The 133,307-nt window shown below is 52.0% G+C and overlaps 5 protein-coding genes and 1 non-coding gene across 61 annotated transcripts; 4 read left to right on the top strand and 2 right to left on the bottom strand.

Annotated features, from left to right (window-relative positions):
• Nucleotides 1-576: 576 nt before the first annotated feature.
• On the top strand, nt 577-14,565 carry RTN2 (reticulon 2). 3 transcript variants are annotated; one of them, XM_005589593.5, is made up of 11 exons: nt 611-799; nt 2,496-2,540; nt 2,630-3,109; nt 3,215-3,469; nt 4,246-4,464; nt 9,430-9,637; nt 9,996-10,134; nt 10,274-10,343; nt 10,463-10,509; nt 13,748-13,806; nt 14,070-14,565. In XM_005589593.5, the coding sequence occupies exons 1-11, from the start codon at nt 766-768 to the stop codon at nt 14,149-14,151; spliced, it is 1,638 nt and encodes a 545-aa protein (XP_005589650.1). In that variant the 5' UTR covers nt 611-765; the 3' UTR covers nt 14,152-14,565. The 3 variants fall into 3 exon arrangements, with proteins under 3 accessions (XP_005589651.1, XP_005589650.1, XP_065390681.1); XM_005589594.5 differs by lacking the exon at nt 4,246-4,464 and having other exon boundaries at nt 577-799; XM_065534609.1 differs by lacking the exons at nt 611-799; nt 2,496-2,540; nt 2,630-3,109; nt 3,215-3,469 and having other exon boundaries at nt 4,385-4,464.
• A 5,591-nt stretch (nt 14,566-20,156) lies between these two features.
• Nucleotides 20,157-20,243, top strand: TRNASTOP-UCA (transfer RNA opal suppressor (anticodon UCA)). Its single transcript has one exon. It is a non-coding gene; the product is annotated as a tRNA-Sec (tRNA).
• A 3,400-nt stretch (nt 20,244-23,643) lies between these two features.
• On the bottom strand, nt 23,644-30,825 carry FOSB (FosB proto-oncogene, AP-1 transcription factor subunit). 4 transcript variants are annotated; one of them, XM_065534616.1, is made up of 5 exons: nt 30,109-30,825; nt 27,874-28,194; nt 27,522-27,629; nt 26,102-26,257; nt 23,644-25,961 (listed from the first exon to the last, which is right to left on the bottom strand). In XM_065534616.1, the coding sequence occupies exons 1-5, from the start codon at nt 30,232-30,234 to the stop codon at nt 25,959-25,961; spliced, it is 714 nt and encodes a 237-aa protein (XP_065390688.1). In that variant the 5' UTR covers nt 30,235-30,825; the 3' UTR covers nt 23,644-25,958. The 4 variants fall into 4 exon arrangements, with proteins under 4 accessions (XP_065390688.1, XP_073880010.1, XP_005589648.1 ...); XM_074023909.1 differs by lacking the exon at nt 30,109-30,825 and adding an exon at nt 28,351-28,591; XM_005589591.4 differs by having other exon boundaries at nt 23,644-26,257.
• An 18,350-nt stretch (nt 30,826-49,175) lies between these two features.
• Nucleotides 49,176-99,407, top strand: ERCC1 (ERCC excision repair 1, endonuclease non-catalytic subunit). 45 transcript variants are annotated; one of them, XR_012427715.1, is made up of 11 exons: nt 79,842-79,964; nt 80,373-80,484; nt 82,362-82,577; nt 83,259-83,362; nt 84,326-84,425; nt 87,764-87,840; nt 89,992-90,091; nt 92,025-92,146; nt 92,462-92,533; nt 92,754-92,822; nt 97,026-99,407. XR_012427715.1 is itself a non-coding variant. In XM_045380064.2 (10 exons), exons 2-10 carry the CDS (start codon nt 80,380-80,382, stop codon nt 97,077-97,079), a joined length of 897 nt encoding a protein of 298 aa, XP_045235999.1. In that variant the 5' UTR covers nt 49,176-49,247; nt 80,373-80,379; the 3' UTR covers nt 97,080-99,407. The 45 variants fall into 45 exon arrangements, 29 of the variants coding, with proteins under 29 accessions (XP_045235999.1, XP_073880004.1, XP_045235996.1 ...); XR_012427721.1 differs by having other exon boundaries at nt 88,989-90,091; nt 97,026-97,135; XR_012427709.1 differs by having other exon boundaries at nt 79,842-80,004; nt 97,026-97,135.
• Nucleotides 96,965-100,345, bottom strand: POLR1G (RNA polymerase I subunit G). Of its 5 annotated transcripts, none has more exons than XM_074023886.1 (3): nt 100,002-100,097; nt 99,506-99,647; nt 96,965-98,627 (listed from the first exon to the last, which is right to left on the bottom strand). In XM_074023886.1, exon 3 carries the CDS (start codon nt 98,255-98,257, stop codon nt 97,250-97,252), a length of 1,008 nt encoding a protein of 335 aa, XP_073879987.1. In that variant the 5' UTR covers nt 98,258-98,627; nt 99,506-99,647; nt 100,002-100,097; the 3' UTR covers nt 96,965-97,249. The 5 variants fall into 5 exon arrangements, with proteins under 5 accessions (XP_073879987.1, XP_005589644.3, XP_073879988.1 ...); XM_005589587.5 differs by having other exon boundaries at nt 100,017-100,097; XM_074023887.1 differs by having other exon boundaries at nt 99,395-99,647; nt 100,023-100,097.
• A 34-nt stretch (nt 100,346-100,379) lies between these two features.
• Nucleotides 100,380-126,523, top strand: PPP1R13L (protein phosphatase 1 regulatory subunit 13 like). Of its 3 annotated transcripts, none has more exons than XM_005589590.4 (13): nt 100,380-100,449; nt 108,486-108,561; nt 108,676-108,818; nt 109,616-110,129; nt 110,213-110,311; nt 110,390-110,481; nt 110,746-111,196; nt 113,909-114,369; nt 119,349-119,480; nt 119,572-119,705; nt 119,801-119,967; nt 122,527-122,726; nt 125,935-126,523. In XM_005589590.4, the coding sequence occupies exons 2-13, from the start codon at nt 108,507-108,509 to the stop codon at nt 125,971-125,973; spliced, it is 2,487 nt and encodes an 828-aa protein (XP_005589647.3). In that variant the 5' UTR covers nt 100,380-100,449; nt 108,486-108,506; the 3' UTR covers nt 125,974-126,523. The 3 variants fall into 3 exon arrangements, with proteins under 3 accessions (XP_005589647.3, XP_045235991.2, XP_065390667.1); XM_045380056.3 differs by lacking the exon at nt 100,380-100,449 and adding an exon at nt 101,026-101,223; XM_065534595.1 differs by lacking the exon at nt 100,380-100,449 and adding an exon at nt 101,675-101,746.
• The last annotated feature ends 6,784 nt before the right edge of the window (nt 126,524-133,307 follow it).

Here is a 133,307-nt window from a genome sequence, read left to right as displayed (position 1 = left end):
TCTAATTTTCGCACACTTGGAATCGCCTGGAATCCGACTCCACCCAGTTATATTTGAATAATTCCCCGTTGCTTTAGCCCCGCCCATGTTTGAGCTCCTCCGCGTGCCCCAAAAGTTTCTGAATCGTTTCTTTCGGCCCCCTTTCTCGCTCCCTCTGCAAATCTAGGCTCAGACCCTACCTCAGAGCATTAGAATCTTTCCACCCCCTCCTCAATGGCACCCCTAGCTCCACCCCAACACACTCAGGGATCCACACTCCTATCCTCTCTGCCAAGGCTCGTTCACCATCCTCTCCCGTGTCCCTCGCCCGACTCCAGGCCTCGGCCCCTCTTCCCCTAAAGGCTGCGCCCTCTGCGGTCTAGGCACCGCCCTTCAGGCCGATTTCCACTCCTTCCTGGCACTGTCGCCCACCCTCTTGGCTCCGCCCCTTTAGTAAGAAGGCCACGCCCCTCCGTCTGCTCCTCGGCATTTCCCCGCCCCTCGCCCTCCCTCTGGTACCGCCCCGCCCATCCTCTGGCCCCGCCCCCGGCCGCGCGCTGCAGTGCCTTTCCCACCGCGGCCCCGCCCGCCCCCGCCGAGCCGAACACAGGGCGGCGGCGGCGGCGGCGGCGGCGGCGGCGGCGGCTGCTGGAGCAGCCCGGGAGGAGGAGGCGGCGAGGATGGCAGCGGCGTCGTGGGCGCGGCGGAGATGAGCGCCCGCGACCCCGGGCCCAGGGCGGCGCAGCCGGAGTGGGCGGGGGTCCCGATGCAGGCCCGAGGGGGGCCATGGGGCAGGTCCTGCCGGTCTTCGCCCACTGCAGTGAGTAGAGGGAGGCTGGGGCCTGGGGTGGGCCCCAGACGTCCAGGTGGGGTACTCCCCGGTGTCCCCTCAGCGCTTGCCCGCAGGAGAGCCGGGGTGGGGGGAGGAGGCATAGGAGACAAAGGAAGCTCTCCCCTCCCCCGCTCTCTGGCGGCGACGGGGCAGCCTGACCTGGAGGACCTGGACGAAACAGGGCGGAGGTGAGGGGCCACTGAGACAGCAGGCGAGGGGCGCGCTGCGCTCTGGGATGTGCCTCCCGGCCCCGCCCGGGAACGTGGACGCGCGCGGGGAGCTGTCCCCAGGCTCTGGTGCTGGCCGCAGCTGGCGGGGAGGGGGTTGAACGGAGGGTAGATCCAGGATGGAAAACAGGGGTCTGGCTCCTAATCACTCGTCTTCGCATCCCACCCCGTTTTCTGTCCAAGAGACAGCCCCGACCTCGCCCAAACTGTCCAACCCCCTGTCCCGGGAAAACAGCCATCCGTGGTTTGGGGGCAAGGACTCATGGGTCCTTAGTGGCCTTTACCACTGATTAATGGTAATCCTGGGGAAGACCCACACCACTCCAGGCCTCCCATTCCCCAGCTGAGAAAACAAGGTGAGGGCACAGGGCGTCAGATTTCAATTTCTAAACCGCATTGAGCATCATCTACGTGCAAAGCTCTGAACTAGCTCTAAGGGGTTGGATTCCCAGCTGAAAACGCCTAGCTTGATCCTCCCAATCTCTGAGCTCACAGCTGTAACAGTTCATGTCTACCGTTCTCTGTCCCGCACATGGGGGTTCTGACAGCTGGGGATTTCAACACCCTTAGATCTAGCCACTTCCATGTCTTGGGTGTCCCCATGCCAAAATGCCAAGAATTGGTGATTTCAGCATATCCGAGTATCATCCCAACATTCTAAGATCTTGTTGTTAACTTCAGATTACAAAGGGAGGACCATCTCATCTGTCCCTCCCCACCCCCCTTACCTCTCTGTCCTCACCTCCCACCCCTCTCCTCCTCAGTCACTCTTCTCCAGTCACATCTTCGCACCTCTCTGTTCCTCAGATGCCAATCTTGGTGCCTGGCTCAGGGCCTTTGCACTGGTTTCCTTCTGTACCTGGAAGTCTTCCCTGAACATCTGCATGGCTTCCTCACTTCCTTCAGATCTCTGATCAAACTTCCTCTTATCAGAGAAGCCTTCTTGACCACCGTATGAGAAACAGCACCCCTTCACTTTCTTCACTTTCTCTCCCCCTACCTTTCTTTACTTTGCTTCATATGTTCATCTGCACCCGACATCATATATTCACTTGTTTATTGTTTGTCTCTCCCAAAGAGTGTCAGCTCTAGGACGGTAGGGATTTTGTCTGTTTTCTTCACAGCTATATCCCCAGGACCTAGAACAGTGCCTGGCACATAGTAGGTGCTCAATAAATGGTTGTTGAACGGATGAATGAATTGAAACCTCCTAAGATTCCTACTTTGTTGGCCACCCAGCCCAGCTTAGAGTCTTGAAGACTCTAAGATTAAGATTCTTGGATTTGGACTTCTAAGACTCTGAGCTTCATCAGGCAGTGATGCTAGGTTTTAGAGTCTGTGTGCAGAATGTTCTAAAAGTCCCGTGATTCAAATATTCTAAGATTCCAGGACTGGCACACTTCTGTGATTCGGACAGTCTAAGCTTCTAAGAGTCTTCGATTCTTTCCCTCTCGCAGAAGAAGCTCCGTCTACAGCCTCCTCAACCCCTGATTCCACAGAAGGTAAGTGGAGGGGAGCATGTGAAGGGGTTCAGGGCTGGGCAGCTCAGGGGCCTGCTGAGGGAAACAAGGCTCTCCTTCACCCACTGCAGGAGGGAACGACGACTCTGATTTTCGGGAGCTGCACACAGCCCGGGAATTCTCAGAGGAGGACGAGGAGGAGACCACGTCGCAGGACTGGGGCACCCCCCGGGAGTTGACCTTCTCCTACATCGCCTTTGATGGCGTAGTGGGCTCCGGGGGCCGTAGGGATTCAACTGCCCGCCGCCCCCGCCCCCAGGGCCGCTCAGTCTCGGAACCACGAGACCAGCACCCTCAGCCCAGCCTGGGCGACAGCTTGGAGAGCATCCCCAGCCTGAGCCAATCCCCAGAGCCTGGACACCGGGGTGATTCTGACACCGCCCCTCCATCCGAGCGCCCCCTGGAAGACCTGAGGCTTCGGTTGGACAAGCTGGGCTGGGTGGCCCGGGGAGTGGGATCCGGGGAGGACTCTTCCACCAGCAGCTCCACCCCGCTGGAAGACGAAGAACCCGAAGAATCCAACAGATTGGAGGCAGGAGAAGCTGGGGAAGGTGAGATGTCCGAGGTGCTGGGACCGAAGCCAAGAGGGGTGGGTGGTTTCTCCTCGGGGCACCTCCAAGAAGAAAGCTCATGGCCTTCTCTCTCTACCGTGTCAGAACTGGACCTACGACTCCGACTTGCTCAGTCCTCACCGCCCGAGGTCTTGACTCCCCAGCTCAGTCCGGGCTCTGGCACACCCCAGGCCGGTACTCCGTCCCCATCCCGATCTCGAGATTCGAACTCTGGGCCCGAAGAGCCTTTGCTGGAAGAGGAAGAAAAGCAGCAGGGGCCACTGGAGCAAGAGCCAATAAGGGGACAGTGCTTCGATAGCACGGACCAATTAGAATTCACGGTGGAGCCACGCCTTCTAGGTAAGTAACGTGTGTGAGGATGCTGCGTTGGACCACACAAGGCAAAGGGTGAGAGGATTTTGAATTAAAGGGACCAACCTCGCAAAGGAACAGCAGATAGTGGAAAAGGGAAAAGGTATTGTTACTGGCTAACGTGATAAACTCCGCTCTTTTAAAAAAATTCCCCGGCCGGGCATGGTGGCTCACGCCTGTAATCCCAGCACTTTGGGAGGCCGAGGCGGGCGGATCACTTGAGGTGAGGAGTTCGAGACCAGCCTGGCCAACATGGTGAAACCCCGTCTATACTCGGGAGGCTGAGGCAGGATAATCGCTTGAACCTGGAAGGCAGAGGTTGCAGTGAGCCAAGATCGCGCCACTGCACTCCAGCCTGGTTGACAGAGCGAGACTCCTTCTCAAAAAATAAAAATAAAATAAAATAATCCTCCCTCTTCTGGAGTGCTCCTCCTAGTGGCTGATTTTGGACAGACCAAATTCCTGAAAAAATGCAGTTCTTTCCTTATTTAGATGTGGCCATATAATATTTACAAGTAAACTCTGTGCCTTTTAAAAACTCTTCTTTTTGGCCGGGCGCAGTGGCTCATGCCTGTAATCCTAACACTTTGGGAGACCGAGTTGGGAGGATCGTTTGAAGCCAGGAGTGCAACACCAGCCTGGGCAACATAGGGAGACTCGATCTCTATTTGAAAAAACAAACAAAAGCCCTCTTTTTCCTGACCACATCTATTGACCAGTTGTAAAATGGCCCAGCCTTACTTTAAAATATGCTCCACCTCCAGGAACAGCTATGGAATGGTTAAAGACATCATTGCTTTTGGCTGTTTACAAGACGGTTCCAATTTTGGAATTGTCCCCACCTCTATGGACAGCCATTGGCTGGGTCCAAAGGGGCCCCACCCCCCCTACTCCTGTTCTCTGGGTTCTACTGAAGTGGGCAAAATCCCCGAGAAGCAGCGGTGTCCCCAGCCTCTCACTCGGAGCCGATATGGGGAGTAAAGGTGGGCTTGCGGAACGGGCTGGACGGGGGCTGAGGTCGGCGGAAGGGGGTCCGGACTCGCCCTTATCTCCTGCATCTCTGGAGCACGTTTGTTACTGGTCTGCTTCCCCAACGTTGCAGGCTGAGGCTAGGGGGCCTAGGGGCAGTCTAGGGAGGACCTAGAGGGAGAATGGGGTCCCTTCTCCTTCGAGCCAGCACTTTGGGGCCCAGGAGCAGGGAGGACCCCCTCCCCCAGCCTCGTCCCAGGCAGCGCTGTCACTCAGGGGCCAGACGAGCCAGAACAGCTGCGGGGAGGCCCCCTCCCCCCAGCATGCCTAAACTTAGCCCCCGCCTCAGGCGACCTGGCCCCTCCCCCATCCACTGGCGCCGGCCACTAGGAGCCTGCCTGGGAGGGCCCTGCGATGGGGAGGGAGGGGCTGTCCTATTTCGAGGTAAATGAGAGATGCATTGGAAGGATACAGAAGTGAGGGGTGAGCCTCTAAGAGGGACAGGTCAGAGGGGTCAGTTGGAGGGAGAGTGGGAGGATAGAGAGGGTCTGGAAAGAAATAGAAAGGTACCGAGTTCCTGGTTTTCAGGACTCAAATGAAAGCAGACTACTAAAGTTTCTTTTCCTTTTTAAGCGACAGAGTCTGTTGCTCTTTCTGGAGTGCAGTGGTGGGATCATAGCTCATTGCAGCCTCGAACTCCTGGGGTCAAGTGATCCTCCCACCTCAGCCTCCCGAGTAGTTGGGACTACAGCCGCAGGCCACCACGCCCGGCTAATTTTCTTATTTTGTTTGTAGAGACAGGGTCTCACTATGTTGTCCAGGCCTCGGGTGATCCTCCTGCCTCAGCCTCCCAAGGTGTTGGGATTACAGGAGTGAGCCTAAAGTTTAGACAGATGAGATGAAGGTTGGGGTACAAAGGTCACTGCTCAGGGCTGAGGTTGGGTTTAGGAGATGTGTTTTAGGGTCTCAGAAAGGGGTCAGAAATTTGAGTTAGGCCCTGGAAAGGAGTATGGCGTTATTAATACATTTAGGACTTAGAAACATGTGTTGCTAAGGGCATCAAGGGGATATCACTTTACACCTGACAGATTGGCAAAAGTTAAAAAGAACTATGACCCACGGCAGGGCAGGATGCTGGGGAAAGATCTTTCTCTTGCTTCATGTGGAAATAAGAACTGTTATGGTCTTACTAGTAAGCAGTGTTTCAAAATTTAAGACATTAAAAATTACATATGACCGGGCACGGTGGCTCATGACTATAATACCAACATTTTGGGAGGCTGAGGTGGGAGGATCACTTGAAGCCAGGAATTCAACCTGGGCAATATAACGAGACCCTATCTCTACAAAATATTTAAAAATTAGCCAGGCTAGGCATGGCAGCTCATGCCTGTAATCCCAGCTACTTGGAAGGCTGAGGCACAATAATCTCTTGAACCCAGGAGGCAGAGGCTGCAGTGAGCTGAGATCATGCCCACTGTACTCCAGCCTGGGTGACAGAGGAAGACTTTGTCCAAAAAAAAAAAAAAAAAATTAGCAAGATATGGTGATGCCACCTATAGTCCCAGTTGCTAGGAGGCCGAGGTAGGAGGATTGCTTGACTCTGGGAGGTAGAGGCTGCAGTGAACCGTGATCATGCCACTGCACTCCAGCCAGGGTGACAGAGTAAGACCCTTTCTCCAAAGCTAAAAATAAAAAATAAAAATAAGGCCGGGCGCGGTGGCTCAAGCCTGTAATCCCAGCACTTTGGGAGGCCGAGACGGGCGGATCACGAGGTCAGGAGATCGAGGCCATCCCGGCTAACCCGGTGAAACCCCGTCTCTACTAAAAATTACAAAAAAAAAAACTAGCCGGGCGAGGTGGCCGGCGCCTGTAGTCCCAGCTACTAGGGAGGCTGAGGCAGGAGAATGGCCTAAACTCAGGAGGCGGAGCTTGCAGTGAGGTGAGATCCGGCCACTGCACTCCAGGCTGGGCGACACAGCGAGACTCTGTCTCAAAAAAAAATAAAAATAAAAATAAAAATAAAAAAATACGGCCGGGCGTGGTGGCTCACGCCTGTAATCCCAGCACTTTTGGAGGCCAAGGCGAGTGGATCACCTGAGGTCAGGAGATCAAGACCATCCTGGCTAACAGTGAAACCCCATCTCTAACTAAAAATAACAAAAAATTAGCCAGGCATGGTGGCACATGTCTGTAATCCCAGCTACTCGGGAGGCTGAGGCAGGAGAATGGCTTGAACCTAGGAGGTGGAGGTTGCAGTGAGCCGAGATAGCATGTACAATTGCACTCCAGCCTGGGCAATAAGAGTGAAACTCTGTCTCAAAAAAAAAAAGAAAAAAAAAAAGACAAGACCAGGCATGGTAGCTCATGTCTGTAATCCCAACACTTTGGGAGGCCAAGGTAGAAGGATTACTTGTAGTCAGGAGTTCGAGACCAGCCTGGCCAACATGGTGAAACCCCATCTCTACCAAAATATAAAAAAATAGCCAGGCGTGGTGGTGCCATCCTGTAATCTCAGCTACTCAGGAGGCTGAGGCAGGAGAATCGCTTGAACCCGGGAAGCGGAGGTTGCAGTGAGCCAAGACTGTGCCATTGCACTCTAGCCTGGGCAACAGAGCGAGACTCCATCTCAAATAAACAAACACATAACCAGTCCACCCAGCAATTCCACACTGGAAATCTATCTCAGAAATAGCCGCTCCAGGAGGTGAGAATATCTGTTGAAGGATGTTGCTTGCAAGCTCTGCTTGTGGTGAAGGGGTTAGGAAACAAATTGACCCAGCAATAGGTACATAGTTAAATAAAATGAATGACAGCATAGCCACAACACAGAATACTATGCAGCTCTTTAAAAGAATGAATTAAGGCCAGGCACGGTGGCACATGCCTATAATCCCAGCACTTTGGGAAGCTGAGGCAGGTGGATTGCTTGAGGCCAAGTGTTTAAGACCAACCTAGCAAACATAGCAAAACCCCATCTCTACTGAAAATACAAAAATTAGCCAAGCATGGTGGCATGTGCCTGTAGTCCCAGCCACTCAGGAGGCTGAGGTGGGAGGATAGCTTGAACCCAGGAGGCTGAGGTTATAGTGAACCAAGATTACACTACAGCACTCCAGTCTTGGCAACAGAGTGAGACTCTGTCAAAAAAACAAAAAAGAATGAATGAATTAAAAGCTAATTGGGGATGGTGGTTCACATCTCTAATCCCAGTGCTTTGGGAGGCCAAAGGTGGAGGATCACTAGAGCCCAGAAGTTCGAGGCTGCAGTGAATTATGATCACACCACTGCACTCCAGCCTGGGCAACACAGTGAGACCCTGTCTTTGGGAAAAAAACAGGAGAGGGAGCTATTTCAGTTGATTAGGAGGAAAAGTGGAGTGAAGTATGCATGATGCAGAAAAGTGTGTATGTAATTCCATTTGTCTTTTTTCTTTTCTTTCTTTCTTTTTTTTTTTTTTTTTTTTTTTTTTTTTTGAGACAGAGTCTTGCTCTGACTCCCAGGCTAGAGTGGAGTGTCGTGATCTCAATTCACTGTAACCTCCACCTCCCAGATTCAAGTGATTCTTGGGCCTCAGCCTCTCGAGTAGCTGGGATTACAGGCACCTGCGACCAAGCCCGGCTAATTTTTGTATTTTTAATAGAGATGGGGTTTCACCGTGTTGGCCAGGTTGGTTTTGAACACCTGACCTCAGGTGATCTGCCTGCCTTGGCCTCCCAAAGTGCTAGGATTACAGGTGTGAGCCACCATGCCCAGCATAATTCCGTTTTTCATAAGAAATGACCAAGAAGCATCAGTTTGTATTTCTGTGTCCACATATAATTATATGGGGAGGAGTAAAATTAATGGGACTTGCTAGATGGTTAACTTGGGTTTTCTAGAGGGAGAAGAAGGGAGATAAGCATGGAAGAAAAGAGGGCACTAAAAATTTGAGGCCTAGCATGGTGGCTCACTTCTGTAATCCCAGCACTTTGGGAGGCCAAGGTGGGTGGACCACGAGGTCAGGAGTTCGAGACCAGCCTGACCAACATGGTGAAACCCCGTCTCTACTAAAAATACAAAAATTAGCCGGGAATTGTGGCACATTCCTGTAATCCCAGCTACTCAGGAGGCTGAGGCAGGAGAATCACTTGATCCAGGGAGGCGGAGGTTGCAGTAAGTGGAGATTGTGCCACTGCACTCCAGCCTGGGCAACAGAAGAAAAAAAAAATTTTGCAAATCGGGCTGGGTGCTGTGCCTCACACCTATAATCCCAGCATTTTGGAAGGCTGATGCGAGAGGATAACTTGAGGCCAGGAGTTCGAGACCAGCCTAGACAACACAGCGAGACCCCCACCTCTAAAAACAGAAACAAGGCCAGGTGCAGTGACTCATGACTGTAACCCCAGAACTTAGGGAGGCCGAGGCAGGCGGATCACAAAGTCAGGAGATCGAGACCATCCTGGCTAACATGGTGAAACCCCATCTCTACTAAAAATACAAAAAAATTAGCGAGGCGTGGTGGCAGGCGCCTGTAGTCCCAGCGACTCAGGAGGCTGAGGCAGGAGAATGGCATGAACCCGGGAGGTGGAGCTTGCAGTGAGCCAAGATAGCACCACTGCACTCCAGCGTGGGTGACAGAGCAATACTCCGTCTCAAAAATAAATAAATAAAATAAAAACAGAAGCAAAAAAAAAAATTAGCTGAGTGGTGGTGCATGCCTGCAGTCCCAGCTACTGAGGAGGCTGAGGTGGGAGGATCACTTGAGCCCAGGAGGTCGAGACTGCAGGGAGCTATGATGGCACCACTGCCCTCCAGCCTGGGCGACAGAGTGAGACCCTGTCTCTCAAAAAAAACCAAAAAAACAAAAAAACACGGAAATCAGGTTATGCTCAAACAGGTGTGTCAAGGAGTCATTTTTCAGCTGTAGGACAGGGAGAGGGAGGTGAGGAGACCAGCCAGGTTAGGAACAAGCCCTGATACTCCCCACCCCTCCACAGTGGCGGACTTGCTGTACTGGAAGGACACGAGGACGTCAGGAGTGGTCTTCACAGGCCTCATGGTCTCCCTCCTCTGCCTCCTGCACTTTAGCATCGTGTCCGTGGCCGCGCACGTGGCTCTGTTGCTGCTCTGCGGCACCATCTCTCTCAGGGTTTACCGCAAAGTGCTGCAGGCCGTGCACCGGGGGGACGGAGCCAACCCTTTCCAGTGAGAACCCCTGGCCCCTGACCTGAGCCCCTGTCGTGACCCTAAAGCATGACCCATGACCTCAAATCAGGCACTTACTCCCACCCAGACCCCGACTCATCTTGATTGTTTTTCATCCCGATCCTCTCACCTACCCTCCAGTCCTAATCTCCAATCCTAACCTGGTATCCTTCATCCTCGATCCCTGACCCTGACCCTGACCCTGACCCCAGCCCTCTACACGTGGTTCCTTGGGGCTGCCCCTCAGTCCTAACTCTGGTCTTCTCCCGGCCGCCATTCCTCGCCCTTGTTTCAGCTGGCCTGCACCAGTCTGAGCTGGTCACCCATTGATCTGCCCCACATTCCTTTGTCCCCGCAGGGCCTACCTGGATGTGGACCTCACCCTGACTCGGGAGCAGACGGAACGTTTGTCCCAGCAGATCGCCTCCCGCGTGGTCTCGGCGGCCACGCAGCTGCGGCATTTCTTCCTGGTAGAAGACCTCGTGGATTCCCTCAAGGTGGCCTGGAGCTCTCAGCCCCTCCTGGGTTCCCCTCTCACCTCTGCACAGCTAGCGGGTGGGAGGGTGACTGTTGGGTAAACTCACAGGTGGGAGGGAACTCCGGGTGGGCTCTGCTGACCCTGACCTTCACCCCCAGCTGGCCCTCCTCTTCTACATCTTGACCTTCGTGGGTGCCATCTTCAATGGTTTGACGCTTCTCATTCTGGGTGAGCTGGGAAGGCTGTGAGGGGCAAGGGGAACTTGGAGTCTGGTGGGGGACAGGGCTCCAGATGGAACTGTTCATCTCTTGGGAACACCCTGACGCCCCCCGTCTCTGTACCCACAGGAGTGATCGGTCTATTCACCATCCCCCTGCTGTACCGGCAGCACCAGGTGAGTGTGACACCCTCAGCTGTCAGCACCCCAGCTGAACATGGGGGGACACAGGTGTCCTGGCTGTGGCACCTTCTAGATATAGCCAGAGTCTAACTAACATGTCTTATCAGCATCAGCCAGGGACAGGCTTTTGGTTGGTTGGTTGGTTGGTTTTTGTTTTGTTTTGGATTTTTTTGAGACAGAGTCCTGCTCTGCTGCCCAGGCTGGAGTGCAGTGGTGTGATCTTGGCTCACTGCAACCTCCGCTTCCTGAGCTCAAGTGAGTCTCCTGCCTCAACCTCTGAGTAGCTGGGATTACAGGCATACGGCCACCATGCCTGGCTAATTTTTGTATAAGCAGAGACAGAGTTTTGCCATGTTAGCCTGGCTGGTCTCAAACTCCTGACCTCAAGTGATCTGCCCGCCTCGGCCTCCCAAAGTGCTGGGATTACAGGCGTGAGCCACCGTGCCCAGACTTCACTGCTTTTTTTTTTTTTTTTTTTTTGAGATGGAGTCTCACTCTGTTGCCCAGGCTGGAGTACAATGGTGTGTGATCTTGGTTCACTGCAGCCTCTGTCTCCCAGGTTCAAGCGATTCTCCTACCTCAGCTTCCTGACTATCTGGGATTACAGGTGCCTGCCACCATGCCTGGCTACTTGTATTTTTAGTAGAGACGGGGTTTCACCATGCTGGCCAGGCTGGTCTCGAACTCCCAACCTCAGGTGATCCACCCGCCTTGGTCTCTCAAAGTGCTGGGATTAAGCCTTCACTCTTGATTTTAACTGACATGTCAGTTAAATGCCACTGCATTCCAGCCTGGGTGACAGAGCAAGAGTCTGTTTCAAAAAAAAAAATAGCCGGGTGCGGTGGCTCACGCCTGTAATCCCAACACTTTGGGAGGCTGAGGCGGGCGTATCACGAGGTCAGGAGATCGAGACCGTCCTGGCTAACACAGTGAAACCCCATTTCTACTAAAAATACAAAAAATTAAGCCGGGCGTGGTGGCGGGCACCTGTAGTTCCAGCTACTCAGGAGGCTGAGGCAGGAGAATGGTGTGAACCCGGGAGGCGGAGCTTGCAGTGAGCTGAGATAGGGCCACTGCACTCCAGCCTGGGCGACAGAGGAAGTCTCCATCTCAAAAACAAAAAGCAAAAAACAAAAAACTCAAAAAATAAATAAATAAAATCAAAATAAAAGAGTGGGATGGCTGTTGCCCAGAAGACTGACATTAACAGGACCACTGACATCCATCCTATCCAGAGAAAGGAGGATAGACTGACAGTCCCTTCTCCAGCACAGCTGGGAGCCACATGATAATATGCCCTGCCAGTTAGTCCTAACTCTGTCCTTCACAGGCTGGAATCACCAAGACTCACAATTAAACTGTATTTAAATCAGGCCAGCCACAGTGGCTTACAACTGTAATCTCGGCACTTTGGGAGGTTGAGACAGGAGAATTGCTTGAGGCCAAGAGTTCAAGACCAGCCTCGACAACATAGTAAGACCCCCATCTCTACAAAAAGGTTAAAAATTAGCCAGGCAGGCCGGGCGCGGTGGCTCACGCCTGTAATCCCAGCACTTTGGGAGGCCGAGGCGGGCGGATCACAAGGTCAGGAGATCGAGACCACGGTGAAACCCCGTCTCTACTAAAAATACAAAAAATTAGCCGGGCGCGGTTGTGGGCGCCTGTAGTCCCAGCTACTCGGGAGGCTGAGGCAGGAGAATGGCGTGAACCCGGGAGGCGGAGCTTGCAGTGAGCGGAGATCGCGCCACTGCACTCCAGCCTGGGCGACAGAGCGAGACTCCATCTCAAAAAAAAAAAAAAAAAAAAAAAAAAAAAAAAAAAAAAAAAAAATTAGCCAGGCATGGTGGCACACACCTATAGTCCCAGCTACTCTGAAAGTTGAGGCAAGAGGATGGGTTGAACCCTAGGAGGTCAAGGCAGCAGTGAGCTGTGATCATGCCACTGCACTCCAGCCTGGGCAATAGAGCAAGACCCTATCTTAAAAAAAAAAAAAAAAAAACAGGCCGGGCGCGGTGGCTCAAGCCTGTAATCCCAGCACTTTGGGAGGCCGAGACGGGCGGATCACGAGGTCAGGAGATCGAGACCATCCTGGCTAATATGGTGAAACCCCGTCTCTACTAAAAATACAAAAAACTAGCCGGGCGAGGTGGTGGGCGCCTGTAGTCCCAGCTACTCGGGAGGCTGAGGCAGGAGAATGGCGTAAACCCGGGAGGCGGAGCTTGCAGTGAGCTGAGATCCCGCCACTGCACTCCAGCCTGGGCGACAAAGCGAGACTCCGTCTCAAAAAAAAAAAAAAAAAAAAAACAGTCTGGGCATGGTGGCTCATGCTTGTGATCCCAGCTTTGGGAGGCTGAGGCAGGTGGATCACTTGAGGTCAGGAGTTTGAGACCATTCTGGCCAACATGGTGAAACCCTGTCTCTATTAAAAATCCAAAAATTAGCAAGGTGTGGTGGTGTGCACCTGTAATCCCAGCTACTTGGGAGGCTGAGGCAGGAGAATCGCTTGAACCCAGGAGGCAGAGATTGCAGTGAGCCGAGACTGTGCCATTGCCCTCCTGCCTGGGTGATAGAGCGAGATTCCATCTCAGAAAAAAAAAAAAGAAAAGAAAAGAAAAAGAAAAAAGAAAAAAAAATCCAAAAATTAGCGGGGCATGTTGGTGCACACCTGTAATCCCAGCTATTCGGGAGGCTGAGGCAGGAGAATCGCTTGAACCCAGGAGGCGGAGGTTGCAGTGAACCAAGATCATGCCACTGAACTGGGTGACAGAGCGAGACCCTGTCTAAAATAAAATAAAATAAAATAAGATAAGATAAGATAAAATAAAATAAAAAAATAGTAAAATTTTTTTTTAAAAAACACTAGTATATAAATCAATCCACTCAAGGACTCGGTGACCAATACCAGTGCCATCTGTTCTCACCCTACCCCACAACACACACATATGCAAACTCACTCAAAGGTTAATCATAGTACCCAGGACACGGCCTCACTGCCAGATACTTGTGCGTTCCACCTGACATCACTCTCCATACAGAGTATGGCCCAACTGACTGACCCTACAACTGGCATCTCTGGCATCTGATGTATTCTATGAAGTTTAGAGCCGGGGGTGGTGTCGTGGGCCACTCCTCACAACTCCTGATTTGGAAGTTGGGGAGGAAGCAGCCTCCTATGTGACTAAAGAGAAGAAACCCCTCCAATCCCTTTTTTCACCTTTTTTGGTCTCCCCAGGCTCAGATCGACCAGTATGTGGGGTTGGTGACCAATCAGTTGAGCCACATCAAAGCTAAGTAAGAGCATGGGGCAGAGGTCGACGGGAGGGGGAAGTGGGGGAGCTTGGGAACCTTTCCTTTCTACTCTCCTTGTCCGAAAACCTCCTGGTAATGTCCCCTTGAAAAGAATGAGGAGGCAATTCCAATGCAGGCCACTAGGTGGAGGGCAGGAGCTGGCTTCGGGCTCTTGGTCAGTTTCCCACCCAGCTTTCCCCGTAGTCCCCAGATGCCACCCCCCCGTCTTTTGCCCCACCTCGTGATCCCACTTGTTTCTCCTTCAGGATCCGAGCTAAAATCCCAGGGACCGGAGCCCTGGCCTCTGCAGCAGCCGCAGTCTCCGGATCCAAAGCCAAAGCCGAATGAGAACGGTGTCTCTGCCCGTAGGACGCCTGCCCCCACCCCCAGCAGCCCTCTGCCCTCCTCCATCTCCCGTCCGTTCCCACCCACTCCCCTCCTCGGCCTGAGTCTTTTCCCGGTGGGTGTCAGGATCACTCCCACTAGGGACTCTGCGCTAATTACCGGAGCGGCCAGGACTACATTTCCCAAGAGGCTCTGCTCCAGGAGTCCAGGAAAGACGAGGCACCTTGGCCGCGGGGCCTGCTGGGACTTGTAGTTGCCTAGACAGGGCACCACCCTGCACTTCCGGACCCGCCGCTGGAGGCGCTGTGAGGCGTAGGTGTCTCCTGGACGCTACTAGCCCCTACGCCGGGGCTTTGCATGGGGCCCAGGGGAGGCCTGAGCTTGGATTTACACTGTAATAAAGACTCCTGTGGAAAACTCAAGGCCTCCTGTGCTTCCAGAACCCTCCAGTGTTCACCTTTCTGCACTGAAAAGCACTTGACACTCCAGGAGAACCTTCCCCATCTCTGGGGAAGAAGCTCCCTCTGCCATCTGTGGGGGTTATGAAATGATTGAGGGGAGGCTGGGCACAGTGGCTCACGCCTGTAATCCCAGCACTTTGGGAGGCCGAGGAGGGCGGATCACTTGAGGTCAGAAGTTCAAGAGCAGCCTGGCCAACATGGTGAAACCCCATCTCTACTAAAAATACAGGGTGTGGTGGCACATACCTGTAACTCCAGCTACACGGGAGGCTGAGGCAGGAGAATCGCCTGAACCCAGGAGGCAGAGGTTGCAGTGAGCCAGGATCATGCCACTGCACTCCAGCCTGGGCAACAGGGCAAGACTCCATTAAAATAAAATAAAAAAATCTCAACTGGGAAAGGAGGAAGCAAAGGGACCCATGGGGAGACTGGAAGGAGACTGAGGTCTAAAGATCCACAGACCTGGGTTTGAATCCTGGCTCCACTACCCCTTGGTTGTGTGACCTTCAGCATATGACTTCACCTCTCAAAGCCTCAGTTTCCTCAGATGTAAAACTCATTAGGCCGGGCACGATGGCTCACATCTGCAGTCCCAGCACTTTGGAAGGCCGAGGAGGGAGGATCACTTAAGGCCAGGAGTTCGAGACAAGTTTGGGCAACATAGCAAGACCTCATCTCTACAAAAAAATTAAATAAGAAAAAAAGAGGCCAGGCGCAGTGGCTCACACCTGTAATCCCAGCACTTTGGGAGGCCAAGGAGGGGGGATCACCTGAGGTCAGGAGTTCAAGACAAGCCTGGCCAACATGGTGAAACCCCATCTCTGCTAAAAACACAAAAATCAGCTGGGTTTGGTGGTGGGCGCCTGTAATCCTAGCTACTCGGAAGGCTGAGGCAGGAGAGTCGCGTGAACTCGGGAGGTGGAGGTTCTAGTGAGCTGAGATTGTGCCACTGCACTCCAGACAGGGCGACAGAGCAAGACTCCATTTCAAAAGGAAAAAAAAGAAAAAGAAAAAGAAGAAAACTGTCAACCATGACTATACCTACATGTAAAGCCCTTGGCATGGGGCCTGGCGTATAATAATAAATGCACAGTAAACAGTTATACTATTGTTTCCCAAACCTCAGTCATTCCCCATATGACCTTCATCATCTTTCTACTACTTATTCTGCTATTTATCTAATATTTTTCTTGAAAATTGTTTTAGGCCGGGCGCAGTGGCTCAAGCCTGTAATCCCAGCACTTTGGGAGGCCGAGACGGGTGGATCACGAGGTCAGGAGATCGAGACCATCCTGGCTAACACGGTGAAACCCCGTCTCTACTAAAAAAAAAAAAATACAAAAAACTAGCCGGGCGAGGTGGCGGACGCCTGTAGTCCCAGCTACTCGGGAGGCTGAGGCAGGAGAATGGCATGGACCCGGGAGGTGGAGCTTGCAGTGAGCTGAGATCCGGCCACTGCACTCCAGCCTGGGCGACAGAGTGAGACTCTGTCTCAAAAAAAAAAAAAAAAAAAAAAGAGGCCGGGCGCGGTGGCTCAAGCCTGTAATCCCAGCACTTTGGGAGGCCGAGACGGGTGGATCACGAGGTCAGGAGATCGAGACCATCCTGGTGAACACAGTGAAACCCCGTCTCTACTAAAACTACAAAAAACTAGCTGGGCGAGGTGGCGGGCGCCTGTAGTCCCAGCTACTCGGGAGGCTGAGGCAGGAGAATGGCGTGAACCCGGGAGGCGGAGCTTGCAGTGAGCTGAGATCAGGCCACTGCACTCCAGCCTGGGCGACAGAGCGAGACTCCGTCTCAAAAAAAAAAAAAAGAAAAAGAAAAAAGAAAATTGTTTTAATATTTAATAATATAATAATAAATGTATTTCAAGAAGAAAACTTACTTTGCCACCAGAAACCAGTATTGCTTGACAGAAATAGAAGATAATAGTAAAAATAAACACAAAAATATTGACATTTAAAATGTTTGTGCAGCCAGGCGCAGTGGCTCATGCCTGTAATGTCAGCACTTTGGGAGGCCAAGGCAGGCGGATCACCTGAGGTCGGGAGTTTGAGACCAGCCTGACCAACATGGAGAAACCACGTCTCTACTAAAAATACAAAATTAGCCGGGCGTGGTGGCACACGCCTGTAATCCCAGCTGCTCGGGAGGCTGAGGCAGGAGAATCGCTTGAACCTGGTAGGCAGAAGTTGCGGTGAGCCAAGGTCACGCCACTGCACTCTAGCCTGGGCAACAAGAGTGAAACTCCATCTCAAAAAAAAAAAAAGAAAAACTCACTTGTTTGTCATGACACATGTCACATATTAGGAGATAGATAATAGTGTTCCAAGGAGTCCTTACAGCCTCAGAAATTGTATACAGAAGTGCCTAGCAGTAACTATCTAATTAAAACAAAGAGGGTTCAGGGGACATATCTTGAATCAGGATTTGCCAAGCAGAGGCAATCCTTTTTTTTTTTTTTTGGAGACAGAGTCTCAGTCTGTTGCCCAGGCTTGTCTCGAACTCCTGAGCTCAAGCTATCCACTCTTCTCAGCCTCCCAAAGTGCTGCGATTACAGATGTGAACCATGGCGCCTGTCCAAAACTTTCTAAAGATGCTCTTAGTTAATACTTCCCATAAGACAAAATGCTTATTTATCTATCACAAAGAGTGGTGGAAGAGGGTCTGATTGAGAATTTGGGTCCAGTTATGACTAAAGCCTCGAAGCTCAAAACAGATCGAAGATTCAAACAGCCTTTACTGGCCAGGTACTGTGGCTCACGCCTGTTATCTCAGCACTTTGGGAGGCTGAGGCAGGTGGATCACCTGAGGTCAGGAGTTCAAGATCAGCCTGGTGAATATGGTGAAACCCCATCTCTCCTAAAAAAAACAAAAAACAAAAATTAGCCAGGTGTGGGGGCAAGTGCCTGTAATCCCTGCCAAAAAAAAAAAGAGAAAGAAACTATATATATATATATATATATATAGTCTCATTCTGTCGACCAGGCTGGAGTGCAGTGGCACAATCTTGGCTCACTGCAACCTCAGCCTCCTGGGTTCAAGCGATTCTCCTGCCTTAGCCTCCTGAATAGCTGGGATCACAGGCGTGAGCCACCATGCCTGGCTAATTTTTGTATTTTTAGTAGAGATGGGGATTTACCATGTTTGCCAGCTGGTCTGGAACTTCTAATCTCCTGTGATTCACCCATCTCAGCCTCCCAAAGTCCTGTGATTACAGGTGTGAGCCACCGCACCTGGCAGAAACAGCCTTTACTGAGCTCCTCCCAGTTGCCTCATCCAGTGTCAGACTTTTATATCATGATTTCTCTGGTGAGATCCGTTGTACTAGTCTGGTTACACAAATGAGAAAACAGGCTCAAAGAAGGATAGTGAGGCCAGGTGCTGTGGCTCAAGCATGAAATTCCAGCACTTTCGTAGCCCAAGGCAGAAGCATGGCTTGAGGCCAGAAGCAGGAGTTCGAGGCCAGTCTGGGTAACAAAGTGAGGCACCTGTTTCTACAAAAAAAAAAAAAAAAAATTAAAATTAGCTGGACGTGGTGGCATATGCCTGTCATCCCAGGGAGGCTGAGGCAAGAGGATCACTTGAGCTCGGGAGGTCGAGGCTGCAGTGAGCTGTTTTCACGCCACTGCATTCCAGCCTGGGTGACAAAGTAAGATCCTGTCTGGAAGAAGAAGGAAAAAAAGACAGTGATAATATTCTTTTATTCATTCCACAAACATTTACTGAACATCTGCTATGTTCTCAAGCACTTTTCAGGCACTAGAGATACAGCAATGATCAAAAATAAAATGCAAAGTCTGATGGCGCTGATATTCTACAGAAGCAGACAGACAATAAGCAAATAGACACAGAAAATGGCAGGTGGTGATCAGAGTGATGGGGAAATGTCTATCAGGGTAAGGGGATAGAGTGACAGAGCTCGCTGTTTTTTTATTTTTATTTTATTTATTTATTTATTTATTTATTTATTTATTTATTATTATTTGGAGACGGAGTTTTGCTCTTTTCACCAAGGCTGGAGTAGGATATGCTGGAGTACAATGGCACCATCTCAGCTCACTGCAACCTCCGCCTCCAGAGTTCAAGCGATTCTCCTGCCTCAAACTCCCGAGTAGCTGGGATTACAGGCATGAGTCACTATACCTCGCTAATTTTTGTATCATTAGTGGAGACAGGGTTTTCACCATGTTGGCCAGGCTGCTCTCGAACTCCTGATTTCAGGTGATCCACCCACCTCGGCATCCCAAAGTGCTGGGACTACAGGCGTGAGCCACTGAGCCCATCCACTCGCTATTTTAAACTGGGTGGTCAGGGAAGGCCTCACTGAGTGCTGGTCACTCAGTGAGTTTTTGGTATTTGATATTTGATCAGATAACAGAGTGAAGGGAGGCGATGAGCCACGGAAACATGTGAGGAGGAGATCCAGGCTAGGGGATCAGCAAGCACAAAGTCCCTGCGGAGGTAGCATGATCCATGTGTGCAGCAAGACCTCTGTATGGCCAAAGCCAATAATATAAGGGAAGAGCAGTATGTGAGACAGGATAAGAGGGGCCAAAGGGGTTGGATTACACAGGGATTTGTAAAGCAGGGTGAGAACTTTGACTTTTACTCTGAAATGGAAGTCATGGGAGAGTTCAATGCCGGAGAATGGTATTGTCAAAGAATCACTGACTCAGAATATTGAATAATTTTTCGTGATGAGTACACTAAAAGTCCAGATTTCACCACGACGCAATCAACATATGCATGTAGGAATCGGCACCTGTACCTCCTAAATACGTAAAAATTTAAGAAAAAAGAATCACCTTTTTTGTAATAAAAATTGTAACACAAGTTCGATTTCCCTAAGTGGATGGGCCGTTTTAACCGGGATATGGTACTATCCGTTTCTCAGTCTGTCTCAGTTTCCCCAACCATAAAACGCAAGTGCAAAATTGGTTATGTCTAGTGTTTAAACTCAATCGGGACAGGATGTCTGTAGTCACCAGCACCGAGACAGTCCCTGGGACTCAGTACACGCTCAATAAACGTTTGAATGAACGCGGAGCTCCATCGGCCTACGCAATTCCATAAAAGAACAGCAGGTGTCGCACCAGCCCGGTAGCCGCCTGCTCAGAGCCTTTGGGGCCAGGGTGAATCAGACTCTAACAGGAACCCACTCACCACTCCTCCGCAGAAGGAGAATTCGGAATTTTCCGAGAAGGCGCTTCTGAATGCCGAATCCTGAATCTCTCCTCTTAAAAAGCTGACTTTTCATTTTGGTAAAAGGGGGTCCTGGGCCCTTTAACAGCTTGCCAGGTGCTCAGGCGCTGCTTCCCAGAATGCGTGGCGCTATGTAAATGAGACGGTTTTGTGAGCGAGGATGATTCATACTATACGAAGTGAAGGCAACATTTTACAAGGACATCGTTCGTGATAAGTGAGTGGAGAGAATGTATAGCCCTTGAAGTCGACCATCTCACAGCTGCCCAAAGGACGCGACCATAACTCTAAAAGGTAAGCCTTTGCGATCCTTATATAGCTGCGCGGGAGCGTTGTTATCTCGCCCGGATGATCCTCAGTGGTCTGGGGTGCAGGCTTCAAACCTGTAGCTGTCTAGCGACAGAGTGGTTCAATTCCACCTTTCGGGCGACAGCCACGAACAGAGCGCGTTAACTTTTCTTTATCGAACCGGACCTTATTTTGCTGGCGCCCGGGAGGCGCTCCTCCAGCCTGCACCTGGAGAGGTCGCTGCGGCCCTCCGCATTGCAAACTATTTTCTCTGCCACTCCGATCTCTGACTGTCGTTACTTATTTCCCCCTCCAGTGTGTCAAAAACCACTCCAAAAGATGGAGAAAAACTCATCTACACAGTTCTGGGATATTGGCAGTTTGGAAATTATCCTAGATCTCTCCCCTTCCATTGCTTACTCATTCAGTGGTTTGCTCACTCATGTATTTAATCACGCATGCACTGATTAATCAGTCAAATATTTGCTCATTTGCTCTTCTGTCATTCACTCATCAAACAAGCATTTGCTCAGGACGCAGCGGTGGTGACAGCCCTGGCCTTGGTCTCCTGATGCACTCAGCCCAGTGGGGGAGACAAACATTAAGCCATCATGTAATTACACATTTAATTAACAACTGCAAAGGGGATAACGGCTGCAAAGGAAACAGAACAGTGAGGCCCTCTCATAAGGAGAGCTGAGCTGGTAGGGTGTCTCGGGAACATTAGGGCAGACACTTGAAGGATGAGAAGGGGGAGTATTATGGGATATCGAGGGATCAGGGTGACCCCAATAAAGATGATGAGGGTAATGATAATTGCACCGTCACTCTGCAGTTGGCGCCGGCATGCACAAGCCTTGCAACTCCTCATAACGGCCCCCATTCTACAGATGAGGAAATGGAGGCTCAAGGAGATGAAGTCTCTTGTTCAAGGCAACCCAGCCTTTTTCCTTTCTTTCTTTTTGTTTAAATTTTACTTTAAAAACTGCTCCTTGTAGAGCAGGGTTAACTTATAGGCAGTGTCTTTTTTTTTTTTTTTTTTTTTTTTTTTTTTTGAGACAGGGTCTTGCTCTGTCACCCAAAGTGGAGTGCAGCGATATGATCATAGCTCACTGCAGCCTCAAACTCCCAAGCTCAAGCAATCCTCCCACCTCAGCCTCCTGAATGGCTGAGACCACAGGTGCGTGCCACCACTCCCAGCCTCACTCAGATCACTTGGCCCATGCTATTTATTACTGCCCTGTATTTTCCTTCCCAAGCCGGCTGCTCACCAAGCCCCAGCTGTCCTGCCTCCCGAATGTCTCCTGAATCCTTCCCCTCCTCTCTGTCCCATGTCCCCAACCCTGTTCTGGGCTCCTCCTCACCCCACCCTGCAGGGTCCCTACCCCACTTCCCTCCCTGGTCTCCTGCTCAGTCTCACTCCTGTCCCTTCCAGTCACTCTCAGTCTGGAGCCAGAGGGGCCTTTCCTAAATCACAAACCTGCCCCTGCCCCTCTCGTGTTCAAAACCTGTAATAGCTTCCCAGTGCCCTGAAGAAAAGATCTAAACTCCTTAGCCTGGGAACGTCCTTATAATACCTGCAGAAACTGGTCTGCACTAACCCCTCTCTCCACACCTGTGGCTCCAGTCCCCATGAATCTCTAAGCTTTCTCTTTTTGTTTTTTGTTTTTGTTTTTTGAGACGGAGTCTTGCTCTGTTGCCCAGGCTGGAGTGCAGTGGTGCAATCTCAGCTCACTGCAACGTCCGCCTTCCAGGTTCAAGCAATTCTCCTGCCTCAGCCTCCTGAGTAGCTGGGATCACAGGTGCCCACCACCATGCCTGGCTAATTTTTTGCTTTTTTTTTTTTTTTTCAGTAGAGACAGGGTTTCGCCACGTTAGCCAGGCTGGTCTTGAACTCCTGGCCTCAGGTGATCCACGCTCCTCAGCCTCCCAAAGTGAAGGGATTACGGGTGTGAGCCATCGCACCCGACCCTCTAAGCATTCTCAGTGTATCAAGCCTTCTCCCCACCAACAGATCTTTGGCTGTGCTATTTTCTTGGCCTCGGTCTTTTTCTAGTTCTTTCTATACTCTATCCTCATCTAGGGCTCAGCTCAGCTGTCCCCTCCTCCAAGAAGTTTTTGCCGACTCCCAGTCCAAGCTAGGTGTCCCTGCTCTGCTTCCCTAGCCCCATGGGCTCCCCCAACCCCATCCACTTTAGGTTGTCCCTGACTGGGAACGGGTGTGTGTCCCCTAATGGACTGTGATCTCCAGAAAGGCAGGACCCGAGGCTCAGTTCCTGTAGTGCCCCAAACTCCCAGCACAGTTGGGTAGGTGCTTAGCACATTTTTTTCGAATGAATTAATAAATGGATTCCACCATGACAACTTCCCTTGTTTGTTCATTTACCAAAGCGTCTAAGCGACCGCTGGACCCTCACCTCAATTCCCATAGGACTTGTTATGCAAATAAGAGAGGGCTTGGATTTTGCAATGGGGATGGCTCCACTCTATCCGTAAACAAAAAAAAGGGTCATATATTTGCTTCGGTCAGTCTTGGGTTGGCCCCAGTCATGGTCATATGGAAAACAAAAGGAAACACATCTCCAGTGTAAAATAATTGTTCTTTTGTAGTTGTGGTTTGTAGAAAATCCAAGATGACTCCTCATTCCTAGCCTGAGTAGTCTTTAGCAGTTTGCTGTGTAAGTCTCTCAAGATCGTCTTTTTTTTTTTTTTTTTCCTCAACATAGTGATATGGGTCGGGGGTCGGGAGGGGGGGGTCTCACCATGTTGCCCCATGCTGGTCTCGAACTCCTGGCCTCCTACGTCGGCCTCCAAAAGAGCTGGGATTACAAGGGCAAGCCACTGTGTGCAGCCCATTAGGCTTCTTCTGTGTATAGTTTATCTCCTTAGTGGCTGTCTTTAACCCATAGAGCATACAAGCTCCATCACTAAGAGACCTCTGTGACCCCATACCTGCAGGCTCAACTTCTGACCCCTTACTTTTTTTTTTTTTTTTTTCTTCTTTTGGCAGAGTTTTACTCTGCCACCCAGGCTGGAGTGCAGTGGTGGATCTTGGCTCACTGCAACCTCCATCTCCTAGGTTAAAGTGATTCTCCTGCCTCAACCTCCCAAGTAGCTGGGATTACAGGTGTGTGCCACCACACCAGGCTAATTTTTGTATTTTTTGTAGAGACTGGATTTCACCATCTTGGCCAGGCTGGTCTCAGACTCCTGACCTCAAGTGAGTCGCCCATCTTGGCCTCCCAAAATGCTGGGATTACAGGCGTGAGCCACCGCGACGGGCTGTGGCCCCTTACTCTTTCTAGTAGGAGGCACTGCCTGTGCGTGCAGGAAGTTCTCGTGACTGTCTTCCTTTTATCCTGCTGTAGACCCATTGACTAGAAGGAGTTCCTGCAAGGGTGTGTGTGTCTGTGTGTGTGTGTATGTGTGTATGATCTCTGTGTGTGTGTGTAGTCCTTCGACAATCTAACTTCACCCTCTCTTACTAAAAGGAAGCCAGCAAATGGATGTCAGGAGGAAATAAACACTGCAACCCGGCGAATGCGTTTTTAAGAGCTTTTTATTGGCAACAGTGCAGAACCAGGGGAGAGGGGACGGCCCATCGCCAATCTGCCCCAGCCCCCCGGGGTCAGGTGCAAAATACAAAAAGAGAACCACAAATACAGCATGGGGTCGGGGGGTCGGGGATTCATTGAATTGTGGTTGGCAGGGGGAAGCCCTGCTCACACTCTCACACTTGCACTCAGAATTGTCAAAGATACAGATTGTAAAAATCTACGATCCCTCAGGCTTACTCACAAAAAATAAAATCTCATGTCCCCAACGAACCCAGAGTCAGACGACAGCTGGAGCATGGGACAGTCAGAGAGGAGATAAGTGAAAACGGTCAGATGGACACAGGCGGGGGAGAAAAGACAGAGGGAGAGAGACCATCAGGAACAATCAGAGGGGCCGAGACGATCAGAAAAGGGTCAGCCTGAGACAGGCTGAGCCAGAGTTTCTAGAAGCAGTTTCCAATTCAACGGCTCGCTTTGAGGGCCAATGTGACCTAGGCTGAGGTTGCAGAAGCGCTCACACACCCACGCGCACGCACACACACACATCCATATATAATATATTTATTTATACATAATAGATATAACTGCCTTTCAGAAACCAGGAAAGGGATAAATAGCTACGGAATGGGTCTGGGATCAGGACGGGAGACGCGCGACAAGCGGCACGTGGAATGTTTTTCATGCAGCACGGATGGAGGGCGGCGTGGTCCACCCCCGATATTAAAAAATATAAATTTGCTTCGTAAAGAAATCCTCATGAGATGAAGCGCAGGGAACGGCAGGGTGGGAGAGCCAAAACCAGCGACGGGGCTGGGGGGACTTGGGCATGGAATCATGAGATTCCAGCCCCTTGAGTCTGGCGGTCCAAAAATATTGGGGGTTTGGGGGTACCAAAGCCTCAGCTCTGAAATCTTCTCCGGAAAAATGTCACACCCCCTCACTCCCTTCCTAGAGAGGATGTCGGGGGCCAAGGTGTGGGAGAAGTTGGCGTCCTAGGCTGGGGATGGGTCGGGGAGGCCTTAAAGAAAAAGGCCAGGGCTGAGGGTCCTGAGGAGAGAGAGAGAGGCCACGTGGATGGAGGACTGTCACCCCCTTCTCGGCTCTGTCACCCCCTTGAGTCTAACTCACTGTTGAGGGGAGGAAGAAGGGGGATGGACGGAAGGGAGACCGAGGGAAGGCTTTCGGGAGTGGGGGCATTATCCCTCTAGAGGGGTGCTGCCCCACCCAGCTGCACCCCACAATCTGGCCAACTCATTTCACAGTATAAATCACTCCAGCAGGACGGCATCACAGCACCCCCTGCTGCCTGAAAGCAGAGCGGCCCAACGAGGAAGGCCAGGAGGGCTGGCTGGCAAGGGGCAGGGTCTTGGGATAACACTGTCATGAGAAACAGGGCTGGGGGCTGATTTCGGGATGGGGAGCCTTAGGAGGCCAGAAATGCCAATCAGAGCCAGTTTTTCTGGGAGGGAGTGGCTAGACAGTGAAGGAAGGGTGTTCACATTTCAAAAGAAGTCTGGTCGGGGGATGAGATTATTCTAGGGGGGCATCGAATTCCCTTTAAGGGGGGGCTCACTTCCGCCCATAGTAAAGAGGATCTAACCCCATGGAAATGTGGGATCAATAAGCTAAAGTCAGGAGTGCAGGGGAAACCAACCTAGGCACCCCCCAAAAAAAGGGTGGGTGTGGGAGACATTGGGTGGGGGGTGGCATTTTTCCTTGTTGAGCCTCTCTGGAGAGGACTCCAGCCCACCCCACAGTCTACCTCCCACCCCCATCCCTTCATCCTCACACAGGACTGCCCGAAGGTGGGCGTCACCCCACCCCCCCTCCCCACCCATCCCCAGAGCTTGGGTTGACGTCAGGGAGCCAACAGACAGCTGGGGGTGTCCATCCCCTTCCCACCCCCTGTCCCCAAAGTCACCAGCTCTCTGGCCTCGCCGGGGCACAGAAACAAGAGGCAGGACAAAACACAAGGAATCCTCCTGTCCGATGGCAGTGGCGCAGTGGCCGCAGAGGGTCAGACGGAGGAGCCAGGGAGGCCACACGCCCACTTTGTCTCTTCCCCTCTCTCTCCTCCTCCTCCTCTTCCAAGTCTCTCTCCCTCGTGTGTTTGTTTGTTTTGTGTGTCTAAAGAGTTCACAGAGCAAGGAGGGAGGGCGAGTTCAGGGGATCGGAAGGCTGGTCACTGCCGCTGGTGCGTTGGGCGCCGGCGAACGCGGAGACCTCCGGGCAGGTGAGGACAAACGAAGAAGTGTACGAAGGGTTAACAACGGGGAAGGGGTCGCCGAGGACTTGAACTTCACTGTGTGTAAAGAGAGAAGCCGTCAGGTTGGGGGGTGCGTCTTGGCTGGTCTGGAAGGGCAGGGGCGGTGGTGGCGGGGGCGGCAGCAGCCAGCTGAAGCCATCTTCCTTAGCCGGTGCTGAGCCCGGCAAATCTCTCACCTCCGCCAGCGGGCCCGGCCCAGGCCCCTCTTCGTAGGGGATCTTGCAGCCCGGTTTGTGGGCCACCAGCACAAACTCCAGACGTTCCTTCTCCTTTTGGAGCTCGGCGATCTCCGACTCCAGCTCTGCTTTTTCTTCCTCCAACTGATCTGTCTCCTGAGGTCGGGGAGGCCAGGTCACAGAAGAGAGGGAGGAAGGAGAAAAAAGCTCGTCAGTGACCGGGAAACTCGGGTCATGGCTCCCCTGGACTTGCTGCTGGAAGGCAGCCCCAGGCTGAGAAAAAAACTCCCCCTGAGATGGAGTCCTGCTGGCCATGGGAGTTGGGGCAAGGGTCTTGCCTTCTAGGAGCCCCAGTTTTCCCCATCTGTCCAAAGGATGGTAGGGAAGGGGCCAGGTTTATGGGGAAGTCTCTGGTACACAGGAGGCACTCAGAGGTTTGTTGAATGAATGAACAATCGTTATGTGGTTGGTTTTGTTTTGTTTTTGAGACAGTCTCGCTCTGTCCCCCAGGCTGGAGTGCCATGGTGCAATCATGGCTCACTGCAGCCTGGACCTCCTGGGCTCAAGCAATCCTCCCACTACAGCCTCCAGAGTAGCTGGGACCACAGTGGTGTGCACCACCTTTCCCAGCTACTTTTTTTTTTTTTTTTTTGTAGAGACAAGGCCTCCCTGTGTTGCCCAGGCTGGTATCAAACTCCTGGGCTAAAGCAATCCTCTTGCCTTGACCTCTCTCAAAGTGCTGGGATCACAGGCATGAGCCACTGTTATGTGTTTTTAATGTGTTTCCTTCTATTACCCCTCACTCTCTACCACCCAGGGAAGAGATCAAGCAGAGAAGGAAAGTTGACAATTCCCTTGTTCCCTCAAGGAGTGACAGCTCACCCTGCAGGCATACAGTAGGGAACTCTCAGACCAAGGGAGGACGTAGGAAGGGAGTGGGTTTTGGGGGATGCCACCAGCACCAGGAGAGCTGTGGGTGGCTAGGGCAGGAGGTGGAATAATTTCATTTCATAGACTTTCCAGAGCGTTAAGGGTAGAAGGAGCCTGGGAGATTTGATGAGGGTTTGGAGAGATGGAGAAACTGAGGCAAAATGTGTTGTTACTTGCTGAAGACCAGATGGGAGAAATGATGGGAGTGCCCCTCTCCTCAAGGGCCCCATGTGGCCCCTTGGGATGAAATGAAGGCTAGGAGAGTAGTGCATGGGGTCAGGAAATGAGGGGGGAACCAGGAGTTGATTTAAGTACATGGGGGTCTGTGTTTGTGCCCTGGGCTACCCCATCTGGCCACACCAGTAACCTAGTTCCATATGCAGAATGTCTAGTTCTCAACCCAGGACAAGGGTACAGGTGGAGAGGGGGCAAAGAATGGGGAGAGAGCTTCCCTCAGCATCCCCTCTCCCACCCCAGGGCCTGTCCTCACCGCCTGGAGTCGGTCGGTCAGCTCCCTCCGCCGGTTCCTGCATTTAGCTGCTGCTAGTTTATTTCGTTCCCGGCGCACCCTTCGCTTCTCCTCTTCCTCTGGGGTGAGCTGAATCGGGGAGATAGAGGCCATGAGATTTGGGGATACAGCACTCCTCCACCCATCCCAAACCTCTACTTCTTTCAGAACCCCCAGGAACCAAAAAACAAGCCTCCAGTCCTCGCTCGTGTAGCAAGGATCTTGGGGTTTCTGTAACACTGAGGCCTTAGTGGAGTCCCCCTCCATTCATAAGAAACTTCCTACCTCTCTTGCTTCCCCCGACCCAGGCCACGTTCTGATGCCCCTTACTCACCGTCTCTTCTCGGGGTCTCCTAGGCCGGGCTCGGGCTGGGCGGGCAGGCCCAGGCCCACTGGTGGTTCCGCTGGTGGAAGGCCCACCGCTGCCACTCGCTCCGCCACTGCTGTAGCCACTCATGCCTGGCGTGGAGTAGCTGGTTCCCGGCATGTCGTAGGGATCGACGACCGGGGGCTGGGAGGCCAGTGGCTGCCCCTGGGACTGGGCCATGGAAGAGATGAGGGTGGGTTGCACAAGCCACTGGAGGTCCTGGCTGGTTGTGATCGCGGTGACCGTGGGCACGAAGGAACCGGGCATTTCCCCGAGACCGGCGCACTCCTACGGGGTGACACATACACACACAGGCGTAGACACACAAACAAAGACACCAACACACACACACCCAACACACATAACACACACCGACCCCGTGAGTGAGCACAGGGTGAGCGAGTGTGGATGTGTGTGTCACAGGGAAAAAGCCACGACACCCACCCTTCCACTACACCGTGACGCAGTGGTTAATGAGAGGATTTCTGCTCAACTGGCTTCTACCTCCTCCTTCTTCCTCGGGGAAAGGTTGCACGGTTCCAGCGGGTGGTGAATCACACCCCGGGTTGGTGACTCTTAGGTGTGGGGGGTGGAGAGGAGGCTGGACACAGCCGGCTGACAGAACCCCCGGGACGGAGCCACAGCCACACACACAGCCACAACACCCCACCCCCACCCCAGAGGCAAGGGGAGGGAGAAGGAGAGGCCTTAGGCCAAGCCTTCCTCTACACTCACTCACACACACACACCCCTCTCCGCGAGGTCCCATGCAGGGGCGGGGGTCCCAGTCAAAAGGGTGTTTGGGGGACGGGCCTAGGAGTTTAGAACAACGTTTCAAGTTACTGTCTCTTTTCAGAGTGAGACTGACGAGTGACAGTTTAGGGTGAACGGACAGGTAGAGAAAAGTAACCACCGAGGCGCCCTTAGATTGTCGCGGAGGGGGAATGGTGCGGAACCCGAGCCCCCAAGCTTCAGCAGCGCTCATCTCCCCCCTCCCGTAAATGGACTCCTGGAACTGCTCTGAAGGCTTAACTACTCTCTCGGGGGGCGTGGTGAGGGAAGGGCTGGCTCGCCGGCCAATCAGCGTCCTGGGAACCCAGAGGGGGCGGAGCTCCTGGAGACCACCTGGCTGGTTGCCCTTCGGTTCGCGGTTCTAGTCCTGTCTTGGGACACACTGGAGGAACCGGGCATCCGGAGCAGAGGGAGTGGGAATCTGTCTGTGAGTGCCTGGAGAAGAGGGTGACAGCCACCGTATCTCTCCAAGAAACGCCGGCACACAAGCAGGCACCCCCTGCTCCTGAGAGCCCAGGGACCAGATCCCCGCAAGGGTCTCGCAGATCCATTGGGTCGCAGAGAGCCGCTCTTGTCACGACAGGGATCCCCTCGCTCTGCCTCTAGAGGCGCGGAAAAGAGACCCAGCCGCCAAGGAACCACGGGTTCCGGGGACAGAGAGGGGGAAGGAAACTGCACCCTACAAATAGGAAGGGAAAGCTGATTGGCCAAGGCGTGCGCCCCGGCGGCCAATCGAAACGCCGGGCTGCCCCCTCCCTTAGCAACGTGGCCCCGGCGTTCCAAAATAGAACGCTCCCGGGACGTCAGGGGCGGGGCGGACGAAGGGGGCGCCGCGCACCGTGCGTGCCCCGCGTCAGACGGAGGATTCCAGCGCGTCAGCCGTTACGCACGGGTCCCCCGTTACGTCTCCGCGCAGGAGGCGGAGGCAGCGCGGCTGAGGGTTCGAGGCCCCTCTTCCCGATGGGTGGAGGGCTACCTGGCACCGAAGTGGGCGCTCCGAAGAAGGAGGAAAGGAAAAGAGACTACTGGAAGCTTCCCTGGGATTTCCCCCACCTGCCTAACTGCGCTAGCTTCAGGTCTGGAACCCGAACGGGAGGCAGTCCCGGAGCCGGCTCAAAGTTCTCAGCCCCGCTACCGCATACACGTTGCACTGAGCGGCACATTCCCCACCCCACCCCCACACGCCCCAAAGCCTACCCTCCCTGCCGCGTTCCCTCCTTGCGCTCCACGCACGCAACCAATTGCAAACATCTCCCGACTCTTTGCAGTTTGCAAAGTGCGCTGTGAGCCTTTTCCATCTCAGATCTAGGGTTCTGATACGTCTTTATGTGGGGGTTGGGGGTTATTCTTGTCACCCTTGACTTAAAAAATAAAACCTACAAAGCAGCACCCCTAATATCGAAAACTTACCTGGGAGGCGGTGGCGGTGGGTGGACTGCCGAAGGAGTCCACCGAAGACAGATATTGAGACTCGGCAGAGGGTGAGGAACTGCACCGGGAGCCGGAGTCGTAGTCTCCGGGGAAAGCTTGAAACATTTCCCTGGGCACAGGGGGGGCCCTGTGACCACGCTGAGGTCGCCGGGAAGCCAAGGCTATGGCCGGGTTGGGGAAGTAAGGTGCGAGTCCGGGGTGAGCCGTGGGAGTCCCGGGTGAGCTGAGCGAGTCCTCAAAGTACGCTGTCGGGGGAAGCTCGGGGAAGGAGCAACGTCCCGTTCCAACAATGGCAAAGTTTCTGTGCAGTCTCCCTGCGGTGCCCAGGCCCCCACAGGATGCCGCTGTACCTCCTGAAAGTTCAGGCTCCGTAGGACCCAGGGGCGAGGGAGGGGTTGCTCCCCCAGGGGCAGAAAGCGCTGTCCCGCTGTACAGAATCAGCTTCAGCTACGGTCTCCTCCACGCGTCCGGCGGGTCCCACGGGGGGAGGGGAGTAATAAAGAAGACGAAAAAAGTAAGTCGGTCCTCCAAAAGAAAATGAAGAAATATCTAGAAGAATCTTTCCAAAAACTTTCTCCCCGGAAAAAAAAAAGATTAACGAAATTTCATAACCCCCAAGAAGAACCACAATAATCAAGTTTCCAAGTCCTGGTTCCGCGTGTCCCTGCCGTGGCCGTAGCTCTGAGTCTTATGAATGAAGCACAGACCCGCCAGCCTGTATTTATATGCCCGGGACCCGCCCCCCTGCTTACGTCACCCGCCCCTCGCTGAACAAACTTCCCCAAATCTCCGGACCCGCCAAATCGAGTCCCGCACCGTCCAGCAAGAGGTCTGTTCTAGACTCGATCTGGTCACTTGCATGACCCTCGGGGCCCTGGGGGTCTCGGGGGCTGCGTTCCGGGCCCCTAGGCGGGAGGGGATCCCGGCCCCGCCTCCCCGGAGTTCCTGTGACGCAATTAGCCATATAAGGAGCTCGGCCGGCGCGGCGGAGTGTTTGTTTGGTATCCTAGCAATGACGTCAGAGGGAATCCCTCGCTCGCTCGCGCGCGCGCCCGCGCCCCGCCCGCGCCTGCGCAGTGCCACGCCGCCCCGGGGGCTGGTATTAATAGGCGCTTACACTGGCCCCGCAGGGCCCCCGCTGACCCGGGCAGGGAAGACCCCAGCCTGCAGGTCCCCCTCACCTCTGGCGCCCCCACCCACCCTGTTCTACCGCTGGTGCAGCGCCCCCGTTCGAGAAGAAGAGCAGATCTCCGAAAGGAGACCCTGATTAGTGTGGTGTGGTCACGTAGGTGGGGAAACTGAGTCCCGAGCGCGCTGTGATGCTCAGGTGAAGATGGAGGTAATGGAGGGATTCCGAGGCTCGTCCTGGTTTCTGTCCTGATTCGCTGTGCGAGCTTGGGAAATGTTTTCCCTCTCTGAGCTTTAGCTTTAGGCTTCCCGGCTGGGCAAAGGATGTGTGTCTTGGACCCGGCTGGCCTCCCAGGTCCGGCGTTGGGGAGGGATGAGGGTTTGGAGGGGATGAGAAATGAAACTTAGGGAGAAAACTCTCTTCTAATGGTGTTGGTAGCCTCTCCTCCCACCTTTTAATCCACCCGGAGTCAAAGAATGTGTAAGGGGAGGGGACATTATTATTAATTTTAATAATAATAATTAATGCCTTGTATTTGGCACTTACCAAGCACAGCTTCTGTGCTATGCCTTTCAGTACAAGATTTGTAATCCTTAAAACAGCTCTGGAAGGTTAAGAGAGAAAAATCTTCATTTTATAAAAGAAAAAAAATGATACTCAGAGAGGTTAAATGACTTGCCCAAGATACCATCACAAGAAATTCAAACTTAGAATTGGCAAACTCCAGATTTCCTACCCTTTCCATTCTTTCCATTTCTTTTCTGATTTCTGAGACCTGCCTGGTTGGATGAAACTCCTTGAAAAACCTGTGTCTGGGGTTTGTTTAAATGATAATGGCAGTATTAGTAGCTTCCACTTGTCAGGTTTTTTTTTTTTTTTTTTTTTTTTTTGAGACGGAGTCTTGCTCTGTTGGAGTGCAGTGGTGATCTCGGCTCGCTGCAACCTCCGCCTCACCTTAGCTTCTCGAGTAGCTGGGACTACAGGCGCGGGTACAGGCGCGGGCCACCATGCCAAGCTAATTTTTATATGTTTAATAGAGATGGGGTTTCACCATATTGGTCAAGATGGTCTTGAACTCCTGACCTCGTGATCCGCCCGCCTCGGCCTCCCAAAGTGTTGGGATTACAGGCGTGAGCCACTGCGGACAGGCTGTCAGGTCTTTCTAAGCTTTACAAACTCCCTCTTACTGCTGTTAGGGTGTACTGTTGCAATCTAGGCTCAGAGGGGTAGAGCTGACTACCTGAGAAAATCTACTTAGCAAATGGGGTTCAAGAGTCTGACGTGGCCGGGCGCGGTGGCTCAAGCCTGTACTCCCAGCACTTTGGGAGGCTGAGGCGGGCGGATCACGAGGTCAGGAGATCGAGACCATCCTGGCTAACACGGTGAAACCCCATCTCTACAAAAAAATACAAAAAACCTAGCCGGGCGAGGTGGCGGGCGCCTGTAGTCCCAGCTACTCGGGAGGCTGAGGCAGGAGAATGGCGTGAACCCGGGAGGCGGAGCTTGCAGTGAGCCGAGATCCGGCCACTGCACTCCAGCCTGGGTGACAGAGCCAGACTCTGTCTCACAAAAAAAAAAAAAAAAAAAAAAAAAAAAGAGTCTGACGTGTTTTTTTTTTTTTTTAAGACAGAGTCTCACTCTGTTGCCCAGGCTGGAGTGCGGTGGCACGATCTCGACTCACTGCAGCCTCCACCTCCCGGGTTCAAGTGATTTTCCTGCCTCAGCTTCCCGAGTAGCTGGGATTACAGGTATGTGCCGCCACACCTGGCTAATTTTTGTTTTGTTTTGTTTTGTTTTGTTTTTTGAGACAGAGTTTTGCTCTCGTTGCCCAGGCTAGAGTGCAGTGGCACGATTTCGGATCATCCCGGGTTGAAGCTATTCTCCTGCCTCAGCCTCCCAAGTAGCATGCGCCACCATGCCCAACTAGTTTTTGTATTTTTAGTAGAGACGGGGTTTCTCCGTGTTGGTCAGCCTGCTCTCACTCCCAACCTCAGGTGATCCGCCCACTTTGGCCTCCCGAAGTGCTGGGATTACAGGCATGAGCCACCGTGCCCAGACTGACTCAGGTATTTCTGATGCTACAGCCCCCAACTCTTTTTTTTTTTTTTTTTTTTTTTTTTTTTTTTGAGACGGAGTCTCGCTCTGTCGCCCAGGCTGGAGTGCAGTGGCCCGATCTCGGCTCACTGCAAGCTCCGCCTCCCGGGTTCACGCCATTCTCCTGCCTCAGCCTCCCGAGTAGCTGGGACTACAGGCGCCCACAACCGCGCCCGGCTAATTTTTTGTATTTTTAGTAGAGACGGGGTTTCACCGTGGTCTCGATCTCCTGACCTTGTGATCCGCCCGCCTTGGCCTCCCAAAGCGCTGGGATTACAGGCGTGAGCCACCGCGCCCGGCCTACAGCCCCCAACTCTTAAGCACCCCCTGGGAAGGCTGCCGCCAGCTATTTCACAAACCTCAGAGAGCCCAGCACTTACCCACCAGTGCACAGCCTGGCCCAGCCCTGGGTACAGAGGAAGAAGTACTTTTAAAACATTGGATTTCACAGGTTCAGAAAGGGGCAAGGCCTGTCTCAGGGCCACACAGCAAGCCTGTGGCAGAGCCAGGGTGATGGTTCTTAATTTCCAGGGAGTCCTGATTCCCTGTCCCAATAGTAGGGAGGGAGTAGGGAGATGTGGAAGGCTAGAGGGACGTGGGGGGCATAGGCGGAGGTTCAAGTTTCCAGACAAAAGTCCAGCCTCAAGCCCACCCCCTGCCCTGTTCCCCCACGCCCCCTCTGTCTGCCATCAGCCAGGAGGGAGGGACAGAGACTGGGAGATGACACAGCAGCCACTAGTAGGCAGTGACTCGGCCCCAGCATCAGACAGGGAGTGACCCCTCATTCTTCTGTCCCATCCAAGCCCCTCATGTCCTCCTCCATGGAATAAAGGAAACATACAAAGACCTACCCTGGCTGGCCAGAGACTCACGCCCGACACAGGCAACACAGGCATCCACACAGCCCCCCACCAGATCACACGTGGGCAGTCACCCACAGCCACGTAGAAACAGCTTCACAGACCCACGCCAGCATGTGGAAACACACACTGTCATATGGTTATCAACACACATGACACACGTCCCTACACACACAAGAAGATGTAGGGTTCAGTTGTACAGCCAAGGACAGGTACAGACCCCCAAAACACACAGAGACCCCTAGATCTTTACTAAAGATGCACATATGATCTCACACACTGACACACACACAACACTCAAAGATCAAGAGAGCAACACACACATATACACACATATATACACACACATATATACACACATACACATATACACACACATATACACACATATATACACACATATACACACACACACATATATACACACAAACACACAGACCACACATCCTGCAGAGGGACTCATGTAAAGCTCTTCACACAACCCTAGCAAGAGTTAATTCTTCCCAAGAGCTTATATTAACTTATTTAATTCTCACAACACTCCTGTGAGGTACAAATCATCACTTTACAGGAAGGGAAACAGAAGCCCAGAGAGGTGAAGTTATTCACCCGGAGTCACACAGCAAGTAAGTAGCAAAGCTGGAATAACACCATGCAGGGTGTCAGGCTTCAAAGTCTGTGCCTTGAACTATTATTATTATTTTGAGATAGGATCTTGCTCTGTCATCCAGGCTAGAGTGCAGTGATGCAATCATAGTTCACTGTAACCTCGAACTCCTGGCCTCAAGCAATCTTCCTGCCTCAGCCTCCCAAGTAACTAACACTGCAGGTGCGTATCACCATGCTTGGCTAATTTTTTTTTTTTTTTTTTTTTTTTTTTTTTTTTGAGACGGAGTCTTGCTCTGTAGCCCGGGCTGGAGTGCAGTGGCCGGATCTCAGCTCACTGCAAGCTCCGCCTCCCGGGTTTACGCCATTCTCCTGCCTCAGCCTCCAGAGTAGCTGGGACTACAGGCGCCCGCCACCTCGCCCGGCTAGTTTTTTTTTTTTTTTTTTGTATTTTTAGTAGAGACGGGGTTTCACTGTGTTAGCCAGGATGGTCTCGATCTCCTGACCTCGTGATCCGCCCGTCTCGGCCTCCCAAAGTGCTGGGATTACAGGCTTGAGCCACCGCGCCCAGCCTTTTTTTTTTTTTTTTTTTAGACAGAGTCTCGTTTCTTCACCCAGGCTAGAATGCAATGGCATGATCTTGGCTCACTGCAACCTCCGCCTCCCAGATTAAAGCAATTTTCCTGCCTCAGCCTCCCCAGTAGGTGGGATTACAGGCATGTGCCACCACATCTGGCTAATTTTTGTATCTTTAGTAGAGAAGGGGTTTCACCTTGTTGGCCAGGCTGGTCTTGAACTCCTGACCTCAAGTGATCCACCCACCTTGGCCTCCCAAAGTGCTGGGATTACAGGCGTGAGGCACTGTGCCTGGCCTAATTTTTTATTCAAAAAAATTTTTTTAGAGTCAGGGTCTCACTTTGTTGCCCAGGCTGATCTCAAACTCCCAGCCTCAAGCAATCCTCCCACCTCAGCCTCCCAGAGCGCTGAGATTGCAGGAGCAAGCCACGGCGCCTGGCTTTGAACTTTATTAAATGGGTTTATGTATGTCAATTTATTCACGCACGGATGCTCATGTTCATGAAGACACTGGGCATTTCTCCCCACACCATTGCAGACCCAGAAGCTAGGTGGACTGGGCTTATGTTCTGCTTGTATCACCAGGTAGCTTGGTGAACTTGAGCTAGGATATCTGGGGCCTCAGTTTCCCTACCTGACAAAGGAGAACAGGATATAGTACCCACCTCATGAGACTGGTGGGAAGATATCGTAAGGCTCCTGACAGATTGTAGGTGCTTGTTTTGTTACTAAAACAAAGTCTTCCTGACCTTTATACATGTATACCCTCCTGACCCATATCTGTGGGTCACTTAAATTTATCGTGGGCCCTAGGCACTGTGCCCCTGGGCCTAAGATTGGCCCTGGAGACACACACACACACACACACACACACACACACACACACACACTCACAGACATGACACACACATCTGCCCACAGAGCATGGAGTGGATAAATCAAGTTCTTCTCCGTAGGGCTCATTCCTTGCCAGGCGCAGTGGCTCGTGCCTGTAATCCCAGCACTTTGGGAGGCCAAGGTGGGCAGATCACTTGAGCCCGGGAGTTCAAGACCAGCCTGGACAACAATGGCAAGACCCCATCTCTACTAAAAATACAAAAACTAGCCGGGTGTGGTGGCGTGTGCCTGTAGTCCCAGCTATTTGAGAGGCTGAGGTGAGAGGATCACTTGAGCCTGGGGAGGGCGAGGCTGCAGTGAGCCATGATCATGCCACGGCACTCCAGCCTGGGTGACAAAGTGAGACCTTGTCTCAAAAATAATAATAAATAGAGTAAGAGGTTCCTCTTGGAAGGAGAGCTTCCAGGAGGAGGAGGACTTGAGCATGGGGGAGAGGGCTGGATCTCTGCTCTGGCTCCCAAGCGCTCAGCTCTGCTTGAGGTAGACGGGTGGGGGAGCCTTAGCCTTCTGCCTCCCGCAGGGTGGAGGTGGGTGTCGGTGCCCATCCTGGTTTTCCTCAGAGTATCCTGTAAACAGCCCCCCCACAGAGACTGTGAAGGCCAGACACACCACATCCTTCCCACCTTCATGTGGCCAAACCTCTGCTCCTCCGTTCCTCAGTTCCCCTATCTGTAGAGCAAGAAGGTTGAGTGACGGCGGTCTTCAAAATTCCTTTCCAGCTCTGAAATTTAATAATACAGAAGAGAAGGAGGGCTGGGTGTGGTGGTTCACGCCTGTGATCCCAGCACTTTGGAAGGCCTAGGGAACAGGATTGCTGGAGGCCAGGAGTTCAAGACCAGCCTGGGCAGCATAGTGAGACCCCACCAATACAATAAATTTATTTATTTATTTATTATTTATTTTTTTATTATTTTTTGAGATGGAGTATTGCTCTGTCGCCCAGACTGGAGTGCAGTGGCATGATCTTGGCTCACTGCAACCTCCACCTCCTGGGTTCAAGCAATTCTCCTGCCTCAGCCTCCTGAGTAGCTGGGATTACAGGTGCCTGCCACCACACCCAGCTAATTTTTGTATTTTTAGTAGAGATAGGGTTTCACCATGTTGGTTAGGCTGCTCTCACTCCCAGCCTCAGGTGATCCGCCCACCTCGGCCTCCCAAAGTGCTGGGATTACAGGCGTAAGCCACTGGGCCCAGCAAAAAATTTAAAAATTAGCTGGGCATGGTGGCACACGCCTGTAGTCCCAGCTACTTGGGAGGCTGAGGCACGGGCATCACTTGAGCCCTGAGAGATTGAGGATGCAGTGAGCTATGACTGTGCCACTGCACTCCAGCCTGGGCACAGAGCGAGACCCTGTTCCTCCCAAAATAAAAAAAAAAAAAAAAATGGAAAGGAGGAAGAGGAGCTGTTGAAAACAAGCGCTTAGGAAGCTGTGCTTAGCACTTTCATTATCTCAGTTAAGCCTCATTCCACATCAGTCCTCTACATGGATTCTGTTTTGATCTCCTTGTACAGAAAAGGAAACAGATACAGGGAAGTTAAGCCTGAGAGCAGCGCTTCTCTTTTTTCTTTTTTTTTCTTTTTTTTTTTGAGACGGAGTCTTGCTCTGTAGCCCGGGCTGGAGTGCAGTGGCCGGATCTCAGCTCACTGCAAGCTCCGCCTCCCGGGTTTACGCCATTCTCCTGCCTCAGCCTCCAGAGTAGCTGGGACTACAGGCGCCCGCCACCTCGCCCGGCTAGTTTTTTTTTTTTTTTTTTTTTTGTATTTTTAGTAGAGACGGGGTTTCACTGTGTTAGCCAGGATGGTCTCGATCTCCTGACCTCGTGATCCGCCCGTCTCGGCCTCCCAAAGTGCTGGGATTACAGGCTTGAGCCACCACGCCCGGCCACTTTTTTTTTTTTTTTTTTTTTTAAGATGGAGTCTCGCTCTGTCGCCTGGACTGGAGTGCAGTGGCCGGATCTCAGCTCACTGCAAGCTCCGCCTCCCGGGTTTACGCCATTCTCCTGCCTCGGCCTCCCGAGTAGCTGGGACTACAGGCGCCGGCCACCTCGTCCGGCTAATTTTTTGTATTTTTTAGTAGAGACGGGGGAGAGCAGCGCTTCTCAATTCGTGGTGATCACGAATTGCCTGGAGAGCCAGCAGATCTGCTGTGGTCATCTTCTTATTTTTATTATTTTATTTTATTTTGAGACGGAATTTCACTCTCATTACCCAGGCTGGAGTGCAGTGGCATGATCTCGGCTCACTGTAACCTCTGCCTCCCAGGTTCAAGTGATTCTCCTGCCTCAGCCTCCCGAGCAGCTGGGATTACAGGCGTGCGTCACCAAGCCTGGCTAATTTTTATATATTTTTTTAAGTAGAGATGGGTTTTCACCATGTTAGCCAGGCTGGTCTCGAACTCTTGACCTCAGGTGATCCACCCACCTTGGCCTCCCAAAGTGCTGGGATTACAGGCATGAGCCACCGCGCCCATTCTATTTTATTATTATTTTTTTAAGACGGAGTCTCGCTCTGTCACCCAGGCTGGAGTGCAGTGAGTGGCACAATCTTGGCTCGCTGAAGCCTTCACCTCTTGGGTTCAAAAGATTCTCCTGTCTCAGCCTCCCAAGTAGCTGGGGTTACAGGCATGAGCTACCATGCCTGGCTAATTTTTTTGTGTTTTTAGTAGAGACAGTCGCTATGTTGGCCAAGCTGGTCTTGAACTCCTAACCTCAAATGAACTCCTGACCTCAAATGATCCGCCTGCCTCGGCCTCCCAAACTGCTGGGATTACAGGCGTGAGCCACTGCACCGGGCCATCTTTTGCATTTCCAGCAAGCCCCCTGGTGGTGCAGAAGCTTTGGCTCCAGGGACACCCCCTGGAAGGAACAAGGTCTGTGGGTTTCTGAGGCTCCAGAGGAGGGGAGGGGCATGTTCGTGAGTGTGCACGTGCTTGTGTGTGTTCGACTGTTGTGACTGTGACCTCTGGGAGGGCAGATCCAGGCTGATTTAATAAGGCTGCGTCCTTAGTGCTCAACACTGAATAGTGAGTGTGACTGGATGGCTGAGCCGCTCCACACTGAGCAATCCTGAGGGCTTCCTGGAGGGGATGTCCCTGGAGTTTCAGGGAAGCAGAGTAACCCAGATTGGACAGTTAGCTTGACCCTCCCAATACCCCTGCATCCTGCACTATACTCCTCCCTATGGCTCCTGATGCCCTGCATGACCTGCTCTGAGGGTGCCCTGGTCTCATCTCTCCCCTCTCCTTTGTGTTTCAGATGCCTGGCCTCTCTCCCTGGACTTCAGGCCTTTGCATGTGCTTTTCCCTCTGCTTGGGTCACTCTTCCCTTCGTTTCCTCTGGCTCATACTCTTTTCATCCAGGTCTTAACTCCTATAACCTCTCCTCCAGGAAGGTTGAGTCAAGGCCCTGATCTCCCTGATCTCCAGGCTGAGTCAAGGTCCCCTCTCCTGGGGTCCCTCCCTCCAACTCTGCCAATCTGGGCTCATCATTGTCTGAGAACAGGTTTGTCTCCCTCACTGGGCTGTGAGCTGGGTGAAAGCTGGGCCGAAACTGTCCCGGTCACTGCCTTGTCCCCAGCATAGCATTTGGTACCCAATAGGTGGTTATTAAATATTTGTTCAAGCCAGGCACAGTGGCTCATGCCTGTAATCCCAGCACTTTGGGAGGCAGAGGCAGAAGAATCACTTGAGGCCAGACGTTTGAGGCCAGCCCAGTCAACGTAGTAAGACCCTGTCACTACAAAAAAGTTTAGAAATAAAAACAATATGATATAGGAATAAATGAGGCAGGGCTGGTGGCTCATGCCTGAAATCCCAGTAAATTGGGAGGCTGAGGCAAACGGATCACTTCAGGTCAGGAGTTTGAGACCAGCCTGGGCAACATGGTGAAACCCCATCTCTACTAAATATACAAAAATTAGCTGGGCACAGTGGCACACACCTGTAATCCCAGCTACTTGGTGGCTGAGACACGAGCTTCTCTTAAACCCAGGAGGCAGAGGCTTCAGTGAGCCGAGATTGCACCACTGCACTCCATCCTGGGTGACAGAGCAAGACTCTGTCTCAAAAAAAAAAAAAAAAGAAGAAATATTTCTTGTTGAGTAAATGGATCTTCACCATTCATTCATTTACTAATTCCTAAACTCTGACAGACTCTCAGACAGAAACATATCTGAGCCTCTCTCTTTTTTTTTTTTTTTTTTTGAGATGGAGACTTGCTCTGTCACCCAGGTTTGAGTCCCTGGCGTGATCTCAGCTCACTGCAACCTCCACCTCCTGGGTTCAAGCAACTCTCATGCCTCATGTCCCTGAGTAGCTGGGATTACAGGCATGTGCCACCACGCCTGGTTAATTTTTTGTAGTTTTAGAAGAGACGGAGTTTCACCATGTTGACCAGGTTGGTTTTGAACTCCTGACCTCAGGTGATCCGCCGGCCTCGGCCTCCCAAAGTGCTGGGATTACAGGCGTGAGCCACCACACACCTGGCCAACCTCTCTTTTGCCTTGAGGTCAGAGACAGATACACACATAGACAGGCTGAGATGTCCACGTACACACCCTATTCACAAATCTCAACAGGCAGACACCTTCCACTTTTGTCTGTACAGGCACCTGATGACTATTTGTTTATTTTCGTTTTGCCTTTTGTTTTGAGACAAGGTCTTGCTCTGTTGCCCAGGCTGGAGTGCGGTGGCACAATCTCAGCTCACTGCAGTCTGGACCTCCTGGGCTCAAGTGATCTTCCTGCCTAGGCCTCCCAAAATGCTGGGATTATAGGCATGAGCCACCACGCCCAGCGGCATGATGACTATTTGAACACATGATCACACACACAGAGCAAAACACGTGCAGTTGTGCAAACACATCACGTAGGTGTTCACACCCCAAACACACAGTAAATGACACACACCTTTGTCTACATAGACACACATCTCCACACATACACAGACGGGTAGAGCTAGGACCCCTGCTCTCACAGTGATACCCTCAGAGCTGTGGACTTGAAGAATGTCTTCATTTTTTCTTTTTTTTTGAGACAGGGTCTCCCTCTGTCGCCCAGGCTGGAGTGTAGTGGCTCGATCTCAGCTCACTGCAGCCTCCACCTCCCAGGCTCAAGGGATCTTCCTGCCTCAGTCCCCCAAGTAGTAGCTGGGACTACAGGCACCCGCTGCCATGCCTGGCTAATTTTCATATTTTTTGTAGAGACGAAGTCTCACTATGTTGCCCAGGCTGTTCTCAAACTCCTGAGCTCAAGCAATCCACCCACCTGGGTCTCCCAAAGTGCTAGGGCTACAGGCCTGAACCACTGTGCCTGGCCTACTTGAAGAATTTATTAGATATCCATACAAACATGTGTGCGAAGGTTCACTCACAGTCACACTGGTACGAAAGAGCTCCTAAAGACCCATTGACTTGGCTGGGCGCGGTGGCTCATGCCTGTAATCCCAGCACTTTGGGAGGCCGAGGTGGGCGAGTCATGAGATTAGAAGTTTGAGACCAGCCTGGCCAACGTGGTGAAACCCCCATCTTTACTAAAAATACAAAAAATTAGCTGGGTGTATTGGTGGGCACCTGTAATTCCAGCTACTCGGGAGGCTGAGGCAGGAGAATCACTTGAACCTGGGAGGTGGAGGTTGCAGTGAGCCAAGATCGTGTCACTGCACTCCAGCCTGGGCAGCAGAGTGAGATTCCATCTTGAAAAACAAAAACCAAAAAGACCCACTGACTTGCTTGGAGTAGCATAGAAATCTATAGAACAAGGCACTCCAGGCACACAGATACACGGAATCACACACCTAGCTTCCACTGCCATGCAGCCTGTTCCACACACACTCAAAACTACACACACATACGGGTTCACATATATGGGTATGCACAGAGTAGGGCAGACACACCCAGGTACAGACACAGACCTAAGCAGAGAGCCACCCTTGGATGCAGACTTGTCCCAGGCCCTGGCTGGGGGTGCCACTCACTGTGAGGGTTATTTCTCACCTACTCCCAACCCAGGGGGCACACAACATGCAGTGTATCACTCACTGACTACAATCATTCCAGGCATTGGGTGGTGAGAGTGCTTAGTGAGGCTGGAGTAAGCCAGGAGGACTTCCTGGTGGAGGTGGATCTAGATAGTCATCATTGAGTTCTGAAGAGTTATGAATGAGGACGGAGTCCCTGAAGCACTCTCACGCTATTACAGACATATATAACCAAAGAAGAGGCAGCAGGAAGGACTGCAGGGAGGTAAGAAGTAGAACTGGACCAAGGCAGTGAGGGTGACTGTTTTGGAAGCCTTCCTAGTTGGACTTAGGAATAAAAATAATGTGTGTTTGGCCAGGTGCAGTGGCTCACATCTGTAATCCCAACACTTTGGGAGGCCGAGGCAGGTGGATCACCTGAGGTCTGGAGTTCAAGACCAGCTTGACCAATATGGTGAAACCCCATCTGTACTAAAAATTACCCACAAAAATTAGCTGGGCATGGTGGTGGGGGCCTGTAATCCCTGCTACTTGGGAGGCTGAGACAGGAGAATCACTTGAACCCAGGATGCGGAGGTTGCAGTGCGCCGAGATTGCACCACTGCACTGCAGCCTGGGCGACAGAGCGAGACTCCATCTCAAAAAGAAAAAAGAAAGAAACAGAAAAAGAGAAAATAATATGCTTAGTACTAAGAATCATAACAGAGTCACTTTAGAAAGCTTACTGTGTCCGTACCAAATGCCACACATACAGATGCAGTTGACTCTTTTTTCTTCTTCTTCTCTCTATTTTTTGTTTTGTTTTGTTTTTGAGACAAGGTCTTGTTCTGTTACCCAGGCTGGAGTGCAGTGGCACAGTCTCAGCTCACTGCAACTTCCATCTCCCAGGCTCAAGCGATCCCCCCACCTCAGCGTCCTGAGTAGCTGGGACTACAGGCATGAGCCACCATGCCCAGCTAATTTTTTTATTTTTTTGTAGAGATGGGATCTCACTATTTTCCCAGGCTGGTCTCAAACTCTTGGGCTCCAGCGATCCACCCACCTTGGCCTCCCAAAATGTCAGGATTACAGGCGTGAGCTACCAAAAAAGCAAGAGTATCGCCTAAGCTCAGGAGTTCAAGACCAGCCTGGGCAACATAGTGAGACGTCATCTCCATTATTTAAAAAAAAAAAAAAATATGTAGAATGCCTGGAACAGCACCTGGCAGAAAGTATGTTCCCTGTAAGCATAGCTATTATAATAATAGTGATACTTTGTGTGTGTGTGTGTGTGTGTGATAGGATCTTGTTCTATTGTCTAGGCTGGAGTACAGTGGTGCAATCAATAGCTCACTGCAGTCTCAAACGCCAACACTCCCACCACAGTCTCCTGAGTAGCTGGGACTACAGGCACACACCACCACATCCAGCTAATTTTTAAATTTGTTCTTTGTAGAGAAGGGGTCTTGCTATGATGTCCAGGCTGGTCTTGAACTTCTGGCCTCCAAGGGATCCTCCTACCTCTGCCTCATGAGTCACTGTGCCTGGCCTAATAATGATTGTTAATACCCCCACTCAACAGATGAGGAAACTGTTCCTCAGGCCTCAGTCCCTTAGGGAACTTGCCCCGACCGGCAGGCTTGCGGGTAGTGAGGCCCCGCAGGCCTGGGGTGGGTGGAGTTAGGGCCTCCCCAGGTCGGGTGTGTGCGTGTGTGCCTCTGCGTGTGTAAGCACATTGGTGATTCCATTGTCCTCCTGAATGACTCTTACGACCAAGTCTCTTACGATTTGGTGATTCTCTGCGCAAACACTCAGACCCCATCCCACCCCTGTGGGTCACCCAGCTGCTCCCCACAAGCCGCAGCCTCCCCGTCACACCCACACGTGCTTCCTCCTCAACCGCCGGGGCCTCCCCACAGGCTCTCCTTCCCAAACTTTCTCCTTCCTGCCCCACGTGGACGCCTGCGGCTGGGTGGTCTCAGGCTGTAGCCACCCTGTCCCTGACTCAGGCCCCATGCCCCCTCACTGACCCCTATGTGCCCGGCCTAACCCCCGCAGCCAGACGGCCACTCGGGGGTGTTGCGGGGGGTCACAGCAGGCCACGTGCCCAGGGTGGCTGAATTCCGCCTGTGATTCAGTTGGCTTGTCTAGGCTGCCGGGGGTGCCCTGGCCGGGTGATGTCAGCGGCCAGGTATGTGGCTGGGGTTTCTCCCGGGGTGACTCAGGCTCCTGAACTACCCTCTCCCTCCTGCAGACACTCTGGGCTGCTGTCCAGGGCAGGCAGCCGGCTGGCTGCCTGACACTCCCTTCCCTGGCCCCCTCCACGCCCTCTTCAGCACAGAGCTGTGGGAACAGCAGGGCTGGGGGACTGGCACAAGAGGGATCCTAGAGGCCAGGGCCCCAGCCCAGCCTTCCCCTAAGACCAGGACTCACAAGTGGTTGTAGGATGACATTCATTCATTCATTCAATCAGCCATTCAAATATTTAATCAGCACACCTACACACACACACACACACACACACACACACACACACCCTGCAGTCACACACTCTAGGTGCTGGGGACAGAGCAGGAAACAAGACAGACAAAAATAAAAATTTCCTCAAATGGCCAGACACGGTGGCTCACTCCTGTAAACCCAGCACTTTGGGAAGCCAAGACAGGAGGATTACTTGAGCCCAGAAGTTTGAGACCAGCCTGGGCAACATAGTGAGACCCCATCTCTACAAAAAAATAAACCTGTAGCCCCAGCGCTCAGGAGGCTGAGGCAAGATGATCGCTTAAGTCCAGGAGGTCAAGGCTGCCGTGGGTTGTCATCACGCCACTGCACTCCAGCCTGAGTGACAGAGCCAGAGCCAGACCCTATCTAAAAAAAAAGAAAATTAGCTGGGCGTAGTGGCGGGCGCCTGTTATCCCAGCCACTCGGGAGGCTGAGGCAGGAGAATCGCTTGAACCCGAGAGGCGGAGGTTGCAGTGACCCCAGATTGCGCCACTGCACTCCAGCCAGAGAAAGAGAGTGAGACTCTGTCTCAAAAAAAAAAAAAAAAGAAAGAAAATTCCTCACAAAGCCCTTATTAGTATCTGCACCTACTGCATTATTATTCTTCTTCTTATTGTTGTTGTTGTTGTTGTTGTTTTTGTTTTTGTTTTTGTGTTTTTTGAGACGGAGTCTCGCTGTGTCTCCCAGGCTGGAGTGCAGTGGCGCGATCTCGGCTCACTGCAAGCTCCGCCTCCCGGGTTCACGCCATTCTCCCGCCTCAGCCTCCGAGTAGCTGGGACTACAGGCACCCACCACCACGCCCGGCTAATTTTTTGTATTTTTAGTAGAGACGGGGTTTCACCGTGTTAGCCAGGATGGTCTTGATCTCCTGACCTCGTGATCTGCCCCTCTCGGCCTCCCAAAGTGCTGGGATTACAGGCTTGAGCCACCGCGCCCGGCTTGTTGTTGTTTTTGACACAAAGTCTCACTCTGTTGCCCAGCCTGGAGTGCAGTGGCATGATCTCGGCTCACTGCAACCCTACATCTCCCAGGTTCAAGCTATTCTCCTGCCTCAACCTCCCGAGTAGCTGGAATTACAGGCACGCACCACCACACGTGGCTAATTTTTTTTTTTTTTTTTTTTTGTATTTTTAGTAGAGACAGCGTTTTGGCATGTTGGCCATGCTGGTCTCGAACTCCAGACCTCAGGTGATCCACCCTTCTGGGCCTCCCAAAGTGCTGGGATTACCGGCTGAGCCACTGTGCCTGGCCTATTGTTATTGCTAGTATTGCCCCCCTCCAAATTCCACTAGCCTGTGAAACTCAGGCTGGTTTCTTTTCCTCCAGGCAGCTCTCCAAACAGCTCATGTCTTTCTTTTTTTTTTTGAGAGGGAGTCTTACTCTGTCACCAGGCTGGAGTACAGTGGCGTAATCTCGGCTCACTGCAACCTCCACCTCCCGAGTTCAAGTAATTCTCCTGCCTCTGCCTCCTGAGTATCTGGGAATACAGGCACACGCCACCATGCCCAGCTAATTTTTGTATTTTTAGTAGAGATGGGATTTCACCAGGTTGACCAGGATGATCTTGATCTCTTGACCTTGCAATCCACCTGCCTCGGCCTCCCAAAGTGCTGGGATTACAGGCGTAAGCCACGAGGCCCAGCAAAACAGCTCATTTCTTATAGTCCCCAGCCCCAAAATAGTCCTAGGAGGAAGTCCTTTCTGGAGTCTGACCCTCAGTCTGTCTGCTTCAAATGTGCTCTTTCATCCCTCTTTGACTTCCCACTTTTCCAGTCCCATGGAGTGATCTGAACCTCAATTCCATCCCATCCCAACTTCACCCCTCATTTATCTTTCCTGAAACCAGACTACGGCTGGGCCTTGTAGCCACTGGAGTGTTCCAGATGCAGCTTCATTCAGTCCCAACTGGCCCTGGAGAAGGTCTGGAACATGCCCATGGTATAGGAGGGAAAGTGAGACTCAGGGCATCTGGGTCCCCAGTAACACAGGACTACAGAGCTAAAGCCTGCATCTGCAACCCAGATTCTAGACACACACACGCGTATCCAAGGACACACACAGAGGAAGTAATAATACCGACAACAATCAAAACTGGTATTTTGTAAATATTTGTTTTCTGCCAGGCATTTTCTAAATGCTTTCCATATGAACTCATTTACTTCCCCACAACAGTCCCATAAACTGGGTCTATTATTCTCCCCATTTAACAGATGAGGAAACCGAGTGCACAGAGGTCCTAATGCTAGTATGAGGAAGGCCACACAGTTCGGCCAAGCGCGGTGGCTCTCGCCTGTAATCCCAGCACTTTGGGAGGCCGAGGCAGGCAGATCACTTGAGGTTAGGAGTTTGAGATCAGCCTGGCCAACATGGTGAAACCTTGTGTCTGCTAAAAATACACAAAAGTTAGCCGGGTGTGGTGCAGGCACCTGTAATCCCAGCTACTCAGGAGACTGAGGCAGGAGAATCCAGAAGGCAGAAGTTGCAGTGAGACAGAATCACACCACTGCACTCCAGCCTGGGTTACACAGTGAGACTCCATCTCAAAAAAAAAAAAAAAAAAAAAAAAAAAAAAAAAAAAAAAGACAACAGAGTTCAAATCCATCGTTTTCGGGGTTTTTTAAATTTTTGTTTTTGTTTTTTGTTTTTCTTTTGAGACAGGGTCTCACTCTGTCACACAGGCTGGAGTACAGTGGTGTAATCACAGCTCACTGCAGCCTTGACCTCCTGGTCTCTGATGATCCTCCTACCGCAGCCTGCCAAGTAGCTGGGACTACAGGTATGCACCACCATGCCCAGCTAATTTTTGTTTTGTTTTTATTGTTGTTGTTGCTGTTGTTTGAGATGGAGTTTCACTCTTGTTGCCCAGGCTGGAGTGCAATGACGCGATCTTGGATCACTGCAACATCCACCTCCCGGGTTTAAGCAATTCTTTTGCTTCAGCCTTCCGAGTGACTGGGATTACAGGCACCCACCACCATGCCTGGCTATTTTTTTGTATTTTTAGTAGAGATGGGGTTTCACCATGTTGGCCAGGCTGGTCTCGAACTCCTTTCCTCAGATGATCCACCCTCCTTGGCCTCCCAAATTGCTGGGATTACAGGCATGAACCACTGCGCCTGGCCTAATTTTTGTATTATTTGTAGAGACAGGGTCTCACCATGTTGCCCAGGCTGGTCTCGAACTCCAGGTCTCAAGTGATCCTCCTGCCTTAGCCTCCCAAAGTGCTGGGATTGCAGGTGTGAGCCAGTGCACCTGGCCTCCTAGTCCACATGGCCCTGATATGTGCCATGAGGCTCTGATGTGTGCCATGCACTGTGGGGGGTGCCAAAAATTAGAGCTACATAGAGAGACATGGCTACAGAGACCCTCCTGTGCTGTGGCCCACGCAGCTGCTAGACACACACAGAAGACCCAGTACGACAAAATCACTTGCAGGGTTACATGGATGTGTGTGTTTGACACAGACATAAGAGTCATTGATTCATTTACCCAACAAGGAATTACTGATCACCTTCTTTTTGCAGGGTGGTGCTGGGGACCTGGTAGTGACCACAACAGCCCTGGGTCCTGCCCTCACAGGGCACACAGTCCGGTGGGGGAGATGGAAAGTAAACAAAGGAACAAATATATAATTAGACATTGCAATGAATGCTGTGGAGGGAGCTCTGAGAAATCGTCTGTATGCAAACGCAGGTACCTGCATGGTTACACACAGAGATCCAGAAACACACATGGCTAGGCACAGTGGCTCACGCCTGTAATCCCAGCATGGTGGTGGGAGGCTGAGGTGGGAGGATCACTTGGGGCCAGGAATTAGAGACCAGCCTGGGCAACACAGTAAGATCCAGTCTCTACAAAAAAATTAGAAAATTAGCCTAGTGTAGTGGGCTTGCCTGTATCCCCACTAGTCAGGAGGCTGAGGCGGGGGGATCGCTTGAGCCCAGGAGTTTAAGAGCAGCCTGGGCAACATAGCCAGACCCTATCTCTAAAAAACAAATGAAAAAACCAGAAACACACACACACACACAGAACCAGAAATGCACGGCTAGAGGCAAAACCGTGCACATCCATGGGTACTTACACAAGTATTGTTTCACACAGATGACCACATGCAAGACTCATAACTACACACACATGCACATCTACACAGTCAGCAGGGCTACACACTCCCATACACCCAGATACACAAGTGCAAACCGCAGAAACCACTCGCTGAGTCCTGCAGTTTTGCTCTCACACAGGAAATACCAGGTGTGCACATTGTCACTGGCTGTTCCTCACCTATAGTCACATCCATTCACATTGTCACATACTCAATTTCTTCTCTCTGCTCAGAGATTCGCCCCAGCCCTGGTCACATGAAGCTACTGGATAGGGGGGTGTTGGGAGTGTGTGTCGGGGATGAGTTGTTAGAACCTCCCAGCTGTGGACAGCTTCCCGGACACAGGATGGAAGGACCGCGGGCTGCCTGTCTCTTCAAAGAGGCTCAGGAAACACAGGCAAGAGAACCCCAGGGGAGCGGGGAAAGGAACGGGAGGGAGCTCTGGGGCTGTGGCTTGAGTGTGAACAGGTTGTCTCCCCTTGTCTATCTCCCCCGGTGGAGACCCCAACCGCAACAATGCACCCGGAAATCCGGCAGTCCAAGGCAGAAAGGGCAGGCCAGCGGAGTGTGTGCTTGTCCCTATTTTGGTTGTGATGGTTTAGGGGGGGATATGAGACAGCCACAGCGCGGGAGGCGCTGGACAGACGGACATGCCGGGGAGGAGGGGGCGCAGACGGACAGATACCCAAGCGGAGGCGGTCCCGGGGCAGACAGGAGGAGCGGGCGACAACAGACGGCGGCTGTCTAAAGGGAAACCGGTAATTTGGGAACCCGGTTCTCCCCCGCTTCCATCACCGCAATCCCCTCCACCCCCCGCCCCGGGCTCCCGGCGGGCCGGTCTGTCCGCCCGGGCCGGTCCTGGCTGCGCCCTGTGCGGCCGCGCCACCCAGCCCGGGACAAACAGCCCTCGCGTTGCTAGGAGACGGCGTTCCACAGTCCGTCGCGTCACCGCGTCTGCGCGGGCGTGGGGCGGGGGGCGCACGGAGACGGCGGCCGCGTCGTTTGTTGACGTTGCCCGGCAACTGGCGCGGCGCTGCCGGGCAACGCCGGCCGACTGTTCATTCTCTCTCTCTCTCTCTCTCTCTCTCTCTCTCTCTCTCTCTCTCTCTCTCTCTCTCTCTCTCTCTCTCTCTCTCTCTCTCTCTTTTTTTTTTTTTTTTTGAGACGGAGTCTCGCGTTCTCTCTGTGGCCCAGGCTGGAGTGCAATGGCGCGATCTCGGCTCACTGAAACCTCTGCCTCCCAGGCTCAAGCGATTCTCCTGCCTCAGCCTCCACGGTAGTTGAGATTAGAGGTGCGCACCATCACGCCCGGCTAATTTTTGTATTTTTAGTAGAGACGGGATTTCGCCATGCTGGTCAGTCTGGTCTCGAACTCCTGACCTCAGGTGATCCACCCGCCTAGGCCTCCCAAAGTGTTGGGATTATAGGCGTGAGCCACTGTGCCCGGCCTCGACTGTTCATTCTCTTAAAGGAGCAGGAGCATTTTACAGGTGCCGACTTCGGCCGGCCGCGCGGCGGAACTGAGGCGTTACAGGGAAAGAAGAGGGTTCCTTCCCTGGCGAATGGAGGTTTAGGGAATTGGAGGTTGGGTTAGCCTTCCTGAGGAAGCGAAAAGATATAAGGCGAAAGCTCTGGGTATTTCAACTAGTGTTTGGAGATGTTAGTGCAATATTGATTGCACGTGTACACAGGCATGTTGTGGACCTGTATGCATGGGAGTAAGTGATAGAGATACAGGGCTAGCAAGACCTGGGTTTAGTTACCCACTCCGAAACCTTGACCTGTGACTTCCTCTGAGCCTCCTTCCTTCCTGAAATGGAGGTGATAACATCACCTACCCCTAGAATTGTGACCAGGAAATCCGGTAAAGCACTTAGTACATAGTAAGTGCTCCATATAAAATAGGTTTAATTATGTTATTTAATAACTGGATTCTGTCGCTAACTCACTGGACTTTTTTTGTTTTGTTTGAGATAGAGTTTTAATCTTTTTGCCCAGGCTGGAGTGCAATGGCATGATCTTGGCTCACTGCAACCTCTGCCTCCCATGTTCAAGCGATTCTCCTACCTCAGCCTCCTGAGTAGCTGGGATTACAGGCACCTGCCACAATGCCGGGCTAATTTTGTATTTTTAGTAGTGCCGGGGCTTCACCATGTTGGCCAGGCTGGTCTTGAACCCCTGACTTCCAGTAATCCACTCGCCTCGGCCTCCCAAAGTGCCGAAATTACAGGCGTGACCCACTGTGCCTGGCCATTTTGTTGGTTTTTTTGAGACAAGGTCTCATTCTGTTGCCCAGTGGTATGATCACAGCTCACTGTAGCCTCACTTCCTGGGTTCAACCAATCCTCCCACCTCAGCCTACCAAGTAGCTGGGACTATAGGCACTGGCTAATTTTTTAATTTTTAATGTGTATTATTTTTTGTTTTTAGAGACAGGGCTCTCACTATATTGCCCAGGCTGGTCTCGAACTCCTCCTGGACTCACGCAATCTTCCTGCCTCGGCCTCCCAAAGTGCTGGGGTTGCAGGCATGAGTTACAGCATCCAGCTCCTTACTGGGTTTTGGAATACATAAGATGGTGTTTATAAAGTACTTACTGCAGCCCAGTGCACTCAATACACAGCAGTCGTTGTATTACTAGAGATGTTTTTATTATTGTTTCCTGCACTCTGTAAAGGAGCACGTGATGAGGCACTAGCAGATGTGGTTAGAATCCTTACTGTGCCGAATCCTGGCTGTGTGACCCCAAGCAAGTGCCTTGCCCTCTCTGACCCTCTGCTTCCTCTTCAGTGAAATGCGTGATCCCTTATCCTTCACAATCACTTCCGGGTAAAGGTCCTGGGCGAGGGGTCCCCTCTCACTGGGCATGTCAGGTCAGTGCCCCGTGTCTGCCGCATGACTCACGGGGCTACGTTATGTAAAGCTCCTTGATTTTGCACAGAGGGCAGGTTATATAAACGTATTTAATGTGCATCCTACATATCAAGCCTGGGGAGGAGACCTGGCTTGGTAAGGCTGAGATTGCTAAACCGTGGCACTGGCTGTTTCTAGGAAGTAGGGCCTATTAAAGCATGGGCCAAGGAGACAGTATTGTCTCCTTGAAAAGAAAATACATCCCTCCTGGGGTGGGGGGTCTCTCTAGGCCCCCAAATAGCTTTTTCTTTCTCAGTCTCTGATCCTTAATGTGTGTTTATCTCTCTCTGCATTTTTTTAAATTAATAAAACTTTTTTTTTATAAAGGTGGGGTCTTACTATGTTGTCCAGGCTGGTCTCAAACTCCTGGGCTCAAGAGATCCTCCCACCTCAGCCTCTCAAAGTGCTGGGATTACCGGCGTGAGCAACTGCGCCCGGCCTCTCTCTGCCTGTTTTCTGAACCCTATCTCTCTGATCTCTCTGTCTCTGTCTCATCATCTCTACGTATCTCTGTCACTTTCTGCTTTTATTCCCGTGAGTCCCTTTCTGGGTCTCTGTCTCTGCTTGTGATTTTCCTTTATTACTTAACTTTCCATCAACTTGTTTCCAAACATTCTTAGGAGAATCTGAGTAGCACCAAGCCCCTCGCAGCTGACTGCTGTGTGATGTTGGGGTGAGCCCTCCATTCTCTGGGCCTCGGCTCTTCCCTGTCTGTAAAATCAGATGCAGTAACTAGTACAAGCAGGCAGGGGTCCCAATCACTGGGGAGCATTTTAAAGGTGGGTTTCTCCAGTTCCACACCCACAAGCTGTGGGTCAGAATCTCAGAGATAGACAACCAGGCGCGATGGCTCACACCTGTAATCCCAACACTTTGGGAGGCCGAGGTGGGTGGATCACCTGAGGTTAGGAGTTCGAGACCAGCCTGGCCAGCATGGCGAAACTCTGTCTCTACTAAAAACACAAAAATTAGCCGGGCTTGGTGGCGCACACCTGTAGTCCCAGCTACTTGGGAGGCTGAGGCAGGAGAATCGCTTAAACCTGGGAGGCAGAGTTTGCAGTGAGTCGAGATTGTGCCACCGCACTCCAGCCTGGGTGACAGAGCAAGACACTGTCTCAAAAAAAAAAAAAAAAGAATCTCAGAGAAAGAGGCCCAGAGGATTATGCTATGTGAGTTATTCCCCCGGTGATTCTGAGCAACCAGCCAGAATTGCCAACCTGGGGCTGGACACGCCTGTCCGGAGGCCAGGTTCTCATGGTACATAATAGGTGAGGTCCTATGGAAACACACAGCCAGGGACAAGAGTCATTCTGTGGCAGTTAGAGGATCCTGAGTGTGGAGGCATGAGAGAGACAGAGCTGGGTCAGAGTGAGACAAAGGTCAGAGATAGAGACAAGAAAAGAAAACAGAGAGATAGGCCGGGCGCGGTGGCTCAAGCCTGTAATCCCAGCACTTTGGGAGGCCGAGACGGGCGGATCACGAGGTCAGGAGTTCGAGACCATCCTGGCTAACACGGTGAAACCCCGTCTCAGGCCGGGCGCGGTGGCTCACGCCTGTAATCCCAGCACTTTGGGAGGCCGAGGCGGGCGGATCACAAGGTCAGGAGATCGAGACCACGGTGAAACCCCGTCTCTACTAAAAATACAAAAAATTAGCCGGGCGCGGTTGTGGGCGCCTGTAGTCCCAGCTACTCGGGAGGCTGAGGCAGGAGAATGGCGTGAACCCGGGAGGCGGAGCTTGCAGTGAGCCGAGATCGCGCCACTGCACTCCAGCCTGGGCGACAGAGCGAGACTCCGTCTCAAAAAAAAAAAAAAAAAAAGAAACCCCGTCTCTACTAAAAAATACAAAAAAAAAAAACTAGCTGGGCGAGGTGGTGGGCGCCTGTAGTCCCGGCTACTCGGGAGGCTGAGGCAGGAGAATGGCGTAAAAACCCGAGAGGCAGAGCTTGCAGTGAGCTGAGATCCGGCCACTGCAGTCCAGCCTGGGCGACACAGCGAGACTCCGTCTCAAAAAAAAAAAAAAAAAAAAAAAAAATACAAAAAACTAGCCGGGCGAAGTGGCGGGCACCTGTAGTCCCAGCTACTCGGGAGGCTGAGGCAGGAGAATGGCATGAACCCGAGAGGAGGAGCTTGTAGTGAGCTGAGATCCGGCCACTGCACTCCAGCCTGGGTGACAGAGCAAGACTCCGTCTCAAAAAAAAAAAAACCAAAACAAAAAAACAGAGATACAGAGACATAAAGAGATAGAGGCCAGGCACAGTGGTTCACACCTGTAATCCTATCACTTTGGGAGGTGGAGGCAGGTGAACCACCTGAGGTCAGGAGTTCAAGACGAGCCTGACCAACATGGCGAAACCCTGTTTCTACTAAAAATACAAAATTAGCTGGGCGTGGTGGCATGTGCCTGTAGTTCCAGCTACTCAGGAGACTGAGGCAGGAGAATCACTTGAACCTGAAAGGCAGAGGTTGCGGTGAGCCTAGATCACGCCACTGTACTCCAGCCTGGATGACAAGAGCGAATCTCCATCTCAAAAAAAAAAAAGATAGAGGCAAATCTGTGTTTTCTGCACACTGCCTGAAAATGCATTCCCAGAGTAGAAGACCAGATCTCTGTGTGTATGCGTGACTGTGTTTAACATGTTGCTGCACGTAGCATTGGGGTGTGCCAGGCCTAGGCTGTGATTGGGTGTGGGAGCCAGATGCTGGGCTGGGAGGTTCTGGGTGGACCCTCTGTACCTGTGCCAACCTGCCTCTAAGCAAGTGTCCTGGGCCAGCATTCTCCCCGTCTGGCTCCTACTTTCTTTTCTTTTCTTTTTTTTTTTTTTTAGACGGAGTCTCACCCTGTCACTCAGGCTGGAGTGCAATGGCACGTTCTTGGCTCGCTGCAACCTCCACTTCCCGGGTTCAAACGATTCTCCTGCCTCAGCCTCCTGAGTGGCTGAGATTACAAGCGCCTGCCACCGCACCCAGCTGATTTCTGTATTTTTAGTAGAGACAGGGTTTTGCCATGTTGGCCAGGCTGGTCTCGAATTCCTGACCTCATGATCTGCCCGCCCTGGCCTCCCAAAGTTCTGGGATTACAGTTGTGAGCCACCTCTTCCGACCCAGCCCCTACTTTCTACACCAGCTCCATGTGACTGATGAGGACATGGCTCCGGGAGTCCTGGGGCCCACATGGATGAGTACAGGTTTAGATGTAGCTCTAGGCGCTGAGAGTGTTATGTTCGGGTGTGTGGGTTTGGGAATAGCCATCCCAATAGAGGGGTACCATCTTTGGAGCTAGACTGAGCCGTGAGACCTTGGGCAAGTTAAGTGACCTCTTTGGGCCTCAGTTTGCACATCTGTAAAATAGGGATGATAACTTTTATGGGAATGTGGTGAGTACCACCTAACATAATGGTAAGTGCTGCCATCTACTGATGGCTTACTATGAATGTGCTTGTCAGCAGATTTTGCGTCTCTTAAGTTAAAGGCCTCCAGAATGGATCCCTGCTACCTCCTAGTCCAAGTCACCATTGGACTCAACTGGATCATGACAGTGACTGGTCTCCCTGACTCCACACTTGTCCTCCAAAGTCTATTCCCCACCTACAGCCAGAAGGACCCTGTTAAAATAAAAAACAAGCCAGATACCGAGGTTCACGCCTGTAATTCCAGCACTTTGGGAGGCTGAGGTGGGCGAATCACCTGCGGCAGGAGTTCGAGACCAGCCTGGCCAACACTGGGTTGAGTGAAACCCCATCTCTATAAAAATGCCAAATATATATATATATATATATATATATATATATATATATATATATTCAGCCAGGCGTGGTGGCACGCACCTGTAATCCTAGCTACTTGGGAGGCTAAGGCAGGAGAATCGCTTGAACCTGGGAGGCAGAGGTTGCAGTGAGCCGAGACGGTGCCATTGCACTCCAGCCTGGCAGCAAGAAAGAAACTCTGTCTCAAAATAAAGAAATAAAATAAAAAATAAGAAACAGTGAACATCCCTCTTTTACTCAAAACCCTCGCTCCCGACTCACTCTGTGAAGACCTTACCTTGGCCCATCAGGCCCTGCAGGATCAGCCCTTCGTCTCTCTGACCTCTTGTGCTCCAGCGCCCTCCCCACCTTCTCTCTGTCCACCCACACTGGCCTCCTCCCTGTTCCTCCAACACGCCAGACATGTCCTCACCTTACACCCTTTGCATTTGCTGTTACTTCCCTCTGACTGGGTTGTGATGCTCTTAGGCCAGATGTCTGCATGGCTTCTCCCGAACCAACTTCTAGTCTCTGCTCAAACATCACCTTCTCATTTAGGCCTTCCCTGACCATTCGAGTGAAAATAGCAACCCCAGCCCTCTGTCTCTGCTTTCCCAGCACTTATTACTTTCCAATGTACTCAATAATTTGCTTAATAATGTGCTCATTTGTTCATTTATTGTTGGTCATCCCCCTCCCAATTTCCAAAGACTAAACTCCCAGGACAGAGAGCTTTGTCTTGTTCAATACTGCATTCTCACAGTCCTTACCAGTGCCTGGCATATAGTAGATGCTCAATAAATACCTGTTGATTGGGGCGGGCACAGTGGCTCACACCTGTAATCGCAGCACTTTGGGTGGCCGAGGTGGGTGGATCACTTGAGGTCAGGAGTTCAGACCAGCCTGGCCAACATGGTGAAACCCCATCTCTACTAAAAATACAAGAAATAGCTGGGCGTGGTGGCACAGGCTTGTAACCCTAGCTACGTGGGAGGCTGGGGTGGAAGGACTGCTTGAACTCGGGAGGCGGAGGTTGCAGTGAGCCGGGATGGCACCACTGCACTCCAGCCTGGGCCACAGAGCGAAATTCCTCTCAGACAATAACAACAACAACAAAATCTGTTGAATGAATGAATGATGAGTGTACATGTCAGGAACTGTGCTACAAGCTCTGGGTCTGCAAATTCGCTGAATCGTCAGAACAGCCCGATTCGCCAAGCGCTACGTATTAATGTCCCCATTTTACAAATACAGAAACTGAGAGTCAGAGAGGGGAAGTCCCTCGAACTGAGTGCAAAGGTCCTGAGGAGTAGAGATGGATTATTCTGCCATCAGGGGCGTCCCTGCCAGCCTCGGTGTTGCCCATGTATAACTGCACTATTTCTGTGCTTATTTCTGGGCCCCGTCCTTGTTCGATCTGTCGCGTGGTCTCTTCTTATATCTCTGCGCCCCGACAGTTCCCTGTCGCTTCGGCCTGCACGCATGTCTCCGATTTTTCTTGCCCCGGGGCCCTGATCTCTGTATCTCCGCTTTGCTGCGCCTCAGTCTCCGGGTTTCTGCGCCCTGAGGCCTCTGGGGGCCAAGGCCGGGTTTCGGCGCGCAGGCCTGGGTGCTACGTCCCGGCCCGGTGGCCTCCTGACCGCCCAGCCTTGGCTGGCGGCCCTGGGGCGGGGCGGGGCCTGTTGCCCGGAGACCAATGTTTTGCCGCCGCAAACTGGGTCTCTGGGCCACCGCGGGGGGGCGGCCTGGGAACCCGCGCCCGGCGTGGGAGCGCGCCCGGGAGGGGCACGGGCCGGCCCTGGGCCTAGGGGCGGGGAGGGGCTCTGGGGTTGGGGGCGAAGCGGCTGGCTGGGGGAGAGGGGGCAATGAGGAACCGGATTTGGGGAGATGAGGTAGGGGCATGGGGCAGTTCGAGGAGACCAGAGGGAACTGGGGGAGGCTGGGATTAGGAGGACGAGAGTGTATTGGGGTCAGTTGGAGGGAAGAGGGTGAGTCGGGGGCTAGGGAGGACTGGGAGATATTGAGGAAAGCTTGGGGGAGCCCAGGGAGAGATTGGGAGGGCGTGGGCAGGATAGTGGGGGTAGTTGGGTTGGGGGAAGAGGGGCCCGGTATGGATGAGTGAAGGAAGGACCGGGGACACTGGAAGTTTAGGGGATTCAGGAATTACAAGCGATGAGTGTGAGGGCAGAGTGTTTCGGGGGGCGTTGGGGAGGTCTGAAAGGACGGGGTGTGAGGTGTAGAGGAGAGAGGTTTGCCGGTTCAGAGAAAGAACCGAACTGCAGGGCCATAGGAGGGTAGAGTTGGGAGGAGATAAGATCCCCAGGGAGAAGGAGGCTAAACCGGGCCGGAAACAAGGGTGAATCAGAAGAGGGGGAGCCCCTGCCACTTCCAGGTTCCTGCGGGAGGGGCGCTCCTAGCCCATTGTCCCCGACCCGGCCAGGACATCCGGTGACTTCCCTTGGGACGCGACGACCGGTTGTGTAACCCTGCCAGGCCTGCCTGCTCCTGGGGGAGGGGCCTAAGTCTGGACTCCCGGGTTCCTCTCCGCCCCCATCCCAAGGGAGAGGCCTGGGTTGGGATCCTGGGGGAGCGGCTCGTGACGTCACAAATGGGCGGAGTCCACCAAAGGCGCTAACCCGTTTTCTTATTCACTGGCGATCTGGGATCTGGGACCCAGGGTGGGAAGGGGTGTTCTTAGCGATCCCCTTGGTTGAAGCAGCCCAATGACCACAAGGGTAAATTGAGTCCCAGAGAGTGCTGACCCTTTTCATTCGACTCATTCATTCAGTAAAGATGTATGGAGCGCCGGCTGTGTCCCAGTTACTGCCTTAGATGATGGGGACACAGCAGTGACTGATTCTAGCAGCCCCTGGGCAGACCCCATCCTAAACTGACTGTGACTGACTACAGCTATACCTCCTTGGAGCCTGGCCTCCTTCACTAGACAAATCAATAAGATGGACCCTCACATCCAGGCAGCTGGGAGACCCTTCCCTAGTACAGAGGGCACCACACATCCCTCAGCGCCTGAGTCCCTGGTCTGTGTGTGACTGCATCTCCCCTTCCTCCCCCCATGGCCTGTCACTTCCTCTTATCCTTATCCCCCCCCGCAGGGCATGACTAGGGATGCTGGTCTTAAGGCAGTTGGCAAATCACTCAGACGTCATAACTAAGCCGGCTGTGCTATCACACGAGATGTGTCCCTGAGATGTCATTAAGCAGCCTGCTTCTCCTCCTATACATACCTCTGAGGTCCTGTGGGTCTGAGGAGGGGCCACACCCTGCTGCTGGTGGTTCCTCAGCCTCCCAAACAGAGTTATCTACTTCCATCCAACCCCTCCATCAGAAGGTTCTGGAAGGTGCCTTCCTGGCTACCCTTAGTCTTCTTCCAGGCAGCCTTCCTTGACTCCCCATCCCTGTCACCCTCCCTGGGATTTGTATCCTGACCTGAACCTTGCCTCTCTGATCTCATCCACTTCCTTGCCTCAACTTTGAAAAGCCTTCAGAGCCCAGTCCTCAGAAGGACACATGCTTGCACCTCTCCAAGCCTCAGTTTTCCCATCTCTAAAACAGGCATAGCAATGGGGTATGGCCCATTCACTGAGTGCTGAATGATTCCAGTCACTTCATTTCTGTGATGAGCTTTGCATAGGCCAGGGACATTGTGAGAGCTCAGTGAATCCTATTGGCCAGGATACATAAAAAATAGTTAATATTGAGAAGTGGGTATAAGAGTGGGAGGGAAATTTACTTTTCCAAGGTATATCCTTTTGTAGTTACCAAAACTTTTTGGTTTTTTTTAGATAGGGCCTCTGTTGCCCAGGCTGGAGTGTAGTGGTGCCATCTTGGTTCACTGCAACCTCCACCTCTGGGCTCAACTGATCCTCCCACCTCAGCCTCCTGAGTAGGTGGGACCACAGGTACATGCCACCACACTTGGCTAAATAAAAAAAATTTTTTTACAGAGATGAGATCTTACTATAATGTCGAGGCTGGTCTTGAACTCCTGGGCTCAAGAAATCCTCCCACCTCGGCCTCCCAAAGTGCTGGGTGGGATTACAGGCGTGAGCCACTGCACCTGGCCTCAAAACAGTTTTCAAAATTAAAAAAAAAAAAAAAAAAAGTGCTGGGTGCAGTGGCTCATGCCTGTAATCCCAGCACTTTGGGAGGCTGAGGCAGGCAGATCACGAGGTCAGGAGATCGAGACCATCCTGGCTAACATGGTGAAACCCCATCTCTAATAAAAATATAAAAAATTAGCCGGGTGCTAATTTTTACAGGTGGTATGTGCCTGGCCTGTAGTCCCAGCTACTCAGGAGGGTGAGGCAGGAGAATCACTTGAACCTGGGAGGCAGAGGTTGCAGTGAGCCGAGATCCCACCACTGCACTCCAGCCTGGGTGACAGAGCAAGGCTCTGTCTCAAAAAAAAAAAAAAAAAAAAAAAGTAGGTTGGGCACAGTGGCTTACACTTGTAATCCCAGCACTTCGGGAGGCCAAGGTGGGCAGATCACCTGAGGTCAGGAGTTTGAGACCAACCTGGCTAACATAGTGAAACCTCGTCTCTACAAAAAATACAAAAATTAGCCGGAGTTGGTAACAGGCGCCTGTAATCCCAGCTACTCGAAAATTTTAGAAGTTACTTAAAAATTACCATCTCTGAACTGACTCTGAAACTTATCTGGGTACCTTCCACCCACATTTCATCTCAGGGATGACCCCCCTGCCCCCATCCACCCTGCTACCTGGGTGGAGACCTGGGCCTCAACTGGGTATCTTCCTCGCCCACTGCAGGGTCAGGGCCAGGCCCAAGACCTTAGTCACTCATTCTGACCTCTGTCACCCTCAGGGAAGTCAGTGTGCTACCTTTGAACCCCCAGAACATGCAGTGTAGGTCCTTGAGGCCTGACACTGATTCTTGGAGTGGGCACTGAGAATCTCAGGATATGGAAATGGGGAGGCCCTTAGATGATCCAAGTGCAAAGGGAAGACCTAGACCCAGAGAACAGAGTTCTGACTGTTCCCACGGCCTGGAGCTGTTGTGTCCAATCACTAACTTGCAAGGCAGGAAAGAATCTTAATGGAGGCGGGCTCCGTAGCTCATGCCTGTCATTTCAGTGTCTTCCTAGGAGGAGGCCAGAGGATCGCTTGAGGCCAGGAGCTCAAGACCAGCCTGGGCAAGGCGGGCAAGGCGTAGAGACTCTGTCTCTACCAAAAAAAAAAAAAAAAAAAAATTAGCCAGGTGTGGTGGTGCACATCTGTAGTCCCAGCTACTAGGAAGGCTGAGGTGGGAGGATCTCTTGAACCCAGGAGTTCAAGGCTGCAGTCAGCTAAGATTCCAGCACTGCATTCCAGCCTGGGCAACACTGCTCTCCAGCCTGGGCGACAGAGCAAGACCTTGTCTGAAATAAAACAATATTATGTGGAGGTGGGTAAATAAAGAAACGGCTCAAGGCTGAGCCCTAACTCTGGTGACACAGTGATCAAACTTGATGACAAAGACAGTCATCCTTCCCCAGCCTGAGCCCCGACCCTGGTCACAGAATGAGCCGTGAAGCTGGCCATGCCTGGCCTCAGCTCTGAGACTGGGCCAGACTAAAGTGTCCGATGCTCCCACCCCCAGATCTAAGCCTAACCCTGCCCACTGTAGAAACAAACCAAGAAATCAGATCCTCACCCCCAGCCCTCAGCCCTCAGCCCTCAGCCCGCAGGTATCCTGACTCCCTGTGACCCTCCCGCCCTGCCCTGCCCCCATAAAGGTTGGCCTTGAGGACACAGACGGGAAGGGGCAGATTCAGGAAGACAGGAGATTGGCGATGAGGGCCGAGAGGAGAAATAGGGACAGGAGTAGGGCAGACTGGGGTATGGGTATGAGTACCAGTGGGGGACATCGCTGGGGAGAGGCAGGAGAGGGGGGAATTATGATGAGGAATGGAGGTGAAGCTGAGGATGGGGGGCAGAGGATGGGGATACCATGTAGGGGACGCAGGAAGGCAGCCAGGCTAGCGGCGGGGCCGAGGTCGCAGTCGGGGGCGAGTGTGACAGCCAGGACAGAGTGGGGGTGCGCTGGGGACAGCAGCGCCTGCTCGGCCGGGCTGCGCCCAACACCGCTCCCCCCGCGCGCTCCCCCTTCCGCTCCCCGGAAGCGCTGAGTCGTCCTGCCTTATCTGGGGGCCGCTATTTCGGGCTCGGCTCGGAGCGCGTCGACTATTTTTAGCGGCGCTGGGGTAAAAATGGACGCGGCGCCGCGCGGGTTCCCGAGGCCGTGCGCGCCCCCTCGCGACCACTGAGGGCCCCGGGGAGGAGCGCGCGCCTGAGTCACAGCCGTCCCACAGCCCCGCGGCACCGCGAGGGGCCTGGATCGGGGGCGCCCTGAACACCCCGCGTGCGCACCTGCCTCCCGGGCTCCCGGGAGCCTGCGAGCCGTCAGGGCGCAGAATCTTCCAGGGGCGTCCGGACGCGTCCGCTGGGGTTCAGACCCGACGGAGGAGTTTTGGGTAGGGGCGCCGCGCCCCCTGGTGGCCCCCGCAGGGATCGCAGGCAGGAGCGGGACCTGAGTCCGTCTCAGCTTATCTATTCATTTATTTTTATTATGATTACGATTATTTCTTTGAGATAGAATCTCGCTATATTGCCCCAGGGTGGTCTAGAACTCCTGGGCTCAAGCGATCCTGCTACCTTGGCCTCCCAAAGTGCTGTAGTACAGGCCTGAGCCACCGCACCCGGCCTATTACTATTAACTACTATTATTATTTTTTTAAATCTGACCTTACTGAGTCGTCCACACCCATTTTATAAATGAGGAAACTGAGGTCCGGAGAGGAACTGGGTTGAGGCCTTGCAGCATGAGTCGCAATGTACCACCATTTCAACTTGAGCTTGGACACTTCCTAAATGGGGAACTCACTGACTCCCAGAAAACGCGGCGCTATTTGTTTTTTTGTTTGTTTGTTTTTGTTTTTTGAGAAAGTCTCGCTCTGTCGCCCAGGCTGGAGTGCAATGGTGCAATTTCAGCTCACTGCAACCTACACCTCCTGGGTTCAAGAAATTCTCCTGCCTTAGCCTCCGAGTAGCTGGGATTACAGGCATGCACCACAACGCCTGGTTAATTTTGTATTTTTAGTAGAGATGGGGTTGGGGGAGGAAGAACAGAGAGACGCCAGTTAAAAAATACCAAACTACAGTCAGATAAGAGGAATAACTTCGGGCCGGGCACGGTGGAACACACCTGTAATCCCAGCACTTCCGGAGGCCGAGTGGGGCGGATCACTTGAGGTCGGGATTTTGAGACCAGCCTGACCAACACGGAGAAACCCGTCTCTACTAAAAATACAAGATTAGCCAGGCGTGGTGGCGCATGCCTGTAATCTCAGTTACTTGGGAGGCTGAGGCAGGAGAATTGCTGGACCCAGGGAGGCGGAAGTTGCGGTGAGCCGAGATTGAGCCATTGCACTCCAGCCTGGGAAAAAAGAGCAAAACTCTGTCTCAAAAAATAATAATAATAAATAAATAAAAATAATTAGCCGGGCGTGATGGTACACACCTGTAGTCTCAGCTACTCAGAAGGCTGAAGTAGGAGGATCGCTTGAGCCCGGGAGGCAGAGGTTGCAGTGAGCCAAGATTGTGCGTCAAACTGCACTCCAGCTGGGCGACAGAGTGAGACTGTCCTAAAATAAATAAATAAATAAATAAATAAATAAATAAATAAATAAACAAACACATAAAAAATAAAATTACACATGTGGATCCAGCAATCCCACTTCTGAGTGTATATCCAAAGAAATTGAAATCAAGATGTCAGGGCCATGTACAGTGACTCACGCCTATAAATCCAGCAGTCTGGGAGGCTGAGGCAGGAGGATGGCTTGAGCCCAGGAGTTGGAGACTAACCTGGGCAACGTAGTGAGATGCCATCTCTACAAAAAGCATAAAAATAAAAACAAAAATAAATCAGATGAGAGGCCAGGCACTGTGGCTCACAGGCACTGTGGCTCACGCCTGTAATCCCAGCACTTTGGGAGATGGAGGGGGGCAGATCAGGAGGTCAGGAGATCAACACCATCCTGGCTAACACAGTGAAATCCCATCTCTACTAAAAATACAAAAAAAAATTAGCTGGGCGTGGTGGTGGGCACCTGTGGTCCCAGCTACTCAGGAGGCCGAGGCAGGAGAATCACTTGAACCCAGGAGGCGGAGGTTGCAGTGAGCCGAGATTGAGCCACTGCACTCCAGCTTGGGCAACAGAGCGAGACTCTGTCTAAAAAAATTTTAAAAATAAAAATCAGATGAGAATATGTACTGACAAAAAATAAACAATATTTACAAATTAAAAAAATTTAAACTCTATTTTAGCAACTTTGAAATACACAGTACATTATTATTAACCATGGTTACCATGCTGTGCAATAGATCACTGAAGTATATTTCTCTAGTCTCGCTGAAACTTCGCACCCTTTGATCAACATCTTCTCTTTTCCCAACCCTCTCCCACTTCCCCAGCCTCTAAGCCACCTTTATACTGTTTCTATGAGATTGACATTTTAAGATTCCATATAAAAGTGGGATCATGTGGTGTTTGTCTTTCTGTGCCTGGTGTATTTCACTTAGCATAATGTACTGCGGTTCCATCCATGTTGTCTTGAATGGCAGAATTTCCTCCCTTTACAAGGCTGTATAGTATTCCATCGTGTGTATATGCAACATTTGTTTTATCCATTATGTCCTTTGATGAACACTTAGGTTGCCTCCATATCTTGGCTATTGTGACCAGTGCTGCAATGAACTTGGGAGAGCAGATATCCCTTCAACATCCTGATTTCAATTCCTTTGGAAATATAACCAGAGGTATATGAGTCTGCTGGATCCATATGTACAATTTTATTTTTATTTAATTATTATACATATATATTTCTTTTCTTTTTTTTTATTTTGAGATGAAGTCTCGCTCCTGTCGCCCAGATTGGAGTGCAGTGGCGTGATCACGGCTCACTGCAACCTCCGCCTCCTGGGTTCAAGCGATTCTCCTCCCTCAGCTTCCCGAGTAGCTGGGATTACAGGCATGTATCACAACGCCTGACTAATTTTGTATTTTTAGTGGAGATGGGGTTTTACCATGTTGGTCAGGCTGGTCTCGAACTCCTGACCTCAGGTGATTCACCCACCTTGGCCTCCCAAAGTGCTGGGATTGCAGGCGTGAGCCACTGTGCCCGGCCCTTATTTTATATTTTAAAGTCTCAATGTATTGGAATCCACTACATATGAAATCTCACTATGTTGCCCAAGCTGATCTCCAACTCTTGGTCTAGAGGGATTCTCCCACCTCAGCTTTCTAAGGAGCTGGGATTACAAGTGCAGGCTACCATGCCTGGCTGTCACACGTGTCGTTTTAAATGTTTAGGCCAGGGTAGCTCATGCTCATAATCTTAGCCCTTTGGGAGGCCAAGGCGGGCGAACTGCCATATCAAGGCCAGGGGTGTGAGATCAGCGTAGATAACACAGCAAGACCCCCACCCCACTCCCAACCCCCTGCCACCCCGCACCCCGCTTCATCTCTACAAAACCTTTTTTTTTTTTTTTGAGACAGAGTCTTGCTCTCTTGGCCAGGCTGGAGTGCAGTGGCATGATATCCGCTCGCTGCAACCTCCGCCTCCCGGGTTCATGCCATTCTCCTGCCTTAGGCTCCCGAGCAGCTGGGACCACAGGAGCCTGCCACCACACCTGGCTAATTTTTTGTGTAGTAGAGACAGGATTTCACCGTGTTAGCTGCGATGGTCTCAATCTCCTGACCTCGTGATCTGCCTGCCTCGGCCTCCTAAAGTGCTGGGATTATAAGCGTTTGCCACCGTGCCCAGCTTTTTTTTTTTTTTTTTTTTTTGTATTTTTAGTACAGACGGGGTTTCACCGTGTTAGCCGGGATGGTCTCCTCCTGACCTCGTGATCCAACTCGTGATCCACTTGGCCTCCCAAAGTGCTGGGATTATAGGAGTGAGCCACTGCGCCCGGCTTTTTTTTTTTTTTTTTTTGAGACGGAATCTTGCCCTGTCACCCAGGGTGGAGTGCAATGGCTCAATTTCAGCTCACTGCAACCTCTGCCTCCTGGGTTCAAACTATTCTCCTGCTTCAGCCTCCCAAGCAGCTGGGATTACAGGCACCTGCCACCATACCCAGTTTAGTTCTATATTTTTAGTAGAGACGGGGGTTTCACCATGTTGGCCAGGCTGGTCTCGAACTCCTGACCTTGTGATCTGCCCACCTCAGCCTCCCAAAGTGCTGGAATTACAGGCTGAGCCACCGCACCCAACCCAAAACATTTTTTTAAATTAAAAAATTAGCTGGGTGTGGTGGCAGGCCTCTACAGTCCCAGTCACTCAGGAGGCTGAGGCAGGACGATCCCTTGAGCCTAGGAGTTCAAGGTTGCAGTTAGCTATGATTGTGCCACTTTACTCCACCTGGGACCATGGTGACAGAGCGAGACCCTGTTTCAAACAAACAAACAAACAAATAGATAAGTGTTGTAGTAGCCACAATAAAAAAATTAAAAAGAGCAAGTGAAGATAATTTTATGTACTTTATCTAACTGGATACATCCAAAATATTATTATTTCAACATGTATCCAGTTTCAGAATTACTATTGTTAATTTTCCTTGTTTTTTTAGATAGAGTCTCGCTCTGTCCCCCAGGCTGGAGTGCAACGGTGCGATTTCGGCTCATTGCAACCTCCACTTCCCAGGTTCTAGTGATTCTCCTGCCTCAGCCTCTTGAATAGCTGGAACTACAGGCGCGCGCCACCACGCCCGGCTAATTTTGTATTTTTAGTAGAGACACGGGGTTTCGCCATGTTGGCCAGGGTGGTCTCAAACTCCTGACCTCAGGTGATCTGCCCTCCTTGGCCTCCCGAAGTGTTGGGATTACATGCATGAGCCACTGCACCCGGCCTCAGCATCAGAATTCTTCATGAGATACTTTACATTCCTTTCATCGCACTAAGCCTTCAAACTCCAGCGTGGATTTTACACTGCAGGCGAATCCCATTTTGGACCAGCCATGTTTGAAGCTCTTAAAGGCAACGTGTGGCCAGTGACTGCCCTATGTAACAGCACAGCAGTGAGCCCTGGCCTGAACACGGATCTCTACTGCGGCTTCCCTGAAGTCCAGATTTAACAGCGTGTGAAGATGGGCCTCTGGAAGGTAGTGTGGAGACTACAGGCTCTGCCAAATTCCAGGGGTTCAAATATTGGCTGTACAACTTCTTTTTTTCTTTCTTTAAAAAACAAACAAACAAACAAACAAACAAAAACAGGGTCTTGCCCTGTGGCCCAGGCTGGAGTACAGTGGCAAGATCTCAGCATACTGCAACCTCTGCCTCCCAGGCTGAAGCAATTCTCCTGCCTCAGCCTCCTGATGAGCTGGGATTACAGGCCCACACCACGATGCTCAGCTAATTTTTTGTATTTTTAGTAGAGATGGGGTTTCACCATGTTGGTCAGGCTGGTTTCAAAATCTTGGCCTCAAGGGAGCCACCCACCTTGGCCTCCCAAAGGGCTGGGATTACAGGGGTGAGTCACCGCACCTGGCTGACACCCTGATTTTGACTTTTGGCCTCCAGAACTGTGAAAGAATGAATTTCTCTTGTTTTAAGTCACTGAACTGCTAGTAATTTGTTATAGTAGCAGTTAAGAAACTAATGCAATCTGTTTGGGCTTCTGTCTCCTCCTTACTAATGGCAGAGTTTCTGAGGCTTTTAGAGAACATCTTTTCCAACCCTTCCTCATAGGGAAAGAAACTGAGGCTCAGAGAGAGAATGGAGCCTGAACGAGATCTGAGGCTTCCAGCTCTTCATCCAAGCTCTATGGGTCACTGTGGAAATTTACAGGATATTTTTCTTTTTTTGAGACGGAGTCTTGTTCTGTCACCCCAGACTGGAGTGCAGTGGTGCGATCTCGGCTCACTGCAACCCCTGCCTCCCGGGTTCAAGCAATTCTCCTGCCTCAGCCTCCCAAGTAGCTGGAATTACAGGTACATACCACCACGCCCAGTTAATTTGTTCTGTATTTTTAGTAGAGACGGGGTTTCACTATGTTGGCCAGACTGGTCTTGAACTCCTGACCTCGTGATCCACCCGCCTCAGCCTCCCAAAGTGCTGGGATTACAGGCTTGAGCCACCGTGCCCGGCCAGTTACAGGATATTTTTCCTGTTAAAAAAAAAATAATAGGCCGGGCGCGGTGGCTCAAGCCTGTAATCCCAGCACTTTGGGAGGCCGAGATGGGCGGATCACGAGGTCAGGAGATCGAGACCATCCTGGCTAACACGGTGAAACCCCGTCTCTACTAAAAAAATACCAAAAAACTAGCCGGGCGCGGTGGCGGGCGCCTGTAGTCCCTACTACTCGGGAGGCTGAGGCAGGAGAATGGCGTGAACCCGGGAGGCGGAGCTTGCAGTGAGCTGAGATCCGGCCACTGCACTCCAGCCTGGGCGGCAGAGCGAGACTCTGTCTCAAAAAAAAAAAAAAAAAAATAATAATAATAATAATAGGCCAGGCGCAGTGGCTCATGTCTGTAATCTCAGCACTTTGGGAGGACGAGGTGGGTGGATCACCTGAGGTCAGGAGTTCGAGACCAACCTGGCCAACATGGTGAAACCCTGTCTCTACTAAAAATACAAAAAAAAATTAGCCGAGCGTGGTGGTACATGTCTGTACTCCCAGCTACTTGGGAGGCTGAGACTTGAAACAATCGCTTGAATCTGGGAGGCAGAGGTTGCAGTGAGCCGAGATTGCACCACTGCACTCCAGCTTGGGCGACAGAGTGAGACTCCATCTCAAAAAAAAAAAAAAAAATAAAATAAAATAAATAATAATAATACAGAATGTGGACTGAACATAGAGGCTCACACCTGTAATCGTAACACTTTGGGAGTCTGAGGCAGGAGGATCCCTTGAGGCCAGCAGTTTGAGATCAGCCTGGGCAATATAGTGAGACCCCCATCTCTACTAAATTAGCCGGGTGTGGTGGTGCACACCTGTAGTCCCAGCTGCTTGTGAGACTGAGAGAGGAGGTTTACTTGAGTCTAGGAGTTTGAGGCTGCCTTGAGCTGTGATGACCACGCTGCACTCCAACCTGGGTCACAGAATAAAGGTCTCAAAACAAAAACAAAAAACCCAGAATGTTTATTGAGTTTTCTTTTAAGGCTGAAACTGAGAGCACAAGGTTTGGTTGGAGTCCTAGTTTGGTTGTTTACTTGGTTTGTGGCCTTGGACAAGATTCTACCTTCCCTGTGCCTCAGTTTCTCCCTCTGTAAAATGGGCATGGTGAGATAAGTCATCTCAGAGGGTTGTAGTTTGGAGGGCTGTTGTGAGAATAAATGTTACTGTGCAGCATAGTCCTGGAAGTGTTTGTAAATGCTGTAAGACGGGCCAGGCACAGTGGCTCATGCCTCTAATCCCAGCACTTTGGGAGGCCGAGGCGGGTGGATCTCCTGAGGTCAGGAGTTTGAGACCAGCCTGACTAACATGGAGAAACCCCATTACTTAAAAAAAATAAAAATAAAAATAAAATAAAAATTAGCCAGGCATGGTGGCACATGCCTGTAATCCCAGCTACTCGGGAGGCTGAGACAGCAGAATCGCTTGAACCCAGGAGGTGGAGGTTGCAGTGAGCCAAGATCGCACTATTGTGCTCCAGCCTGGGCAACAAGAACGAAACTCTGTCTCAAAAAAAAAAAAAAAAAAAAGGCCAGGCGCAGGGCAGGCGCAGTAGCTCACGCCTGTAATCCCAGCACTTTGGGAGGCCGAGGCAAGTGGATCACGAGGTCAGGAGTTCGAGGCCAGTCAGGCCAAGATGGTGAAACCCTGTCTCTACTAAAAATACAAAAATTAGCCAGGCACGGTGGCAGGTGCCTGTAATCCCAGCTACTCGGGAGGCTGAGACAGGAGAATTGCTTGAACCAGGGAGGCAGAGCTTGCGGTGAGCCGAGAATGTGCCACTGCACTCTAGCCTGGGTGACAGAGCAAGACTCCATCTCAAAAAAAAAAAAAAAATAGCCAGGTGTGGTGGTGCACGCCTATAGTCCCAGCTGCTCGGGAGGCTGGGGCAGGAGAATTGCTTGAACCCGGGAGGCGAAGGTGGCAGTGAGCTGAGGTCACACCACTGCACTCCAGCCTGGGTGACAGAGCAAGACTCAGACTCGGAAAAAAAAAAAGCAAAAAAATGCTATAAGACAAGAAAAATAAATGAGACTCAACAATTGGAAGGTAAGAGAGAAAACTGCCAGATAGATTATCTTTTCTTTTCTTTTTTTGAGATGGGGGCCTTACTCAGCTGTCCAGGCTGGAGTGTATTGTCATGATCATGGCCCACTGCAGCCTTGACCTTCCTGGGCTCAAGTGATCCTCCCACCTTAACCTCCCGAGTATGTGGGACTACAGGCACATGCCACCATGCCATGCGATTTTTTGTGTATATTTTTTGGAGAGACACGATGTTTGACCATGTTGCCCAGGCTGGTCTCGAACTCCTGGGCTCAAGCGATCTACCAGCCTCAGCCTCCCAAAGTGCTTGGATTACAGGTGTGAACCAGGGCGCCTGGACAGGTCTCTTCTTGTTCTTTTTTTTTTTGTGAGACAGAGTCTTGCTGTTGGCCAGGCTGGAGTGCAGTGGCACGATCTCGGCTCACTGCAACCTCTGCCTCTCAGGTTCAAGCGATTCTCCTTCCTCAGCCTCCTCCCAAGTTGCTGGGACTACAGGCGCGTGCCACCAAGCCCAGATAATTTTTTTTAGTAGATACTGGTTTCGTCATGTTAGCCAGAATGGTCTTGATCTCCTGACCTCGTGATCCACCCACCTCGGCCTCCCAAAGTGCTGGGATTACAGGTGTGAGCCGCTGTGCCCAGCCAGGTCTCTTTTTAAATGTTCCTTTGACAGACAAACCTCCCCTACCCTCCTGTCCACTCCTCCTCTCCTTCACAGTTAAAATGATGTTCCACATTCTTGTCCTTCATGACACTTATCAAGTTTGTATGATTATTAGTTCATTGATTCTTTTTTTTTTTTTTTTTTAAATACAGAGTCTTGCTCTGTCACCCAGGCTGGAGTGCAGTGGTGCAATTTCGGCTCACTGCAACCTCTGTCTCCCGGGTTCAAGTGATTCTCCGACCTCAGTCTCCCCAGTAGCTGGGATTACATCCATGCACCACCACGCCCAGCTAATTTGTTTGTTTTTGAGATGGACTCTCACTCTGTTGCCCAGGCTGGAGTACAATGGCACAATCTCGGCTCACTGCAATCTCCACCTCCCGGGTTCAAGCAATTCTCATGCCTTGGCCTCCCAAGTAGCTGGGATTCGAGGCGCACACCACCATGCCTGGCTAATTTTTATATTTTTAGTAGAGACGGGGTTTCACTATGTTGCTCAGGCTGGTCTTGAACTTCTGATCTCTGGTGATCCACCTGCCTTGGTCTCCCAAAGAGCTGGGATTACAGGCATGAGGCTGTGCCCAGCCTAATTTTTGTATTTTTAATAGAGATGGGGCTTCACCACGTTGCCTAGGCCGGTCTCAAACTCCTGACCTCAAGTGATCTGCCTGCCTTGTTTTCCCAAAGTGCTGGGATTACAGGTGTGAGCCACCGCACCTGGCCTAATCCATTGAATCTTTTTTTTTTTTTTTTTGAGATAGACTTTCACTCTTGTTGCCCGGGCTGGAGTGCAGTGGCACAATCTCGGTTCACCGCAAACTCTGCCTCCTGGGTTCAAGCGATTCTCCTGCCTCAACCTTCCGAGTAGTTGGGATTAGAGGCATGTGCCACCATGCCCGGCTAATCTTGTATTTTTAGTAGAGACAGGGTTTATCTGTGTTGGTCAGGCTGGTCTCGAACTCCCAACCTCACATGATCCGCCCGCCTCAGCCTCCCAAAGTGCTGGGATTACAGGCGTGAGCCACTGCATCTGGCCCCCTTACACTCCTAACTATTGAAGGCCTCTGCCTGGGCAGCATAGCAAGTTCCCGTCTCTACAATAAAAAAATAAATAAAAGCAGCCACGAGTGGTGGTGTGCACCTGTAGTCCTGACTATTTGGGAGACTGAGGTGGGAGGACTCCTTTAGCCCAGGAGTTCAAAGACTGCAGTGAGTTATGACTGCACCATTGAACTCCAGCCTGGGCAACACAGTGAAACCTTGTCTAAAATTTAAAAAATGTATTGAGGACCCCAAAGAGTTTTTGTTGATGTGTATGATTTCTATCAATATTTACTGTATTAGAAGTTAAAACTGAGAAATTTTAGAAACATTTGTTGATTCACTTAAAAGTAGCTGGGTGCAGTGGCACACACCTGTAATCCCAGCTACTTGGGAGACTGGGGTGGAAGTATGGCTTGAGTTTGAGACCAGCCTGGACAGCACAAGACTCCCATCTCTAAAAATAAATAATAATAATAATAATAATAAATTAATTTTGTGTTCGTCGGGCGCGGTGACTCACACCTGTAATCCCAGCACTTTGGGAGGCCAAGGTGGGTGGAACATGAGGTCAGGAGATCGAGACCAGCCTGGCTAACACGATGAAACCCTGTCACTACTAAACATATGAAAAATTCACCCGGCATGGTGGCACATGCCTGTAGTCCCAGCTACTCGGGAGGCTGAGGCAGGAGAATTGCTTGAACCCTGGAGGCGGAGGTTGCGTCGAGCCAAGATTGCGCCATTGCACTCCAGCCTGAGGGACAGAGCGAGATTCCGTCTCCAAAAAAATAAAACAGGCCGGGCGCGTGTCTCACGCCTGTAATCCCAGAACTTTGGGAGGCCGAGGTGGGCGGATCATGAGGTCAGGAGACTGAGACCATCTTGGCTAACACGGTGAAACCCCATCTATACTAAAAATACAAAAAATTAGCCGGGCGTGGTGGCGGGCGCCTGTAGTTCCAGAGAATGGTGTGAACCCGGGAGGCGGAGCTTGCAGTGAGCCGAGATGGCGCCACTGCACTCCAGCCTGGGCGACAGAGCCAGACTCCGTCTCAAAAAATAAATAAATAAATAAATAAAATAAAATAAAAATACAAAATTAATCGTATGTTAATGTAAGTTATATATTTTAAATGAAAATAACCATGTTTTCCAAAATAATTTTTTTTTTTTTTTTTTTTTACCAAGTGCAGCTCATTTAAACATTTTTTGTAGAGATTGGGGTCTTCCTATGTTGCCCAGTCTGGTCTTTTTATTTTTTTTGAGATGGAGTTTCACTTTTGTTGCTCAGGCTGGAGTGCAATGGCACAATCTTGGCTCACTGCAGCCTCCATCTCCTGAGTTCAAGTGATTCTTCTGCCTCAGCCTCCCAAGTAGCTGGGATTACAGGTATGTGCCACCACACCCAGCTAATTTTTGTACTTTTAGTAGAGATGGGGTTTCTCCATGTTGGTCAGGCTGGTCTTGAACTCCCGACCTCAGGTGATCCACTGCCTTAATCTCCCAAAGTGCTGGGATTACAGGCGTAAGCCACTGCACCCAGCCCTTCAGGCTGGTCTTGAACTCCTGGGCTCAAGCCGTCCTCCCACCTTGACCTCCCAAAGTCCTGGAATTACAGGCACGTACCACCGTGCCCAGCCTGAAACAAAAATTTAGTGAGAAGAAGGGCATCATTTTAATTTTTGCAAATCACTTTCACATCAGGCTTAACAGAAGACAGCTGGGTCCTCACGTGTGTGTCTGCGTTTGGTCTGTTGCAATATCGTGGAAACTGCACTGGCCAATATGGTGAAACCCCGTCTCTACTAAAAATACGAAAAAATTAGCCAGGCATGGTGGTGCATGACTGTAGTCTCAGCTACTCGGGAGGCTGAGGCGAGAGAATTGCTTGAACATGGGAGGTGGAGGTTGCAGTAAGCCAAGATGGCGCCACTGCACTCCAGCCTGGGGAAGGCTGAGACCCCGCCCCCCCAACTATGTATTATTATTATGGTGTATCATATATGATATCAATATTATTATGATGATACTTTTTTTTTTTTTTTTTTTTTTTTTGAGACGGAGTCTTTGCTCTGTCACCCAGGCTGGGGTGCAGTGGCGCGAACTCGGCTCACTACAAGCTCCGCCTCCTGGGTTTACGCCATTCTCCAGCCTCAGCCTCCCGAGTAGCTGGGACTACAGGCGCCTGCCACCTCGCCCGGCTAGTTTTTTGTACTTTTAGTAGAGACGGGGTTTCACCGTGTTAGCCAGGATGGTCTCCATCTCCTGACCTTGTGATCCGCCCGTCTCGGCCTCCCAAAGTGCTGGGATTACAGGCGTGAGCCACCGCGCCCGGCCCGATGATACTTTTTTTGAGACGGGGTCTTGCTTTGTTTCCCAGGCTGGAGTGCAGTGGCCCCATCTCAGTTTACTGCAAACTTGCTCTCCGAATTCTCCCACCTCAGCCTCCCAAGTAGCTGGAATCACAGGCACACGCCACCACGCCTGGCTAATTTTTTGTATTTTTAGTAGAAATGGGGTTTTGCCATGTTTGCCAGGCTGGTCTCAAACTCCTGACCTCACGTGAACCGCCTGCCTTAGCCTCCCAAAGTGCTGGAATTACAGGCGTGAGCCACCGCGCCCCACTTATGATAATAATTTTGAACTTGTAGACACCCTGAAGGGGTGCTGGGGAACCCCCTAAGGTTCTTTGGGCTGCAGGCTGAGATTCACTCCCTAGCTTTTGGTTCCACAGGACCCAGATGTATGTATCCTGGAAACTGAACACCTTTGGAACCAAGGTGACCTAGGTTTAAGAGCAAGCTGAGTGCAAGCAGTGAGCTCTGGTACTTTTAGCCCCCTTGAGCCTGGTGTCTTCATCTCTAACATAGGGATGGCGGTGATAATATTAATAAAAGCACATCCCTGTAGGACTGCAACGAAGCCCACAGGAGATAAGGCTCAGAATCATGCCTGCCGGTCACAAAGCATAGAATCAACATTTGCTGTTATAACTTGGGAAATGTCATTTTATTTTATCACCGGCACCTTTTATTCATGCAGTTCATTTATCCCAAGGCCTGTCCTGTGCTGGGCAGTGCTGGGGACAAGGTGATGACTGAGACAGCCTTGACCCTGCCCTTATGGGGCTCCCAGCTCAGTGGGTCACGGAGTTTTTATTTGAGGAATTGCTCCGGCTGGACGCGGTGGCTCATGCCTGTAAAATCCCACCACTTTGGGAGGCTTTGAAGGGTGGATCACCTGAGGTCAGGAGTTCGAAACCAGCTTGGCCAACATGGTGAAACCCCATCTCTACTAAAAATAAAAAATTAGCTGGGTGTGGTGGCATGCGCCTGTAGTCCCAGCTACTCAGGAGGCTGAGGCAGGAGAATCACTTGAACCCAGGAGGCAGAGGTTGCAGTGAGTCAAGATCATGCCACTGCACTACAGCCTGGGTGACAGAGCGAGACTCTGTCTCAATAATAATAATAATAATAATAATAATAATAATAATAAAATAAAGGAATTGCCTTGGGCACCAGGTCCTGGAGGTACATGAGTTCTCAAGGCTGAGAAGGCAAGGAAGAACATTCTAGGGAATGGGAACAGTGTGCAATAAATCGTGGCAAGTGGAGAATGGCACGTGCTCTGGAATGGCAACTACCCAGGGTCACTGAGTTCATTCCTTTGCCTCCAAAACATCACAGTTCTGTTGCTGGTGAGAAACAAGTGTGTGTATCTGGTTTACCTCTCCTCTTTCCCCCTTTCTCTTTTTGTGTAAATAAGTCCTTGATTCTGTTTTTACTTTTCTTTCTTTCTTTCTTTCTTTTTTTTGAGACGGAGTTGCGCTCTTTTTGCCCAGACTGGAGTGTAGTGGCCTGATCTTGACTCACTGCAACATCCGTCTCCCGGGTTCAAGCGATCTCCTGCCTCAGCCTCCAGAGTAGCTGGGATTATAGGCATGCGCCACCAGGCCTGGCTAATTTTGTATTTTTAGTAGAGATGAGGTTACATCATGTTGGCCAGGCTGGTCTCGAACTCCTGACCTCGGGTGATCTGCCCTCCTCAGCTTCCCAAAGTGCTGGGATTACAGGCGGGAACCACCGTGTCCCGCTCTGTTCTGGTTGTGTGTGTGTGTGGAAGTCCCACTTCTGATCCAACCTCAGTCTCTCATGCTGCAGATCTTTCCTTTGCTGTACATCCATCCACAGCCTCTCCAGCGGAGACTTGGGCTGTCCCAGCAAAAAAGATGCCCGGGAGGACGCGGAGTAGGGGCTAGGCGCCTCCACTGTCCCCCATCCGGGGGCCTTCGCTTGGGGCCGGGTGAGTCAGCCCCCGGCGGCTCCCGCGTCATCCCGGCCGCTCCGCTCCGCGCTATTTCGGGCTCCGGGCGCTATAAATAGAGGCTCGCCGAGCTGAGCCGCCCCCCTCCATTCGGGCCCCCCTGCGTCCCCGGCCCCGCCGCGATCACCGGGCCGCGCGTCACCGCGGCTAAGTTTAGAGGCGGGCGGGGACGGCAGCCTGGTCACTACGCCCCCCGGCGGTGCCTGCTTCCAGAGCCTTCGGCCGGGCTGCTCTCTGCGCCCCCCATTCAGGTCCCCTCGGGCGGAATTGGAGGTGAGGGTTCGGTCCTCACAGTCTCCGTCCCCACCCCACCCGTTCCGGGGCGCACAAAGGGCTCGAAGTTGAGAGGAGGGGAAGGTTTGGGACGGGAGCAGGGGCCGGAGCTGGGGAGTGGCCTAAACTGGAGTTGCGGCTGAATTCTGGAACTTGGGGCGTTTGGAAGAAAGAGGCGGAATCGGAGCGTGGATACGGCTGGTGGATTCGAACGCTCAACTCTGGGAGCCAGGGAGATTCGAATCTGGGATTCCAAAGTTTAGTTTTGAAACAGCTTAGGCCGGGAGCAGCTGCTCACTCCAGTAATCCCGACACTTTGGGAGGGCGAGAAGGGAGGATCGCTTGAGCCCAGAAGTTCGAGACCAGCCTGGGCTATAGTGAGACCCCCCCCCACCCCGCCTCTACAAAAAAATACAAACGTTGGCTAGGCGTGGTGGCGCGCGCCTGTGGTCCAGCTACAAGGGGAGGTGATGTGGGAGCCCGGGAGGTTGAGGCTGCAGTAAGGTGTGATCGCACCACTGCACTCCAGCCCGGGTGACACAGAGAGACTCCGTCTCAAAAAAAAAAAAAAAAAAAAAAAGAAGAAGAAGAAGAAGAAGAAGAAGAAGGAAAAGAAAAGAAAAGAAAAGAAACTGAGGGTAGAAATCCAACATCCAACTTGGAAATAACGTAGAACCCAGGGCAACTTTTTCCCGTTGCTCTTAACTAATGTTAACAGATTTAGAATTCCACTGATGGCACTTCTACTTCAAGGAATTCCTTTGCCGCACTTCTACTTCAAGGAAATGGGTCGGGAGCGGGGACGGGACCTCCTTCTAGGGGGTCTTGCCCCCGATCGGTTCTGGCGGAGCGGAGCGGCACCGGCTCCCCAACACTTCCAATTCTCTTGTGGTGCACCATCGCCCCCTGGCAGAAAACGCAGGAGTTGCAGGGTTAAGTCCGGCAATTCCTTTCCCCAAGGGGATAACTGAGTCACAAGCCCTTCTACTTGGGATGACCTACTTCTAGAATTGCTGTATGGTCTTGGATACAGAGGTATATTTCTTTTTTCTTTTTTCTTTTTTCGTTTTTTGAGACAGAGTCTTGCTCCGTCGCCCAGGCTGGAGTGCAGTGTCTCGATCTCAGCTCACTGCAACCTCTGCCTCCCAGGTTCAAGCGATTCTCCTGCCTCAGCCTCCCAAAAAGCTGGGATTACAGGCATGCGCCACCACGCCCAGCTAATTTTGTATTTTTAGCAGAGACGGGGTTTTGCCATGTTGGCCAGGCTGGTTTGGAACCCCTGATCATAGGTGATCCGCCCGCCGCGGCCTCCCAAAGTGCTAGGATGACAGGCGCAAGTCACCGTGCCCGGCCTTTTTTCTTTCTTTTCTTTTTTTCTTTTTTTGTTCTCACTCTTTACAGGCATGAGCCACCATGCCCAGGAAAAAATAAATAAATAAGTAAAATGGGAAAATGTAGACACAGAGACAAACACCCATAGACGAAAGACTGATATGAAGAAAGAAACAGAGGGATGGTCATGTACCTGCAGGCAAGTACAAGTAAAGAGATCAATGAACATAACAGAAATGTCAGAAATAGACTTGTATGTGTATGGGAATTTGGTATGTGATAAAGGTAGAATTTCAGAACAGTGGAGAAAAGATCTACATTTGGTCAACTTGAGACAATTGGTTATATCAGTCATAAACAATAACCTCGGTGCACTTTCAAAAATAAATCTAGGCCGGGCGCGGTGGCTCAAGCCTGTAATCCCAGCACTTTGGGAGGCCGAGACGGGCGGATCACGAGGTCAGGAGATCGAGACCATCCTGGCTAACGCAGTGAAACCCCGTCTCTACTAAAAAATACAAAAAACTAGCCGGGCGAGGTGGCGGGCGCCTGTAGTCCCAGCTACTCGGGAGGCTGAGGCAGGAGGATGGCGCAAACCCAGGAGGCGGAGCTTGCAGTGAGCTGAGATCCGGTCACTGCACTCCAGCCTGAGCGACAGTGCGAGACTCTGTCTAAAAAAAAAAAAAAAATCTTGGCCAGGCGCGGTGGCTCATGCTTGTAATCCCAGCACTTTGGGAGGCAGAGGCGGGTGGATCACTTAAGGTCAGGAGTTCGACACCAGCCGGGCCAACATGGTGAAACTCCGTCTCTACTGAAAATACAAAAGTTAGCTGGGCGGGCGCCTGCAATCCCAGCTACTTGGGAGGCTGAGGCAGGAGAATCGCTTGAATCTGGGAAGCAGAGGTTGCAGTGAGCCTAGATTGCGCCATTGCACTCCAGCCTGGGCAACAAGAGCAAAATTCCATCTCAAAAAATAAATAAATAAATAAACAAATAAATAAATAAATAAATCTTACATAGATTAAAGCCAGATGACCTGCTCATTCTAGGCCATCACTGTTTGGCAGGGTGTCTGTGTCCCTCACTGAAACATAAGCTCTGGGAGGACAACACAACACGGAGCTCAAGGAAATGATAGAATGTATCATTATGGCTGTGGGCCGTGGCTTACGCCTGTAATTCAGCACTTTGGGGGGCTGAGGCAGGTGGACCAACTGAGGTCAGGAGTTCGATACCAGCCTGGCCAAAATGGTGAAACCCCGTCTCTACTAAAAATGGAGAGAAAAAAAAAAAATTAGCCGGGCATGGTGGCGCATGCCTGTAATTCCCAGCTACTAAAGAGGCAGGAGAATCGCTTGAACCCGGGAGGTGGAGGTTGCAGTGAACCGAGATTGCACCATTGCACTCCAGCCTGGGTAATAAGAGCGAAACTCCGTCTCAAAAAAAAAAAAAGAATTTATCATTATGACCCTGGGTTATGGCAGGGCTCTTAACACACCAAAAGCAAAAGTCAGAACGGAACAGATTGATAAATAGTTGTACATAAACACAAATAACTTCTGTGCCAAAAATAACTAAAGTTAAAACCCAAAGTAGAAACTAGGAGGAAATGTTTGCAATATAGGTAACTAAGGATTAGAATCAGAATCCATAAAGTACCCCTAGAAATTAATAGTAATAAAAAAGCCATACAACCCATTTAAAAAATGGACAAGGAATATGAGCAAGCAATTCACAGAAGACAAAATTTATAAGACCAATACATTCACAAAAACCGTTCCATTTCCTTAGTAATCAGAGAGCTGCAAGTTAGAACAGTGTGATACTATCCTTTCAGGAAGTGACTAATACTAACTCATCAGCCAGGCCTCTGCTCAGATGTCCCTTCCTCCAGGAAGCCCTTCCGGACTCGGCGGCTGAGTCAGGCGCTCCCTCTGACCCCCACCCCACGGCTCTCCCGGGATCTCCCATCCCAGATCTGCCCATTCTAAGTCATCACTGTTTGGGAACGTGTCTGTGTCCCTTACTGAACCGTAAGCTCCGGGAGGACAACACGGGGCTGTCGTTGGTCACTGCTGTTTCACCAGCACGGACTCGCACAGGACCGGGAACAGAGGAAGCGCATGGGGGGAATAGGTGTGGAATAAATGAATGAATGGGGAAACTGAGGCCAAGTCAATGTCTGAGTTGGGATTCAAACTTAAGTCTCTGCGTACTGAGAGGAGAGACCAAGTTGGATCTCCTGCGATCTCTTCTCCCCTGAGCCCTGCCAGGATTCCCGGCACACAGAAGCGCTCAGTATGGGCTTTGGAACTGAAAAATTTGGGAGCCAGATCCTCTGCGGCCACATAGATATCTCTCCTCCCACGAACTCCGCGGTCCTCCAGGACCATAGAGAGTCGCATAGAGATCGCCCTGCTCTATGCTCTACTCTCCTGGGGAGCGGGGCCAGAGAGGCCGGAAGTGCGGCGAGCCCTGGGCCGCGCTGGCAGTGCTGGCGGTGGACTGCCTCAGTCCCTCTCCAGTCTTTCCCTTGAGGCTCCAAGACCAGCAACTGAATTCGCGGCTCCGAAACCGTAAGGCCGGGACCAGAGGGGGCGGGAGGCGGGACTGCAGGTGGAGATTGGCAACCGCGGAAGCCAATCATTGCCGAGTCTGAGAGATGGACAAGGCCAGGCGTGGGGTGGGCGTCCAGATGTAGCCCCCGGGGCTGGGCGAACGGAAGTCGGGGGACGGTGGGGACAGAGCCAATAGAATCCAGTGGGGGCGAGAGGCGGAGCGATGGGACTTGTAAGGGGCGGGGCGAGCAGAAGGTGGCGGTCAAAGGGGCGGGGCGTTATAGAGCCTCGGGCGCTGGGTGTTTGGGACCTGACGCTATGGGGCTCTGGGAGTTTTGTGGGGGACGGCTATGAGTGGGGGTTCCTGCTGGGGGATGAGAACGTAGACGCCGATGGCTCACTTGCTCCTGGCACCTTCCCTTTCAGGTTCCACATGGACCCTGGGAAGGACAAAGAGGGGGTGCCCCAGCCCTCAGTGCCTCCAGCAAGGAGGAAATTTGTGATACCCCTCGACGAGGATGAGGTTCCTCCTGGAGTGGTAGGACAAGGAGATGCGGGGCCCCGGGAGGCTGGCGGGTGTTAGGAGGAGGAAGAGAATAGGATGGGACCTGTGGGACCAGGGTGTGGGTTAGTGGATTTGGGGGCCACGGACGACTTGGGGAAGCAGTCCTTGGTCCTCCACAGGTCCCAGTTTCACCATCTGTGAAATGGATGATTGGTTCTAAGAGAGGGCTGAGGCAGAGGCCAGACACGCATTCAGCAGGTAACCCCTGATGTGTTTTATGAGGCCAGCACCCTGATTTTTTAAGACATGAATTTATTGCTCATGTTTAAGAATTGCCAGGTTTTGCAATCTTAAAATCTATACTTTAGACATATTTTGGTAAATGGAAGGACCTGGCAATATTGAAATCTCCTTCCCAAGGGAAAACAATCGATTGGTGATTAGCATTGGCTATGAAGAAAAGGAAAGTGAGCTAAGGATATAGGGCGTGATGAGGAAGAGGACCTTCCTACTTTATTTTATTTATTTATTATTTTGAGACAGTCTGGCTCTGTCACCCAGGCTGGAGTGCACTGGCACCATCTCGGCTCACTGCAGCCTCCGCCTCCCGGATTCAAGCGATTCTCCTGCCTCAGCCTCCCCACTGGGATTACAGGAGCGTGCCACCACATCCGACTAATTTTTGTATTTTTAATAGAGACAGAGTTTCACCATGTTGGTCAGGCTGATCTTGAACCTCAAGTGATCCGTCCATCTCGGCCTCCCAAAGTGCTGGGATTACAGGCATGAGCCACCGTGCCTGGCCCCTTCCTACTTTAGATAGGAAGTTCAAGGGAGGGCCTCTCTGAGGAGGTGACATCTTGGTAGAGACGTGAAAGAGGTGAGGGAGTGAGCCATAGAGACGTCTGGGGTAGAGGGAACAGCCAGTGCCAAAGCCGTGAGGTCAGAGAGAGCCTGCCACATTCAAGGGCAGCACGAAGTCCAGTGGGGCTGTAGTAGAGAAAGCATGGGAGAAGTGGCAGAAGGTGTAGTCTCTAAGGCAAGGATCAGGGACAGATCTACAGCCTTTTGGGTGATGGTGACAGCTTTGACTTTCACTCTGAGGCAGGAGCCACCCACTAGCTCTCAGCAGAGGAAGGACATAAAGATTTTGTGTAGGGGACAGACTTCCAGGGGGTGAGAGTGTGGGCAAGGAGCTGGTGAAGAAGTGACTTCAGTGGTCCAAGGGTGAAACGCTGTTGGCTGGGACCAGAGTGGAGACCGAGGAGTGGGGCAGAAGTGGCTGGATTCAGATTTTGAGCTCTCAGCCTTCTGGAAGGGACATTAGAGGAAGGAAGATGGGCAGCCCTAAAGAGGGGAGAGGGGTAAAGTGCTGTGGCTCACACTTGTAATCCCAACACTTTGGGAGGCCGAGACAGGCGGATCACCTGAGGTTAGGAGTTCGAGATCAGCCTGGACAACATGTTGAAACCCCCTCTCTACTAAAAATACAAAAATTAGCCAGCATGGTGGTACGCACCTGTAGTCCCAGCTATTCGGGAGGCTGAGACAGGAGAATCGCTTGAACCTGGGAGGCGGAGGTTGCAGTGAGCCGAGATCACGCCATTGCACTCCAGCCTCGGTGACAGAGCAAGACTCCATTTCAAAAAAAAAGAAAATTAGCTGGGCGTGGTGGCGGGCACCTGTAATCCCAGCTACTCGGGAAGCTGAGGCAGGATAATTGCTTGAACCCGGGAGGTGGAGGTTGCAGTGAGCCAAGATTGTGCCACTGCACTCCAGCCTGGGTGACAGAATGAGACTCTCTCGAAAAAAAAAAAAAAAGAAAAAGAAAGGGGAGAGGAACTCACAGGGCCTCAGATGTCCCCTGCTCACCCCAACTGGTCCCCTGCAAACTCCCTTTCTCCCCACAGGCCAAGCCCTTATTCAAATCCACACAGAGCCTTCCCACTGTGGACACCTCGGCCCAGGCGGCCCCTCAGACTTACGCTGAATATGCCATCTCACAGCCTCCGGGAGGGGCTGGGGCCACGTGCCCCACAGGGTCAGAGCCCCTGGCAGGAGAGACCCCCAACCAGGCCCTGAAACCGGGGGCAAAATCCAACAGCATCATTGTGAGCCCTCGGCAGGTGAGGAGGGAGACGGAGAAGTGGAGCCTTGAGGTTTTCAGTGGGAAACGCTGTTCTAGGGATGACTCCAGTGGAAGGAGGTCTGAGTTCCAGCCACTTTGTTCTCGCCATTCATTTATTCATTCGTTCAACATCGGTGTGTGGGTTGAGAGTGCCCCAGCTCTTGCTGGGGCTGTGGCTGTGTTGGTGCAGCTCTGTTTCCTGACCCCAGGCTTGTTAATTTACTTAAAATGTACTGAATGAGGCCAGGTGCGGTGGCTCACGCCTGTAATCCCAGCACTTTGGGAGGCTGAGGCAGACGGATCACCTGAGGTCAGGAGTTCGAGACCAGCCTGGCCAACATGGTGAAACCTCGTCTCTACTAAAAATACAAAAATTAGCCGGGCGTAGGGGCAGGAGGTGTTCAGGACCACATGACTCGCAGACTGGGGCTGGGGGAGAGGGTTGAGCTGGAGACAGACCCGGGGACCCTTTAGGAAAGGCCTGGTGCCAGTGGAGTGGAGGGGAGGAACCTGGATCAGAGGACCAGGGACTGTCCAGGGTTGGGAGGAGGAGAGAGAAGCTGGAAAAGACCCAGGCACAGGTGGGAGGAGGGAGGAGGTGCGAGAAGAGGTAGAGGAGGGCCCTGTGGTTGCCAAGGGTCATCCCTATTGATGGCTTCTGCCCTTCCTCCCTCCCCAGAGGGGCAATCCCGTACTGAAGTTCGTGCGCAACGTGCCCTGGGAATTTGGCGATGTAATCCCCGACTATGTGCTGGGCCAGAGCACCTGTGCCCTGTTCCTCAGGTGAGCTCTGCGGCGCCACCCCAGCTTTCAGGAAGGACACCCCACTGGCCTGGGAGGGTCATGTCCCAGTGTTCTGGACTGTTCTATGGGCATGGTCCTGCAGGCTCTGGGCCTTGGTGGGACCCTGTGTTGGAGGAAGGGGGTCTTGGCCTAGAGGTGCCCAGTGCAACAAGAGCTGGGGCCCAGACTCCTAGGTCTGAGGGAGGAGGGGCTGGGGGCCTGGACTTCTGGGTCTGAGGGAGGAGGGGCTGGGGGCCTGGACTCCTGGGTCTGAGGGAGGAGGGGCTGGGGGCCTGGACTCCTGGGTCTCAGGGAGGAAGGCCTGAGGGCCAGACTCCTGGATCTAAGGGTGGAGGGACTGGGTCACTCATGTTCCCGACATCCTTGACTGGAGTTGAGGAGAGGCAGGATTTCTCCCATCTCTACCCTAGTTAAACAACTTCCCCAACCCAGGGGCCCCTCTGCAGACAGGCCCAGACAGAGGAAGTGAAACCTGTGAGTTCCTGTGCTCCCCGCAGGCTGTGAGAGCTGCAGACTGCTGGGCAGCGCCAGTCCTAGTTCGCTGGGTCGTGAAGCCCTCACCATAGCCCTCCGAGGCCAGAGCAGATGGGCTGGCGTGGGCCCTGCTTCCCACTGCGAGCCACGCAACGTCCCCGCGCTCACACTCTCCAGGGCCCCTGGCACCTGTTCTCCCCTTGAAGCCCAAGTCTCTTCCCCTCTTCATGAAGAAGCCAGGGGTCTGGGCTTCTGGGTAACCACAGCCATGTGGCCCTGGCTGCCAATCCCTGTGGAGCATCTTGGAAGAGAGACCTGTGGCAAGTGACTGACCCTCTGTGGGCCTCAGGGCCCCTCTGTCCCCTGTGCCGCACTCTGAGCCCTTAGTATTTCAGTGAGAGGGCAGAAGGGCTTTGGGGGTCTTGAAGAGACTGAGACTTCTCAACTCCTCCTCCTTGCCCCCACCAGCCTCCGCTACCACAACCTGCACCCGGACTACATCCATGGGCGGCTGCAGAGCCTGGGGAAGAACTTCGCCCTGCGGGTCCTGCTCATCCAGGTGGATGTGGTAAGCAGGGGTCGCTCCCCAGCTGGCCTCACTGGCCCCATCTCTGAAATGGGGAGTGCTGGGCCTCGAGGTTGTGCAGCGTACTGTTGAATCCCTTCTGAGAGGAAATGCAGCTAAAACCTCAGTGAGGAAGGTTTTTCACATCTGAGATTGACATGGGTCACCAAGACACTATGTTGGCAAGGAGAGGGGAAGGCAAAATTATCTGTTTCCTCTTTCCCCACATCCCCTTCAATTAGTCCCAGATCTCTGCCCCCTAAATATCTCTTTTGTGTGTGTGTTTTTTGTTTGTTTATTTGTTTGAGATGGAGTTTCGCTCTTGTTGCCCAGGCTGGAGTGCAATGACTCCATCTTGGCTCACTGCAACCTCTGCCTCCGGGATTCAAGCGATTCTCCTGCCTCAGCCTCCTGAGTAGCTGGGATTATAGGCATGCACCACCACACCTGGCTGATTTTTGTATTTTTAGCAGAGACTGGTTTTCACTATGTTGGCCAGGCTGGTCTTGAACTCCTGACCTCAGGTGATCCACCCGCCTCAGCCTCCCAAAGTGCTGGGATTACAGGCAGGAGCCACCACGCCCGTTCATATCTCTCTCTCTCTCTTTTTTTTTTTTTTTTTTTTTTTTGAGACGGAGTCTTGATCTGTCACCCAGGCTGGAGTGCAGTGGCCGGATCTCAGCTCACTGCAAGCTCCGCCTCCCGGGTTTACGCCATTCTCCTGCCTCAGCCTCCCGAGTAGCTGGGACTACAGGCGCCCGCCACCTCGCCTGGCTATTTTTTTGTATTTTTTAGTAGAGACGGGGTTTCACCGTGTTAGCCGGGATCGTCTCTCGATCTCCTGACCTCGTGATCCGCCCATCTCGGCCTCCCAAAGTGCTGGGATTACAGGCTTGAGCCACCGCGCCCGGCCTCTCTTTTTTTTTAAGATGGAGTCTCCTCTGTCTCCTAGGCTGGAGTGCAATGGTGAGATCTTGGCTCACTGCAACCTCCGCCTCCTGGGTTCAAATAATTCTCCTGCCTCAGCCTCCCGAGCAATTGGGATTACAGGCACACTACACCATGCCTGGCTTGTTTATTTATTTATTTGTTTGTTTGTTTGTTTATTTGTTTATTGTTTTGAGACAGAGTCTCACTCTTTTTTTTTTTTTTTTTTTTTGAGATGGAGTCTCACTCTGTCGCCCAGGCTGGAGTGCAGTGGCACGATCTCTGCTCACTGCAAGCTCCGCCTCCCAGGTTCATGGGATTCTCCTGCCTCAGCCTCCCGAGTAGCTGGGACTACAGGCGCCTGCCACCACACCTGGCTAATTTTTTGTATTTTTAGTAGAGACGGGGTTTCACCATGTTGGCCAGGATGGTCTCGATCTCCTGACCTCGTGATCCGCCCGCCTTGGCCTCCCAAAGTGCTGGGATTACAAGTGTGAGCCACCGCGCCCGGCCCAGAGTCTCACTCTTTTGCCCAGTCTGGAGTGTAGTGGTGCAATCTTGGCTCACTGCAACCTCCGCCTCCTGGGTTCAAGTGATTCTCCTGATTCAGCCTCCCAAGTAGCTGGGATTACAGGCACGTATCACCATGACTGGCTAATTTTTTGTTTTTTTGTAGAGATGGGGTTTGACCATGCTGGCCAGGCTGGGCTCAATCTCCTGACCTCATGATCCACTCGCCTCGGCCTCCCAAAGTGCTGGGATTACAGACGTGAGCCACTGCGCCCAGCCAATTTTTGTATTTTTAGTAGAGACGGGTTTCACCATGTTGGCCAGGATGGTCTGAAACACCTGACCTCAAGTGATCTGCCCACCTCGGCCTCCCAAACTGTTGGGATTCCAGGTGTGAGCCACCACGCCCAGCTTATCTCTTTGTTTGTTTGTTTGTTTGTTTGTTTTGACACAGGGTCCTGCTCTGTTGCCCAGGCTGGAGTGCAGTGGCCCAATCATAGGACAGTGTGGCCTTGACCTCCTGGGCTCAAGTGATCCTCCCACCTCAGCCTCCTAAGTAGCTGGGACTATAGGTCCCATCATAGGTCCATATCACCATATTTTTTTGTATTTTATAGAGATAGGGTCTCCACTCTGTTGCCTAGACTAGTCTTGAACTCTTGGCCTCAAGTGATCCTCCTGCCTCAACCTCTCAAAGAACTAGGATTACAGGCATGAGCCACTGCACCTAACCCAGTGGAAGAGGATTGCTTGAGGCCAGCAGTTGAAGACCAGACTGGGTAACATAGCAAGACCCTGTATCTAAAAATTTTTTAAAAATCACCCACTGGGGGTGGCTCACGCCTGTAATCCCAGCACTTTGAGATTACCTGAGATCAGAAGTTCAAGACCAGCCTGGCCAACATGGTGAAACCCCATCTCTACTAAAAATACAAAATTTAGCTGAGCATGGTGGCGTGCGCCTGTAATCCCAGCTACACGGGAGGCTGAGGCAGAACTGCTTGAACCCGGCAGGCAGGGGTTGCAGTGAGCCAAGATCATGTCACTGCACTCTAGCCTGGGCAACAGAACGAGAATCTGTCTCAAAAAAAAAAAAAAAAAAAAAAAAAGATCATAAAACTGCCATGGCTCCTAAGCACCCTAGGAGAAAGTTCTGCTCCCTTCCATGACCTATGGGGCCCTGTGTACCTCTGACCTCTACCTAGTTTTCCAGAGTCTGTGCTTCTCATGGAATTTCACATCGTCCCTCCCGTAGGGAGCGAATTCTAATTCCTCAAGCCCTCTTTCCCCTCCCATCCTTTGCCCATGCTGTTCTCTGTGTCTGGAAGTCCCTTTTCTGGTCTCCTTTTCATCCTTTCCTCCTCCTCATCCTCCTTTGGGTCTCAGGTCAGATGTCCCCTCCTCCAAGAAGCCCTCTCTGATCCCCCAGGCAGGCTCGGTCCCTCCTCTGGCTCCCACATCGCAGCCCTGGCCACTCCAGATCATCAGTGTCTGGGGACAGGTCTGTCCTGCTCATCAGACTGTGAGTCCTGGGAGGGCAGAGTCAGGGCTGTCTCAGCCACTGCTGGGTCCTAGCACAGCTTAGCACGGGCCAGGCACCCAGTAGGAGCTTAGAGAGTGACAACTGGGTGAAAGGCTCTTGGCTTCCTGAGCTACTGTGTTTTCAGGCTTTAATTCCCTTTTTGTTCTTTTTTTTTTTTTTTTTTGAGATGGAGTCTCGCTCTGTTGCCCAGGTTGGAGTGCAGTGGTGCGATCTCGGCTCACTGCAATCTCCACCTCCCGGGTTCAAGCAATTCTCCACCTCAGCTTCCCTAGTAGCCGGGATTACAGGCACGTGCCACCACTCCTGGCTAATTTTTGTAATTCCTGGCTTCTAGGTTTCTAATTCTGATTTTCTCCTCCAGAAAGATCCCCAGCAGGCCCTGAAGGAGCTGGCTAAGATGTGTATCCTGGCCGACTGCACACTGATCCTCGCCTGGAGGTGAGATGGGGGCTTCCCTGCCTCATTCAGGCTCTACCTGCTCCCCCATCCCACCCTGCCCAACCCTTCCCTTTGCCTTCCTGTGTGGGCCTGGTGCAGGCAGTGCCTCTCTCTGGCCTTCAGTTTCCTCATCTGTAAAACAAGGTCTTAATATCTTTTTTTTTTTTTTTGATACAGAGCCTCACTCTGTCCCCCAGGCTGGAGTGCAGTGGCGCAATCTCAGCTCTGCCTTGGGAGTTCAAGCAATTCTCCTGACCTCCCGAGTAGCTGGGATTACAGGTGCGCACCACCACACCCAGCTAATTCTTTTGTGTTTTTAGTAGAGACGGGGTTTTGCCATGTTGGCCAGGCTGGTCTTGAACTCCTGACCTCAGGTGATCCTCCCGCCTCACCCTCCCAAAGTGCTGGGATTACAGGCATGAGCCACTGTGCCTGGCTGGAAGCTGAACATTTCATGAGGTTGGCTTCTTGCTGCAGTGGGAAAATAAGCAGTGTTTCTGGTTTTCCTCCTGTCAAACCCAGTACAAACAGTTTGTGTGCTGACTTCCCTTCCAAAATAGCTAACATTTCTTCAGCAGTGCCAGGCTGCTTTTGGCACTTACAGAGCATTCCAGAGTATTCTCTGATCTTCACAGTCATACCATCCTCCCCACTTTATTATTAATTTTTTTTTTTTTTTTTTTTTTTTTGAGACGGAGTCTGGCTCTGTCGCCCGGGCTGGAGTGCAGTGGCCGGATCTCAGCTCACTGCAAGCTCCGCCCCCCGGGTTTACGCCATTCTCCTGCCTCAGCCTCCCGAGTAGCTGGGACTACAGGCGCCCGCCGCCTCGCCCGGCTAGTTTTTTGTATTTTTTAGTAGAGACGGGGTTTCACCGTGTTCGCCAGGATGGTCTCGATCTCCTGACCTAGTGATCCGCCCGTCTCGGCCTCCCAAAGTGCTGGGATTACAGGCTTGAGCCACCGCGCCCGGCCTATTATTAATTTTTGAGACAGGGTCTTGCTCTGTTGCCAAGGCTGGAGTGCAGTGGCGCTATCACAGGTTACTGAAGCCTCAACTTACCAGGCTCAGGCAGTTCTGCCTCAGCCTCCCAAGCAGCTGAGACTGAAGGCACACACCACCACACCTGGCTAATTTTTAATTTTTTGTAGAGACAACATCTTGCTATGTTATCCCGGCTGGTCTCAAACTCCTGAGCTCAAGTGATCCTCCTGCCTCAGCCTCCCAAAGTGCTGGGATTACAAGCATGAGCCACTATGCCTGACCACCCCACTGTACAGTGAGGAAACTGAGGCCCAGAGAGCAAACCACTGGCCCAGGATTACCCAGGCAGAGGTGGGGTCAGACTCCCAAGAGCTGGCCCATAGCCAGAAAAGATATCAAGATGCGCCCAGCAGTGGTCACTACCAGGTTGTATTTGGCAGGGGGATGGGCTGGAATTTTGATTTTTAGCATCAACAATTCTTTTTTTTTGAGACAGAGTCTTGCTTTGTCGCCCAGGCTGGAGTGCAGTGGCGCGATCTCGGCTTACTGCAAGCTCCGCCTCCCGGGTTCATGGCCATTCTCCTGCCTCAGCCTCCTGAGTAGCTGGGACTACCGGCACCCGCCACCACACCCGGCTAATTTTTTTTGTATTTTTAGTAGAGACGGGGTTTCACCATGTTAGCCAGGATGGTCTCGATCTCCTGGCCTTGTGATCCACCCGCCTCGGCCTCCCAAAGTGCTGGGATTATAGGCGTGAGCCACTCGCCCAGGCTTTTTGTTTTTTTTTTTTTTTTTTGAGACGGAGTTTCACTCTTGTTGCCCAAGCGGCAGTGCAATGGCGCGATCTCGGCTCACTGCAACCTCCACTTCCTGGGTTCAAGTGATTCTCCTGTCTCAGCCTCCTGAGTAGCTGGGACTACAGGCACATGCCACCAAGCCCAGCTACTTTTTTGTATTTTTAGTAGAAATGGGGTTTCACCATGTTGGCCAGGCTGGTCTCGAACTCCTGACCTCAGATGACCTGCCTGCCTCATCATCCCAAAGTGCTGGGATTACAGGCATAAGCCACTGCACCCGGCCTAGTATTGGTAATTCTTATGACTGACCATAATGAAGCAAATCTACAATCTGATACCTCACTTCCTGCTGCCCTGTATCCTGTTATCCTAGTCCAGAGGAAGCTGGGCGGTACCTGGAGACCTATAAGGCCTATGAGCAGAAACCGGCGGACCTCCTGATGGAGAAGCTAGATCAGGACTTCGTCTCCCGGGTGAGGCCACCTCACCTTCCATCCCTGCCTGGGCTTCCCCGCAGCTCCTGGGTGGTTGAGCTTCAGTTCCAATCTTAAGGCACTGTGCATTCATCCCTGGGCCTGTCTTCCCTGCCCCATCCCACCCAGACTGCAGCTAGAGGGATTTTCCTGAGCACAAATCTGCTGCTACCCTCCCCAGCTCAAAATCCTCCCATGGTTCCCCAGTACCCCGAGGGGGAAAGCCCGGGCTTCTGGCCAGGCTCAACAAGAGCCCGTCAGGCTCAGAAGCCCCGTGGCCCCCACTTTACACTTCACTTCTCCCAGGCCTAGCTCGCTTCTCCAAGCACTTGCCCCTTCTATTCCCTCTGCCCAATTACCTGCCTAATTCCTTTTTTTTTTTTTTTTTTTTGAGATGGAGTCTCACTCTGTTGCCCAGGGTGGAGTGCAATGGCATGATCTCAGCTCACTGCAACCCCCGCCTCCTGGGTTCAAGCGATTCTCCTGCCTGAGCCTCCCCAGTAGCTGGGACTACAAGTACCCGCAACCATGCCCATCTAATTTTTGTATTTTTTAGTGAAGATGGGGTTTCACTATGTTGGCCAGGCTGGTCTCAAACTCCTGGCCTCAGGTGATCCACCCTCCTCAGTCTCCCAAAGTGCTGGGATTACAGGCATGAGTCATCACGCCCAGCCTTACCTGCCTAATTCCATCTTTCACATCTCAGCTTTGATACTACCTCCTCCAGGAAGCCCTCCCTGATACCTAGGCCAAGTTAAGTGTTCCTGCTGGGTTCCCCCATCCAGTCCTGTCTCTTTGAGCCATCATTGTTTGGAACTGATTTATCTCCCCAACCAGTCTGGGAGCCCCAGAAGGGCAGCTTGGGGGCTCTCTTGGTCCCCACTGTGTCTCTAGCACCACCCAGCCCTCAGTGTTTACTGAATGCATTGTTGCTTCTGGACTCCAGCGATGGAGGGATGGTGAGGGGTCTGCCATTTAGGCCTGTCCTGGGGACTGTGGGAAAAGATCACACAGCCAGGGGGCCCCATTAGATAGTCAGGGCCTAGTATCAACAGCTCCTGCATCTGAAGCCCTTACTTCTGCCAGAGACATCACCCTGACAACCTGGTTTACAATCACTCTCCCGGGAAGAGGCTCTGAAAACCCCCATCTCAATCATGAAGGAGAAAGGGAGTGCAGTGATTTGCCTGTCAGATGGGGTGGGGGTTTAAACCAAGGCAGCCAACACCCAGGCCACACCGGTCAGCATTCAGGAATCTGTTATCACCCCGTGGAGCTGGAGGGCATTCCCAGGTACATCCCAGTGATGTCCACAGCCACCCTCGACTTTACTTTTAGGATCCTCATTTGCCCAAAAATTGAGACCCAGAGAGGTCACGCCCCTTACCCAGGCTCTTGTTAATTGTTTTTTTGTTTGTTTGTTTGGAGACAGAGCCTTGCTCTGTTGCCAGGCTGGAGTGCAGTGGCATGATCTCGGCTCACTGCAATGTACATCTCCTGGGTTCAAGTGATTCTCCTGCCTCAGCCTCCCGAGTAGCTAGGATTACAGGTGCACACCACCACACCTGACTAATTTTTGTATTTTTAGTAGAGACGGGGTTTCACCATATTGGCCAGGCTGGTCTTGAACTCCTGACTTCGTGATCCACCCGCCTCAGCCTCACAATGTGCTGGGATTACAGGTGTGAGCCACTATGCCTGGCCGCCCCCCCACCCGCCCCGCATTTTTTGTTTTTTTTTTTAAATGAGACAGAGTTTTGCTCTGTCACCCACTCTGGAGTGCAATGGTATAACCTTGGCTCAGTGCAACCTCCACCTCCCAGGTTCAAGCGATTCTCCCAGCTCAGCCTCCCTAGTAGCTGGAATTACAGGCGTGCTCCACCATGCCTGGCTAATTCTTGTTTGTTTTTGTTGTTGTTTGTTTGTTTTTTAGACAGAGTCTTGTTCTGTCGCCCAGGCTGGAGTGCAGTGGCACAGTCTCCGCTCACCACATCCTCTGCATCCCGGGTTCAAGTGATTGTCCTGCCCCAGCCTCCCGAGTGGCTGGGACTACAGGTGTGTTGCCACCACGCCTGAGTCATTTTTTGTATTTTTAGTAGAGATGGGGTTTCACCATGTTGACCAGGCTAGTCTCGAACTCCTGACATCAGGTGATCCTCCCACCTTGGCCTCCCAAAGTACTGGGATTACTAGGCATGAGCCACCATGCCCAGCCTGAGATGACTTTTTAATCAGTAGGGGAAAAAAGCATTTGAGTGCTTCCTGCATGCCAGGCAGTCTGGGGACAAAGCTGTGACCCAGCCCCGCCCTCTAGGCTCAGTCTCCCTGGCCTTTCTTCTCCCGACACACTCCTGCCTCCTCCTCTTCCAGGTGACTGAATGTCTGACCACCGTGAAGTCAGTCAACAAAACAGACAGTCAGACCCTCCTGACCACGTTTGGAGTAAGGAAAGGCTCCCCTGCCCCTAGGCATTTCTGTCCCCTTGCCTTTTTTAGAAAGCCTTTCACCCATTTCCTTCCATCTCCCTGCCCACCCCTTGGCCCGTCCTGCCTTCCCACAGGCCCTCACCTCCCCCGAGGAATATCTGAGGCCCCTCCTCAGCTGGGACAGGGAGGCTTTTGTAAAAGCTCAGCTACCCTGACCCCTTGCTTTCACCTTTCAGTCTCTGGAACAGCTCATTGCTGCATCAAGAGAAGATCTGGCCTTATGCCCAGGCCTGGGCCCTCAGAAGGTAAGAGCTCTGGGAAAGAACCCAAGGAGTTGGGGAAAGGAGGGAGCCCCAAGTAAACACAACCTGAGACCCCAAAGTTTTAAGGTGAAAAAAGAACCAAAGGCTGGACACAGTGGCTACCACCTGTAATCCTAACACTTTGGGAGGCCAAGGCAGGAGGACTGCTTGAGGCCAGAAGTTGGAGACCAGCCTGGGCAAGTGGACACCTCGCCTTTATTAAAAACAAACAAACAAACAAACAAAAAACTAGCTGGGCATGGTGGTGTGAGCTTGCTACATGCCTGTAGTCTCAGCTACTGGGGAAACTGAGGTGGGAGGATCGCTTGAGCCCAGGAGGTTGAGGCTGCAGTGAGCTATAATCACATTACTACACCCCAGCCTGGGTGACAGAGCGATCCTGTCTCAAAGCAGAAGCAATCCAATGCAGAAGAATGAAACTAGACACCTAACTCTCGCCATATACAAAAATCAAATCAAAATGGATTAAAGACTTAAATCTAAGGCCCCAATGCATGAAACTTCTACAAGGAAACATAGGGAAGCTCTCCAGGACATTGAACTGGGCAGAGATTTCTTGAGTAATGCTCCAGAAGCACAGGAAACCAAAGCAAAATGGACAAATGGGATCACATCAAGTTAAAAAGCTTCTAAGCCAAGCGCGGTGGCTCGCGCCTGTAATCCCAGCACTTTGGGAGGCTGAGGCAGCTGGATCACCTGAGGTCAGGAGTTTGGGACCAGCCTGGCCAATGTGGAGAAACCCCATCTTTACTAAAAATACAAAAAATTAGCCTGGTGTGGTGGCACATGCCTGTATTCCCAGCTACTTGGAAGGCTAAAGCAGGACAATCATTTGAACCTGGGAGGTGGAGGTTGCAGTGAGCCGAGATTGCGCCATTGCACTCCAGCCTGGGCAACAAGAGTGAAACTCTGTCTCAAAAAATTAAAAAGGCTGGGCATGGTGGCTCATGCGTGTAATCCCAGCACTTTGGGAGGCCGAGATGGGCGGATCACGAGGTAAGGAGATCGAGACCATCCTAACAGTGAAACCCTGTCTCTACTAAAAATACAAAAAATTAGCCGGGCGTGGTGGCGGGCACCTGTAGTCCCAGCTACTCGCGAGGCTGAGGCAGGAGAATTGCATGAACCCGGGAGGCGGAGCTTGCAGTGAGCCGAGATCATGCCACTGCACTCCAGCCTGGGCAACAGAGCGAGACTCCGTCTCAAAGAATAAAAAGCTTCTGCACAGCAAAGGAAGCAATCCACAAAGTGAAGAGACAACACACAGAATGGGAGAAAATATTTGCAAACTCACCATCTGACAAGGAATCAATAACCAGAAGATATGAGTTCTAACAACTCTATAGGATAAAATATAATAATCCGATCAAAAAGCGGGGAAAAGATTTGAATTAACATTTCTCAAAAGATATACAAATGGTAAGCAGGCATAGGAAAAGGTGCTCAACATCACTGATCATCAGAAAAATGTGAATCAAAACTACAATGAGGCCGGGCGCAGTGGCTCACGCCTGTAATCCCAGCACTTTGGGAGGCTGAGGCAGGCAGATCACTTGAGGCTAGGAGTTCAAGATCAGCCTGGCCAACATGGCGAAACCCCATATCTACTAAAAATACAAAAATTAGCTGGGTGTGGTGGTGCACGCCTGTAATCCCAGCTACTTGGGTGGCTGAGGCAGGAGAATCGCTTGAACCTGGGAGATGGAGGTTGCAGTGAGCTGAGATTACACCACTGCACTCCAGCCTGGGCAACAAAAGCGAAACTCGGTCTCAAAAAAACCCAAAAATAGGCCAGGTGTGGTGGCTCACATCTGTAATCCCAGCACTTTGGGAGGCCGAGGTGGGCGGATCATGAGGTCAGGAGATCGAGACCATGATGGCTAACACAGTGAAACCCCATCTCTACTAAAAATACAAAAAAAAATTAGCCGGGCGTGGTGGTGGGCACCTGTAGTCCCAGCTACTCGGGAGGCTGAGGCAGGAGAAAGGCATGAACCTGGGAGTCAGAGGTTGCAGTGAGCTGAGATCACACCACTGCACTCCAGCCTGGGTGGCAGAGCCAGACTCCATCTCAAAAAAAAAAAAAAGGCAAAATAAACTATAATGAGATACCATCTCAGGTCCATTAAAATGGCTTTTTTTTTGAGATGGAGTCTCGCTCTGTTGCCCAGGCTGGAGTGCAGTGGTGCGATCTCAGCTCACTGCAACCTTCGTCTCCTGGGTTCAAGTGATTCTCCTACATCAGCCTCCTGAGTAGATGGGATTACAGGCACCCGCTACCATGCCCCGCTAGTTTTTGTATTTTTAGTAGAGACGGGGTTTCCCCAGGTTGGTCAGGCTGGTCTTGAACTCCTGACTTCAGGTGATCCACCCACCTCAGCCTCCCAAAGTGCTGAGATTATAGGTGTGAGCCACTGCGCCCGGCCTTGAAATGGCTTTTATCCAAAGGGCAGGAAATAACAAATGGTGGCGAGGATGTGAACAAAAGGGAACCCTCGTATACTTTCGGTGAGAATGTAAATTAGTACAACCACTATGGAAAACAGTTTGGAGGCTCCTCTAAAAACTGAAAGTTCAGCTTCCACATGATCCAGCAATCCCACTGCTGGGTAGATCCCCAAAGAAAGGAAATCAGTGTATGGTACAGGTATCTGCACTCCTGTTTGTTACAGCACAGTTCACATTGCCAAGATTTGGAACCAACCTGTGTCCATGAGCAGATGACCAGGCAAAGAAAATGTGGTACTTATACACAATGGAGTACTCTTCAGCCATAAAAAAAAGTATGAGATCCTGGCTGGGCATGGCGGCTCACACCTCTAATCCCAGCGCTTTGGGAGGCCGAGGCAGGCAGATCACTTGAGGTCAGGAGTTCGAGACCAGCCTGGCCAACATGGTGAAACCTCGTCTCTACTAAAAATACAAAAATTAGTCGGGTGTGGTGGCGCGTGCCTGTAATCTCAACTACTAAGGAGGCTGAGGCAGGAGAATCACTTGAATCTGGGAGGTGAAGACTGCAGTGAGCCAAGATCGTGCCACTGCACTCCAGCCTGGGCAACAGCGAGAGACCCTTTTCAAAAAAAAAAAAAAAAGAGAGATCCTGTCGTTTACAACATAATGAACTGGGGAGTATTATGTTAAGTGAAATAAGCCAGGCACAGAAAGACAAACATCACATGTTCTCACTTATTGGTGTATCTAAAAATCAAAACAGTTGAACTCATGGAGATAGAGTAGATGGATGGTTCCTGGAGACTGGGGAGGGTAGTGAGGGGCTGGCAGGGAGATGGGGAAGGTTAATGGGTACCACACATAAACAAAAAAAAAAAAAAAGAGAGAAAGAATGAATAAGACATACTATTTGATAGCACAACCAGGTGACTAATTCAATAATAACTGTACACTTTAACTTGGCCAGGTGCGGTGGCTCACACCTGTTACCCCAGCACTTTGGGAGGTCAAGGCAGGTGGATCATGAGGTCAGGAGTTCGAGACCAGCCTGGCCGATACGGTGAAACCCCATCTCTACTAAAAATACAAAAATTAGCCGGGCATGGTGGCAGGCGCCTGTAGGCCCAGCTACTCAGGAGGCTGAGGCAGAAGAATTGCTGGAACCCAGGAGGTGGAGGTTGCAGTGAGCCAAGATCACACCACTGCATTCTAGCCTGGGTGACACCGCGAGACTCCGTCTCAAAAAAAAAAAAAAATAGTAACTTAGCCGGGCACGGTGGCTCACGCCTATAATCCCAGCACTTTGGGAGGCTGAGGCAGGTGGATCACGAGGTCAGGAGATCGAGACCATCCTGGCTAACACGGTGAAACCCCGTCTGTACTTAAAAAAAAAAAAAAAAAAAAAATTAGCCGGGCATGGTGGCAGGCGCCTGTAGTCCCAGCTACTCAGGAGGCTGAGGCAGGAGAATGGCGTGAACCTGGGAGGCGGAGCTTGCAGTGAGCTGAGATCCCGCCAGTGCACTCCAGCCTGGGCGACAGAGCAAGTCTCCGTCTCTAAATAAATAAATAAATAAATAATAACTTAAAAAGATTGTAACTGGATTGTTTGTAACTCAATGGATAAATGCTTGAGGGTATAGGGGAAAAAAAAAGAACCGAAACCCCACTCTAGATTTGCCCAGGAAACAGCTCCTTTAATGACTGGTTCCTCATTTTTCTCTCCCTCCCATCCAGGCCCGGAGGCTCTTTGATGTCTTGCATGAGCCCTTCTTGAAAGTACCCGGATGACCCCAGCTGCCAAGGAGACCCCCGGGGTAAAAATAAAGCATCCTCCCAGGCCAGGATCCTGTTGGCTATGCTGGTGCAGTCTCTGGGGAGGGGTTGTTGGGGTGACACCTTCAGATGGCCTAGGTGGGCACCTTCAGCTTTCTTTAGTTCCTCAGTTTCCCTGGGGCAGATTACACAGGCTGCTGCTGCTTCCTCCGCTTCTTGTCTCGGACTGTGGGAGCCTCCTCCCCAGGCTCTGAATTCAGCGGTGGCCCCCGCATCTCCTCTGGGGGCACTGTTTCTGGCATCCAGCTTTCCTGACTCCGCTTCTTCCTCTTCTTGGTGGATCCTGGAGTTGCCCTGGCCTCAGGCTGTCCCTCCCCTGGCAGCTCAGACTCTAGTGGCTGAATCAGCTCAGTCCTCAGCTCAGTCATTGTGTGACCTCTCTCTTTCTTCTTCTTCTTCTTGGTGGACGTGGGAGCTACCTGAGGCTCAAGGTCATCCGGGAGCTCAGGCTCCACCACCTCTGTCTCTGGCTCCACTGTGGCATTTTGCTGTTTGTCTTTCTTCCTCTTCTTTTTGGGAGCTGCCAGGGCTGCCTGGGCCTGAGGCTCAGCTCCACCTGGCTGTTGAGGCTCCATCATCCCCCCTGGGAACTCCAGAGGCTTCATCTCTGGCTCCACTGGCTCCATCGCCTCCGTCCCTGACTCCATCATTGCAATCTGTTCCTTTTCTTTTTTCCTCCTCTTTGTCGGGGGAAGAGGGATGCCTTCCTCCAGTGGCTCCACCTTCACCTGTGGCTGACACGCAACTGTCACCCCCTCCTCTGGCTCCATCCCTTCCGTCCCCTTTGGCCTCTTTTTCTTTTTGGTCGGGGACATGACTGTGTCTTCTAGAGGCTCCGTGTTACTCTGTCCCTGCTTCACTGTCTTGTCTTCTGGCTCGAAGGTTTCTGTCCCTTTGGGCTTCTTCCTCTTCTTGGTGGTGGACGGGAGCAGCACTCCCAGAGGCTCCAGTGTCTCCACTGTGGGCTCTGTCCCCACAGGCCCTGCCACCTCTGGTTCTTTCAGCTGCTGATTTTTCTTCTTCTTCTTCTTCTTCCTCACATCCATTTCTGGGGACCCCAAAGCCATGTCCACCTCCAGGACCCCGTGCCCATTCACTGCCTCCAGAGTGACTGGGGCCTCTGTCACCTGCATCTCCTTTTTCTTCTTCCCTGAGGTGAGCAGGTTGGGGGCCAAGGTTGACCTAGGCCCTGTGACTGGTGGGTTGCCCCCAAAGGCACAGAACCGAGGCCGCAGGCCAGGGGGGATCTGTGGTGGGGGACTTGCTGGGATGAGCTGCAGAGGGCTCCCCGACAGGGATTGCTGGGGACCCTCAAGGATCCTTAGGGTGCCCTGGGGGGCTGAGGCACAGGCGAGCCCACCTCCTGCCTCCGTTGAGGGGGCCAGCAGGGTCGCTTCTGCAGCCTGGGGACAGCTGCCGAGGACTTGATAGCGGTGCCGCTTGCCTGCCAACTTGCCCTTGACGATCTGTGAGCCAGAGAGAGGCACATGCCGCCCATTGAAGCTACAGAGAGAAACAGGGAGGGCAGAGGCTTAAGTGGAACAGGAGAGGGAAGCTTTTTTTTTTTTTTTTTTTTTTTTTGAGACAGACTCTTGCTCTGTCACCCAGGCTGGAGTACCGTGGCACAATCTCAGCTCACTGTAACCTCCACCTCCTGGGTTCAAGCGAGTCTCCTGCCTCAGCCTCCCAAGTACCTGGGATTACAGGCGCCTGCCACCATGCCTGGCTAATTTTTGTATTTTTAGTAGAAACAGTTTCACCATGTTGGCCAGGCTGGTCTTGAACTCCTGACCTCAAGTGATCTGCCCGCCTCGGCCCCCCAAAGTGATGGGATTACAGGCACGGGCCACTGCGCCCAGTGGCCTCTGGTCTTTAATAAAACATGAGTGACTCCATCTTAAAGTGAGTAGCTAGGCACTTAAAAGGTTCATGCTTATGGCCTAAACATAACCACATCCCAAGCTGACCACCAATTATAATTACAGAATATGTATGGCCATACAGGACATGTCCCACCAAGCCTGCAGAATGTCCAAATGTCCTAAGAATGCAGCCCCCGTTGCTTAAATATAATATAAATGAGCAAGCTTAGGTTGCAGGATTAATGGTCATGGATAACACCAATAGCCCCTACGTTTAGTGAGCTTATCTGCACACTCCAAGTTTAATTATAGTTCCTTATAAGTAGAGATACTAACAAAGGGTCGTGGGTTTCTCCTTCTTTCTGAGGACACTTTACTCTGTAAAGGAGTAGTTTCCAATAAACTTGCCTCTTGCATTGTGCTCTGTGACTCGCCTCGAATTCTTTCCTGTGACAAATTCAAGAACCCGCTCCTGAGGTCTGGATCGGGACCCTCTTTTCCGTCAACAAGACCACTCACCAGTCTGGGGCAAAGTCTGCAGGGGCCTGAATAAGCCACAGCTCCGTATCTGGACCCGTCAGCGCCTCCAAGGAGAAACGAGGGGACTCCGAGGCTGGGGGCTTCGCGATAAAGTTAGGGGGACAAGAGAACCGAGCAGCACCTGCAGCAGAAGGGGAAATGGGGTCTACTGACACCTCCTTGCCGGTCCAATCTTGCAGGGCGCACCTATCGGTCCGTTGGTCTTAACCTCGTGAGCACTCCAATCCCCTCAACCTGGTTCCTCCTTTCTGCCCACCTGTTCCCCAGAGGCGACCTCAACTTCACCGATCCAACCCCTGGGGGCGCCTTGCTCTCCACGGGTAGCCCCCAACAAGATAACCCTCTCTCTGTTCGTATTCCCGTTCGCCCACTGGGAATGCACGCTCTCCGCAAGTCCTGCTTCCAGGGACGCCTCCTTTTCGGCCCGAACCTTCCCGGGCGCCCCTTTCTCCTCCCACCAGCGCACCCTCCGCACCCCGTCAACACGCACGCTCACCGCCGGCCTGGGGCTCCTCCATCCCGGGACCCACACCACAGGCGACCCAGTAGCCCGGGCTGCTCACACCCAGTTGCAGACCACGTGGATCCAAAGGGGTAAGGCCTCATCCGGGAGCGCCCAACTGGTGCTGGAGCGCGGGGGTAGGTATCGCTCGACTCCCGTTCTGCAGGAAAAACTGGGGGAAATTTCCACGTGTGCAGATCAGAAAACCGAGGAAGAAGTCTTTTTCGGAGAAATGTATTCCCGAAAGCCGCTGATTCGTTGTTTTGCTGGAGTCAGAGGCCCGTCGGGTCCCGATGGGTCGCCCCCATCGTCTGTCCAATATGGTTTGTTGCAACGCCTCCTTAAAGGGGCAGCCACACTGCTCTTCCTAAGTCTTAAAGAGACAGGACGCTCGATTGGTCTGAAATTCTTAAAGAGATAGGTAAGAATCCTAATTAGCAGGGCTGTGCTTTCTGTGTTAAATGCCTTCTGGGGAGGTCCAGATGCCTCGGAAGTTCAGAACTTGACTGGGAGAAGCGGGAAAATGGAGAAATAGGGGCAATCCGTCCGGAGGGCGTGAAATTCCAGCCAGGGGCGGGGCTTCTGAACTCCGGGGGAGCGGGAAACATAGGGGGAGGAGCTTGTGGTTCTTGAGGGAGGAGACTCGGACCCAGGAGCCCGACACGCGTGGAGTGGTGCTGAGCACGGTGTAGCGCTTGTGGATTAAATGGGACTTGTAGATGCCCTCGGGGGTTTAGTCTCATGCGTGGGAAGCCTCGATGACTTTCAGGAAGGGACCTGATCGGCAACTCCTCCCTGCCCCAGGGCGCGTGTAAACAGCCGCACGTGGATGCAGATTTGGGGGACGCACCCACGTCCCTTTCCACTGGGGCCGCCCCGCGTTGGGCGGCGGTTGGAGCCGCGGGAAGGTGGCTAGACAGGGTGACCCGACTGCATTCCTGGCCGGTGTGTCAGCGCCACTTCCCGCCCCCTCTGCCAAGATTTAAGATCCTACTCCAGAATTGGGGCACCCCTTCTACCCAGGTGGGAGAGGCTTTCCAGAGCGGAGGGAGGGTCAAGGGAAAGGGGAAATGTTTCCCCTCCCCGGGATCTCCAGACGGTTCCCTTCGCGTGGGCGAGAGAGACACCGGGGTGCTGCTCCTGCGGGCTCCAGGACTACAATTCCCAGAGGACCCGAGGAAAAGAGTCGCCCGAGGTCGGTCGCGGAGGCTGCTGGGGGTTGTAGTCCAAATTAAGATTTTGAACTCTTGCTAGGACATCCTTTAAAGATCCAATCCGGACTTTTTATCGACGGGGAGATTAGGGCTCAGAGACCCGGGGGGATACTGATCAGGAAAGGGGAAACTGCGCCTGAAGGGGTGGAGCAAGGGCTCAGGAGTCAGTCTTCTGCAGCCACAGCGAGGCAGGCCTCTCGGCTCTTCTGTATCTCCCTGGCCAGGTCGCTCTCGGCTTCTGGGCCTCGCCCTTCTTGTCTGTGAAATGGACTCTGGGTGAATCCAAATGGTATCGTCTCGGGCTACGTCCTATCCCTCCGGGACTACAAGTCCCAAGGTGCTCGAGGCGACCTCGGCTCCCCCTCCCCTCCGGGACCCGCCTCCCTCCAGCCCAAGTCACGTCGTCTAACCTGTTCCCAGCTCCTGCCCCGCCCCGTTCTCCGCTCCCCGAAGCCGAAGCCCGAGCCGGAGGAAGCCCCCCGGTGCCAGGATCTGCCCGGATCCGTGAGTTTCACCCTCCTGGGGACCAGAGGCCCTGAAAGAGCCCAACACTCACGTTCCTGGGAGGATTGGGAGGGGACTTGGACGCCAGGTCCCAGGGCGGAATTTGGGGCGCGCCGACACCTGGATCCTTAGAAGGAAACTCCGATACCTGTTTTACTGGAGGGAAGGAAAGCGGGTTCGGATGCCTGAATTCTTGGAATGGAGGGATTCGACCCCTTCACCCCGGGGAGACGTTGGAGCTGGAATTCCTGAGTCTCTCGAACTGGGAGGGCTCTAGGAAGCCGAGTCTTTGGGTAGTATAGGGGTTCGAATCCCCGAGTGTTGGTCAGAAATGAGAGGCTCAGACTGGTGGGGCTCAGGGTGAAATGGGTGACCCCCTTGCCACCCTCAAGCTGCTGTCTCCACCGATCTTCTAGGTCTCTGAGCAGAATTAAGGGTGGGGCAGGGATAGTGGAGCCTGGGTTCCTGAAGTGGAGCATGACAGGTACCCGGGGTCCCTCCGGAGGCTGTGTCCCGGCTCTCCCCCGACTTTTCGGCTCCGGGATGGGGGCGGGGGAGGAGAGAAAACACCGAGGCAGATCTCCAACCTCCTTGTGCCACTGAGCGAACCCAACATGTCATTAACCTGGGCGTCAGACCTGCCTAACCAGAGAAGGGACATCCGCCCTAGGGCACCCCCTGGCGGAGGTGGGCTCCCCTATTGCTTTATGGGGTGGGAAACAGCTGAGTTTGCACAGGTAGTTCTAGAACCCAGGGCAGAATTCCGGAAAGCGGCTGTTGGATTCTGGGAGGTTTGCATAGCCGAGCATTTAACCATTACACGGAGAGGAAGGGGTAAACTGAGGCTTGGAGCTCACACAGGCAGCAGTTTGTGGGGTCAGGATTCTGCCTCCTCCTTCTGCAGCTCTCTGGGGGACGGGATTCTCTCCGCCCCAGCCAGATTTTCTCACTAACCTTCTGCCTCAGGGCTCCTTGCCCTGACCCTGAGGTGAGAAATGTCACCTCCACGCCCATCTGTCTGACCTGAGGTATTGTGGGAGATAAGGGAGGGACAGAGGCTAATTCTGGAGGTGTCTGTCTGTCCTTGAGGCCGGAGGAGGGCAGGACCAGGCACCTCCCTCTGTCTGTCTCCCCCTTCTCTCCACCCCCATGCGTCCTAAGAGGGGGGATTAAAAACAGAATGGGGGAGGCGGGCATCTGATGAGATGGGTGTTTCCCAATGTGTGGACTTGAAGGACATTTGATGATAGCCTGAAATGAAATTAAAAATAATAACCGTGGCTGCCAAGACAGGGCTCTGGTGTGCCAAGCTCAGAGCTGGTAGGTAGGTAGGAAAGTTCTCATTGTCTAGAGGAGTCTTGGGTGGCAGAGAGGTTTCCCTTTAAATAAGGTTTGCTGACCCCAAGGAAGGACTCCTCATTACGAATGGAGAAACAGAGGCTGGAGGGTGGATATTGCTCACACCCTGGGCTTTTGCCAGCTTCTGTCTGGAATCTTCCAGGGCTCTCCCAGCCCCCCATCCCTAAGTGACTGAGAATGATCACTGGCCAGGCTCAGGAATGTACAGGGGGAATTGAGGACTCTGAAAGGCAAGGGCTCAGGAAGTTGAGACCTTGGGTGTCAAAACTCAGGGCTTGTATGATCTCAGAAAGAGTTGAAAGGACCCTTTTAGGGGGAAAAAAATTACATTGAGTCTCGACCCCTCACTCTGTTGCCAGACCCTGTGTTATAATGGACAGCCAAAGACATCTGGTAATTATGAATCCTGTATGTGTGAACTTTATTTCGTGCACGGCATTGTTCTAATCATGGCTTATAAATGTCACTCAGTCCTCATACTCCTTCGAGGTGAAGGTATTAATTCCTCCCATGGTCCACACGAGGAAACAGGCACAGAGAAGCTAAATAACAAGCCCAAGTAGAGGCTTAGAGCAGGAAAGGCCCTAGCCCATTCCACAGACGTCCACAAAGGAGGAAACCGAGTCCCAGAGACAGTGGAGCCTCTCCCAGATTCAGTGTGACCCGACAGGGATGTAGGAGTCCAGCCTGGGTGTTCCCAGCTCAGTCTGGCTCTCTGACCCTCTTCCTACTGAAGATGACTCCTCCAGGAAGTCCACAGGATCCTTAGCCCTAAAGAACCTGGCTGGGGTGCAGAGGAGGCCAGGGAAGGAGAGCCAGGGGTGGAGCTGAGAGAGGAGCCCAGGGGAGAGTACCTGCGGCTGGACTGGAGCCCGCTGGAGAGCTAGGAGCTAGAGCTGGAGGGGAGCCCAGGGGAGAGGACTCGGAGGCGGAGGTCAGGGGCAGAGGCCTGGGAACAGACACACGGCCCGCGCCACCCCCGCGCCCCGCCCTTGTATCCCGCCCGGCCCCGCTCCCTCGCCGCGGGATGTACAGCACCTGCCCGGGCCCGCTGCGCATTCCCGGGGCCTGAGCTCAGGCGCAGTCCGCCCTCCTGGCGGGGGTCGGGGCGTGACCGCCCCCTGGTGGCTCCGACGTCCCCATCGCCTGTCCCCGCCACAGCCCCACACCCAGGGTTGACATTTCTTTAGACCCAGAGGATGTCAGCATGGAATCTGAGAATCTTGGAAATTTGGGGATCATGGCGCCGTGGCTCACGCCTGTAATCCCAATACTTTGGGAGATCGAGCCGGGGAGGATTCCATGAGGCTAGGAGTTCGAGACCAGCCTAAGCGCAGGCGCAAGGGAGACCAAGTCTCTACGGAAAAAAAAGAAAAAAAAGAGTCACTTACTGCGGGAATGCTGGCATTGGAGGCTGCACAGACTTGCTCATTTATCTGTTTTAACAGACAGTTAACAAAATATTGTTTGTGTATCTCTGAAATTCTAAATGCCTGAGTTTTTTTTTTTTTTTTTTTTTTGAGACGGAGTCTTGCTCTGTAGCCCGGGCTGGAGTGCAGTGGCCGGATCTCAGCTCACTGCAAGCTCCGCCTCCCGGGTTTAGGCCATTCTCCTGCCTCAGCCTCCGGAGTAGCTGGGACTACAGGCGCCCACCACCTCGCCCGGCTAGTTTTTTATATTTTTAGTAGAGACGGGGTTTCACGGTGTTAGCCAGGATGGTCTCGATCTCCTGACCTCGTGATCCGCCCGTCTCGGCCTCCCAAAGTGCTGGGATTACAGGCTTGAGCCACCGCGCCCGGCCAATGCCTCAGTTTTTATTCCTGTAGTCTCTTCTTCCTAAGGTCTCAATTCTCAGAGCCCTGAATTCTTCCTGCACCTTCTGACCAGGTGGATTCTTACAATAGTCCTATGAGATGAACTGTTATTTATCTCCATTTTACAGATTAGGAAACTGAGGTACTCTGGTCAGGGTTGGATGGTGGTGCTGCCAGATTTGATTATTTGATTCTTTTTTTTTTTTTTTTTGAGACGGAGTCTCGCTCTGTCGCCCAGGCTGGAGTGCTGTGGCCGGATCTCAGCTCACTGCAAGCTCCGCCTCCCGGGTTTATGCCATTCTCCTGCCTCAGCCTCCGAGTAGCTGGGATTACAGGCGCCCGCCACCTCGCCCGGCTAGTTTTTTGTATTTTTTTAGTAGAGACGGGGTTTCACCGGGTTAGCCAGCATGGTCTCGATCTCCTGACCTTGTGATCCACCCGTCTCGGCCTCCCAAAGTGCTGGGATTACAGGCTTGAGCCACCGCGCCCGGCTTTTTTTTTTATTATTATTTTTTAAGAAATGGGGTCTCACTATGTTGGCCAGATTGGTCTTGAACTCCTGGCCTCAAGCAGTCCTCCCCCCTCGGCCTCCCACAGTGCAAGCATTACAGGCGGAAGCTACTATGCCCAGCCCTCAGATTTGAATTCTTGAAGTCTGACTTCTTACTCGTGCTTTTACCAGCCCCACTATACCATCCATCTAGACTTCCAGGGCAGTGCAATCCTGGGTTAGGTAGAATGTGGTACAGAAAGACTCAGAATTCTGGGTTAGACAAATTGGAGAATTCTAGAATGTTCCAAAGATAGAATCTTGGACTCAGAGCTTTCCAACAATAGGCTCTTAAGCTGAGGGGTTTAGACTTCATAGAACTTTAGTTGCCGTCAGGCAGGGTGTGGTGGTTCACACCTGTAATCCCAGCACTTTGGGAGGCCGAGGTGGGTGGATCACGAGGTCAGGAGATCGAGACCATCCTGGCTAACATGGTGAAACCCCGTATCTACTAAAAATACAAAAAATTAGCTGGGCGAGGTGGTGGGCTCCTGTAGTCCCAGCTACTGGGGAGGCTGAGGCAGGAGAATGGTGTGAACCTGGAAGGCGGAGCTTGCAGTGAGCCAAGATCACGCCACTGCATTCCAGCCTAGGTGACAGAGCGAGACTCTGTCTCAAAAAAAAAAAAAAAAAAAGAACTTTAGTTACAGTCCTAGGGTTCTTACAGTTTCAGAGTCTAGGGCTCATAGAGATTAAAGGGGCCTTTCAGAATAGCTGGTTTGGCCAGGTGTGGTGGCTCATGCCTGTAATCTCAGCACTTTGAGAGGCTGAGGCGGGAGATTGCTTGAGCCCAGGAGTTCAAAACCAGCCTGAGCAACAAAGTGAGACCCCTGTCTCTACAAAATTTTTTTAAAAAATTGGCTAGGTGTGGTAGCGCAAGCCTGTACCTATAGTCTCAGCTACTCAGGAGGCTGAGGCGGGAGGACCACTTGAGCTGGGAGGTCGAGAGGCTGCAGTGAGTCACAATTGCAGCCTGGGTGACAGAGTGAGACCCTGTCTCAAAAAAAAAAAAAAAAGTGATTTGCCTCCTTTCACTGTTGGGAAGACTGAGGCCCAGTGAGTGGAGAGGACTCAGTGCCCAAAGTCACACACTCCCTGTTCATCCAAATGAGCCGCCAGCTTGAACAGGTTCTGTTCCTTTGACTTTCCAGACAGAGGCAGGTATCAGCATGACCCAGCCTGCCCTGCTGCCTGTACCGCCAGAGCTAAGCGGTGGATGCAGCAGGGTGGTTGCAGAGCTGGTGGGCGTGGTGGCTAGCATGGGGATAGGGAAGGTGCTGGCCTGACCGGTTCCTGGTGGCCTAGCTCCCTCCCACTGGGCCAGTGACCACAGCTACCCCTCCGCCCCGGCCACCTCCCTGTTCCTCTTGCTAACAATGGATCATTGAGAGCCAGACCTCCCACTGGATGGGGACCCTAAGGAAAGGAAGCTGAGCAGTCGCTTCCCTTTGGGACCCCTCTAATCTGGTGGAGATGACCCAGAATAAGTTAGATCCGGGTGTGAAACCCATAACTACCAACTTCTTGCAGGGTGACCTTGAATATATGTTTCTGAGCCATGCTTTCTTGCCTGCTAGGGTGGTTTTGACCATTGAATGAAGCTTTGAGTGCACGTCATTTCTCACCACTCTAGAAGGGAGTGGCCTCTCAATAATTATTATTATTTTTTAATAGAGCCTTGCTCTGTCACCCAGGCTGGAGTGCAGTGGCACAATCTATACTCACTGCAACCTGTGCCTCCCAGGTTCAAGTGAGTCTTGTGCCTCAGCCTCCTGAGTAGCTGGGATTACAGGCACATGCCACCATGTCCAGCTAACTTTTGTATTTTTGGTAGAGACGGGGTTTCACCTTATTGGTCAGGCTGGTCTCGAACTCCTGGCTTCAAGCGATTCATCCACCTCATCCTCCCAAAGTGCTGGGGTTACAGGCACGGGCCACTGCGCCTGGCTGGTTATTGTTGTGTATTTTTTTTAATACTTATTTTCTTTCTTTCTTTCTTTCTTTCTTTCTTTCTTTCTTTCTTTCTTTCTCTTTTTCTTTCTTTTCTTTTCTTTCTAGACGGAGTCTCGCACTATTGCCAAGGCTCCGTGCAAGCTCCGCCTCCCGGGTTCACACCATTCTCCTGCCTCAGCCTCCCGACTAGCTAGGACTACAGGCTTCCGTCACCACGCCCGGCTACATTTTTGTCTTTTTAGTAGAGACGGGGTTTCACTGTGTTAGCCAGGATGGTCTCGATCTCCTGACCTCGTGATCCGCCCGCCTGGGTCTCCCAAAGTACTGGGATTACAGGCGTGAGCCACCGCGCCTGGCGGCTGTTGTTTTTACTACATTTACTACATTATACCCCAAGCAGTAGGCATGGGTTCTAGTACACAGCAGACAGCAGAATTATTATTATTAAAACAAAACAAGAAACAAACAAACAAAAAAACAAAAAAACAGGATCTAGCACAGTATGTCCTGGTCTCTCGTAAACATTCAGTAATTCATAGTTATTTCATCCTGTTTACCGGCACATTGTAGGTGATCAATAGATAATTGTTCAAGGAGTGATTCAGGTCTTCTTAGGACTGAGATAAAGAGATGGACACGGCCGGGCGCGGTGACTCACGCCTGTAATCTAAGAACTACAAAAATTAGCCGGGCGTAATGGCATGCGCTTGTAGTCCCAGCTAGGCAGGAGAATCGCTTGAACCCGTGAGGTGGAGGTTGCAGTGAGCCGAGATCGCGTCATTGCACTCCAGCCTGGACGACAGAGCGAGACTCCGTCTTAAAAAAAAAAAGACAGAAAGTGAATTATCCGGAGCCTTTAGACTGGGTTTGGACTTCTCCGTGGCGCATGGACTTGGCTTTGGAGGAGTTGGCATTTCCCAGCTGGGGAGGTGAAAGGGTAAAGGGCTTCCGGGGGAAGGAACTGAGTTAAGGCGTTGTCCCGCTCCTGACGGCCCCTGGCTCCCTAAGGGCGGAGTCTAGAGGGGCGGGGTCTTAGCCGGCTCCCTCCCTCCCCACCATGCAGGCGCCCGCTCCGGCCGGCACCATGGACAGCGAGGCATTCCAGAGCGCGCGGGACTTTCTGGACATGAACTTCCAGTGTGAGCTGGAGTGGGAGGGGGGCTGGCGGGGCCGGGTCCTCGGCAGCGGGCGGGGGGTGCTGAGGCCAGCCCCTGCCAGGAGGCCTGGTCCTTACCTCCACTCCGCCTCCCCAGCGCTGGCCATGAAACACATGGATCTGAAGCAGATGGAGTTGGACACGGCAGCGGCCAAGGTGGATGAACTGACCAAGCAGCTGGAGTCGCTGTGGTCAGACTCTCCTGCGCCTCCTGGCCCGCAGGCCGGACCCCCTTCTAGGGTAAGCCTGGTTCCCGCCTTGACCTCCAAAGCCAGCTTCTCTCCAGACCCCAGACCAGAGGCCTGGATTTCAGGCAAGATTGCCCCATATAGTTATGCAGGTTGTGGGCTCTTCAAGGGAACTTGAAAAAAGGGGACCAGGCCAGGCGCGATGGCTCAGGCCTGGAATCCCAACACTTTGGAAGGCCGAAGCGAGAGAATTGCTTGAGCCTAAGAGTTCGAGACCAGCCTCTACAAATAATTTTTTAAAAATCTGGCCGGGCACGGTGGCTCACGCCTGTAATCTCAGCATTTTGGGAGGCAGGCGGATCACTTGAGGTCAGGAGTTCAAGACCAACCTGGCTAACATGGCGAAACCCTGTTTCTACTAAAAATACAAAAGTTAGCCTGGTGTGGTGATGCATGCCTGTAATCCCAGCTACTCAAGAGGCTGAGGTGGGAGGATCACACTAAGTCAGGGAGGTCGTGGCTGCAGTGAGCCAAGGAAAGAAAAAAGAGAGAGAGAGAAAGAAAAGAAAAGAAAAGAAAGAGGGGACCAGTGGAGGTGGACATGTAGCGGGACCATCGGAAGGAAAGAGACGTTTACCTAAGCGGCATAAAGGCGACATAGCGTAATGGGCTAGCCATGGCTGTCTCCCCACCACTCCTCACCTGGGCTCTCTGTGCCTGAATTTCCATCGTCGGTCGGCCTCCTCTGGGTTGACCTCCAGTGATCTCTCTTGACACCCCCTCACACACACCAACCCTTCCACTAATGTCTTCTTTGATCCATCCCTCAATGTTCTGGCCTCCCCACAGCCTCCCCGGTACAGCTCCAGCTCCATCCCTGAGCCCTTTGGCAGCCGAGGGTCCCCCCGGAAGGCGGCCACCGACGGCGCAGACACCCCATTCGGACGATCAGAGAGTGCCCCAACCCTACACCCCTACAGCCCGCTGTCCCCCAAAGGCCGGCCGTCATCACCACGCACCCCGCTCTACCTGCAGCCGGACGCCTACGGCAGCTTGGACCGCGCGCCCTCGCCCAGACCCCGTGCCTTCGATGGCGCAGGCAGCTCCCTTGGCCGTGCGCCCTCCCCGCGGCCCGGGCCAGGCCCGCTACGCCAGCAGGGTCCTCCCACGCCTTTCGACTTCCTGGGCCGCGCAGCCTCCCCCCGCGGCAGCCCCCTGGCGGAGGGGCCCCAGGCCTTCTTCCCAGAGCGCGGGCCTTCACCGCGTCCCCCTGCCACCGCCTACGACGCGCCGGCGTCCGCCTTCGGGAGCTCCCTGCTAGGCTCGGGCGGTAGCGCCTTCGCCCCGCCTCTGCGCGCGCAAGGTGAACCCGGGGGCCCGAAGCGGGAGGAGGGATCCGGGACTCACCACCCCTCCATCTCAACCTCACTGGAAACTTCTCCCCAGACGACCTGACACTGCGCCGGCGGCCCCCGAAAGCCTGGAACGAGTCTGACCTGGACGTGGCGTACGAGAAGAAGCCTTCGCAGACAGCGAGCTATGAACGTGAGTGGTGGAGGCACGGTGAGTGGACGACCTAGAGGAGAGGCAGCCCCCCAGACCCTGACGATTCTCGCCCCATAGGCCTGGATGTCTTCGCCCGGCCCGCCTCGCCGAGCCTGCAGTTGTTGCCTTGGAGGGAGAGCAGCCTGGATGGACTGGGGGGCACCGGCAAGGTGAGGAGGCGACGCCTGGGGAGGAGAGGCTGGGGAAGGTCGAGGAGCCGGGTCGGGGAGCGGGGTCACGGCCAGTCTCTCCCTGGTGGCTGCGATCGGGGTCTCGGCGCCCTTTCCCATGCTCTCCCTTCACTGCGCCGGGTTTCTGCCCCTTCCTCACCCTTTCTTCTCCCTCACTCCCAGGGCTTCCCTCACCTCCTCTCCCTACCTCCCCTCCACCTTCCCTCTCTCAACCGATCCCCTTCTCCCTGCCCTCTTCCCCAGGACAACCTCACCAGCGCCACCCTGCCGCGCAATTACAAAGTCTCTCCTCTGGCCAGCGACCGGCGTTCCGACGCGGGCAGCTACCGCCGCTCGCTGGGCTCCGCGGGGCCGTCAGGCACTTTGCCTCGCAGCTGGCAGCCCGTCAGCCGCATCCCCATGCCCCCCTCCAGCCCCCAGCCCCGCGGGGCCCCGCGCCAGCGTCCCATCCCCCTCAGCATGATCTTCAAGCTGCAGAATGCCTTCTGGGAGCACGGGGCCAGCCGTGCCATGCTCCCTGGGTCCCCCCTCTTCACCAGAGCACCCCTGCCTAAGCTGCCTCCCCAGCCCCAGCCACAACCACAGCCCCAGCCACAACCACAGCCCCAGCTGCCCCCACAGCCCCAGCCACAACCCCAACCCCCTACCCCAGCCCCCCAGCCTCCCCAACAGACATGGCCCCCTGTGAACGAAGGTGAGTCAGCAATGAGGGCCCTAGAGGACTGGGTGAAGGGAGAACAAATTGTCAGGGGGACCAGACCAGCCCTGGGGAGGTGGGGAGATCACAGCCAAATGCCCCTTTATAAGCACTGCCCCTGCAGAGAGCTAGGCCAGGTGAGCTTGGGAATTTGGGTAGGAGTCAGGGACAGCGCAAAGGTTAAGTGTGGACCCTGAAGCCAGACTGCCCGGTTGTGTGACCTTGGGGAAGTCACTTAACCTCTCTGGGCCTCAATTTTCTTAAGTGTAAAAGGCAAATAATGGGCCAGGCGCAGTGGCTCACGCCTGTAATCCCAGCACTTAGGGAGGCCAAGGCGGGTGGATCACAAAGTCAGAAGTTTGAGACCAGCCTGGCCAATATGATGAAACCCCATCTCTACTAAAAATACAAAAATTATCTGGGTGTGGTGGCAGGTGCCTGTAGTCCCAGCTACTCAGGAGGCTGAGGCAGTAGAATCACTTGGGAGGTGGAGGTTGCAGTGAGCTGAGATTGCACCACTGCACTCCAGCCTGGGTGACAGAGCGAGACTCTGTCTCAAAAAAAAGGCAAATAGTGATAGAATCTATCTTATTGACATATGTTATTAAATTCATATAAAGTCCTTAAAACAGCACCTGATGGGCCAGGTGCAGTTGCTCACACCTGTAATCCCAACACTTTGGGAGGCCGAAGTGGGCAGATCACTTGAGGTCAAGAGTTCGAGACTAGCCTGGCCAACATGACGAAATCCCATCTCTATCAAAAATACAAAAGAAGGCCGGGCGCGGTGGCTCGCGCCTGTAATCCCAGCACTTTGGGAGGCCGAGGTGGGCAGATCACAAGGTCAGGAGATCGAGACCATCCTGGCTAACACGGTGAAACCCCGTCTTTTTTGTTTTTTGTTTTTTTGTTTGAGACGGAGTCTCGCTCTGTCGCCCAGGCTGGAGTGCAGTGGCCGGATCTCAGCTCACTGCAAGCTCCGCCTCCTGGGTTTACACCATTCTCCTGCCTCAGCCTCCCGAGTAGCTGGGACTACAGGCGCCTGCCACCTCGCCCGGCTAGTTTTTTAGTATTTTTAGTAGAGACAGGGTTTCACCATGTTAGCCAGGATGGTCTCGATCTCCTGACCTCGTGATCCGCCCGTCTCGGCCTCCCAAAGTGCTGGGATTACAGGCTTGAGCCACCGCGCCCGGCCGAAACCCCATCTTTACTAAAAAATAAAAAAAATAAAAATAAATAATAAAAAAAAAAGCCCGGCACAGTGGCTCACACCTGTAATCCCAGCACTTTGGGAGACCGAGGCAGGCAGATCACAAGATCAGGAGATCAAGACCATCCTGGCTAACACTGCTGACTTGCTGTGTGACTGAGGATAAATTACTTGTCTGAACCTCTGTTTCCCATCTGTGAAGAGAGATTAATAGTATCTACCCTATAGAATTGTGATGGGGATTCAATGAAATAATGCATATGTGTGTGTGGCTTTTTTTTTTTTTTTTGGGAAGGCGTTTCACTCTTGTTGCCCAGGCTGGAGTGCAATGGTGAGATTTCAGCTCACTGCAACCTCCACCTCCCAGGTTCAAGTGAATCTCCTGCCTCAGCTTCCCAAGTAGCTGGGATTACAGGCATGCACCACCACACCCAACTAATTTTTTGTATTTTTAGTAGCAACGAGGTTTTGCCATGTTGGCCAGGCTGGACTCAAATCCCTGACCTCAGGTGATCCGCCCACCTCGGCCTCCTAAAGTGCTGGGATTACAGGCATGAGCTACCACGCCCAGACGTGTGTGTGTGTGTATTATTTATATGTATATACATACTATATATAAATATATATACATTATATACATAATGTTGTGTGTGTGTGTGTGTGTGTGTAGAGAGAGAGAGAGAGAGATGGAATCTCACTCTGTCACCCAGGTTGGAGTCTAGTGGTGCAATCTCAGCTCACTGCAACCTCCGCCTCCTGGGTTCAAGTGATTCCTATGCCTTAGCCTCCCGAGTAGCTGGAATGACAGGCAGGTGCCACCACGCCCAGCAAATTTTTTTTTTTTTTTTGTATTTTTAGTAGAGATGGGATTTCACCATGTTGGCCAGGCTGGTCTCAAACTCCTGACCTCAAGAGATCTGCCTGCCTCAGCCTCCCAAAGTTCTGGGATTACAGGCATGAGCCACTCCACTCAGCCAATAATGCGTATTTTTATTTCCACTTGCTTTACTGCCAGAGTGAGTAAGACAGAGAAGAAATCATTAAACACCAGGATTCTACTTCCTGCTGGAGTTTTCTGCCTGAGATGTTAGGAGAGGAAGTTCTTAGGATCTCAGAAAGTCACATCTATCATGGTTGGTAGAAGTGGATTCTAGAGTCAGCCAGAACTGAGTTCAAGCATGGCTTTGGGCAACTGGCTTGTCCTCTCTGAGGCCCAGATTCCCTTTCAGTAATGTGGAGATGGCAGTCTATCTACCTCACAAGGCAGTGGTGAGATTACAGTAAGGTAGGCATGTAAAGCGCCAGGCACATACTAACTGCTCAATAAATGGGAGGCATCATAATTGTATATTATTCACAGCCCAAGGAAAGTGTAGCCCAGAGAGGGCAAGGAACTTCCCTGAGGTCACATACTGGTTGTATGTCCTGGAAGTTGTGGAGAGGGAGTCTTGGCTGTCTCCTGGGGACCTGTCTTCTGATGGGGCTCTTGTTCCGGCTAGGACCTCCCAAACCCCCCACCGAGCTGGAGCCTGAGCTGGAGATAGAGGGGCTGCTGACCCCAGTGCTGGAGGCTGGCGATGTGGATGAAGGCACTGTAGCAAGGCCTCTCAGCCCCACGAGGCTGCAGCCAGCACTGCCACCGGAGGCACAGTCGGTGCCCGAGCTGGAGGAGGTGGCACGGGTGCTGGCGGAAATTCCCCGGCCCCTCAAACGCAGGGGCTCCATGGAGCAGGCCCCTGCCGTGGCCCTGCCCCCTACCCACAAGAAACAGTACCAGCAGATCATCAGCCGCCTCTTCCATCGCCATGGGGGGCCAGGGCCCGGGGGGCCGGAGCCAGAGCTGTCCACCATCACTGAGGGATCTGAGGCCAGGGCAGGGCCTCCTGCTCCTGCCCCACCAGCTCCCATTCCACCCCCGGCCCCGTCCCAGAGCAGCCCACCAGAGCAGCTACAGAGCATGGTAAGTAATACAGGAGGAAACTGGGGTATGTTTGCTATGTGGATCCAAGGGCTGTAGCAAAGAGCCCCCCAAATACAGTGTAGATGAGATCGAAGTGTACTCCTCTTTTGAGTAAAAGTCCAGGAGTTTGCAGCCCAGGACTGTAGGCAGCTCACTGGAGTCAGGACTCAGGCTCCATCTACCTGAGGCTCTGCCATCCATCAGGGGGTGAGCCTGCCCTCATGGTCCTAGATGGCTGTCACCAAGTCTGCCCTCCAGCCAGGAAGAGAGAAGAGAAAGTGTGCTTTCCCCTTTCAGGCAGAACCTGAGAGTTCACACATCACTCCGCCCACTCCCACTGGCCAGGAGCCCCATTGCAATGGGATGCTGGGAAATGTAGTCTTTAGGCATACCTGTGTGTGAGTGTATGGAGGGCCATCTGGGAGTCGTGGCTACATGGAGATGTACTCTGCTCCTTCTCTGCAATAACCTGTACCTGCGCCCTTCCCCGGGGCATTCCTTCAGCAATCTCGAGTCTTACTCCTGGACATGACTAAGTCTTGGCACAACAGTGAGTTCATTCTGGGACTGAGAAGTCTTGCCTGAATCAAAGCAGTCACCCTCTCTTCTCTCCCTCTTTGTCTCTGTGTCTCTTGTGTTTGCTCTGCTCTCTCCTCTTTTTTTTTTTTTTTTTTTTTCCAGGCAGAGTCTTGCTCCGTCACTCAGGCTGGAGTACAGTGGCTTGATCTCCGCTCACTGCAACCTCCACCTCCCAGGTTCAAGCCATCCTCCCACCTTAGCTTCCCAAGTAACTGGGATTATAAGCCTGTGCTACCACACCTGGCTAATTTTTGTGTTTTTAGTAGAGATGAGGTTTCACTGTGTTGGCCACCCTGGTCTCACACTCCTGACCTCAAGTGATCCGCCTGCCTCAGCCTCTCAAAGTGCTGGGATTAGAGACATGAGCCACTGTGCCTGGCTTTGCTCTCCCTTATAAAATAGTGAGTCTCAGCCGGGTGCAGTGGCTCATGCCTGTAATCCCAGCACTTTGGGAGGCTGAGGTGGGCGGATCATGAGCTCAGAGGTTCGAGTCCAGCCTGACCAACATGATGAAACCCTGTCTCTAGTAAAAAAAATACAAAAATTAGCCAGGAGTGGTGGCGCTCGCCTGTAATCCCAGCTACTTAGGAGGCTGAGGCGGGAGAATCGCTTAAACCCAGAAGGCGGAGGTTGTAGTGAGCCGAGATCGCACCACTGCACTCCAGCCTGGGTGACACAGCAAGACTCCATCTCTAAATAAATAAATAAACAAAAAGTGAGTCTCGGCTGAGTGCGGGACTCCACCTCCTGGGTTAAAGCGATTCTCCTGCATCAGTCTCCCAAATAGCTGGGATTACAGGCATATGCCACCACACCCAGCTAATTTTTGTATTTTTGGTAGAGATGGGGTTTCACCATGTTGGCTTGAACTCCTGACCTCAAGTGATCTGCCTGCCCTGGCTTCCCAAAGTGCTGGGATTACAGGCGTGAGCCACCACACCCAGCCAAGATGAAATACATTAACGTAGTGCTTAGCATAATACCTGGCACATAACTGTTAACTGCTCTTACTGCTGTCACCATTGGACCAGGGGATGGTCTCCTGCTGTTCTTGGTCCCTGCATCCTGACTGGGAAGAGGGTTTAAGCCACATGGAACAGACCTGAATAATCCGTGTGGTTAAACAGAGGGAAGAGATAACTTCTCAGAGAAGTAGGGGTCAGGTGGACACCCCAAAATGCCTATTCCCAGGTCCTCCTGAGAGTAAAGGCAAGGAACCTTGAGGCTGAAGATTTTGAAATCAAGAGGGGAAGAATAACAGCATGTTGAAATGGTTGAGCATCCCATTGTAGAATCACAAAGTCCTGGCCACAGAGAAACTTAAAAAGTCATAGAATGTAAGAATCAAATGCTAGTGTCACCATCTTAGAATAGTAACATTTTAGAGCCCTAGAGCATTTAAAGGATTGGACAGGATCTTAGAATTATAATGTTAGGCCAGGCACGGTGGCTCATGCCTGTAATCCTAGCACTTCGGGAGGCCGAGGCAGGTGGATCACTTGAGGTCAGGAGTTCAAGACCAGCCTGGCCAACATGGTGAAATCCCGTCTCTACCAAAAATAAGCCGGGCCTGGTGGTACATGCTTGTCATCCCAGCTACTCGGGAGGCTCAGGCAGGAGAATTGCTTGAACCTAGGAGGCAGAGGCTGCAATGAGCCGAGATCACACCACTGCACTCCAGCCTGGGCAACAGAGAGAAATTCTGTCTCAAAATAAAATAAAAGGAATCTCTTCTCTTAAAAAAAAAAATGATAGGCCGGGCGCGGTGGCTCAAGCCTGTAATCCCAGCACTTTGGGAGGCCGAGACGGGCAGATCACGAGGTCAGGAGATCGAGACCATCCTGGGTAACACAGTGAAACCCCGTCTCTACTAAAAATACAAAAACTTAGCCGGGTGAGGTGGCAGGCGCCTGTAGTCCCAGCTACTCGGGAGGCTGAGGCAGGAGAATGGCGTGAACCCGGGAGGCAGAGCTTGCAGTGAGCTGAGATCCGGCCACTGCACTCCAGCCTGGGTGACAGAGCGAGACTCCGTCTCAAAAAAAAAAAAAAAAAAAAAGATAAAGTTAGTATCATGGACTGATTATTATCGATTCTTGAAGTCACCAAATCTAACAATTAAAGATGCTCATATTTTGAATTATAAAATCACAAATTCATGCACTGATATGTTGTAATAGAGGGTTATTATTATTATTATTGAGACAGAGTCTCACTCTGTTGCCCAGGCTGGAGTGCAGTGGCAAGATCATGGCTCACTGCAGCCTCCACCTACTGGACTCAATCGATCCTCATGCCTCAGCCTCCCCCGTGGCTGGGACTACAGGCATGCACCACCACTCCCGGATAATGTTTAACATTTTTTGTAGAGACAGTTCTCACTATGTTGTCCAGGCTGGTCTCAAACCAGGCATGAGCCACTGTGCCCAGCTGAGATTTATATTTTAAATTAATGCTTTCCATACACCAACACATTAGAGAGCTTGGGGAAAATAAATAAAAATAGAAGGAGGACAAAATCACACCACCCACAGAGAACCATCATTAACATTTTGAATATTTCCTTCTAGTCTTTTTTTTTTTTTTTGAGATGGAGTCTCACTCTGTCACCCAAGTAGCGCCATCTCAGCTCACTATAACTCTGCCTCTTGGGTTCAAGTGATTCTTGTGCCACGGCCTCCTGAATAGCTGGGATTACAGGCGTGTGCCACCATGCCCAGCTAATTTTTGTATTTTTAGTAGAGACGGGGTTTCACCATGTTGGCTGGGCTGGTCTTGAACTCCTGCCTGACCTCAGGTGATCCACTCTCCTCAGCCTCCCAAAGTGCTGGGATTACACACATGAGCCACCACACCCAGGCATTTCCTTCTAGTCTTTTAAAATGAAATTCTAGGCCAAGCATGGTGGCTTACACCTGTAATCCCAGCACCTTGGGAGGCCGAGGTGGGTGGATCACAAGGTCAAGAGATCAAGACCGTCCTGGTTAACACGGTGAAACCCTGTCTCTACTAAAAATACAAAATAGCCAAGCATGGTGGTGGGCACCTGTAGTCCCAGCTACTTGGGAGGCTGAGGCAGGAGAATGGCATGAACCTGGGAGGCGGAGCTTGCTGTGAACCAAGATCACGCCACTACACTCCAGCCTGGGCGACACAGTGAGACTCTATCTCCAAAAAAATAAAAATAAAAATAAAATTCTAATGGAAAAATATTAAAGTTCTCAATCATAGAATCTTGGGATTGCAAAGTCCTGGCCCCTCAGCAATTTGAAATAGCACAACCTAGCATGTCTGCAATCACAACATATTGGAAAACTTGAAATAACTGAGCATCTGGGAATTTTGGTTTCCATGGCTGTTGGGCTCTCTGAATTCCAGAATCTTAAAATCACTGACAGCAAAGACCAGAATCACAAATGCTACGCACTCACACACTTGGAATAAATAAATGCATTTTTTTTCTTTTGAGACTGGGTCTCACTGTGTTGCCCAGGCTAGAGTGCAGTGGCATGATCATGACTCACTGCAGCCTCCATCTCTTCCATTCAAACAATCCTCCTGCCTCAGCTTCCCAAGTAGCTGGGACCACGGGTGTGTGCTCGCCCAGCCCAGAATAAAGGAATCTTATAGGAAGAAAATTAAAAATAAGAAAGCACATGAGACCGGGCGCAATGGCTCACACCTGTAATCCTAGCACTTTCGGGTGGATCACCTGAAGTCAGAAGTTCCAGACCAACCTAGACTACATGGCGAAACCCTGTCTCTACTAAAAATATGAAAATTAGCCAGGTGTGGTGGCCCATCCCTATAATCCCAGCTACTCAGGAGGCTGAGGCAGGAGAATCGCTTGAACCTGGGGGGTAGAGGTTGCAGTGAGCTGAGATCACACCACTGCACTGCACTCCAGCCTGGGGGACAGAGGGAGACTCCGTCTCAAAAAAAAAAAAAAAAAAAAAAAAAAGAAAGAAAAGAGAAAGCACGAAGAATAATAAAATACTCAAATTCCAAACATCTGGAATGAACACACCTGGTAAGATTTTGTCATGTGTGCCTCTTTGCATTCATTAACAAAAGAAATGTAAGACTGTGTGTGAATTGAATAACTGGCTTTCACAATCATTGTTTTGAACTGATAGAATTACTTTGCCACCAATCCCATGGCCCCCAGCTTTCTCTCAACTTTCAAGGTCCAAGATTCTCAAATCACGGTATTCCCTGTCTATGGCAGGGAACTGGAGGCTCTAGGAGGAGATGGAAGGCACCCCAGCACCCCACCCCGAGGGAATCCCAGTCCTACCCCTGTCTAGATGGGTGCCACAGGTCCCTGGACCTGTTTCCTACTCTGTGTCGTGGATATACTAAAAATCCCTCCAAGTCGCTGACCTTTGCGCCCTGTCCCCCAGGAGATGCGCTCTGTGCTGCGGAAGGCTGGCTCCCCGCGCAAGGCCCGCCGCGCGCGCCTCAACCCTCTGGTGCTCCTCCTGGACGCGGCGCTGACCGGGGAGCTGGAGGTGGTGCAGCAGGCAGTGAAGGAGGTGAGCGCTGCTGAGCGGGAGGTGGGCGCGGCGGGGGCGGCGCAGATGCCAGGCGCGGGACTGAGACTTTCCTCTCCCCCGGTGCACTCAGATGAACGATCCGAGCCAGCCCAACGAGGAGGGCATCACTGCCCTGCACAATGCCATCTGCGGCGCCAACTACTCCATCGTGGACTTCCTCATCACCACGGGTGCCAATGTCAACTCCCCCGACAGCCACGGCTGGTGAGCCCCGACCCGCGCGGTGGGCTGGGTCCCCCGTGGGCGGACGCGCAGCCTCTCATGCATCCCTCCCCGCAACCCCCCACCCCCACGTCTAGGACACCCTTGCACTGCGCAGCGTCGTGCAATGACACAGTCATCTGCATGGCGCTGGTGCAGCACGGCGCTGCAATCTTCGCCACCACGCTCAGCGACGGCGCCACTGCCTTCGAGAAGTGCGACCCTTACCGCGAGGGTTATGCTGACTGCGCCACCTACCTGGCAGGTGCGAGGCAGGGCTGCTGGCGAGGGCAGGGCTACTGGCGCCTGGGTACCTGGCCGGTGCGCAGGAGCGGGGAGGGGCGCTACTACCCCCTACTAGGGAGACGAAGGTGTGGGGGCTGTACCAATCACTTAGCAGGATTGCGGAGGAGGAGGAGGAGGAGGGATGGACTGCCTGCGGGGGTGGGGGACTGTGCCCTCCTAAGGGAAAAGGGGACATGGAGGCTGTGCTATGTGAGCTGGACACCTTTGGGGAGGAGAGTGGCTGTGAAGATTGGTCTGTTCACCTTTCGCATCTTCAAGGGTGAGGAACTGAACGTTTCAACCCTGCCATCCACCTGGCATAGGGCTCTGGGCAAGTGGGCTCTGCCACTTGTGGGAGAGGCATTGCCACACCCCTGGCAGGTGAGCAGGCTGCAGCGGCTGGAAAGGGGCTTGTAGGAAGACACGAGGCTGTACCCTATCTCTCCAGGGGGCAGGCTGCATCACCTGGTTCCCCGACAGGCGGGGCGAAGTAGGCACAGGGATTGTGCACAGGGTCATTTCACACCTGGAGGAGCCAGTTGTATCTCAGTGCCAGCGAGGAACTTCACGGAGAGTTGGAGTGAGGCAGGTTCTAGGACTTATGGGTGAGACAAAGGGTTATATATTTGAAAGTTGAGCCTGGTCAGGCTACAGGACGTTGTAGAGACCCCTGTCTCTACAAAATATTTATTTATTAATTTTTATTAATATTTTTGAGACTGCCAGGCTGGAGTGCAGTGGCTCAATCTCAGCTCACTGCAACCTCCACCTCCTGGATTCAAGCAATTCTTCTGCCTCAGCCTCTCGAGTAGCTGGGACTACAGGTGCTCACCACCATGCCCAACTAATTTTTTGTATTTTTAGTACAGATGGGGTTTCGCCGTGTTGCCCAGGCTGGTCCCGAAATCTTGAGCTCAGGCAATCTGCCCGCCTTCGCCTCCCAAAGTGCTAAGATTCAGGTGTGAGCCACCACACCTGACCTCTACAAAATATTTTATTTTAATTTTTATTTATTTATTTTTTGAGACAGAGTCTTGCTCTATCACCCAAGCTAGAGTGCAATGGCGCCATAGCTCACTGCAACCTCTGCCTCCTGGGTGAAAGCAATTCTCCTGCCTCAGGCTCCTCAGTAGCTGGGATTACAGGCACGTGCCACCACATCCCGCTAACTTTTTTGCATTTTTATTTGTTTTGTATTTGTAGTAGAGATGGGGTTTTGCCATGTTGGCCAGGTTGGTCTCGAACCCCTGACCTCAGGTGATCCGCCCACCTTGGCCTCCCAAAGTGCTGTGATTATAGGTGTGAGCCACTGTGCCTGGCCTACAAAATATTTAATAATAATATAAAGAATCAGGAGGAGGCTGAGGCAGGAGGATTTCTTGAATCTGGAAGTTCGAGGCTGCAATGAGCTTGATTTTACCACTGCACTCCTGCAGCCTGGGTGGCAGAGTGAGACCTTGTCTCAAAATAAAATAAAATAAAATAAAGAAATAAAAGAAAAAAAAAAGAAAGAAAGAAAAGAAAGCCAGGTGCGGTGACTCGTAATCCTAGCACTTTGGGAGGCTTGAGACAGGCGGATTGCCTGAGCTCAGGATTTCCAAACCAGCCTAGGCAACAGGGTGAAACCCCATCTCTACTAAAAATATTTTAAAAATTAGCCGGGTGTGGCAGCGTGCGCCTGTAGTCCCAGCTACTCGGGAGGCCGAGGCCGGAGAATTGCTGGAACCCGGAGGTGGAGGTCGCAGTGAGCCAAAATTGCGCGACTGCACTCCAGCCTGTGCGACAGAGCGAGACTCCGTCTCCAAAAAGAAAAGAAAAGAAAGAAAGAGGCAGTCCATGAGCCAACTTAAAGGACAGTGCGAATCTTCCTTAGAGACTGTGCCATTTAAGCTAAGCGCCAGGGTAGGGCAAAAGATTGGACCGCTAGGGTTGACACGGGGATTCAGCAATGTACAAGAAAGAAATGGAGGGCCGGGTCAGGTAGCTCACGCCTGTAATCCCAACACTTTGGAAGGCCGAGGCAGGTGGATCACTTGAGGTCAGGAATTTGATACCAGCCTGACCAACATGGTGAAACCCCGTCTCTACTAAAGATGCAAAAATTGGCCAGGAGTGGTGGCGCACGCCTGTAATCCCAGCTACTTGGAAGGCTGAGGCGGGAGAATTGCTCTAACTCGGGAGGTGGAGGTTGCAGTGAGACCGCACCATTGCACTCCTGCCTGGGTGACAAGAGCGAAACTCCATCTCAAAAAAAGAAAAAAGAAAAAAAAAAAAAAAGGAAATGGGAGCCTCTGACCCTGCCTCGGGAGTGGGTGGCCCACTGGCATGCCTCCCCCAGTTTCCTCGAATGCTCAAAGGCGGCCAGTCCTGGCATCTGACTCCAGCTCCTGTTCCTATCCGCAGCCGTGGGCACACACAAGATTTCAGGTGGTTGCTGAGACAGGCGCCAAATTCCAGGGCCTGTCCTGGTCCCCACGTGGGCCCTGTTCTTGGACCCCGTGGGCCACGTTCTCACCTTCCCCTCCGTGGCATGTTTCAGACGTTGAGCAGAGTATGGGGCTGATGAACAGTGGGGCGGTGTACGCTCTCTGGGACTACAGCGCCGAGTTCGGGGACGAGCTGTCCTTCCGCGAGGGCGAGTCGGTCACCGTGCTGCGGAGGGACGGACCGGAGGAGACCGACTGGTGGTGGGCCGCACTGCACGGCCAGGAGGGCTACGTGCCGCGGAACTACTTCGGGGTGAGCCCAGGGGAGATGTCATGGGGACATCCCGACGGCTGGGGAAAAGGGGGATCCCACAGGAAAAAGAAGAGGTGACAGGGACAAACTGTTATATTGGGCGAGGGAGGTCAGAAAAGCTCATTATTGCTCATGGGGAGGAGAGGAGAAGTCCATTCTATTTAATAGTAATGTCGGGGGTAAAGGTCCCTTATAGTTAGGGGAGTAGAGGAGGAAGAGCCCTTTTATTTTTAAATTTCTATTATTTATTTATTTATTTTTAAATTTTGTTTATTTATTTCTGAGACGGAGTCTCGCTCTGTCGCCCAGGCTGGAGTGCAGTGGCGCCATCTCTGCTCACTGTAACCTCTGCCTCCTGGGCTCAACCAGTTCTCCTGCCTGGGATTACAGGCGCCCACCACCACCACACCCGGCTACTTTTTGTATTTTTAGTAGAGACGGGGTTTCACCATGTTGGCCAGGCTGCTTTTGATCTCCTGACTTCAAATGATCTGCCTGCCTCGGTCTCCCAAAGTGCTGGGATTACAGGCATGAGCCACCATGCCCGGCCAATTTTTTTTTTTTTTTGAGACGGAGTCTTGCTCTGTCGCCCAGGCTGGAGTGCAAGGGCCAATCTCCGCTCACTGCAAGCTCTGCCTCCTGGGTTCACACCATTCTCCTGCCTCAGCCTCCCGAGTAGCTGGGACTACAGGTGCCCACCACCACACCTGGCTAATTTTTTGTATTTTTAGTAGAGATGGGGTTTCACCGTGTGAGCTGGGACCGTCTCTACATCCTGACCTCGTGATCCACCCACCTCCGCCTCCCAAAGTGCTTACAAGACTTGAGTCACTGTGCCCGGCCAGCCAATTTTTATTTATTTATTTGAGTTGGAGTCTTGCTTTGTCACCCAGACTGGAGTGCAGTGATAAGATGTGGGCTCACTGCAACCTCTGCCTCCCGGGCTCAAGTGATTCTCCTTCCCTGGCCTCGAGAGTGGCTGGGATGACAGGCGCGTGCCACCAAGCACAGCTAATTTGTTTTTTTTTGTTTGTTTGGTTTTTTTTTGGATTTGTAGTAGACAGGGTTTTGGCATGTTGGCCAGGTTGATCTCGAACTCCTGACCTCAGGTGACCTGTCCTCAGCTTCCAAAGTCCTGGGATTGCAGGCATGATCCACCGCATCTGGCTGGAAGAGCCGTTTATAGAGCTATCAGGATGTAGGGTGCTGGCCAGTGCTGCCTTACTAGTTATTTGATTGGTTTATGCTTAATCCAATGTTTTTATTATCACCCCTGATTGTATTGGTGGAAAGGTTAAAGAATAATCCATTTTAGCCAAGGGAAGCGACGAAGAAGAATCTCATTTTAATGATGGTGGGTTGAGTTAAAGAATTGTAGATTAAGGCTGGGAGAGGGCAAAAGACTGGACCTCTAGGGCTGACATGGGGATTCAGCAATGTATAAGAAGGAAATGGAGAGCTAGGCCAGGTGGCTCACACCTGTAATCCCAGCACTTTGGGAGGCCAAGGCGGGCGGATCTCCTGAGGTCAGGAGTTTGAGACCAGCCTGACCAACATGGTGAAACTCCATCTCTACTAAAAATACCAAAAAAAAAAATTAGCTGGGCGTGGTGGTGGGCACCTGTAATCCCAACTAATCAGGAGGCTGACGCAGTGAGCCCTGATGGGTGACAAAGTGAGATTGTGTCTTAAAATATATATAATTATATGTATTTATAAAAATTTTATAAAAATATTTTTATAAAAATATATATTATATATAAATATATATTTATATATATGACAGGTGGAGAGGAAGCTTTTATTACACTGCACTGGGCAGAATGAGGAAAAATCCATTAACAAAATTGTAGTATAACTGAGGAAAATTGTCTATTAGAATTAGGAGAGAAGACAAGGAAGATTCCGTTACATTCCTTTTTTTTTTTTTTTTTTTTTTTTTTTTTTTTTTGAGACGGAGTCTCGCTCTGTCGCCCAGGCTGGAGTGCAGTGGCGCGATCTCGGCTCACTGCAAGCTCCGCCTCCCGGGTTCACGCCATTCTCCTGCCTCAGCCTCCCGAGTAGCTGGGACTACAGGCGCCCACAACCGCGCCCGGCTAATTTTTTGTATTTTTAGTAGAGACGGGGTTTCACCGTGGTCTCGATCTCCTGACCTTGTGATCCGCCCGCCTCGGCCTCCCAAAGTGCTGGGATTACAGGCGTGAGCCACCGCGCCCGGCCTTCCGTTACATTCCTGAGAGGGGAGATTTATTTATTTGTGTGTGTGTGTGTGTGTGTGTGTGTGTGTGTGTGTTTTGTTTTTTGAGACACAGCCTCAGCCCTGTCACCCAGGCTGGAGTGCGGTGGCATGATCTTGTCTCACTGCAACCTCCGCCTCCTGGATTCAAGTGATTCTCCTGCCTCAGCCTCCTGAGTAGCTAGGATTACAGGCATGCACCACCACGCCCAGCTAATTTTTTGTATTTTTAGTAGAGACGGGGTTTCTCCATGTTGCCCAGGCTTGTCTTGAACTCCTGAGCTCAGGTCATCCACCCACCTCGGCCTCCCAAAGTGCTGGGATTACAGGCGTGAGCCACCGCGCCTGGCCCTGAGAGGGGAGATTTTTTTGTTTTTTTGGTTTTTTTTGAGACGGAGTTTCGCTCTGTCGCCCAGGCTGGAGTGCAGTGGCCGGATCTCGGCTCACTGCAAGTTCCACCTCCCGCGTTTACGCCATTCTCTTGCCTCAGCCTCCCGAGTAGCTGGGACTACAGGCGCCCGCCTCCTTGCCCGGCTAGTTTTTTTGTATTTTTTTAGTAGAGACGGGGTTTCACTGTGTTAGCCAGGATGGTCTCGATCTCCTGACCTCGTGATCCGCCCGTCTCAGCCTCCCAAAGTGCTGGGATTACAGGCTTGAGCCACCGCGCCTGGCCAAGACTTTTTTAAATATGGAAGTGGGACCCAAAAAGACAGCCAAGGTGTTAGAGAGAGGTGGGCTTCTCCTTGTGGCAGTTAGGAGAGACTGGAAATATTCCATTTCATCAATGGAGGCTCTGATTGGAAGCTTCCGTCTGGCGCTTGGAGGTGACACAGAACTTGGATTCTGGAGCAGTTTGGGAGGTGCTGAGAGGTTCCCTTAGGAAGGGGTGGGAGGATGCAGACAGGCAGCGGATTTGCGTGTGGGATGAGGAGGTGGGAGCTCCTGATGTCTGAAGATCCTGTCTCTCCCCAGCTCTTCCCCAGGGTGAAGCCTCAAAGGAGTAAAGTCTAGCAGGATAGAAGGAGGTTTCTGAGGCCGACAGAAACAAGCAATCCTGCCTTCCCTGCAGACCACCCCCTGTTTTTTGCTGCCTTTATCTGCACCCCTCACCCTGCTGGTGGTGGTTCTCGCCACCGGTTCTCTGTTCTCCCGGAAGTTCAGGGGAGAAGGAGGACCCCAGCCTTAAGTTTAGGAATCTGCCTTAGCCTTGGGAGGTCCGGGAGGGGCTGGAAATCACTGGGGAGAGGAAACCACTTCCTTCTGCCAAATCAGATCCCGTCCAAAGTGCCTCCCATGCCTACTGCCACCATCACATCCCCCAGCAAGCCACCCACCTGCCCAGCAGAGCCTGGGATGGGCGACCACACCACTGGATATTTCTGGGGGTCACCACTGACTCCATCTCTCCCAGCAGTCTTGGGGTCTGGGTGAGAAACACTGGTCTCTACCAGGATCCCTGCCCCTCCTCTCCCCAATTAAGTGCCTTCACACAGCACTGGTTTAATGTTTATAAACAAAATAGGGAAACTTTCCTTATAAATAAAAGTAGTTTGCACAGAAATTGACTTTCTTTTCTTTTGGTTCTGTTTTGACTCAATACGTGCTCATCGTTGTGGTTAGGATTTTTGGCAAAGCAGTAAGAAAGTAGCCCTTTCTTCTTTTTTTTTTTTTTTTTTTTTTGATCTCGCTCTGTTGCCCATGCTGGGGTACAATAGTGCGATCTCAGCTCACTGCAACCTCTGCCTCCTGAGTTCAAGCAATTCTCCTGCCTCAGCCTCCAGAGTAGCTGAGATTACAGGCATCCGCCACCACACCTGGCTAATTTTTGCATTTTTAGGAGAGACGGAGTTTCACCATGTTGGCCAGGCTGGTCTCAAACTCTTGACCTCAGATGATCCACACACCTCGGCCTTCCAAAGTGCTGGGATTATAGGCCGTTAGCCACCGTGCCCAGCCTGAAAGTAGCCCTTTCTAAGGGATTCTTTTCACACAAGTCCAATCCTTTGTTTTATGTTTTGGATTCTTCTTTTGTGTCCTTTAGTTTCAAATATATGCCTGATAATTCTATCACCTGAAGTTTGGAGGCAGCTAATCCTACAGTTTGTTGTGTTTGCTGGTTCTCACTCATGGTGGGATGTTTCCTTGTAGGTTGAGAGGCCGGGCATGGTGGCTCACGCCTATAATCTCAGCACTTTGGGAGGTTAAGGCGGGTGGATTTCTGGAGGCCAGGAGTTTGAAACCAGCCTGGCCAACATGGTGAAACCTCATCTCTACTAAAAAACACAAAAATTAGCCTGGTGGGCACTTGTAGTCCCAGCTACTTGGGAGGCTGAGGCAGGAGAATTGCTTAAACCCAGAAGGCGGAAGTTGCAGTGAGCTGAGATCGCACCATTATACTCCAGCCTGGGCAACAAGAGCAAAACTCCCTCTCAAACATACAAACAAACAACCAAAAATCTCTGCCAGCTTGGACAACATAGGGAGACCCTGTCTCTATCAAAAATAAAAAAATTAAGCCGGTGCATGGCTCATGTCTGTAATCCCAGCACTTTGGGAGGCTGAGCAGATGGATCACCTGAGGTCAGGAATTCGAGACCAGCCTGACCAATATGGTGAAATCCCGTCTCTACTAAAAATACAAAAATTAGCCTGGCGTGGTGGTGTGCACCTGTAACCCCAGCTACTTGGGAGGCTGAGAAAGGAGAATCACTTGAACCCGGGAGGTGGAGGTTGCAGTAAACCGAGATCACGCTACTACACTCCAGCCTGGGCGACAGAGCAAGACTCTGTCTAAAAAAAAAATTGCCAGGTGCGGTGGCTCACGCCTGTAATCCCAGCACTTTGGGAGGCTGAGGCGGGCGGATCACCTGAAGTCAGGAGTTTGAGACCAGCCTGACCAATGTGATGAAACCCTGTATCTATTAAAAATACAAAAATTACCTGGGAGTGATGGCATGTGCCTGTAATCCCAGCTACTCAGGAAGCTGAGACAGGAGAATCGCTTGAACCCAGGAGGCAGAGGTTGCAGTGAGCCGAGATAGCACCATTGCACTCCAGCCCAGGCAACAAGAATGAAACTCTGTCACAAAAATATAATAAATAAATAAATAAATATTTAAACAAAAATTATCTGGGAGTGGTGATGTACACCTGAGGTCCCAGCTCCTCAGGAAGCCGAGGTGGAAGGATCTCTTGAGCTCAGGAGGTAGAAGCTGTAGTGAGTTGTGATCACGCCACTGCATTCCAGCCTGGGCCACAGAATACACTTTGTCTCAAAATAATTTTTAAAAATGAAAAATAAATAAAGGGCAGGCGCTGTAGCTCATGCCTGTAATCTCAGCACTTTGGGATGCCAAGGCGGGTGGATCACGAGATCAGGATATCGAGATCATCCTGGCTAACATGGTGAAACCCCGTCTCTACTAAAAATACAAAAATTCACCCGGGTGTGGTGGCAGGCGCCTGTACTCCCAGTTACTCGGGAGGCTGAGGCAGGAGAATGGCGTGAACCCAGGAGGCGGAGCTTGCAGTGAGCCGAGATCGCGCCACTGCACTCCAGCCTGGGCTACAGAGCAAGACTCTGTCTCAAAAAAAAAAAAAAAAAAAAAAAAAGATGGTGAAACCCGTCTCTACTACTAAAAATACAAAAAATTAGCCGGGCGTGGTGACCGTCATCTGTAATCTCAGTTACTCCGGAGGCTGAGGCAGGAGAATTGCTTGAACCCGGGAGGTGGAGGATGCAGTGAGCTGTTGTGCCACTGCACTCCAGCCTTGGTGACAGAGCAAGACTCCGTCTCAAAGAAAAGAAAAAGAAAAACAAATAAAACCAAACCTCTGCACTCCGTGATTTGCCATGAGAGAGATAAAATGATTCAAATAAAATATATTGCTGTGATGACTGGTTCCAAATTGCTAACATTTTTTTTTTTTCTTTTTTTGAGACGGAGTCTCGCTCTGTCGCCCAGGCTGGAGTGCAGTGGCCAGATCTCAGCTCATCACAAGCTCCGCCTCCCGGGTTTAGGCCATTCTCCTGCCTCAGCCTCCCAAGTAGCTGGGACTACAGGTGCCCGCCACCTCGCCCGGCTAATTTTTTGTATTTTTTTGGTAGAGACGGGGTTTCCCCGTGTTAGCCAGGATGGTCTTGATCTCCTGACCTCGTGACCCGCCCGTCTCGGCCTCCCAAAGTGCTGGGATTACAGGCTTGAGCCACCGCGCCCGGCCGCTAACATTGTTTATGACCAATTTTTGGTTTGTCAAATCCATAATCCTGTGAATGTGACCTTATATGGTAAAGGGAGGTTGCAAGTGTGCTGACCTTAAGGATCTGAAAATGGGAGGATAATCCTGGAGTATACGAGTAAGCCCTAAACCTGGTGTCCAATGTTCTTTTTTTTTTTTGAGATGGAGTCTTGCATTGTCACCCAGGCTGGAGTGCAATGGTTTGATCTTGGCTCACTGCAACCTCCACCTCCCAGGTTCAAGTGATTCTCCTGCCTCAGCCTCCCAAAAAGCTGAGATTATAGTCGCCTGCCACCATGCCTGGCTAATTTTTTGTATTTTTAGTAGAGACGGCGTTTCACTATGTTGGCCAGGCTGGTCTTGAACTCCTGACCTCGTGATCCGCCTGCCTTGGCCTCCCAAAGTGCTGGAATTACAGGCATGAGCCACCGTGCCTGGCTGGCCGGATCTCAGCTCACTGCAAGCTCCGCCTCCCGGGTTTACGCCATTCTCCTGCCTCAGCCTCCCGAGTAGCTGGGACTACAGGCGCCCGCCACCTCGCCCGGCTAGTTTTTTGTATTTTTTAGTAGAGACGGGGTTTCACCGTGTTCGCCAGGATGGTCTCGATCTCCTGACCTCATGATTCTCCCGTCTCGGCCTCCCAAAGTGCTGGGATTACAGGCTTGAGCCACCGCGCCCGGCTCCAATGTTCTTATAAAAGGAAGTTTGGATAGGAAGACAGAGATGGGCCATGTGACGCTCGAGCCAGAGGCTAGCTGCCAGCTTTGAAGGTTAGGGAAGGGGTTCTGAGCCAAGGAATGCAAGCAATGCAAAGAATTCAGCTCTAGAAACTGAAAAAGACAAGGAAATGACTCTCCCGTGGAGCCTCCCAGGAGAACATAGTGCAACCTAGCAGGATGGGACCTCCTACTCCCCCCAAACCCCGCTTTAGGTTTTTTTCCTCTAGTGATCACCCTTTTTTTTTGAGAGGAGTCTCACTCATGGCTCACTGCAGCCTCAACTTCCCAGGCTTAAATGATCCTCCTTCCTCAGCCTCCCAAGTAGCTGGGACTACAGGCACCATATCACACTAATTTTTTTATTTAATTTTCTGTAGAGACAGGGTCTCACTGTGTTGCCCAGGCTGGCCTTGAACTCCTGGGCTCAAGTGATCCTCCTGCCTTGGCCTCCCAAAGTGCTGGGAATATAGACATGATCCACTGCACCCAACCAGCATTGGGTTGATATTCTCTTAAATTCTCCAACTTTTTTCTCCCATTAAGGGACATAGTACTGTTTATTAGATGGGTAATATCACAGGTAATTCAATATGGACCATGGAGTTCATTCAAATGGTGTATCTTGACAATTTTAGTATTGGCTGATGTAGCATGACAATCTAGGAGAGTATTTCCTTGGTATTTAATTCTTGTTCTGCTTAGTTTAGCAGTTTTATAAACCAGCCTAGGCCGGACGCAGTGGCTCACGCTTGTAATCCCAGCGCTTTGGGAGGCCAAGGCAGGTGGATCACCTGAGGTCAGGAGTTCGAGGCCAGCCTGGCCAACATGGTGAAACCCCATTTCTACTAGAAATACAAAAATTAGCTGGGTGGTAGTGGTGCACACCTGTAATCCCAGCTACTAGGGAGGCTGAGGACAGAATCGCTTGAGCCTGGGTGGCAGAGGTTGTGGTCCGCTGAGATTGTGCCACTGTGCTCCAGTTTGGGCGACAGAGTGAGACTTTGTCTCAAAAATAAATAAATAAATAAATTAACTAATTAATTAATTTAAAAAAGAGATTTCGATCTGGCCCTGCCTTCCCTGCAGCTGCCCTTTCTCTGCTCCCTGTGCTCAACTCTGAGCTCCACCCACCTTTCAACTCAGCTTTCTTCTGGCCTAGAGCTTTGTGTATGATGGTCTCCTCCCTGGAACACTTTTCTCACTTCTCTCATCCATCCCCTCTTGATTTCTTCTAATTATTTTCTGGCTCTACTCAAACCTCGCTTCTTCCAGGAAGCCTTCTCTGATCGCTTGGCCAACACTCACACCCCACAGTGGACAGTAGGCATCCTGTCATAATAAGTCTTTTTTTTTTTTTCTTTTCTGGGACGAAGCCTTGCTCTGTCACCCAGGCTGGAGTGCAGTGGCGTGATCTTGGCTCACCTCTGCCTCCTGGGTTCAAGCAATTCTCCTGCCTTAGCCTCCTGAGTAGCTGGGATTACAGACACATGCCACCACGCCTGGATTTTTTTTTTTCTTTTTCTTTTTTTTTTTTTTTTGAGACGGAGTCTTACTCTGTCGCCCAGGCTGGAGTGCAGTGGCCGGATCTCAGCTCACTGCAAGCTCTGCCTCCCGGGTTTACGCCATTCTCCTGCCTCAGCCTCCCGAGTAGCTGGGACTATAGGCACCCGCCACCTCGCCTGGCTAGTTTTTTTGTACTTTTTAGTAGAGACAGGGTTTCACCGTGTTCGCCAGGATGGTCTCGATCTCCTAACCTCGTGATCCGCCCATCTCGGCCTCCCAAAGTGCTGGGATTACAGGCTTGAGCCACCGCGCCCGGCCTTTTTTTTTTTTTCAGTAGAGATAGAGTTTCACCATGTTGACCAGGCTGGTCTTGAACTCCTGACCTGGTGATCCACCCACCTTGGCCTCCCAAAGTGCTGGGATTACAGGCAGAAGCCACCATGCCCAGCCCATAATAAATCTTTATGGTGACTTGAAGTTTTCCTTCACAGCACTTTTGCAGTTGTGATTATACAGGCATGCGCACGCGCACACACACACACACACATTTGAGACAGGGTTTCACTCCTGTTGCCCAGGCTGGAGTGCAGTGGCACAATCACTGCCCACTGCAACCTCTGCCTCCCAGGCCCAAGTGATTCTCCCACCTTAGCCTCCTGAGTATCTGGGACTACAGGTACATGCCACCACACCCAGCTAATTTTTGCATTTTTTTGTAAAAACAGGTTTTCACCACGTTGCTCAGGCTTGTCTTCAGCTCCTGAGCTCAAGCAATGTACTCGCCTTGGCCTTCCAAAGTGCTGGAACTACAGGCACGAGCCACCACTCCAGGCTGTAATCATATATTTATTTGTATGTTTATATCTGTTCTTTGAGGCCAGGCCTGGTGCCTCACCCCTGTAATCCCAACAATTTGAAAGGCTGAGGGGAGAGGATCACTTGAACCCGAGAGTTTAACCAGCCTGGGCAACGTGGTGAGACCTTGTTCCTAAAAAAATTAAAAAAATAAAAATTAGCTGGGCTTGGTAGTGCACACCTGTGGTCCTAGCTACTCAGGAGGCTGAGGTGGGAGGATCACTTGAGCCCAAGAAGTGGAGGCTGCAGTGAGCTGTAACTGTGCCACTTCACTCCAGCTTCGGCGACAGAGCAAGACCCTGTCTCGAGAAAAAAAAGAGAAAAAAATCTGTTCTTTGAGGGCAGTTGCTGAGGCTGTCATGGTCACCTTTCTGTTCCCAGGGGCCAGCACAGGATCAGGCACATGGTAGATGTCACATAGCTATTTGTTGAAGAAACAAAAACTAGCATTTATGTTTTATTTTATTATTATTATTTGAAATGGAGTTTTGCTTTTGTTGCCCAGGCTGGAGTGCAATGGCGCCATCTCGGCTCACTGCAACCTTTCCCTCCCAGGTTCAAGCAATTCTCCTGCTTCAGCCTCCCGAGTAGCTGGGATTGCAGGCACATGCCAACATGCCTGGCTAATTTTGTATTTTTAGTAGAGACGGGGTTTCTCCATGTTGGTCAGGCTGGTCTCGAACTCCTGACCTCAGGTGATCCACCCACCTCGGCCTCCTAAAATGTTGGGATTACAGGTGTAAGCCATCATGCCCAGCCAAAACTAGCATTTATTGAATGCTTAGTATGTGCTAAACCCAGTTTTAACTGCTTTATGTGATCTGAAATTAACTCACCTAATTAACAGACTATCTACAATAGTAATATGTAATTAACAATAGTAATAGTCTCTAATTAACAATTAGATTATTGTAATGCTACAATGTAGCATTGTAGATAGTCTGATTGTTAACTACTTTGCAGATACAAAAGTGTAACCCCAGGCCAGGTGTGGTGGCTCACACCTGTAATCCCAGCACTTTGGGAGGC

This window comes from Macaca fascicularis, chromosome 19 (genome assembly GCF_037993035.2).
Source record: "Macaca fascicularis isolate 582-1 chromosome 19, T2T-MFA8v1.1".
In the NCBI taxonomy this organism is placed as follows: domain Eukaryota; kingdom Metazoa; phylum Chordata; class Mammalia; order Primates; family Cercopithecidae; genus Macaca; species Macaca fascicularis.
The sequence above is the reverse complement of the archived record's forward strand: the minus strand, read 5'-3'. Positions and strand labels throughout refer to the sequence as shown.

What these genes read in the sequence shown, in the direction of transcription:
- RTN2 (XM_005589593.5), top strand. Translation starts at nt 766, where the DNA reads ATGGGGCAGGTCCTGCCGGTCTTCGCCCACTGCA. An exon ending in GCCGGTCTTCGCCCACTGCA is followed by an intron (nt 800 to 2,495) that starts GTGAGTAGAGGG and finishes TCCCTCTCGCAG; the next exon opens with AAGAAGCTCCGTCTACAGCC. An exon ending in TTGAGCCACATCAAAGCTAA is followed by an intron (nt 13,807 to 14,069) that starts GTAAGAGCATGG and finishes TTTCTCCTTCAG; the next exon opens with GATCCGAGCTAAAATCCCAG.
- FOSB (XM_005589591.4), bottom strand. Translation starts at nt 30,234, where the DNA reads ATGTTTCAAGCTTTCCCCGGAGACTACGACTCCGGCTCCCGGTGCAGT. An exon ending in CCACCGCCACCGCCTCCCAG is followed by an intron (nt 28,195 to 30,108) that starts GTAAGTTTTCGA and finishes GTCACCCCGTAG; the next exon opens with GAGTGCGCCGGTCTCGGGGA. An exon ending in GGAGACCCCGAGAAGAGACG is followed by an intron (nt 27,630 to 27,873) that starts GTGAGTAAGGGG and finishes TCCCCGATTCAG; the next exon opens with CTCACCCCAGAGGAAGAGGA.
- ERCC1 (XM_045380061.3), top strand. Translation starts at nt 80,380, where the DNA reads ATGGACCCTGGGAAGGACAAAGAGGGGGTGCCCCAGCCCTCAGTGCCT. An exon ending in ACCTGTGCCCTGTTCCTCAG is followed by an intron (nt 83,363 to 84,325) that starts GTGAGCTCTGCG and finishes TGCCCCCACCAG; the next exon opens with CCTCCGCTACCACAACCTGC. An exon ending in ACACTGATCCTCGCCTGGAG is followed by an intron (nt 87,841 to 89,991) that starts GTGAGATGGGGG and finishes CTGTTATCCTAG; the next exon opens with TCCAGAGGAAGCTGGGCGGT.
- POLR1G (XM_005589587.5), bottom strand. Translation starts at nt 100,044, where the DNA reads ATGGAGGAGCCCCAGGCCGGCGGTGAGC. An exon ending in GCCCCAGGCCGGCGGTGAGC is followed by an intron (nt 99,648 to 100,016) that starts GTGCGTGTTGAC and finishes CTTCTGCTGCAG; the next exon opens with GTGCTGCTCGGTTCTCTTGT. An exon ending in GCAGACTTTGCCCCAGACTG is followed by an intron (nt 98,628 to 99,505) that starts GTGAGTGGTCTT and finishes TTCTCTCTGTAG; the next exon opens with CTTCAATGGGCGGCATGTGC.
- PPP1R13L (XM_005589590.4), top strand. Translation starts at nt 108,507, where the DNA reads ATGGACAGCGAGGCATTCCAGAGCGCGCGGGACTTTCTGGACATGAAC. An exon ending in CCCGCCTCTGCGCGCGCAAG is followed by an intron (nt 110,130 to 110,212) that starts GTGAACCCGGGG and finishes ACTTCTCCCCAG; the next exon opens with ACGACCTGACACTGCGCCGG. An exon ending in CAGAGCAGCTACAGAGCATG is followed by an intron (nt 114,370 to 119,348) that starts GTAAGTAATACA and finishes CCTGTCCCCCAG; the next exon opens with GAGATGCGCTCTGTGCTGCG.